The 109,657-nt window shown below is 41.1% G+C and overlaps 1 protein-coding gene across 1 annotated transcript; it reads right to left on the bottom strand.

Annotated features, from left to right (window-relative positions):
• Positions 1-41,788: 41,788 nt before the first annotated feature.
• LOC127654067 (tumor protein p63-regulated gene 1-like protein) lies at positions 41,789-107,414 on the bottom strand. Its single transcript, XM_052141038.1, has 6 exons — positions 107,317-107,414; positions 106,739-106,984; positions 106,093-106,184; positions 70,154-70,330; positions 45,863-46,016; positions 41,789-42,879 (listed from the first exon to the last, which is right to left on the bottom strand). The coding sequence occupies exons 2-6, from the start codon at positions 106,976-106,978 to the stop codon at positions 42,685-42,687; spliced, it is 858 nt and encodes a 285-aa protein (XP_051996998.1). The 5' UTR covers positions 106,979-106,984; positions 107,317-107,414; the 3' UTR covers positions 41,789-42,684.
• Positions 107,415-109,657: the final 2,243 nt, after the last annotated feature.

Here is a 109,657-nt window from a genome sequence, read left to right as displayed (position 1 = left end):
TCCAAACAAGTTTCATGACAAGTTGTAATAATAGTATGAGCTGGCGAAACGGTAAGAAATCAAACAAGTTAGCTCATACAAAAACACCCAACTTTTACTCAAAACACAGAGATGCCCCCCCCCCCCCACCCACACACACACACACACACACACACATGTCAGCTGGGGGGCCCAGCAAAACTGTGAGCCTATGGGTTATTACGAGTTGTCATGGACTACGCTGGTGGATTTGGATTCCAAAAATCATACTATCCACAGACTAAAATCTTTAATCTCACACTCTCTCCATTTACATCTGGTGACGGTATGGTCCAGTGGCTGTAAACTTAGAGGTGTTTTGCAGTTTTTAGGGGTTGAATTGCAGATGAATCAGAGGTCTAAAATAAAGGGGAGGTCACAGATGGGGAAGGATAATAAATAGATGCTGGGTATCCAGGGAACACAAGCTGCTGTGCTGGACTTTTGTACTGTACCATTAGAAAGTGAGCCTTAGTCAAGTGTCTTCCTACTTCTGTCCAACTCTATGATCCTTAACACCAACCTAGTATACCAGCGTATTCAGCTCAGGCCATAGGCTGTGTGTGTGTGTGTGTGTGTGTGTGTGTGTGTGTGTGTGTGTGTGTGTGTGTGTGTGTGTTTTTAATAAATATACAAATAAAAGGGGAAGTGGCATGTACAAATACTTTCTCATGAACCAACAACCTCCCAATTTCATGTCCTTTGATATTTCTATCCCTACACATTCCAAAGCAACAAGTTATTTTAGACCAACCCTCCTACACACACCCATCACACAGTTAAGCATACATTGCACACACCCAGGCAGATAACTTTACAAACATCTGCAAATTGTGTGTCCTCATTTTTAAGTGCCATTCCTGACAAGATTCCAACTTAAACAGCATGCTTTGCTCTTCTGTTCTGGGCTTTGCTTTAGTAGGCCACATCAGGATCAGATGGAGGGTTGCAGATTCTCACATGTCCACAACCAAAGTGAAAATTCTCTTAATTGTCACCTGATACAGTCCCAATTATTAGAGGCTATGGGATCAATATGTTATTTTATGGTAGCAATGATTTTTATTTTTATTTATACAGTGTCAGCTGTGGTTATAGTTGCAGTCTACTAAAAATGTATGGTCAGACAGGGTGATCCATTTTCTATCACCCTGAACAGGCTCTCATTAATGCATGGGCTTACGAGGCCATGACTGAAGGGGTGCCCCGTCGCGGCATCCGTCACCCTATTCTCAGGATGATGCACATGTAAACGCTTTCAACAGGAAATATAAACACGGAGACAGTGTGCAACAGTGAAATCTGTCCAAGTAGTGAATGGCCATAGAGTAACAACGTTCTACCTCCAACTAGGAATGGTAAGCTCCTGATGCGGTTATTTTACGATAATGATAAGCTGACTGTACATTATCCTATTATATTGCAGCTTTCTGCCAAATAAATTAATTTATTTATTTATTTAAATTTAATTTATTAATTTATTAGACAAGTTGAGCAGCGGTGCTTGTGTGGGAGACCTAGGTTTGATCCTGTCCTCTCTATGTCTGTCAATAAAAAATGTCAAAAAACATGAAAAATATACTTTACTACAATTTTTTATTTTTTTTTACAATTTACTCCAACTAGGAATGGTAAGCTCCTGATGCGGTTATTTTACGATAATGATAAGCTGACTGTACATTATCCTATTATATTGCAGCTTTCTGCCAAATAAATTAATTTATTAATTTATTAGACAAGTTGAGCAGCGGTGCTTGTGTGGGAGACCTAGGTTTGATCCTGTCCTCTCTATGTCTGTCAATAAAAAATGTCAAAAAACATGAAAAATATACTTTACTACAATTTTTTATTTTTTTTTACAATTTACTCCAACTAGGAATGGTAAGCTCCTGATGCGGTTATTTTACGATAATGATAAGCTGACTGTACATTATCCTATTATATTGCAGCTTTCTGCCAAATAAATTAATTTATTAATTTATTAGACAAGTTGAGCAGTGGTGCTTGTGTGGGAGACCTAGGTTTGATCCTGTCCTCTCTATGTCTGTCAATAAAAAATGTCAAAAAACATGAAAAATATACTTTACTACAATTTTTTTTTTTTTTACAATTTACTACATTTTTAACATTTTAGCTATTATTATGCAAAAATATCTGATCTAAGATTGCCACTATTGATGAATTAGAATCAAGTCTTCCAGAGAGCCTTGTAATAATTAGTGATACTAATAATTAGTGATAGTTGAAGGATCATGTCAAAACGGATCATAGAAATTAATTTGTTACATGATCTCAAGAAAATGTCCTGGAATGGTAGCTGTACCATGTACAATAAATCACAGATGTCTGTGACCTGCTGAGATTGCAAAAGTTGGTTCTTGTTCCAATAGATTGACAAAGCAGCTATGTGCTGAGCCTGTGCAAAATTGAAAAGCCAAGGGTACTTAGTGAATCCTCACAAGTTTCTATCCATTTTAAGGGCCATTTTGAGATATATGAACCAATAATTGGAACTTGCTTTAGCATTTATTCTCATTTTCTGAGAGCATTACCAGTCTCTAGATCCAGTGTCAATTAGGTTTTTCTCATTTTGGCCAACATCTATATTCTGACAAATCAATCACAGACTTGGACGGAACTCTGTAGTAGTTAGCACCCCTGTTCTCCAAGCAAGGACAAAATACCATTACTAAAATGATCTCTGAGCTAGTACAAGTGATATTGCAGATGACACATGGAACCCTTACATCACTTCTCTGTTAATTGCTCCTAACATGCAGTCATTGGATGTTAGTCACTCCATTCCTATTACTTCATATGAAAGCACATCCTCATTTAGGGCGCTATAGTGGTTACATCATTCTCTGCAGTGAGCTGTGGACTGTGTCCATCCATGCCCACACCTCTAATTCGCTGATTATGTTTTTACAGTGCAGATCACAGACTGTTGTTGGCTTGCTCTACAGTGCTAAACCCAACTTAATCTGTACTCTTATATATGGGCAATGCAGTTGTTCATAAGGCACATACATCATACCCCCTAATAAGTTTTTATGTCTTTATTTTCCTTTATCATGGGACGACAGTTCACACTGACTATTACTGTACTGCGTTTACGTATGGTAAGCAGTTGTCAGGTGGGCAGCTGCTAAAGAGTTTATTCAACATAAGTCAAGCGTACACTGCGTGGGATGCACATGAGCCAACCACTCTCAAGCCCTATGTAGGGTTCAAGCATATGCGTATGTGTCTGTATTACTCCCTGTGACAAATGGTGAGGGTATCCATATGAGACAGATGGACCAATGTTCAGTACAGTGTTTGAGAGGTGATAATTCATGTAGTATGGAAAGGTTTGTGGACAACTTCAAAACTGCCCAGCAACTCACCAATGTTTACACCAGCCTGTTGTATTGAACATGAGGAGAGTGCATTCCTTTTAACAAAATGAAGGATGACAGTCCACTTGCTATGGAAATGGAAGAAAATGAAAGAGGTGATAACTGAACCAGGTACAAACGGTTATTACAATTGTCACAGAATCAAAGCTTTAATATATAAAGCAGCTTTAGTATCATAGAAATCTTTCTCTCTTTAGCACTGGAAACAGTCCAACATATCTAACGGAATCAGTTCATTTGTAAAATAAACGATTCACCAGTTCACTTACAGTCCATGTAGCACTGGAAAGTCTAACTCATACCGAACTTGTTTGGAGGGTTCATTTAAATAAACCAGTTAAAATAAATGATTCATAAATTAACTTGAGTTCCTGCATAGAATTCACTACATATTTCTTTCTTCTTCTTCTTTTAATTCTTTGCTGAGCTAATTTCTATGGAAGGTCAAATTACTCGAAATTAAATAATTAGATAAAATATTTATACTGGCGGCCAAAAGTTTGGAATAATGTACAGATTTTGCCCTCATGGAAAGAAATTGGTACTTTTATTCACCAAAGTGACATTCAACTGATGACAATGTATAGTCAGGACATTAATAACATGAAAAACGTCATGGTTAATGTTGTAACCTCCGTTCCCTGATGGAGGGAACGAGACGTTGTGTCGAATGTAGTGACACAAGGGGTCTTTCTTGAGAGCCTCGCATACCTCTGAACAATGAGAAATTGGCAGACAGAATTTGCATGTCCCGTTCCCGGACATACGGGTATAAAGGTGGCGTAGTGGCTAAAGCACAGGGCTGTTAATCAGAAGGTCGCTGGTTCTAACCCCACTGGTTCTAACCCCACGGCCACCACCATTGTGTCCTTGAGCAAGTAATTGGCTTGAGCAAAACAATTGGCTGCTCAGCTGTTTCATGGCCAGGTGTGTGTTATTCCCTCATTATCCCATTTACAAGGAGCAGATAAAAGGTCCAGAGTTCATTTCAAGTGTGCTATTTGCATTTGGAATCTGTTGCTGTCAACTCTCAATATGAGATTCAAAGAGCTGTCACTATCAGTGAAGCAAGCCATCATTAGGCTAAAAAATCAAAACAAACCCATCAGAGAGATAGCAAAAACATTAGGTGTGGCCAAATCAACTGTTTGGAACATTCTTAAAAAGAAAGAACGCACCGGTGAGCTCAGCAACACCAAAAGACCCGGAAGACCATGGAAAACAACTGTGGTGGATGACCGAAGAATTCTTTCCCTGGTGAAGAAAACACCCTTCACAACATTTGGCCAGATCAAGAACACTCTCCAGGAGGTAGGTGTATGTGTGTCAAAGTCAACAATCAAGAGAAGACTTTACCAGAGTGAATACAGAGGGTTCACCACAAGATGTAAACCATTGGTGAGCCTCAAAAACAGGAAGGCCAGATTAGAGTTTGCCAAACAACATCTAAAAAAGCCTTAACAGTTCTGGAACAACATCCTATGGACAGATGAGACAAATATCAACTTGTACCAGAGTGATGGAAAGAGAAGGGTATGGAGAAGGAAAGGAACTGCTCATGATCCAAAGCATACCACCTCATCAGTGAAGCATGGTGGTGGTAGTGTCATGGTGTGGGCATGTATGGCTGCCAATGGAACTGGTTCTCTTGTATTTATTGATGATGTGACTGCTGACAAAAGCAGCAGGATGAATTCTGAAGTGTTTCGGGCAATATTATCTGCTCATATTCAGCCAAATGCTTCAGAACTCATTGGAAGGCGCTTCACAGTACAGATGGACAATGACCCGAAGCATACTGCGAAAGCAACCAAAGAGTTTTTTAAGGAAAAGAAGTGGAATGTTATGCAATGGCGAAGTCAATCACCTGACCTGAATCCGATTGAGCATGCGTTTCACTTGCTGAAGACAAAACTGAAGGGAAAATGCCCCAAGAACAAGCAGGAACTGAAGACAGTTGCAGTAGAGGCCTGGCAGAGCATCACCAGGGATGAAACCCAGCGTCTGGTGATGTCTATGTGTTCCAGACTTCAGGCTGTAATTGACTGCAAAGGATTTGCAACCAAGTATTAAAAAGTGAAAGTTTGATTTATGATTGTTAATCTGTCCCATTACTTTTGGTCCCTTAAAAAGTGGGAGGCACATATACAAACTGTTGTAATTCCTACACTGTTCACCTGATTTGGATGTAAATACCCTCAAATTAAAGCTGAAAGTCTGCAGTTAAAGCACATCTTGTTCATTTCATTTCAAATCCATTGTGGTGGTGTATAGAGCCAAAAAGATTAGAATTGTGTCGATGTCCCAATATTTATGGACCTGACTGTATATATTGATAAACATGGTTCCCCTTCTGTCGCTCTCTCCACGTTGTGTCGGAGAAGTGACACTAGGGGTCTCTCTTGACTGCCGATATATACCTCTGTTCTATGAAAAAAGGCCAATGAGAAGTTGGCAGACGGTATTTGCATATCCCGCCCCCGGACATACGGGTATTTAGGCGGGGCAAATACGTGAGTTCATTCAGAAAATTTATTCAGAGCCTATGGTCGTGCATGCAGTCTGCTTCCATCAAGAGGGTTGGGGACCTGCAAGCGTTCTCTGTCAGCAACACCTGCCTGGAGTTCGGTTCGGCAGACACTCATGTCATCCTAAGACTATGACCGGGCTACGTGCCCAAGGTTCCTACGACCTCTTCAGGGACCAAGTAGTGAACCTGCAAGCGCTGCCCCAGGAGGAGGCAGACCCAACCTTTTCGTTGCTGTATCCAGTGCATGCTTTGCATACTTACGTGGACCGCACGCAGAGCTTTAGATGTTCTGAGCAGCTCTTTGTCTGCTTTGGTGGACAGCGGAAAGGGAATGCTGTCTCCAAACAGAGGCTTTCCCACTGGGTTGTTGATGCCATAGCATTGGCCTATTACACCCAGGCCATGCCCGCCCCCTTGCAAATTTGAGCACACTCGACGAGAAGTGTGGCATCCTCGTGGGCACTGGCCAATGGCACCTGCATAGCAGACATATGCAGAGCAGCGGGCTGGGCAACACTCAATACCTTTACGAGATTTTACAATCTCAGGGTTGAGTCGGTCTTGTCCCGTGTTTTCTCAGGTCCGGGTGTACCGCTTGCACCTAGCACCTTTCCCCTCCACTGAGGCGATCACGTGCGCTCTTATCCCAGGATATCCCACTAACTCGGGTCCCTGGATGACTCATCCCTAGCCCTCTGGTCCGCGAATTCAGCGGAGGAATTCCCCGACCAGACCTACTGAAAAAACTCTGTACTGGAATAGGTGCTCCACAGGATGGGCCCCTGTGTGGATTAATCCCCCTGTGTGTATTTTCCGCGGTACGGTCCCCCTACGGGCAGACCCGCGTCTCCCTTCGGGGTGCCGGGAACCTAAAAATTTCATGACAATTTATGGGGCAATGGGGAAGGGTACGTGCAGTTTGGCGCAGCCTGTCACTTTGGCACGCAACTGTATATAATAATAGAATAATAATAATAATAATAATAATAATAATGTAATATAGACCCCTAGTGTCACTTCTTCGACAACGTCGAAGTGAGTGACAAACGGGGAACATATAGGTTACTGTTGTAACCTCCGTTCCCTGATGGAGGTAACAAGACGTTGTGTCCTCACGGCCACGATACTGAACTGAGCCACTGTTATGTCCGAAACTCATTCTCAGCTCCTCAGTGCAAAACCTGAATGGTCAGATGCATATTTCCCTCCCTTTATACCAGTAAGTCTGGGGGAGGGACATGCAAATTCTGTCTGCCAATTTCTTTGTTAGGTTTATGGTTGTTGGCATGTCACTCAATGAAAGTGAGCGTCACCTTTCAAAGTAGGATCTCCTCTTTCATAATGACTTTCTTTCACAGAATCAACACCTTAAGCCGGTAATTTTATGGTGAATTACAGCATTTATTTCGGCCAGCAATTCCCTTGCATTCTCTATAGGGGTTGAAATAAAATGATCATCAACATTTTAGTTGACAACTTCATCTGCAAATCTCTTATTGTACCAAACTCAGCCATAGATGCAGTGTGAAAAAAACGCACCATAACTCGATTAATTAACGATAGCAGTAACCCCGAAAATGAAAAGACAGCTTGTCCCTAAATAAAACAAAATCATCCCAAAGATTATGTTAAAGTGAACAAATACAAGGGACAATTATTAATTTATAAAGTGTTATAATTATTGATTTAATTATGTTAGAATTTATTTTGATTTCATTATGTATTTTTGATTTTTTGCAATTTGTGAAAGTGGATATTGTGAAATATTTCATACTTTGTTTTGTTTTCTTTGTTTGTTTTCATGGAAAATTACAAAATAAATGGGTAAATTTAATTAATGGTTTAATTAACTATTTATTAATTTAATTATTTCAAAATAAATTGGTACATTTAATTATTAATTTGTTTAATTAACTATTGAATATTCCATTTAGAATATTTTTGTCCTCCATAGTTTTCTAGATTTAGTATAAATGTATCTATGTTCAGTGTTTCAGTGAATATAGGTTTTATTAGTTTAGTATTTTTATGTCATACGTAAGTACAATTTAATGTTGTCACCCAAATGTTATACTTTTTTTGTGCTAAAAAAACAGGCTTCAAGTGTTTTTGTAGCCAGTTTTTGTTGCCTGCTTAGCATTGCTTATTCTTATTCTCAAACGTTCATCGTTATATTCATCATTCATCGTTATATCCTTTGTCATTTTACAGCGTTTCAGGTTTTTCCACTTTTCTACTTTTTCATCTGCGTGGCCTATTTTACCTGTTGCTGCTGGCATCTAGCTAGAGTCTGTGTTTGTAGCCTGCTAGTTTTTTTTAGCATCGCTTATATATCTGTTTTCAGCCTTTAATCCTTAACATCTGCCATTTTTAAACGCGCATTGGGTTTTCCCTCTTATTATTCTCTAATTATTAGCATATTCCACCTGCATCCGCGTTCTAATTTTATCGCGATTAAACTGTGTGCATTTTTCAGCACGCACCCTTTTTTCTCCTCTGCGTTACACAGATTATTGCATTGATCTCAAAGCACCTCTTATCAAGAACAACCAACAACAACAAACAATTGCGTGAGGGATTCACATCAATCTCAATCCCTCACCCTCACCGCTCAGGAACAACCAACGTCTGTGTTACAAACAATTTGCGATAAGTTCTTCCTGCATTGCATGTCACATGTTTATAGTCTTCTCCATCAGCCGTTAGGGATTCACATGTGAAAAATGTAGGAAATAGTCAGGCTGACGGAGAAGGTTAATGAGTTAGAGACTCGCATCCGAACGCTAGTGGAGGCCAGTGAGAAAGAGAAACCGGTAGATACTGTTTTGGATGCGAGTAGAACAGAGCGCAACATACATACTTTGGTTCCGGCTGTAGAGCCCCTGCAGCAAGGAATTTGGGTGATGTATGGGCGGCATACTCACTCAGCAAAGAGACACCACTCTCCCGTTCCTGTTAGGGTTTCCAATCGATTCTCCCCACTCAGTGATAAACCCACTGGGAATCATGTTGAAAAAGCCCTTGTTATTGGCGATTCTATTGTTAGGAACGTGGAAATAGAGACTCCAGCTACTATTGTTAATTGCGTTTCGGGTGTCAGAGCATCTGACATAAAATCAAATTTACAAGTGCTGGCTAATGCTAAACGTAGATTTTCTAAAATTGTTATCCATGTCAGAACTAACGATGTCCAGCTTCGCCAGTTGGATATCACTAAAGATAATGTTAAAGAGGTGTGTGAATTTGCAAAAATTATGTCAGACACTGTAATATGCTCTGGTCCCCTCCCTGCTTATCTTGGTGACAAGGTTTATAGTAGATTAGTGTCACTGAATGGCTGGATGTCTGAGTGATGTCTGAAGAATAAAATAGGATTTATAGACAATTGGAAGAGTTTTTGGGGTAGACCTGACCTGCTAAAGAGAGACAGACTCCATCCCTCCAGGGAAGGTGCTGCTCTCCTCTCTAGTAACTTAATAATGACAGTAATAATTTGACTAACTGGGGCCCAGGTCAGGAAGCAGACAAACAGGTTAATCTGAACATCTGCTAGCTGCCTTGAGATGTCAAACATGTCTCAAAAATTACAACACCTAGAGACAGTATCTCCTAGATATCTCATAGAGACTGCGTCTGTTCCACGAACTACTAAACAAAAAACCCTCACTACATCAAAAACAGAAAATGTTTTTATTAAGGTCAAACATGAAAAAAAAAAACAAACAAACAAAAAAAACCTCTCCGGGAACCAGCACCTTATCGTGGTGGAGAGGTTTGTGTGCCCTTATGATCCTGAGGGTTGTGTTGTCTGGAGCCATGTGCTCCTGGTAGGGTCTCCCAAGGCAAAGTGGTCTCAGGTGAGGGGCCAGACTAAGAATGGTTCAAAATGACTCATGGATAAAACGGCAAGAGGAGGAGTTACCCTGCCCGGAGGAAGCCCGGGGCTCCTGTCTGGAGCCAGGCCCAGATGGAGGGCTCGTCGGCGAGCACCTGGTGGCCGGGCTTGTCACGGAGCCCGGCCGGGCACAGCCCGAAGAAGCAACGTGGAACCCCCTCTACATCCCTTGGGCCCACCACCCATTGGAGGAACCGCAGGAGTCGGGTGCGCTGCCATATGGGCGGCAGTGAAGGCCGTGGGCCTCGGACGGACCAGACCCGGGCAGCAAAGGCTTGCTCTGGGGACATGGAATGTCACCTCACTGGGGGAAGGAGCGGAACTAGTGAGGGAGGTGGAGCGTTACCAGTTGGATCTGGTGGGGCTTACATCGACGCACAGTTTTGGCTCTGGATCCGTACTCCTGGATAGGGGATGGACTCTATTCTTCTCTGGAGTTTCCCAGGGTGTGAGGGACCAGGCGGTGTGGGGATACTCACGAGTCCCCGGCTGGCGCCACTACGTTGGAGTTTACCCGGTGGGCCGAGAGGGTCAGCCTCCCTATGCCTACGGGTTGTGGGGGGGAAAACTCTGACTGTTGTCTGTGCATATGCACCGAACAGCAGTTCAGAGTATTTGGCCTTCTTGGACACCTGGAAAGGCGTGATTGGGAGGAACGGCCTCCCTGATCTGAACTCAAGTGGATGTTTGTTATTGGATTTCTGTGCTAGTCATGGATTATCTATAACAAACACCATGTTCGAACATAAGGATGCTCATAAGTGTACGTGGTACCAGAGCACCCTAGGCCGAAGGTCGATGATCAATTTTGTAATCGTGTCGTCGGATCTGAGGCCATATGTTTTGGACACTCGGGTAAAGAGAGGGGCAGAGCTGTCAACCGATCACCATCTGGTGGTGAGTTGGGTCAGGGGTGGGGAAAGACTCTGGACAGACCTGGGAAGCCCAAGCGAGTAGTCTTGGGTGAACTGGGAACGTTTGGAGGAGGTCCCTGTCCGTGAAATCTTCAACTCACACCTCCGGCGGAGCTTTTCAGGCATCCCTGCGGAGGTTGGGGACATTGAACCGAGTGGGCAATGTTCAAAGCTTCCATTGCCGAGCTGCGGTGGAGAGCTGCGGCCTCAAGGTTTTAGGTGCCGCAAGGGGTGGTAACCCTCGAACACCATGGTGGACACTGGTGGTCAGGAAGCCGTCCGACTGAAGAAAGAGGCCTTCCGGGATTTGTTGTCCCGGAGGTCTCCGGAGGCAGTTGCAAGGTACCGACAGGCCCGAAGGGCTGCGGCCTCAGCCGTGAGGGAGGCAAAGCAGTGGGTGTGGGAAAAGTTCGGAGAAGCCATGGAGAAGGACTTTCGGTCCGCACCAAAGTGCTTCTGGAAAACCATCCGCCACCTTAGGAGGGGAAGCGGGAACCATTCAAGCTGTATACAGCAAAGATGGGACGCTGTTGACCTCAACCGAGGAGGTTATTGGGCGGTGGAAGGAACACTTTGAAGAACTCCTAAATCCCAACACGCCCTCTATGGTAGAGGCAGAGCCGGAGGATGATGGGGATCAGATTCTATTTCCCTGGGGAGGTCACTGAGGTAGTCAAACAACTCCGCAGTGGCAAAGCCCGGGGATTGATGAGATCCAACCAGAAATGCTGAAAGCTCTGGATGTGGAGGGGTGTCATGGATGACACGCCTCTTCAACATTGCGTGGAAATCTGGGACAGTGCCTAAAGAGTGGCAGAACGGGGTGGTGGTTCCCTCTTCAAAAGGGGGATCAGAGAGTGTGTGCCAACTACAGGGGTATCACACTTCTCAGCCTCCCTGGTAAAGTTTACTCCAAGGTGCTGGAGAGGAGGGTTCGGCCGATTGTCAAACCTCAGATTGAAGAGGAACAATGCGGTTTTCGTCCTGGCTGTGGAACGACGGACAAGATCTTTACTCTCGCAAGGATCCTGGAGGGGGCCAATGGAGTATGCCCATCTGGTCTACATGTGTTTTGTGGATCTGGAGAAGGCGTATGACCGGGTCCCCCGGGAGAGAATGTGGGAGGTGCTGCGGGAGTACGGGGTGGGGGGGTCCCTTCTTAGGGCGATCCAATCCCTGTACGTCCAAAGCGAGGGCTGTGTCCGGGTCCTCGGCACAAAGTCGAGCTCATTCCATGTGGGGGTTGGTGTCCGCCAAGGCTGCGCTTTGTCACCAATCCTGTTTGTGATATTCATGGACAGGATATCGAGGCATAGTCGGGGTGGGGAAGGTGTGCGGTTCGGTGGGCTGGGGATCTCATCGCTGCTTTTTGCAGATGATGTTGTCTTCATGTCATCATCGGTCCGTGACCTTCAGCTCTCACTGGATCACTTGGCAGTCGAGTGTGAAGCAGCTGGGATGAGGATTAGCACCTCTAAATCTGAGGCCATGGTTCTCAGCAGGAAACCGATGGAGTGCGTACTCCAGGTAGGGAATGAGGTTTTGCCCCAAGTGAAGGAGTTCAAGTACCTCGGGGTCTTGTTCACGAGTGAGGGGACAATGGAGCGGGAGGTTGGCCGGAGAGTCGGGGCAGCAGGGGCGGTATTGCACTCGCTCTATCGCACCGTTGTCACGAAAAGAGAGCTGAGCCGAAGGCAAAGCTCTCGATCTACCGGTCAATTTTTGTTCCTACCCTCACCTATGGTCATGAAGGTTGGGTCATGACCCGAAAGAACTAGGTCATGCAGTACAAGCGGCCGAAATGGGCTTCCTCAGAAGGGTGGCGGGCTTCTCCCTTAGAGATAGGGTGAGGAGCTCAGTCATCCGTGAGGAGCTCGGAGTAGAGCCGCTGCTCCTTTGCGTTGAAAGGAGTCAGTTGAGGTGGTTTGGGCATCTGGTAAGGATGCCCCTGGCCGCCTCCCTAGGGAGGTGTTTCAGGCACGTCCAGCTGGGAGGAGGCCTCGGGAAGACCCAGGACTAGGTGGAGAGATTACATCTCCACACTGGCCTGGGAACGCCTCGGGGTCGCCCAGTCAGAGCTGGTTAATGTGGCTCGGGATAGGGAAGTTTGGGGCCCCCTGCTGGAGCAGCTGCCCCCGCGACCCGACTTCGGATAAGTGGTTGAAGATGGATGGATGGATGGATGGATGAAAAAAATAAAATAATTAAAGATACACATCATATAAAAATAGGCCTACTAAACATTATATCTCTTTCTACCAAAGCACTAATTGTTAATTAAATGATTACAGATCATCGATTGGATGCACTCTGTTTGACTGAAACATGGCTTAAACCGGATGAATATATTAGTTTAAATGAATCTACTCCCCCAGGTTATTTTTATAAACATGAGCCTCATCTGAAGGGTCGAGGAGGTGTTGCTACAATTTACAGTGAAGTTTTTGGTGTTACTCTAATAACTAATAATGCTTAATGTGACACCGTCAGATATAAATAAAAATTCTCTGTCATCTTTTGTCCTTGCTACAATATATAGATCACTCAGGCCTTATTCTGATTTCCTTGGTGAATTTGATTTTTTTTTATCAGATCTTGTAGTTACTGTAGATAGAGCTTTAATTGTTGGTGACTTCAACATTCGTTGATTAGCATTTATCGATATTCTCAACTCTCTCGGTGTCAGACAAAATATAACAGGACCAACTCATCGCCATAATCATACGCTAGATTTAATTCTGTCACATGGAGTTGATGTTGATGATATACAGTAGAAATTCTGCAGCAGAGCGATGACATCTCGGATCATTACCTCGTCTCTTGTATGCAGTAATCGGCTAATGTTACTCAATCTACACCATGCTATTGTTCAGGTAGAACTATTCTTTCGACCACTAAAGATAGCTTTACTAATAATCTTCCAGATCTATCTCATACACTCAATAAACCCCAAAGCCCAGAAGAACTTGATGAAAAAACAAAAAATATAAATGCAGTCTTCCCTAGCACTTTTGATATTGTCGCCCCACTTCGATTAAAGAAAATTAAAGAAATAAGCCCTGCACCATGGTACAATGATCACACTCATGCTCTCAAGAGAGCAGCTCAGAAAATGGAGTGCATGTGGAAAAATACAAAATTAGAATATTTCGTGGTGCATGGAAGGATAGTGTCTGTAGCTACAGACAAGCACTAAAAGATGCCAGGTCAGCATATTTTAGTAAACTCATAAAAAAAAAAACACACAACAATCCTAGGTGTTTATTCAGTTCTGTGGCTAAATTGGTTAGGAATAAAGCCTCAACAGAACCAGATATTACGTCACAGCACAAGAGTAACGACTTCATGAATTTCTTTACAGATAAAATAAAATTGGATTTATGCAATCATCTGTCATATCACCTCAGAAAACAGCATCTAATAATTTTCCTCACGTGCAACTTCAATCCTTCACTGTCATAGGTCATGAAGAGCTAACAAAATTTATCGAAACATCAAAAGCCACAACATGTTTTTAGATCCTATACCAACTAAGCTCTTAAAAGAGGTATCTCCTGTAATTTCAGAACCTCTTCTTAATATTATTAACTCCTCTCTATGCTTAGGACATGTCCCAAAACACTTTAAAATGGCAGTTATAAAACCGCTTATTAAGAAGCCACAACTTGATCCTGGAGAACTGGCTAGTTATAGACCGATTTCAAATCTCGCGTTTATGTCAAAAATACTAGAAAAGGTAGTATACTCCCAAATATGTTCATTTATACAAAGAAATAGTATATACGAAGAATTACAGTCAGGATTTAGGCCTCATCACAGTACAGAGACTGCACTTATCAGAGTTACAAATGACTTGCTCTTATCATCTGATCACAGCTGCATTTTTCTTCTAGTGCTTTTAGATCATGGTGCTACATTTGACACAATATATCACGACATTCTCTTGAATAGGCTAGAAAATAGTGTTGGCATTTGTGGAGTTGCGTTAGCATGGTTTAGGTCATATTTAGCAGACCGCTACCACTTTGTCTATGTAAATGAGAAATTGTCAAAGGAAACAAAAGTAAAATATGGAGTGCCACAGAGATCAGTTTTTGGGCCTCTGCTTTTCTCCTTGTATATGTTTCCCCTGGGAGATATTATCAGGAATCGTGGAATAAGTTTCCACTGCTATGCCGACGATACACAACTTTATATTTCTTCAAAACCTGATGAGATTTCACCATTCTCCATTCATGAACTCAAGACTAGATTATTGTAATGCATTACAGGATGTCCAGCAAGATCAATAAATAAACTTAAATTGGTTCAAAATGCAGCAGCCAGAGTGCTAATGAGAACCAAGAAATATGATCATATTAGCCCCATTTTATCATCGTTACATTGGCTATCTGTTAAAATCCGTATTTATTTTAAAATTCTGTTAACTACGTACAAAGCTTTGAATGGTCTAGCTCCACAGTACTTAGTGACCTTCTACCACGCTATATTCCATCACGTTCATTACGATCACAAAATTCTGGCCTGTTAATAGTTCCTAGAATATCAAAATCCACAAAAGGAGGTAGATCCTTTTCATATTTGGCTCCTAAACTATGGAATAGTCTCCCTAACACTGTTCGAGTATTTTATTTGTTTCCCTGTCTCAACCTCGGGACTCCTATCCTGAGGTCAGCAGAACCGGCTGGATCATGCACCATTCCTGCTTCATGTTGGACTCCACTGCTACGGGTCGCCGAATGATGACGACTAAATGCAGCCGGTGCCAGCCAAACATCACTTCAGTCTATTATGATGGACTTCAGAGGATGAACTGATGCCAACTCCAACCAAAAGACACGGGATACTTCATATGCCATTGTCTGAACCTCTGATTTAGGATGGACCACACCAAACCTCACTGAAATTACCAGCCAGTTTGAACTGCGTTTCACATCCCTGATCTCTGCCTGCATCACCTCGGCCTATTGATGGACTACGATCTTGAAATGGAATGGATAGACTAACAATTGCCAACAAAAGCCTTCATCAGCCAATTAACAAGGACAATTGCATCTATGTGACTTCTGCAGTTAATCCAGGATGGACTTCAAAGACATTGGTCATTAGTCTTACAGTTCAAACTAAATTGACGTTTAAACACTGACCCTTAACACTTGCTTAGTTTAATAATTTTAAACCATGATTTTAACTATACATAAGTAATATTTACATTATATTCATAATGTTAGCCAGAGGGGAACTGGCCCCCACAGTGAGTCTGGTTTCTCCCAAGGTTATTTTTCTCCATTAATCAACATCTTATGGAGTTTTGTGTTCCTTGCCACAGTCGCCTTCAGCTTGCTCACTGGACTATTAATACAATTATTATTTAATTACTTATTTTTAAACATGATTAACAATCGTATTGTCGTATAGTCTGTTAATGCCTGATCTTCTGTAAAGCTGTTTTGAAACGATGTGTGTTGTGAAAGTTTACTTGACTTGGCTTCTGAATGCAGAATAAAAAAAAAATTGTTTTTGTTTTTAAATATACTTCCTGAAATACATTTTATATATTTAATATATATTTCATGCTGAAGCACCCCAGATCATCTAACCCCCCAGGATGTCTAATGGTTAGACGGAGACCTGGAGAGGCCTTCTAGCTGAAGTGTCTCGCACCCACTGTGAAATTTGGTGGAGGATCAGTGATGATCTGTGGGTGCTTCAGCAAGGCTGGAATCAGGCATATTCATCTTTGTGAAAGATGCATAAATCAAGCCACGTACAAGGTTATCCTGGAAGAAAGCTTCCTTCCTTCTGCTCTGACAATGTTCCCAAACTTTGAGGATTGTTTTTCCAGCAGGACAAAGCTCCATGCCACACAGCCAGGTCAATATACAAATATTTGCTGAGAAAAGCCCCTCATATAACAATAATTCAATATATAATGATGAAATAATTATATATAGTTATCTTTAAATATTAAAAAATTATATAATATATATATATATATATATATATATATATATATATATATATATATATATATATATAAAATAAAAAATATTCAGATAATTAAAATGCATTGCATTCTTGTAGCAGAAGAGTTAGTCATTGATAAGACCATTCAAAAATCAGCTTTAAAATACAATATATTGTTTACTACCATATTATTGATAGTAAGTCAATCATTGGCATACAGTTCACAGCAATCCATTTCACAAGTGAATTTGTCAATCAGTTGGAGATTTATTATGAGGGCCTGTTTAAGAGCCTGTCAATTTACACCTGCGTCAGACCTTTCTTTTTTTTTTCATAGTACACAATACTACAGATATATATTTCAGTAATGCCAAGACATAATATTCATTACATAGTGCAATGGTTTTCTATGCTTTGGAGTTGTTGGAGGTACAAAGAGTATTTAAATAATATTTTAAGTCTTTACAAAAAAGTGCAAATAGGGGCTTTATAGACATAAATTTACACTTATGTATAAAAAAACTTGGCAAGAAAAACAAAACTGTGAAAACCAAATTAAACATCTCTATAAAGCAAAGAAAAACTAGTTAAAATAGAGGTACGTACAAACAAACAACATTTTGTCCAAAATACTACAGCGTGGATACATTCCCAAAAAATGTGAGGGGCAGATTAATCTACAGCATTACAAAAGGAACAAAGTGGATCTATTTCAGGGAGCATGTTTCTTAAATAAAGATTGACTGGGTAAAAATGGTGTAACAGTTTAAAGGACACCTCCTTAACCTTGTTGGTAATTTAATATTTGTGAGGTAAAGACCATACGACCTGCGTCAGACATGCTTGTGTCGCATCTTGTATTCTTGCGTCATAAAAGTAAAATGTTTAGGTCACTGGGTCAAGTTAAATATAGTTTAATACTCAATCTTTAAACACATCTTGAGATCCCTGGGTTCGCACGTTTATGTTGTGTGTCCGCAGCTGAAATTTCACTTACTGCCCTCTGGAGTAAACAGGTGGTACTACAAACTTGAATCTCTCAGGAAAGCATTGCGATTAAATGCGTTTTTTTTAACGCTTTATTTTTTGTAAAATGGATTGCACGTTATTATTGCATTAAATCGACAGCCCTAATATATATATATATACAAAACAGTTAGTTCCGGTCCTCGAATCGGATTAGATCCATGGGTCTGACACCATCAGCACTGCAACGCTTCACTGTGTGTGTATCACTCCGCTTAAGTTCGTGCTGTTCTAAACCAAAGTGTAAGAGCAGTGCATGTGTTAAGAGCTACTGTTTGTCTTTTTTTTTTACAGCAAGTTTTTACATAATTTTTGTATGTAATATGAGCCAGTGATGTGAAGTGAATCTGTCAGCCACTGTTTATATGCAACAGCTCTTTGTGATCGCTTGTATTACTACTAAACTACTAAAGCTAGGAAATAACTTTAAACGGTTTTAAACAAACAACTTCAACATTATGGCTCATCACAGCTGAGAGACACAACAGACTAATTAATTAAACAATTGGTTTGATTTAAAATGACGGAGGACATTGCAGTTTGGACCCATTGCAGTTTGCCTACCGCAACAACCGCTCCACTGATGATGCCATTACATCTACACTACCCACTGCTCTCTCCCATCTGGAAAAAAGGAACACATATGTGAGAATGCTGTTTGTAGACTACAGCTCAGCATTCAACACCATAGTGCCCTCCAAGCTTGATGAGAAACTCTGGGCTCTGGGCTTAAACAGCTCGCTGTGCAGCTGGATCCTGGATTTCCTGTCAGGCAGACGTCAGGTGGTTAGAATGGGCAGCAACATCTCCTCATCACTGACCCTCAACACTGGAGCCCCGCAGGGCTGTGTTCTCAGCCCACTCCTGTATTCCCTATACACACATGACTGTGTGGCAACACATAGCTCCAATACCATCATTAAGTTTGCTGACGATACGACGGTGGTAGGTCTGATCACTGACAATGATGAAACAGCCTACAGAGAGGAGGTGCACACTCTGACACGCTGGTGTCTGGAGCACAACCTCTCCCTCAACGTCAGTAAAACCAAGGAGCTTGTAGTGGACTTCAGGAAGAAAGATGGAGAACACAGCTCCATCACCATTAACGGAGCACCGGTAGAGAGTGTCAGCAGTTTCAAGTTCCTCGGTCTCCACATTACTGAGGAACTCACATGGTCCGTCCACACTGAGGCCGTTGTGAAGAAGGCTCACCAGTGCCTCTTCTTCCTGAGACGGCTGAGGAAGTTTGGAATGAACCACCACATCCTCACACGGTTCTACACTAGTACTGTAGAGAGCATCCTGACTGGCTGTATCACCGCCTGGTAAGGCAATAACACCTCCCACAACTGCAAAGCCCTGCAAAGGGTGGTGCGAACTGCCAGAAACATCATCGGAGGTGAGCTTCCCTCCCTCCAGGACATATATACAAGGCGGTGTGTGAAAAAAGCTCGGAGGTTCATCAGAGACTCCAGCCACCCGAGTCATGGTCTGTTCTCACTGCTACCATCAGGCAGGTGGTATCGCAGCATCAGGACCCACACCAGCCGACTACATGACAGCTTCTTCCCCCAAGCAGTCAGACTGTTGAACACTTGATCTATCAGGATCAATAATTAGCACTGCACTTTATTCATCTATAATCTCACACTGGACTGTCAACATATTCTCCTCAATTCAACTACTTATATATATTTCATATACTCTTTACTTATTGTATATTGTGTATTCTATATTGTGTGTATTGTTTACTGTACATTGTATATAATTATTGTGTTGTGTAAGTATGTGTACATTTGATATGTAAATTGTGTTGTGCAAGTATGTTGTTTACTGTAATTGGTATATGTCTCGTCACTGACATGACTGCTATGTTGCTCGGAACTGCACACAAGAATTTCACCTACTGTTGCACTTGTGTACATGGTAGTGTGACAGTAAAGTGATTTGATTTGATTTGATATAGTGATTGACTCTTGCACACAGGTTACCACAAAATATGGAGAAATACACCCGCTTGGAATTTATTTTTCCACCGAGAAAGCTGAACTTCAGAAAGCTGACAGCATCTCTGCTTGGGAGTGGCAACAGGTGATCTCATGCTCTCTCTCACTCCCACACACACACACACACACACACACACACACACACACACACACACACACACACACACACACACACAAACCATCCTTGTTTATCCAATAATTTTTAAGAAACAGCACAAAAACTGTGTGTGAAAAAACTGACTCGTAAACTGGCTCAAAACCTACTGACTATCAGAAGTCACAGCATGTATGCTTTCTACTGTACAAGACGTTATATAACTCCATTTAAATATTTAAATAAAAACAATGAATCTTACATTCTTTAATCACAAATGAGTTCAGTTTAGTTGTTAGATAACATTACTTAAAAAGTTTACTTGAGCGAAATAAGTACGTTAACTTAGAACTGATTGCCTTGAAATATATAAGTAAGGCCAACTAATTCGATTTTATAGTGTAGATGATTCACATTTCTGAAGAATAATATAAAGCATCATAAAAAATCCACTTTTGGCATAATGACATTAAAGAAATATCCTAATACAGGTTCCTGCACCTTTTTTTAGGTGCAGGTATAAAACTATATAGACAAAGAAAAATAGTTTCCCACGTTGTGAATTACGCTACCCTTAGCTCACTTTTGTCACAGTGACTTCTCCACCTAAAATCAGTTGTGTCACCATTCATGGGAAAATTCCTGTTGCTGGTGGCTATCAGTAAAAAAGGCGAAATGCCAATTTTGAGTAATCCAGTAGGACAACTTTTGGTGGGAACCAGATTTGTTTTCGATCTCTTTTTCTTTTTTCTATCTTCTATTGCCTTAATAGTGATAAACTGGTTTAGGATTATTGCTGAATAATATTTGTCACATCTAGGACAAGTTGTTAGTCCACAACCAAAACAATTATTGTTATTATTATTTATCCCTGTGAAAGCATGAAGAAAAAGCAGGTCTTGCAGCAGCTGCAAAACATTCCTGAACTGTACACAAATGCTGCTTTTAGACATCATGATCTTACAGGAGGTTGGTGTGTAAGTTATTTCCTTTTATATTTACAAAGAATTAAGTGAAATAACACTGTTTTTGGTCACAGTTCTGTAAGGATTAGATTTAGGAGTATACCTAAATTATTACTTACAGGTGAAACTCGAAAAATTAGAATATCGTGCAATAGTTCATTAATTTCAGTAATTCAACTTAAAAGGTGAAACTAATATATTATATAGACTCATTACAAGCAAAGTAAGAAATTTCAAGCCTTTATTTGATATAATTTTGATGATTATGGCTTACAGCTTATGAAAACCCCAAATTCAGAATCTCAGAAAATTAGAATATTACATGAAATCAATAAAAAAAAAAGATTTTAAATACAGAAATGTCGGCCCTCTGAAAAGTATAATCATGCATATGTACTCAGTACTTGGTTTGGGCCCCTTTTGCATTAATTACTGCCTCAATGTGGCGTGGCATGGATGCTATCAGCCTGTGGCACTGCTGAGGTGTTTTGGAAGACCAAGATGCTTCAATAGCGGCCTTCAGCTCTTCTGCATTGTTTGGTCTAATGTCTCTCATCTTTCTCTTGGCAATGCCCCATAGATTCTCTATGGGGTTCAGGTCAAGCGAGTTTGCTGGCCAATCAAGCACAGTAATACCATGGTCATTGAACCAGGTTTTGGTACTTTTGGCAGTGTGGGCAGGTGCCAAGTCCTGCTGGAAAATGAAGTCAGCATCTCCATAAAGCTTGTCCGCTGAAGGAAGCATGAAGTGCTCTAAAATGTCCGGTAGGCGGCTGCGTTGACTCTGGACTTAATAAAGCACAGTGGACCAACACCAGCCGATGACATGGCTCCCCAAACCAACACAGACTGTGGAAACTTCACACTGGACTTCAAGCATCTTGGATTGTGTGCCTCTCCATTCTTCCTCCAGACTCTGGGACCTTGGTTTCCAAATGAGATGCAAAATTTGCTCTCATCAGAAAAGAGGACTTTGGACCACTGAGCAACAGACCAGTTCTTTTTTTCTTTAGCCCAGGTAAGGCGTTTGACATTTGAAGCCCATGTCCAGGACCCGTCTGTGTGTGGTGGCTCTTGATGCAGTAACTCCAGCCTCAGTCCACTCCTTGTGAAGCTCCCCACACATTTGAATGGCCTTTTCCTGACAATCCTCTCCAGGCTACGGTCATCCCTGCTGCTTGTACACCTTTTTCTTCCACACTTTTCCCTTCCACTTAACTTTCTATTAATGTGCTTTGATACAGCACTTTGAGAACATCCAACTTCTTTTGCAATTACCTTTTGAGGCTTTCCCTCCTTGTGGAGGGTGTCAATGATGGTTTTCTGCACAACTGTCAGGTCAGCAGTCTTCCCCATGATTGTGAATTCAACTGAACCAGACTGAGAGACCATTTAAAGGCTCAGGAACCCTTTGCAGGTGTTTAGCTGATAAGAGTGTGACACTTTGAGCCTACAATACTGAACCTTTTCACAATATTCTAATTTTCTGAGATCCTGAATTTGGGGTTTTCATAAGCTGTAAGTCATAATCATCAAAATTATATCAAATAAAGGCTTGAAATATCTTACTTTGCTTGTAATGAGTCTATATAATATATTAGTTTCACCTTTTAAGTTGAATTACTGAAATTAATGAACTTTTGCACGATATTCTAATTTTTCGAGTTTCACCTGTATTACTGTCAATTCTTTTAAAATGTTTTCAAAAGTAGGACACAAATCACATTCCTTCAAAGAAGTGGAAAAAAATGCAACTTTGGTATCAGTATGGTTAGGATTTACAATGTAATTATTCCTCAGATGTTTAATTTGGATGTTTGCTCATGTCTTGCGCTAGCAAATTGCACATTGATTATAAAGCATAGAAAAGTGTGTGCATGCATTCTTTTGCCACTGCGGGGAAGTATGGAAAATCTTAAAGAAGTGAGCGATTTTGACATCCTGTCGACGATATCCTGCAAGATTAGTCTGAGTTTTAGCTAAACAGGTCCAAAAGTCATGTGGAAAACACACTTCTATTCCTTTTTTCACCTCTCCAATTGTTCTTTTGTCTATGCCCAATTTAATGACAACAGTTCAGTTCAATGAAGGCTGCAGAGTTTGCAAAAGTGAAAATTAACAAGAGTACAATTAACATGTGCATGCATGATAGTATTCACAAGGGCTCTATAAGCTAAATTTATTTGACTAATTACAGTGTATTACTATATCAATATAAGATCATTATTGCTAATTATAATTTATTCAACAGCTCTTTGTTGAAAGTAAAAAACAAAAACACATTTCCACTGATTATATGAAAAAGTGGAGCATACACTATGACATATAGGAAAGCCACCGTTCTTGTTTAAACAGGTTTTTCTTGACTTTGTTTATTTTTCCCTCAATCTCTCCAGCATCCTTTACAGTAATTCATAGAGGAAAAAAATACTTTGTAAACATGACACAAAGTTCATGCCAGCAACCCCCCAAAAAACAACAGTCATTTTGAGCCTCAGATCTCACCTCTTAAAATGTCAAAACACAAACAACACACAAGTAATCAATCAATCACAGAAATTAACTTTGCCTTTGATCCACCCAAAGGTAGTGCAATACTTTTTGTCTGCCAATTATTATCTGAAATTATCCTGCATTTCACTTTCTATTTACCTAATCCAACAGGGTTACATTTTTGTTTGTGATACATATTAAGTGTAAATATAAAATGTTTGCATGTTTGCATAGACACTAATACGTACAACAACATTGTATTGACAGAATCTGAAAAACCCTATTACGTTTGAACTTTAGAGACATAAAAGTGCTTAAGAATTATTTTGGGGTTCAAAAAATGGTTTAGGATGCTCTGAATATGTTGCTATTGTGCGTTTCAGTGTCTATCTAAATTTACAAAAATGTACACGTAAACATTATGTAAATGTTCCATACAACTGTCTATGAATGCTAATGAGATGACCTTGAATTATCTTGCTGGCCTATACAGTATTATTAAGCCTGGATTTTCAGTTGACAAAATGTAGGCAAGGATTTGAATGAGTATAGAGTCATGTTCTAGCACTATTGTTCATATTCTTTTTCTTTTTGTACAGTATAAATAAGCAACTGTCTCGGACTGCAGACAGAGTTAATATGTACTCTATGGCCTGGTGCAGTAAAGAGAGACCTATTTTAACAGCCCTTATACACATCTGAGCAGGTGTCTCCAGCTCAGCACTTCTATGAGGTAACCTTATCTTTGATATTCAAACTTTCAAAAAAAAATAGCTCATGATGTAAAACTTATGGCCTGGTGTTTAGCAACCAGGTGACTGGTATCCAGGCAACTGAGTGACAAGCGTGATTGGTTCCCCCCTTCAACCCATTAAAATGGATGTATGCGTAGTACATAATGTGGCATCTCAATGACACCTTATCCCGGGTGCATGAGCTACCACACATCCATAAGTAATTTGAGAGAGGCTCTAAGGTGTCTTTTGTTACTGGATAGGCTTTAAAAATAAAACAGGATGAGATTATTCAGAGGGATTCTTTAATGCCAGCTAACAGATTTTACTGAGCTGAAAAGTTAGCTGAAGGTCTGTGTGACTAAAAAGGCCTGTTTCAAGAACAAATAAGTGTATTTCAATGTATCAAAGATTCATTGAAATAGGTTGTTACTGTAAGTCACTTGCCTTACGTGACCATCCAGGCCTGATCCAGTTGTTATGGAAACAGACTTCACTGACCAGATAAACAATATCCAAACATTAGTTGTAACTGCTGCTTTTGGCAATTGTGTTGGCCCTTGTCCACATGAATATGTATGCTGTTGGCATGACTGATTCACAGTGGCTACTTTATAGTAAAAGGCACTCATTTCACATTGTTACATTTGAGTCATCTCTAAAGCAGGTCGATGTGACAGTGTTTAACAATGATTGAGTTTTTTTCTATTGGTTCCCAATTGACGCATCTGCAATGGATACTCATGGACTATCTAACTCATAGAGTTAGATGCGAAGGCCATGTAATCTGTTTTTCTAATTGGTTTGGCTTGAGGAATTTACACTGCCATGGAAGAGAATGAAAGACGATCTGGGTGAGAGGAAGGTAATAGTGGAGTGTATGTGTGTGTGCATGAACGCACACACTGTAAGGTGGGCCAGGTTCCTATGAGATAACGTAATTTGCCAATCAGGACAACCAGCTGCTGGGTTAGAGTTTGTCTGTATATTTGTGTGTGTGCACATGTAGGCTACATGTTTCCAAAGGACATAGAGTGGTCTCATAAAGGCCATCCATTCTTCTCTGCTCTTCAATCTCCTTCAAATGACCTTTCATTCACAAAGAACTATAATTAAGCATCAATCGTGTGCAAACAATACTGTGTTCCAGGCAGTATATATTGGTTTTCAGATGGCTAAACTCTAAGGAAGGTTTGGTAGTAGATTGGGAGTTGAGGATTATTCCTTTAATTGGACATGATATATTCAGAGCTCATGCTGATAAACACGTCATCAGCTGGATTTACAGAACAGCTCTGTATTATGGTCTTTGTCACTTTGTCTAATTCTGAAGTTTAGCCTGGCCAAATCAAGAACTAATGTACCATGCTAATGTGTCATGCTAAGGGCTAATACCTCTTGTGAATTCAAAATGGAAGTAGTACCTTAGTTATTCCACTGGTGGAAACAGAGTGGAGGACCAGTTCATTCAATGTCCCAGTTCTTAGCCAACTTAAAGAAATAGTTTACCGAAAGGTTTTAATTCTCTCATCATTTAATCATCATTTACAATCATGCCATCCCAGATGTGTATGACTTTCTTCTGCAGAATACAAGCAAATATACAGTATTTAGAACATCTAAGCTCTGTAGGTCCATACACTGTAAATGAACATTGTTCTGTGACCAGAACTCAGAAGGTCCAAAATGCAGATACTGTAAAGACAGCATAAAAGTAATCTAAATCACTCCAGTGGTTTAATCCATGTCTTATGAAGCAATCTACTGTAAGTGGTTTTGTGTGGAAACAGACCAAATTGTAACTTCTTTTTCAATGTACATCTTGCCATTGCAGTCTCTAGGCACAATCACGATGTCAAGCTTTTCCAAGTACTTGACATGTGCAAAGAGCGCTAGCTCAAGTTTGAAATCATGATTGCCATGAAGACTACTGGTGCCAAGATTTAGAGTGAAAAGGATTATATTTTGGTCTGTTCTTATCCAAAATTGATTGGATCACTTCAGAAGACATTGATTAAACTGTAGTGGCATAAATGACCTTTATGCTGCATTTATGTGCTTTTTGGAGCATCAGCGATTTGGTCACCATTCATTTGCACTATATGGACCTACAGAACTAAGCTTTTCTCCAAAAAATCTTAATTTGTGTTTTGCATAAGAAAAAAGTCACACATCTGGGATGGCATGAGGGTGAGTATATGATGAGAGAATTTTCATTTTTGGGTGAACTATTCCTTTAAAGTCTTGCTTAAGTCAGGCAATTTCAGTGGAATACTACAACTAATTTATTAATATAAAAATACTGTTGGTTCTTCTGTGAAATCTGTGGGAGCAACCTGCAGCTATATCACTTTAGGTTTGATGTGTATATATGTGCATTCAAGTGTTGAGATGAGCAGCAAAACAGGTTTACATGGCTTGCAGCTCTTTCCAGATCCTCTAGCAGTGCAACTCCAGGGCAAATTCAGCTGGAAAGTGCAAAGGTCACATATATATAAACAAACAAACAAAAACACAATCAAAAAACAAAGAGCAAATACACACGTTCTTTGTCAAATTTGAAATTAATTATCCAAATTTTCTTACTTAAATTGCTCTTAAACTGAATGAAAGTTATCTTGAAGCTCACTTTTGTCAATATAATGATTCTTAGTTCAGTCATGAATCTCTACATGACCACGTCGATAGGTCCTTTGAACATGTATTCTATTAAGCCAGTTTCACTGAAGCATGCTATGAGAGTTTCTCCCTGAAACACTCCTCTTCCCTGGCACCACCTGTCTAGATCTGCATCAAGGAGATTGTATGTGGCTACATACATTTATAACACCTTTAATTTATTCTGAAAGTTGTCATGACAGAACTGAAATAAAAAGTAATAAGAGTAATTAAAATCTATATACTTTTGCCCATTGGAATACAGCAGACAGTTTTTGCAGATATGTACAAATATATAGAGATATACACATCCAGGCAGCATGTTGGTTTATCCCATGCCACAATCCTATGAAGAAAGATCAACAGGTCTATCATATATGCCATGCAAAGATATATGATTAGAAGCTTAGAACAGAACCATATATACACACACGCACGCACGCACGCACGCACACACACACACACACACACACACACACTTGTTGTGTTTCCATGTTTTATGGGGACTTTCCATAGACATAATGGTTTTATACTGTACAAACTTTATATTCTATCCCTAAACCTAACCCTACCCTAAACCTAACCCTCACAGAAAACTTTCTGCATTTTAAATTTTCAAAAACATAATTTAGTATGATTTATAAGCTGTTTCTCATGGGACCAACAAAATGTCCCCACAAGGTCAAAAATTTCGGTTTTACTATCCTTATGGGGACATTTGGTCCCACAAAGTGATAAATACACTCACACACACACACACACACACACACACACACACACACATACATACATACATATATATATATATATATATAGTAACTTGCTCCATGTAGCTTTTTTCCCCCAACAAAACCTGTCAACAAGGAATCAGAGGATTCTGAGAACCAGTTAGTTAGTGTCATTCCACCACCTCAATTACCGACTTAGTCATGGCGTGTGTGCAGTTTGTTCATATTGTCTCATATACAATAGATTAAAAGCAAGCCATCAGTCAAAACACTATGAATTTCAACAGGTCACATGACACCAGAACTTGGATGTCTGCATGTGTTGCACAGGGTTTCTCTTCCTAGCCTTGATAATAGAAAACAACATACAGTATAGAGGTGTGTCTCTGGCAGTTAAAAAGTATTTTTCATTTTAGTTTAATAGTAAGTCTTTTCTTTGCATGAGTTTATTGTGCAATGATTATCTATGTGGCATTCACAAAAACTTTGTTGCTCCTATAACACTGTTAATTTGGCATAGCTGTCTGTGTTCCTTTAGTACAATATTCACTAAAGAAATAATGCAAGTCAGGTATTGCCACAAATGTGAATTTGCACAAAATCAGTACTGAACGCAGTAGGGCGCAACAGTCTGGCTTCCGAAGTAAAATCTGATTAATTTGCTCCATAGAGGAATAGATTTTTATAAACCTTTAAAAACAGATCTACCATGAGCTCAGAGTTTGTTCATCAATAGTGTAAGCTTTTGTTAAAGTCTGCATTATTTATTTCTGGTGAAGAACTACACCACCCATGATCCTGAAAGGCAACTTTCTACCAAGTAGAGAATAGCAGCAAAGCACTAAACAAGTTCTACAGAGCTGCGAATTACAAAATCAAGTTGGCCTCCCTATACTCATCCTAATATATGTGCATATAGTACATTTGTACATTTAAAAATGTAATTTAAATACATTTATACCACAGGTCTGATGAATGCTTGATTCAGACTGGTGTACAGATGTTCTAAGGTGTGCAATTATTTTCCAGTAAACACACAGCTATGAAGTAGTTCCAGGTCTTGAAGCATAAAAGTTCCAGATAACTTTGGCAAAATATTTCAGTTATTTCAAAGTACCATACACGCTACCACATCAAAATCACAGTTTCTACATTAACTGAATATTTGTTTTATATCAATGGAAAGCACCCTCACTCTCTCCCTCTCTTTCACTCTCACACACACGGACACACACACAAAATGCATTAACGCAAAGCAGTGCAAGCCTCCGTTGCTAGTTCTAAAGTGACGCTTTTAAACTAGCAACTCCGCTGCAAATCGTGGCCCCATTACCACCTCGGGGTGTGCATTATCTTTCAATAATTCAATGGTCCGTCTTCAATTACTCCTTACATAATCAACAACTTTAAAGTCAATAGTTTAGTGTTGTTCCATCCTTTTAATTCACAATGCTTCACAAAGGCGTTGTAGTTCATTTCCTCATGAAAGATGTTAAGTACAAAGTGTTGTACCTTTGTCTTTTTGTCTGATTTTCAAATACCATTTTGCTTCAAATTAGAGTTTGTAATGTTGAAAGAAATAGGGGGAAATACTTTTGGAAACCTTTCAGTGATTTGGAATAAAATAGAAAAACAAGGTTATAATACACATTAACACATAAAATGTCTTCAGTATAATATATTACTACAGTAATCAAGGGATTTTTTTATTGATACCTCATGGTTCTGTTATCAATGTGAGTTGGGAGGTACAGCGTTACAGTAGATACATCCAATAATAGACGTACAATGATACCCCACCCCACATCAATTCTACAGATGTGATTCTACTTACACAAATCACCTGTCTCTCGGCACCACCCAAGTTATTAATGTCAATTATGAGACTACTGTCCATCATTTCTGTCTGCAATATGTCAAGCTATGCAAGTCTCGCCCAAGATAATTCAGCTCTCTCCTCCTTCCATCCACTCCTCCCCCTGTCATTATGGCAGAAACAATATTTACCATGTACCCCAAATACATGCAGAGTCTGAGGGGCAGGAGGGGCCAGAGCAGCTCATGTCTGACGGAGGGTTATCACCCATTGGACATCTGGTGAAACAGTACCCCCCAGCTGTCGCCTTCATCTACTCACTCTAATTTATCTCCCACCACACAGACATCTGCGAGTGGCATGCCAGCAATTTCAAGGAGGACATATTTGTTGCAAAGGGTTGTTGGGGATACAGTGGTGGAGAAACAGCAGTAATGCAAGAGAGAAGAGAAAGAGTGAATGAGAATAGAAAAAGAGGTTAGACGTACGATTTTGTTACCATCCATCCATCCATCCATCCATCGTCAACCGCTTATCCTGTGTACAGGGTCGCGGGGCGATTTTGTTACATTGAAATTAAAAACTTATATTGACAATTACAAAAACAAAAGTTAGCAACAGAGAGTGAAAGAGAGTTCTACATTGTGTTTATACAGTATGTATGTGTATGTGTATGCAGTATGTATACAGTACATAACATACATACTTTGGCAATTTAAAGCTTATTTTTACCACAGCAATCAAGCTACTTGATTCTGAATCTAAAGTGTTGTGATTCTCATTTATGCAAATATTACATTCCCATCACATAGTTGCTCTGCTCCAAAAGGTCAATAACTTCCAGGAATACAATGGGGGAGGGAGGCCAGTGCTGGGTGTGGGATATGGTGGCGTGCACTTTGGCCATTAGCGTTCCTTGAACTCATGTACCCGCTGACATCTTAACCTGGCTCATGAACTCTCTCACTTGTCAAGAGGGGTTTGAAGCTTAAGGGCCACAGGGGCTGAGGGGTGAGTGGATGGAGGAACAGACATATTACAAAAGAAAATGCTGAGCTGTCCATCATAGAGAGGGTAAAAACACAATATTTGGGCATTTAAGCAACACTTAAAAATGTATGAATGTTTTTATACAAGAATATACCAACCAAGTTAGAGACGGACGGACGGACAGACGGAGGGACGGACGGACGGACGGAGGGAGGGACGGACGGACGGACGGACGGACAGACGGACGAGACAGACAGATAGATAGATAGATAGATAGATAGATAGATAGATAGATAGATAGACTTCATACATCCACTATAAACTATCAGTTTCAAAATTCTGACTGCTTGAAAAGGAGTAAGCAGTTGTTATAAAAAGCTGCTTAAGGGCTAATGTGATGACCTTAAATGGCACAGACTAAAGAGAATAACTGCTTGTTTTGCTGTCAGTCTTGCTGACTCCAAACTTTCCACATTGCATTGCAGTGGATTGTGTTACATTGCATTGAATAAAGGCATGCATTGCCCCCTGTTGGCAAACAATCACATGTTTGAAATTTAAATATGTGATGTGCTAACTTCAAGTGGGATGAAAACAGAAAATGAATTGCAGAGATGTCAAACAAATATGCAGATGCAAAGTAAATATTAAATATCCTATGTTCCACTGTACAATTCTAGCACTCTATATTTACCACAAAGAACTTCTGCAAAAATGTTAGAGATTGTGGTGGAATGTGATTGCATTGCAGCCTGCTCGTTAGCTCTGGTATCCCAAACGCTTAAACCAGCAAGGCACATAGGGTTTTTTTGTGGGTGCATTTCTTGGGCTTCGGTTACACTGGTGGGCATAAAGATTGAGATAGTTGGGAGTCACAAGAGGGATGGAGTGTGCACTAACACACCTTCAGGGCTTAGGGTGGGCCCCAGAGAAACGTCTGCTCTTTCTCTTTCTGATCTGCTCCTTAGCATCTGTCAGCAGGCCTCACGCTGCCCCCTTGCAGCCTCAGTAGCTGCGTGGCCTGGCAACAACTCTGAAGCAGCGCACATATCAAACTCTCTCAACACTATGCTTTGCTTCACATCTAATTGTCTATGTCAACTTCAGGGTTGCTATTTTGAAGTTACTTGGAATTTAAATCAATAAGCTATGCATAATATTTGCAAATATGTAGGCAAATTTAGGATATTATTTCAAAAGTGTCACGTAAATGCATTTAGTTGATATAAACATATAGAGGTTTTATTTTTGCTTAGGTGTTAAGGCTTAAAGGAATAGTTCACCCAAAAAGTTAAAATTTTCTCACCCTCATGTCATTCCCAACCTGTTTGACTTTGTTTTGTGTAATTCGCAAACAAGGATCTCTTTTGGACTTTCAAGAACGCACAGCAGACATCAAGATTTTCACTGAATAATGTTACTTTTCACCCAAAAACCTTTGCCTTCAGAAAACTTGGAATATGATGCACAAGTTGCATGGATACTTTTATGATACTTTCAATGTTTTTGAAGCTTGAAAGTGGAGTCACTATCTACTGCCATTGTATTGAATAAAGGGACTGGGACATCCATCCATCCATCATCAACCGCTTATCCTGTGTACAGGGTCGCGGGGGGGTGGAGCCTATCCCAGCTAACATTGGGCGAAAGGCAGGGGACACCCTGGACAGGTCGCCGGGACTGGGACAGTTCTTAAAAATATATTTTTAGCTCCACAAAGACTATCAAATTTGTTTGGAACAGCATAAATTAGCATTTTTGGCTGAACTATGGCATATCTATTAACGCAAATCTTTCCTTGTTGTTCTAACAACACTTTAGAGTGTGCCTCAGATAATGGGTTAAGATAAATATACTAATTTATTGCAGGAGCTTAAGAAATCAATACATTTTTTCATGAGTAAAGTCGCGCAAGAATACCCTTTTGTCATCTTCCTGTAAATGCAATGACTAACACATATCTGGATCAAAGATCTTTATCTTATCATGGTGTGTTGTTTTTCTTTCCTCTTTTCCTCTTCTTGCTGAGACAACAGGTTGCGCAAGAGGATGGGTCCGCTCCTCTTGGGTATTGATTTCAAGATGATTTCTGTTTAGTGAAGTGCCATGGGAAATTTATTACGCAACCACAGCACAATTCCTATTAAAATGTAATTATAGATTTTTTTTTTTATTCCTGCCCATAAGAAGCACAGCAAATCACCATATTGTAATAATACAAATAATGTTTTCTTTGTGTGTTTGAAAAGAGTAGGTGGGATGAAAGGTTTAGACACTATTATTCTTAAGGTGCTTTCACTTTATAAATTAGCACAAGATTTATGTGCTTTGTCTTTTATCTCTTCAAAATCAATTTTAATTCTTAGTAGGCAGTTTTACTAATGCAGTTATTTTTGTCATTGATTTTTATTGACAATTACTTTTATGGCAAAAAAAATTATTATTATTATTTTGTATTTTTTTTTGCATCACAATTGATATTTTTCTTTTGCAGTACTAATATAATGCTAATACCTTAATGTGTAGATCTTGAACCCCACCTCAAAAAAAAAAAAAAAAAAAAAAGCAAAGAATAAAAGAAAGATTTACGATATAGAAAATGCAAATATATATGAAATGCAAGTATCCTTCCACCTGCTCCCATCAGGGGTTACCCCAGCAGAGCATCCGTGATCCATATACATGACTTGGCACAGGCTTTACACTACATGCCCTTCCTGATGTAACCCCCAGTGGCTGGGGGACTCTCACACACACCTATGCAGCAATTTAGAGTCTCCAATTCACCTGCATGTCTTTGGACTTCAGCGGGAAAATGGAGCACGTGCAGGAAACCCACACAAACACAGGGAGAACATGCAAACTCCACACAGAAAGGCCCAGTTGAGCCAGGACTCAAACCTAGGACCTTCTTGCAGTGAGTGCATGGTGGCAACAGTGCTAACCACTGAGCCACCATGCTGCCCAAGAATTGCAATTATCCAATCGAGAGAAAAAAAAGAAATAAATGTTACATAACACAAATGTCATCATAAATCATCTTTCATGGATAAGATTTTGAGTTAAAATTATTGGCTGTAAACAAAATTACAGGGGCTGTTGTTTTGCGGTGATGACGCCTTTGCATTTTTGTCATAGCCATTGTTTTCCATGATCTGAATCCAGGGCGTGCTCCTCTCTACCCCTCACACTCAGCATAGCTGAGAGGGCTAGCAAAGTTGATTCATTTCCAAGTGTCCCATTCCCCTGTACGTTTGACACCACACTCCAGTCACAACACTGACAGCTGCGGCAGGAGCAGCAAATGGGGGTGGGGGGGGTGAGGACGAGATAAATAAAAACAAAGTATCCCTATCTGCATCACATGTGCCCGTGCATGCTTACACGCTCCAGCAAACACACAGCTGTATGGCTGACAGATGGAAAGGGTAGAAAGCTAAACGGAAAAAGGTGGCTGGGATCATAAAACATAATAAATGCCATCATACTGGTCTAGTTGGCAACCCACATTCCGCAAACAGGTGCCTTATGTTTACTGAACAAACAAGCAATGGTGAAGAGACTGAGATGGAATGGCACTAGTTTGACCTGTGGGCTGCTACAGGTCCACCCTTATGTCCAGCCCCCCCCTCTTCTGGTGCATCTCAGAGGATGCTGCACATGTAAACACTAGATAAACCATATTACGCCAAACTGAGTTAATTGAGACCATTATAGTGTGTAGTGATGTCATTCCACTGTAATGAATTCAACCTAAAGCCTAATTTTTACAATGGAAAAAGCCAAACTTTTTGACCTGAACGAACTAAAGCACACAAAGTCAACAAAGCTAAGAGTTAATACGCAGCCACCGACATTTTAAAATGAGTTTGCTGAGAAAAATATACATTTTGTGATTAACATTTTTTTTATTAATTCATTTATTAATTAAACAAAGAAAAGCAAAACATATATACACAGAATCAACATTTAACCCACCATTACCCCTCCCCTTCCCAATCCAATATATATATACATTTCCCAATAATATAATAATACAAAATTATAATTTCAGGGATCCAAACACTTCACCTTTCAGAGAAATTTGCCGTTTTGAAACCATAATTGGCCACTTTTGTGATTGTGAAGAGCAATGATTAATGTGCAGAAGTGAGTGATATTTATACGCATGAAGGGTCTTTCACATGACTCAGATCAGCGCTGCAGAATACATTGAAGTCTATGAAGTGACACCACTTTACACCAAAGTGTTTTTCACACACACATTTTTGCTTCACCAATAATGTCTTTGAGAGTACTAAGCAACAAGAAATATTTAAAAACTGTCCAAATTTTTGATCAGACACTGAATGTCTCATCATTACTTTTAATTAAATATTACCTTATCGTTTATGAATATCAGAGACCCCAGAGAACTCATTTAAATTCACCAAGAAAATGCTTAGACCTAAACATAAATGAGTGCTTTTATTACTTTCTGCTATCAAAGCAACTGCAAGCTTTTTTCTCTCTTCCAAATACATCTTTTCAATGTTTATTGTGCACACCTCCCGCTTTTTTACCTGGAAAACTCGTAAAATCGTCATGTGGAGGGCGATGCGATGCTTGACTCTGGCGCTGAACGGAGCGTTGATGCCTCGACGTTATTGTGAGAACATTATAGAAACTCAAAATTATTATTATTAGTCTATTATTGTGGTATTTTCTGATAAAAGACATGCTCAGCAGTTTAAATAGGCTACTGTTGAAAAATTCTACCATAGATCTGCTTTGTTTTTTTAATTCTTATACTGAAGTTAGTAGATTTGTAGCCATGCAAGTTTTAATAAAGGAGAAGGTAAGGATGTTATTGAAATTCACTATTGTTAGACTATTATTATTGTTTTTAAGGATGAAAAATAATGCTCACACTGAAGAAAGACTATAGATCTGCTTTGTTCTTTTAATGCTTAAACACTATATAGTATCTTGGTAGACTTCGGTCATTAACGACTGAAAATGATTCACTGACTCACTCATAGCACATAAGACACACAATTTTTTTGTTATTATGAGGACTAGATTAGAAACAATCTTAAACATTTTCTAGAAATTGATTAATTAATTTATTGTCATTGCTTTTAAAATGAAATGTCGAGTAGCACCATCTCCAAATAGCTCACACAAAGCTATATGGAGATGGTGCTACTCAGTATATTATTCAGTATATTTGTCCTTGTTGCCACTGCTCTGAACCGCATTCCTGATGGCAACAGCTCAAACTGTATCCCGGATGAGTTGGACCTTTACTAGGCTTGTGAGCTCAGATCCAATGAACCGCTGTGCTGCCTTGACTACACGTGTTACGTCCTGTCGGTCAGCAGCAGTGCAGCTGGTGTGTTGGGCCCTCTTAACTAAATGTGATGTATTCAGGGACCATATCATATCTTTTGTGATGCAGATTCCCAGGAATTTTATACTCTCCACCCTTTCCACCTCCTTTTCATTGATGTAGAGGGCAGAATGAGTGGATTTCCTGATCTTCCTGAAATCTACTATGAGTTGAATAAGTGGTTGTTCCTGGTTTTCTGGGAATTTACACAATCTTAAAACACACCTTCAGAGCTATGACTTCAGCTTTTGTAAGTGTTTCTTGGAGACTGGGAAGCCACAGGCTTTGTGCCACGTCAGGTTGGCGATTAACTCCGTTAGTGTGGTATTACTCACCCCAGTCATGCTATGTTGTGCTGGTGTTAGACAGGCCATTTGGGGTCATGGGTGCCTTGAATGTTTCTCAACCCCTGGCTCCTTTGCCAATCAAATTCCACTCAAGTGCATTGAGGACTCTCTATTCAGATCACAACAAAACCAGCAAAGCCAACCCGATCTCATGAAAAGTCATACATCATTTACGAGTTGGCTATTTCTTATGGTCTCGCACGATGTTGGTCGCATAAACTCATACGATTTCATCACGTGCAAATTCCCGGATGTCTAATGCGGAACTATGCGTAAGTTCTGCACAAGAGACGTTAAGGACATACTTATTAATATTATGCCCTTACCCAAACCCCTTATCTATACTTAACCAATCAGTAGACTGTGTAAACATGATATGAAGCTGTTGTGTGTGACAGAAGCAAGTAATTGTCGCATATTAGATGAAACGATGACAAGCAACATCATTGGCTGTAGGAGTTGCAACGAGTGTAGTCACACGATATCATACGATTTAGCCAAATTTAGAAAAGTCGTACGAATCCTTACTATTTCGCCTTGAGAGTGTGTTGGCAAAGCAGCTGTCTAGCGGCCAAGATTTGCCTTTCCACTGACGCTTGACCTATGAGAAGACACAAAGCCCTCCAAGGAAATACATATACCACTCAAACACATCTCTCATTTTAAAATGTAAGAAGTATGTTCTACCATTAATACAAAAATGACTGGAGTATATTACTCTATAATCCAATCACAATAAAAAACACTCACAAATTGGAGTAAATTTTATCATGAATATGTTTGTAAGGTTGTAATGTAATGTTGCTTTTCAAAAGCTAAACTATACATTTATGTTAAAGTATGAAAACAATTTATGAGTCTCTGACGTAGGACAACATTTACTGCAAAGGACCTTGCATGGGACTCAGGCATGGAAAAAAATCTTTATAGTCCCCCTTTTATGATCTTTCTGCTTTTATGTTAACTCTTACCCATTTCCAAAATATGTGGAAATCTGAGGCTGTGCTTCATCTTAGGAAGAAGGAGCCATATTCTGTAGCCTTGGGCTACATCTTACCTTTTCACAGAAGAATGCACCTAGAACTTTCTCTCATTATGAAACCTCAAGATGATTAACCGAGGAACTCTGTGTGCTACATGTTGCAAATTAAATACCCACACCTAAGCACAGGGATTGCAACGGATGTTTATACATCCAGTATGGCATATCCACCTCCCCAAATCTATTAATCTGTTCTTTATTCAAATACTGTACTTATGCCTACTGTATACAGTATGTACAATATCACTCTTTTAAAAGGTACAAGCTGTTGTTATTTGAGGCAAATAAAGGGCTATGCTAATGACCTCAAGCTAGTATACAGTATATATTTTATTTCCAATAGTTATTTTCTATGTAAAATTTTAACAACATAACATTTCAAATAGATTGTAAACAGTGTTGGATTTACACTGTAGCTTAGATCACCGATCCAATTAAACTTGGTGAGAAAGAGGTTTAAACACACTCCCACTAAAATCAGTAAGTCTTTCAAATAATTCAAATATCATTCTATTTTATGCACATTTTAAAAATATCACATGACCAAGAGCGCCGTAGTTCTGTAAAGAGCCGCAGGTAGCCTACTCACAGCTGTGCTAATATTCAGACCAAAAGCATGATTGCGAGTGTGCTACTGCTTTTATATAACATTTCAACAAACAAGTAGCCTAAATAATATTAAATAACTTACGTTTCAGAAAAAAAATGGGCAGTAAGTTAAAAGTACATTTGTCTCCGTCAGCGAAAAATTGTTTCAAAAGAAGCCAAAAGCATCAAGCACAACACCTCTCGCTGCACTGCTCTCACAATAGTGGTGCTTTTTTATAATGAATCTTTTAAGGGAACAAATCATTCTGGGTAATTTTGGACGTCAATGACTCACAACATAAAATATGCTCATTTGTCGCCACCTACTGGAGTAAATATGAAATCAACAGAAAAATTCATTAAACAAATCAGTGAACTAATTCACAATGAATGATAAATCAAATTCCACACCACTATTTGGAAATCCGTGAACTCAGATATGTCTAGTGATACAAATAGAAATCGAATATGAGGATTGGAACTAACTGTTGTAGATTCATTTTTATTTCCAAAATCAGCTCATATTAAGGAAAAGGCTCTGTTATTTTAGACATGACCCACTGTCCTAGATGCTAGTTCATTGGAGGAAATTTTAAAAGCAGAGGCTATTTGTACTAAGTGCAAAAATTTATAGATGCTATTTACACTAAGTGCACATAGCAATAGTTCAGAGCTCGAGTTGAAGCTGCTTCCTCGAGCCAACATGGACAGCAAGCCAAATAAGTTTAACCTTAAAAGCTTAAAGATTATATTGGTAAACAAACTTGTGAACTACTATTAACAACATGTTACTGTAGTAACACCATGGTTAGTACATCATAACTATATAGTTGTAACAGAACCACAGACTCGAAGATAGTGTTGAACCCCGAGGTATAATTTATTGAAGGGAAACGGGGAGTTGGAGAAACTGAGTGCACACTGTGTTCAGAAAGGGTGTGGAGATGCAATGGAGTGGAGATGAAGGGAGTTTCATGAAGGGGCTATGAAGTGAGGAGCTTGGACACACCTGAGTGTTGGAGGGGAGAACTTCGTAGTAAGTAGCTGGGATGAAGGAGCTCGGAGCTCGGAATGGTGATCTCGGGAACGTGATGCTGGAGCACTGGAGTTAGGAGCTTAGAACACGCCGAAGCATTAGAGAGGAGAATCTCGTAGAACGTTGCTGGAACGAAGGAGCGAGGAGCGTTAGATGAAAGCCAGGAAATGTCTTGGAGAAGGAGCAGGTAAGTGAGTCTATGTTCACGTGTGAGATCAGACAAAGAGTGAATGGAGAGTGGAGCTTATATGTTGTGAGGCAGATTGATGAGGGAACAGGTTTCAGGTGCTCGGGAGAGAGGGAACGTGGAGTGAAAGTGCTGGGAGTGTCAGGCTGAACTGTTACAATAGCTTCCACCAAAACACATGGTTACTACAGTATTACAACAGTAAAATCATGGTTAATTTAATTGGGATCAAATCCTTCTCTCAAGTCCCTGACCTTCACTGTGAACAAATCACTGTGAGGAATCTCTTTTATTTATTACTATAAGTAGTATTATAGGAAATATTAAAAGTATGGGAAAGGTACTTCAAGGGGTGTGATTCAAACCCAGATCTCCAGCTTGACAACACATACCATCGTTACACCCAGAGCTACTACAGCTGCACATGGGGAAGCAGTTTGCTGTAAAATTCTATTTCCACCAGACTATTGGAGCACATGTAGTGACTTCATTATCCAATCTCTTAATCCACTAAATGTCTAACCCGTTAACCTGTTCAATGTCTCTGCCCCATAATGAAAAATTAAAATATTCCCGCCTACATTTGATCAGCAGTTGACCCCAAATAAATCTGTTGAGTGTGTCTTGAGTTTGGTCTGAGCAGTGGTGGGTGGAGTTAGAATAAATAGTCTCTGCCAACAAGATGGGCTATTTGCACTTAGTGTAAATGGACACTCCGAATTTGAAAAGACTAAACCATCTGTACAAAAGATGACTAAAAGAGAATAATTATTGTGCTGCCTCCATGGAAACATAACTCTACACAAACAACACCACAATTATAGGGATGACATAAATATGCTTACAAAACCCATGAGGAGAAACAGAAAAGCAGACCACTAATGGCTATATTAACTGAAGTCAATCCTACAATGTGAGTCTATGACAGTCAATAAAATCAAACTTCTATCACGAGGCACTTATGGAAATTTCCTTCGAGTGGTAAGATGCAATACTGGTCTGTCTGCTTCATCTTGTAATTTTCCTAGTGGAATCATGATTCTTTTACAATTCAGTGAAGTTAAGGGGATATGTCTTGCCAGTAACACGAGCAATAACAAGGTACATTGCTTATATAGACACTCCCATCAAAAATAGCAATAATATTCTATCACTTATCCTCTTGTGAAATCCAGCTCATGTACACACAACAGTGTCATAATTTTATTCTGACTCTTTTTAAACAGGGTACATTTATTTGGCATTTGATCCAAAGTTTACTCTGCAGATCTTTCACGAGCAGAGGTGGAGATACATGGATGAGAAGCTATGGGCTGAGGGCAGAGCAGTGCCTGATCAGGATTATGACTAAGTCCCCACTTTGGTAGGAAAACATTAACCCTTTGAGACCTTAAAGAAAAAATTCAAAATATAAGGTAAACATGCAATGATTGAACTATCCAAATTGATTATAGATAGTGTTGAAACTCTGAGAATTGTGAGGAAAAATCTTATAAACACAATTATTGGAACCACATAAAACATGTTTTTTTTTTGTCTAAGAAAATCTGTCTATTCTTTCTGAATTACTCCCAGTGGCAGTGACTGAACAATTGTGTGCATGTGTATCTTCGCATGAGCCACTGCACAATAACTTACTTATTTGAATTGACGTGACCTGAAACACACAGCGTCTGTTTTTCTGACACATATACTCCTCCTAACCCTACTTAACCTAACCCTAACCCAATTCCTAAACCTAACAGTAGCCTACTGAGAACAAAACTCTGTGCTTTCACTTACGCATTATAGTATCAAATATAGTATCTCGCTAGCCGGAAATCAAAAGGGACATCGAAGGCACAGTGTGGGCGATTTGTGGGGCATGAATATTTGTGGAATGGTGGCACTTGTACAGAGTTTAGAATATCAGTTCTGAATTTGGTGGTACAAAATTCAGAACTTACATGCAGATTTCCAGTGTGACTATGTAGGACTGATTTCATTTGACCTGTAGACAAAGGATGTTAATATGCTTTTTTTTAAGAAAAAAAAAAAAAAAACCTACATGGTAATAACTACATTATTACATGAGCAAAAGGCATGCTTTGCTGAAAATTAATATTGTGGGACATTGATGAATGGATAGAAAGCCCACGTTCGTAGAGAGCTTCTGGTTTGAAATCTGGTAGCAGCATACACAAACACTGGGCTATTGTGCAGCCTACAGAAATCTAATCAGATGAACAAGCGATTAACACATAACATCCGCCAGACCAGAGTTATGTTGTACATTCCTTAAGTCTACATTCTCTGCACATGGGGACAGATCTCTCTTTACAGAGAGGGTGCTGCAAACAGGTAGTAAACAACAAAAAAACAATAAAATGATCTGCTAAAATTATCAAAATTCCAACAATCCATAGCTATTAAATTGAATACTGTTAAAGTGGGACAAACTGGTAAAGTGGGACACGCAGGGCCCTATTATAAGAATGCTAGCACCAAGCGTAGCTTTATGCTTTAAGTCATATACGCAAAGTCAATGGACATGGCCATAAAGTTTTGGTATTTTAGAGCAAGCATGTGCTAATACTAGGCCATGTGGGATTGGTCAAATTGCACACGCAAAGCGCTAATGGGCTTGGTCAAGTGCAATTTAATTCTGAGGTTCTTCTCCAGATAATGCACCATATGAATCCAATTATGTAGTCCATTCTCTGTCAAGTACCAGTGATATAAACAGGCAGCACATTCATGAAAAGTTGGTTGTGTAAATGGGCTATATGCAATGAATTAGAAGAACAGAAATATGGATTTACGTTCTTTTATGCATTAACTGCATCCTTGTTGAATGTCTGGCATATGTCTATTGACACGCTCCTTTTATATGCATGGAAAACATGGTTCTAGTTAGGCTCCATTAAATTATAGAGAATGTAATTATTATTAATCATATTGACCAAGTGACACACAAATCATGGCTAGTATTTACAGAGATTGTACAGGATGTACATCGAGGGATCCTTTTTTTTTATTTTTTACAATTTTTACAGAGGAGAAAGTTCATAAAATGAAACTTGCATTACTCAAAACACACAGCATATTGTATCATCATTAAATAACACAAATTTGCATCAACCACATTATTTTCAGTAATTATTAATCAGTAATAATGACAGCAGTTTCCATAAAAGCACTTACTGTTTTTTATAAAGGCTTTACAAATTGTTTGCCTCTCTGCTGTAGAAAAAAATGAAGAAGGCTGTGTGAATGTAGCAATTACAAAATCTGGGAAATTCCAATGCTATGGTCTGCTGTAATAAACCCTAAACCATCTTACAAATATGACTGTCATATCTTCATGCGTGCTTCATGAAAGTGTGGCACATTCTGCAGGGGCACAACAACAACAAACACAATATATTTCTACACAGGAATTCGTAAGAGTGGCCACATTCTTTTATTGTTATGTTCTGACACACCCAAAGGAAATGACTGTATAACATTGACACTTAAAAATATAATAATATATTTTTTTACATTATTAAGTCATATACGGATTTATTATAAATTATTTATGTTATTAAAATTAGTTTTAGCAAATCTGAAGTAAAATTTGGAAATTATTATGAAATTAATTAAAACAATCATACCTAAAAAAAAAAACAGCTAAAAAGAAGATAAATCCTCTGTAGAATGCATAATTCATAGACGAGCAATATAACTAGATGAAACTGTGAGGTCTGATGGACATTTAAAGGCACAAAAAAACATGTTTTAAGAATATCAATGAGAAACTGATTTTGTTTTAAATATCTTACATAAGTATAAACTATTTGTGCTCAGCTAGTATAAGAGATTTACTAACATTCAATGGAAGACTCAAAGCTTCCTCAAAATCCAATATTGCCTCGTGCTAAGCAATATCCCAGCTTATTCTGGTTGCCTATGACAGACATCAGACCCACATATGCCTCAATAAGGATGGGTTGATTCAGCACAAGAACCCCATTAGCATTCCCAGGTATAGGCTTCATGTCATGGGCTTTCTGGGCTGCCAAAGTCAGCTGATCTTTAAAGTTGTTGATCTAAATGATGAGAGGCAATATAGGAAAGAGTTATTTATTCAATATACAATAATATACATTTAAACAGCCATTTGTTAAAGGAATAGTTCACTCAAAAATGAAAATTCTTTCATCATTTTGTCACCCTCATATTGTTCCAAAACTGTATGACTTTCTTTCTTATGCGAAACACAAACATAAATGAAGATAGCCTGTCTTTTGTATACAATGCCAGTAAATAGTGCCTCACTTTAAAGCTAAAAAAGGACCAAGAAGTATCATAAACTTAGTCCATTAAACTTTAGTTTCATATTTCAAGTCTTCTGAAGGTGTCCGACAAGTTCTGGTAAGAAACAACCCAGATTTTAAGTTACTTTCAGCAAAAATCTTGATGTCTGTTGAATATTAAAGGGTTAGTTTACCCAAAAAAGCTCACCCTCAACCCATCCTAGGTGTATATAACTTTTTTCTTTCAGCCAAACACAATCGGAGTTATATTAAAAAATATTCTGATTTTCCAAGCTTTATTATTTGAGTGAATGGTACCTTAGATTTTGAAGCCCAAAAAAGCACATCCATCCATCAAAAAAGTTATCCATACGGCTCCAGGGGGTTAATAAAGGCCTTCTGAAGTGAAGCGATGCGTTTTTGTTAGATTAATATCCATATTTATAACTTCCGCGTTCCATGCCTATGTCATACGCCGGAACTCGACTCTCTTGTGAACGCGTAGATGGCCGTTACCGGAAGCCAGTGATTATAGTTTATAGTTTAAGTTATAAATATGGATATATTTCTTAGAAACACGCATCAATTGAAGGCCTTTAGTAACCCCCTGGAGCCATACGGATTACTTTTTGTTGGATGGATGCGCTTTTTTGGGCTTCAAAATCTAAGGTACCATACACTCCCTTTATAAAGCTTGGAAGAGCCAGGATATTTTATAACTCAGATTGTGTTTGGCTGAAAGAGGAGTAATATACACCTAGGATGGGATAAAATATGGGATAATTTTCATTTTTGGGTGAACTAACCCTTTAATGAGAGTATGAGAGAAGGTCGTTCACAGTAGAGCGCATGTTTACACAAGGGTTGGGGAAAAACATTATTCTGTTCCAAATCACGATTCTTGAGACAAATAATTTTTATATTCTCTCGCTGATGAGAAATAGATTTTTAATTTAGTTTAAAAATTACACATTTAATTAATATAGTTACAGTAGATTAATATGCTATAGATATAGATATAGGAAGCCATATTTATGCAGACTGCCACATAAACAGGATATGTCTCCAAAAAGGTTCTTCTCTCTAGTTCTTTACATTTAGTCCTATAATGCACTACTACTGCCATAGTCATCAAAGCAGCTGTTGTGTACAAACTCACCACATTTATGACATTCAACTAAATATTGTTTGCAGTATCGAATCGGGAGGTCTGTGGGAATTCCCAGCCCTAGTTCACATGAGAACTTTCGTTGTTTTAGCGCTAAACAACTCAAGTTCTTGCATTAAAACGCAAAACAAATGACATAAATTCCAGGTTGCTTATCCTCAAAACCTATCATATGCCTTCAGAAGACTTGGAATACAAAGCATGAGATGCATGGACAACTTTTCTTATACTTTTGAGTCCTTTTCTGAGCTTTAAAGTGAGGTACTATTCACAGCCATCCTATTGAAAATAGAGAGCTTTCTTTATTAAAACATCTCATTTTGTGTTTACCATAAGAAAGAAAATTATTCAGGTTTATAATGACAGGAGAGGGAGTGAATTATGACAGAATTTAAATTTTTGCTTGAGCTATTTCTATAAAAAAATGTTATCTGAATCAACTCCAGTTTGTTAGTTTGGTGAATTCTGCATGTCAAAACATTCTTGCTTATGTTGTCTCTTGTTTTTGTCTACCGTTCTTTGACCTTTTTGAACCTGCTGTTCACCTTAACAGGCGGGGTGGAATGTGAGAAATGGGAATGTGGCTGTGAGATTAGACGCCCCTCAGCCCCCCAAATGACTGGTTATATGATCTGTGAGGTCACCTGCATAACACCTTTCCATCACACCTTGAACTACATAAAGTGGGCTTTTAAGTTTGAAACCACATTGAAAATTTGAGATTCAAAATCTAATTTAAGCCTGAAAATAAACATTTTGGAACTTTGAAAAATGTAAGTAAAATGAACAAGAAATATTTTTGATTCTGCACTATTTCTAGATTACTAAACAAACTTTATTGTGATATTGATATAATTTGTGATATTGAATATATTAACTCCTTTGTATGAAAATTCAGATTTACTTTCCTCCATTGAAGCACACAAAGATGTTCTTTGGAATATTTTCTAATTATTCTGAGATAACAAGTATCATCAGGTTTTGCACAAACTTGTGAGGTCCATGCAAGTTCGATAAAAGTGCATGTTGGGTGCATGCTGCATGTAGAAGAAATTCTGAAATACCTGTCAAATTTTTAGTTCGACTTTTTGCTGAAATTGTTATAATAACATGTAATTTGTAATGAAAAATTATATCTATACATACAAAAATAAAATAAAAGCATTTTCACAAATGATACATACTTAAAGATTGTCCTGGGCCCCCGTTAACAAACAAATTTAATTTGGAACATTTTCGAGGCTTTCGAAAGAGATCTGTCCATACAGGTCCTTAAAAATATTACTTGTAACTGTAACTTATAACTGTACAGCAAATTGTACTCAGCCACTCATCCTACAAGTACTCAACCTTTTAAATTTCTATCATGAAATTTGAATGTTGCACTCCACATCTTCAAGTCCTCTGGCATTCTCTGTAAAAATTTGTGAGTAATGGCATTTGAAATTGGCTAAGTGAGCTCATATAATGGTTGGGGTATTATCAAGTCTAATAGTTTGACTAAAAAAGGAGAAGATCTTATAAATATGCCAGAGGTGAGGCATCAGAGCTGACTGTGAGATGATAGATGACATTTGAGTGATGCATTACAGGCTGTAGTACTCTCACCTCACACAGACGGCCCAGCTGCTCATTTGCACTTCTGACAGGGTGATAGGTGAACGTAGAAAAAGGATAGTCAACAGAAAAGGGATTCCAACGGGAAGTGAAAGATGGCTCTCTGAGCTTGTCCCAAAACACTCGCACCCCCTCGCCTTCTCTCCTGAAAAATTATAGTATTGTTAGAGAAGTACAGTGGGAATTAAAATTCACTGAATACTGAAAATTAAGGATTCAAAATCAAATTTAAAGTCATCAGATTGTGAAAATAAATAATAAATAAAAATAAGAAACATTAGTTAAACATAAGAAATACAAGATTCTGCACTATTTCTAGGTCACTAATTAAGCTAATTTGTGACAATGACCATGTTAACTCATTTGTACAAAAGGATACAATATGCCCCAGGAGCCTCTGGAAAAGTTTTAAAGGGACCGCGGTGCCTGGCCTGAAGGCGGCGAGGCATTCCAGCACTGACTGCACGCGCTCGTTGGTGAGGCACGCTAACATTGAGACTGAGTCTAACTCAAAGAGATGCTCTGAACCGGGGCGCGCTTGCTCTTTTCCCAGTTGACCTGAAGCCCTAAGCGGCTGAGGTGCCTGAGCACCTGGTCCCTGTGGGCGCATAGTAACTCTCGGGAGTGGGCCAGGATGAGCCAGTCGTCGAGGTAGTCGAGTATGCGGATGCCGGCTTCTCGGAGCGGGGCAAGGGCTGCCTCTGCGACTTTCATAAAGACGCGAGGGGACAGGGACATGCCAAAGGGGAAGACCTTGTACTGATACGCCTGGCCGTCGAACGCGAACTGTAGAAAGGGTCGATGTCGAGGCAATATTTGGAATCTACCGCTGCGAACCAATCTAGATGCCGGACACAAGTTAAGATGTGTCTTTGCTTGTGCATTTTGAACGGGAGTTTGTGCAAAGCCCGGTTGAAAACTCGCAAGTCCAAGAACGGTCGTAAGCCGCCGCCTTTCTTGGGTACGATGAAGTAAGGGCTGTAGAAACCCTTCTTCATCTCAGTTGGAGGGACAGGCTCTATCGCGTCTTTGAGTAAGAGGGTTGCGATTTCCGTGCGCAGAGATTTGGCCTGTTCACCGTGTACTGTGGTAAAGCAGAAGCCCCCGAAGGGGCTGGCAAACTGAATAGAGTAACCGAGTCGGATGGTCCTGGCCAGCCAGCGTGACGGGTTGGGAAGTGAAATCCACGCATTTAAGCTCCGCTCTAGGGGCACTAACGGGATGATTATTTTTTACGTACCCGGCGGGGCGGAGCAGGTAGTATGGCGTCGGGAGGCAAAGGTGGATCCCGAGTCTCTGGTGCTGAGAAAAGCCTCGAAGCACTTACCTTGCTCCGCACACCCGGCAGGGGGCGGGTTAGTGACTGAGGAGGAGGTCCGGCGGAGGCGTCCTCTAGACTCGTCAGAACCGGCTGGCCAGGGAACAGTTTTGGGGCGTCCGCGCCCAGCATGCCGGGACTGTTGAGGTGTGGTGGCAGAGTGCCGTGAGAACGGCATTTGCAGGCCAGGTGACCCAGAGACAAAGGAAATTGCTCTTTTATTGAGAATGTCAGTGAATGAAATAAATTCAAATAAAGATTCTCCTCCCAGCCCTCCACTAGGGGATGGAGTGGTCTGCTTACCAGCTCCGGAACGAATGTCTCGGTCTCTTGGTCAATCGTCTCAGGAGCACCTGGGAGCCTTCTGGGTCCTCGAGGGGGTCCATGAGATGGGTGGCGTGCGCTTCCTGTGGGGCGCTCGACGCTGGGGCTGAGAGCTGGGCCCGGGTTGAGGCGGAGCTGCATGTTTTCTAGCCGCAGGAGGACACCCTCGGCGAGCAGACGGGGCTTGGCCCGTGGCGTCAGGATTGCGGCGGGGCAGGAGGTGTGAAATTGCCTCCGTCTGCTTTTTCACTGCGGAGAACTGCTGGGTGAAGTCCTCGACAGTGTCGCCGAAGAGGCCAAAGTGAGAGACAGGGGCCTCGAGGAAGCGTGTCTTGTCCGTCTTGTGCGGGAGGTTCGCGGGGATCCCAGATTGCCATCCCCGGATTGCCTCCTCAATCCTCAATCCCGTGGGAAGAAGGAGCGACGCGGTGGGAGGCTGGAGTAGCGTTCCTTCGGTTGAAGGAAAGCCACCACCGCAACGTTGCCATGGTCATGTTAGAACAGTGTGAACATGAGCCATCCACAAAAGCTGCCTTGATGTGATCGCAACCCAGACATACGAGACAGCACCTGTGGCCGTCTGAAGCGGAGAGCACTCTACCACATCCAGGAACTACACAACGTCGAAATGAGCGACAGACGGGGGACATTTGTTAATGCGTTATGAACTAAAACAAACTAGCAATGAACAACAGTATTTCCTAAAATAGCATCAACAAAGATTAATAAATGTAAAAAATATGTCATTGTCAGTTCATAATACCTAATACCTAATAGTTAACAAATAAACCTTGTTTTAAAGTGTTACTATATTTTGTAATGACATGAAATTATACTAAATTTGATGCAAAATAGAAGCATTTTGTGGACTTTTGAATACCACTGTATATATATATATATATATATATATATATATATATATATATATATATATTGTCATTAAACTGTGCTGTAGGAATGCACGTTTAGTAGGAGAACATGATGGGAATAGAGAAAAACACTGGGACAATGCAAAAGAGCAGGAAAAACAACGAGAATGCATTTCAAACTCTATTCAAATAAAACTACTTTGCTCGTTGCATGGGTTTGCTGAAGCATGCACAAAAATCACTCTAGCGTACATAAATAGGTACGGGTGGCACACATCTTTTGTTGCTTCATCTGCAAGCCCCTAAAAACAACAGAATTACTGTACATGCTCAGTGATTCATACACTCGCGCTTGCAATTTGGTTAGCTTGACCCAGACCCCCCAGCTTTCCTCTCCCTGCCAAAACTGTCACCATTTCTCTTCAGGTCGCCTCCTTTATGCACAAGCCAACGTAATGTTTGCTGAGCTTAGAGGCAATTCCCTCTGCTCATCAGAGTTTCTTTCATTCCTCCTGCCTTTTTCTTTTGCAATTTTAAGTAAATAGATTTTAATGAAAAGCCTAGAGGGGATGTCTTTAGTATTTTCTAGGCTGATGAAACCTCAGAAGACAAGAGCGCGCCTGGGAGCAAACACGGGGCTTTTAAACCTCCAAACATTCACTCTTTGAAATTGTGCTGGCATCCTTCCATAATTTGCAAGCATCTTTCACAATAGACTAAAAACGTTTCTTCATCAGTCATGGTGTGAAAGGTTGTGATTCCTGTGACTGTTAATAGTGAAGTTATGCTTCACTATTAACATTTGATGAACAAGAGGGCTGTTCAGATAGAGACTTCTACTGAGACTGATGTGCCCCTCAGCACAACACCATGGCACCTAAACATACGTAACCACTGACCTAGCGGTCCTCCTTTACTCTTGTAGACAGACTGGGCTCCAGGTAAAGTCAAGCGTGAACTGTAATCACTACAAAGCATTCACTGTGTAGCCGCAGGAGGTCTTAACAGTGCTTTTTTTTTGTTTTTCTGAGATGATCTGATCGATGGATACATTCAGCCTGAGGGTTGAAACATCTAATTCCTTTTCTCTCACATTCACTCTCCCCTGTTCTCAGTTCTCCCCAAAACTCATTCCACTCTGCTTTTTATACTTGATCTCACTGCGTTGATTCTAAATGATAGAAAAAACAACATTGCCTTGATGAAAATTTATAAAAATGTGTATTTTGTAACCATAAATTTGTACCATAGTGGTATTTGTAGTAATGCAACAGTAACCACGGGTAAAACCATTGATGGCTCCTTAAATAGGCCTACAAATAAAAAGAATCTGCCTTCCCAATCATAACTTTCTCCACATAGGTGCACTGAATATTGCAAATGCTGGAGCCGTAATAAGTAGAACACTGGAATGGTTGTCAAAGTAGTCCACTATTATACTTATAGACCCTTAATATTTTTATTGAACTATTTAAAAAATATATTTTCTATTTTTCTATAAGTTTTTCTATTCTAAATTATATATTCTGAAAACATTGTATGTCCTTCTAATGTTTAAATCTTTAACTAGTTAATTTATTGTTTGGGAAGTTAAAGGTGTGTCATTTATGAATAATTATTTCCAATGAATTCTGCAGGTGAGCTATTTAGTTTTAATTACACCTCTAATAAATAATGTCTTTTATGGAGACCTATGGAGATAGATTCCCATCTTCAAAACAGTTGATTTGAACATGCAGTGTACACTGAGAGAAGAGAGAAGCTGCTTAAATTGATTGTGTTGTATTTCCAAGTGTGTTGTACTTTGGCTAAACCAATAGACTCCTGAACACACCTTAAGCAGGACTAGTGGCTGCCAAACACTCATACCTCAAGGCTACAGAGAACGAGGGACTCAAACATAGAAATAACATAACTACAGGGCAAGGCAGTGTCTCCAGCTCACCCAGTGCTGCCTGTGTTTACACTAACACTCTCAGACCTTGACAATGGCTGCTGAGGTCTTGGTGGCTACACCCAGCTGAATAAATTCTTGTGTTGAGAGAAAAAGAGAGGAAAGGTGATTATAGGGAGGCACAAAGCCCGGCTCAGAGAAAGAGCAGAAAACCTGACTGTTTGTGCAGATTATATATAGTTTGTGTATATTGGTTAAAAAGTGTACAATGTGCTTTGTGTGTAGATGAGCACGTGCACTCATTGTTTGTGTAAAAGCAGTTGTATATTTAATGTGTGTGTTTGTGTGTGTAAGTTCACTCCAGATCTCCAGGTGATTCCAGAGGTAAGCTATCAGTACACGAGGGCCAGTTGAGACAGGTATAGGGCTAGGCTGCAGCAGCCAGAGGGCCTGAGACATTTACTGTTTATGATACAGGCTTGAGCTTTCACTGATCACTGCCACGAGTCTCTCTCTCTCTCTCTCTCTCTCTCTCTCTCTCTCTCTCTCTCACACACACACACACACACACACACACACACACACACACACACACACACACACACACACACACACACACATTCATTCCCTCACTCGACATGATTGAGAAAGATTGAGAGGGAGGGACAGAAAAAAAGAGAAGAGGTGAACACAGTGAAAAATGGATGTTAGAGTCTGTCATGCATGCCCCATAAGCTTCCCCAAGATACGTTACACACAGGGGTGCATTCCTAGAAATGCTGTCAAATGTAATGTTTCCTACTGGACAAAAAACTACCACGACACTTAAAAGGTATGTTTCTAGAGCACAAAGACGCACAAATAAACAGAAACAAACACACTCCAAAGTACTATTTTGAAAAGACCATCTAAAACAATTTTATGCTGGCTCAGAATAGTTAAACTTAAAGGGATTGATGACCCAAAATGGATAATTCTGTCATTGGTACAGTTTACAAAGTATGCATTCCTCTTCACTGTATTACAGCATTAGAGCTCAACTCACACCTGCCCATATACCCAAAGACACTTAACGCTTTGGCCACTGGGGGCACTGTTTCAAATATGCGCAGATCTAATTAAGCTACAGTCAACCATTTCTGATTTCACTGTGAGATCAGTCTGTCCACATTCCCTTTCACTGCATCTTTTTTTCCACATAATGAAAGTGAATGGTGACTGTAGCTGTCATGCTGCCTAACATCTCCTTTTGTCTGCCATGGAACAACACAAGTCATACAGATTCAGAACAACATTAGGGTGAGTAAAATGTGTCAGTGAAACTTTGATGCAGGAGCAGAAAAATATGTTGACTTGAATACGAGTTGTGAAGGAACAGTTTGTTTGCAGTTTCATATACTCAATACAAAGTGAATACAAAACAAAAATATGAACTTAACACATTAGCTTGAATTACAACTAGACTAGATGAGACTTCTGACTACTGTATTACTATGACCAAGAACCATGAACAAGAACAAACCATGAAGACACATGACAAAGGAGAAAGGCTTAAAGGGTAAGTTCACCCAAAAACGAAAATTCTCTCATCATTTACTCACCCTCATGCCATCCCAGATGTGCATGACTTTCTTCAGCAGAACACAAACTATTTTTTAGAAGAATATCTCAGCTCTGTAGATCCATAAAATGCAAGTGTATGGTGATCAGCACTTTAAAGCTCCAAAAAGCACAGACAGTCATATATTGTATGGAAAGTAATCCATACAACTCTAGTGGTTAAATTAATGTCTTCTAAAGAGATCCGATCACTTTGGGTGAGAAACACCTCAATATTTAAGTCTTTTTCACTATAAATGTTAAACTTCTGGTTGCTCTCCAGTGCGCGTCCATGAGGTGAATCAGTTCACGCTGCCTCTCGCCTGATGTAAGCACATTGGCGTGTTCACGTGAGAACTGACACATGACAACCGGAAGTTTACAAAAACTATTTGTTTACAACAGAATGCCTTTCACAAGCTTCACTGGTTTTGTTTTCATTTGAAAATTCCAGTGCGGTTAGGTCACGTGAGAAGCAGCGTAAACCGAGTCCCCTCGTGGACGCGCACTGGAGAGCGACCAAAAGAAAACAATTATAGTGTAAAAGACTTAAATATTGATCTGTTTCTCACCCAAAGCGATCATATTGCTTTAGAAGACATTCATTTAACCACTGGAGTCAAATGGATAAGACATCAAGTTGGCAGACAGAATTTGCAAGCCCCGCCTCCGGAAATACAGGTATAAAAGGCGAGTGAATGTCGGACAGATTTTTTCTTCAGAGCCAAGCGGTTGTGCAACAGCAAAGCTGAGTTCACCACTGATCCACTCACCTCTACTGGCAATAAGCACTGCTGTTGGATCTAAGGTGCATTCCAGCGGCTTTCTCCTCTGCAGTCCACGCCCCTGGGCGCTTCAACAACACTTTCATTGCCTGAAAGAGTGTTTCTCTTCCTAAAAGAGTTTATTTCCTCTAAAAGATTTGAGTTTCCACTCATAAAAGAGCAATACACAGCAGGCGTTGAACGTCCTTTTCAGGACGTGTCTTTTTGAAGATACCCTTCCGCCTCTGTGTAGTTCCTTGATGTGGTCGATTTCTCTCCATTTCTGATGGTCATAAAAGCTGCCTCTTGTGCCTGGGCTGTGAACACACGCAGGCAGTGTTTTATGAATGGTTCTCAGTGCGAGAACCTAGATATAGCAACATTGCGGTCGCGGCTTTCTTTTCTCATGAGAGAAAGACACTTCAGCCGCCCCCAGCATCATTCATTCTTCCTACGGGATTGAGGATGACCCGGCTGGCGTTGAAGGCGATTCAGGGATGACGACGGTCTCGGTTTCACCAGGTAAAACCCCACGAACCACCCACCCCCTGGCACTCTTGCTTGCTTCCGTCCGAGCTCGGGATGAGTGCGGCTTGCCTCCTTTGAGCCCCCGGAATTGGATGACAATTTCGCAGCTGCATCGGAGAGCGTCACAGCGGCGTCTGATGCTGATGACTTGTCTGGGCTGACACCTTCGTGTCTGCTCGCCCAGTTGGAGCCTGATGCATGGATGTCCGCTATGCTTTCCTGGGCCGCCGTGAGCACTGGAACCTCCGCCCCCCCTCACGGTTAATCGATTGGTTCCTCGGGCCAGGGCATCACTCATAACCCCGGATGCAGTCGTCTCGCCACTCATATCCCGGGCGACCGCAACAGGTCTCACTCAGCGGACAGTGGAGGCTCCACCCCCAGGTGGTCCAGCGGATTTGGGGCAGCTTCGGCAGGGCACAGATAGATCTCTTTGCATCCCAAGACAACTCCCACTACCACACAGCTGGTCCCGGGGGCTGCGCAAGTACGCATTCCCTCAGTAAGCCTTCTTGTACTGGTGCTGTGCAAGGTCAGGGAGTACGAGGAACAGGCCACCTTAGTGGCTCGTTACTGGCCCACTCAGACCTGGTTCTCGGATCTCATGCTCCTCGCGACAGCACCTCCCTGGCAAATTCCCCTGAGGAAGGACATCCTTTCTCAGGGACGGAGTACCCTCTGGCACCACGCCCAGACCTCTGGAACCTCCATGTCTGGCCCCTGGATGGTACGCGGAAAACTTAAGCGGTCTACCACCTGCAGTCGTAGACATGATCAACCAAGCCAGAGCTCCCACAGGCAGCTTTACACCCTCAATTGGCGTCTGTTTGTCATCCTTGTGGGCACTGGCCCATGGCACCTCCCTAGCAGACATCTGTTGGCTGGGCAACACACAACACCTTTGCTAGATTCTACAACCTCAAGGTTGAGTCGGTCTCATCCCGTGTTTTGTCAGGTCCGAGCTAGTAGAACTTGGTAATACGAAACAGCTGACCAAGTTGATCCAGTGCGCCTTCTTTCCCAGGTTAGCCACTAAGCTCTCGCTTCCTGGATGCTCGTCCTCCCTAGCCCTCTGGCCGGTGAATTCAGCGGAGGAATTCGCCGCCAGACCCACCATGAGTCGAGTGCTCTGTGTTGGGTTTGGGCTCCACAGGCATAGTTCCCGCTTTATGCAACTCCCTCTGATGTATTTTCCGCGATACGGTAAGAGCGGTATATGACACCTTTTATTGGGGGCTTTGGGGAGGGTTTACGTGCAACTGACCTAGCTGCTTCTAGCACGCAGCAGCCTGCTAGCACCTGACTGGGCAGTCACGTAACACGGGTAGTGCATGGCGTTTTGAAGTGCAACCCCTCGTGTCACTACAATTGACACAATGTTGAGTGAGTGACAGAAGGGCAACGGCATGGTTACTGTTGTAACCTCTGTTCCCCGATGGAAGGAACAAGACATTGTGTTCGTCTTGCCAAGTCACTATCCCTACCACTGTAATGCACTGTAACCTTATTCTCTGCTCCTAAGTGAAAACCTGTCGGACACCTTTATACCTGTATGTCTAGGGGCGGGGCCTGCAAATTCTGTCTGCCAACTTGACAAGTTCAGAGGTACGCAAGGCTCTCAGAAGAGACCACTTGTGTCACTACAATCGACACAACGTCTCGTTCCTTCCATCGCGGAACTGAGGTTACAACAGTAACCATGACGTTATTCCAACACACGAGTATCCCATGCTGGGGACCAACAACCAAAACACAACAAACCTTGGTGACCAGCATGCTAGTTGTTTCAGTAGGGTATTCTTAGATAAGCTTTGTGCAGCATCTTGAAATTCCTGTAGTGGTCGGCTGCACTGTGTATGGTTAAGGACTGGTAAGTCAAAACACTTCATGAATATCAGAGGCCTTCTACAGCTGACAGGGCAAGTGGTTCGCAATATAGAATATTTATAATATGTCTGTTATGATTTAAAAAGAAATGATAAACAAATGAATTAAAAATGTAATTAAACAGTAAATATTGTGATGATTTTAATGTGCTTTTTAACTGCCATCAATTTTCCTGAACAATCATTAGAATACATTTGCGATCCTTCATTGCCTTGCGATTTGTGAGTATGAGAGCATCAAGAAGATTTAATGAATTCAGTGGGAAAAAAACAGCAAGTTGGTGGGTTCTATTCTTTTATGTGAGTCAGTTGAAACAGATTTGTGAACCGATTTGAGTGTATCCTAAAAAGTTTCATATTTTAATGTATTATTATTTTTTTTTTAACTGTACTTCGGTAAATATAGTTTTTTTATTACTATGTACAGTTATAGTGGTGTTATAATATTTATTTACACATTTTTAAATGTACATTTTCCAGGTACTCATTTAGTGAAAAACACTATTAAAACATGCCTTTATTACTTTTAACTAGGTTCACTGCATTTTACTTTGCATATTAAATATTCAGAATCTACTTGACAGCAGTGGCTGGATGTTTGGTCGAAATGTTTGTTCCTCTGAATTAAAAAGCAAGTACATGAACATTTTTTTATTTAATATTTATAATGAAAAAACTTGATATAATTTTCTTATCTGTATTGCCCAGCCCTAAGTAAAAGTGAGAAAGACAGAGACAGAGAGAGAGAGAGAGAGAGAGAGAGAGAGAGAGAGAGAGGAAGAAATTTAAGGTGGGGCACTAATCCAGTGACTAATTTTCTTTAGGAGGTAAAGATTCAGGGAAATAAATAACAAGTAATGAATACACTATCATGCTTCTGTGTAATATAGGAATTATATATATATATATATATATATATATATATATATATATATATATATATATATATATATATATGTATACAGTATTTATATAAAACCATTAAATCGCCATAAACTGGGGCTCTCAACATAAAACACTCACAAGACTCAGAGATTGTTAGTGCTACGTTTCTGACAGTGACAAATAAGCATGAAATCTCTGATGCCCAAACAATGCTGACACATTAATCTACATGAACGCAGTGGACATGGTCAATACAGTGAAAAACTCGACAAGCACAAGCATGTTGACACATAGTTAAGAAAAGGATAACAAATCCCAATGTAAACTTTAGCTAATCCCTCCCAGGAAGTCAACCACACTGAATGCGGCAATACAGTTTTGTTATTAGTTTTGTGCACTCTATACCCACCCACACCACTTGATGGAATCAGTACAGATAGATTGAATGGTCTACTCTAGGGAATCTGGATAAATATGAAATGCTTTAAGCAATTTTAGTAACTATCAACAGTGTATTAAACAGGTTGACCTAATGTAAACTGTTTTTTTTGGATAGAGTGCAGATGTGGGTTAGTATGAACTGGCAACTGTTCATTGATGTTGTAGATGTGTAAGATTGCCCCCTCTGCTGGACGAATGTAGAGATGCTTTTCTTGAATAAACTTGCATGCAAGTTTGCTTGATTTAAACCTTGTTAAAACATACTTGATTAATCAACTTTCAATTTACAACTCATACTCAAGCATTTTAACACCACCAGCTGTGTGTATTTATAATTCTCTAATTTAATGTAATTTTTTTAGATTATCATTCACCACCATTCTCCAAATTCCCAATAATTAATGCTGGCCTTATTGGGAAGACAAGCAGTGACACAATTTCCAATCTGAGATAAATAAAAAATTTAAATAAAAAGAGAGTAAAGGACCATTTAAAGGGGTCATGACACGAGTAATTACATTTTCCTTAATCTTTAAAATATTTGGTAAATTTTAGAATTAAAAACTTCCTTCTCACTGCAAAAAGAGCATTTGTTGAAACGAAGCAGCCAAAACATCTCGTTGTCTATTTCCTCCACATTGTGATGTCACACTACGGTAGACATTTGTGTCTGGCCACCTCCACAACACATTAACATCTACTTTACCTTATCTCTTATCTCTTCCATAGCCCACCCAGTAGTAATGAGATGGCAAGGACAGAGCAGGTCAATCAAGAAAAGGGATATAATCATAACATTGACTAACATAACATTTACTGTCAAGTCTTAAAGGGGAAGCAGCTTTCAAAACCAAACGTGATCCTGATGAAAACATGATAAAAAATTATCATGTTTAACAAACTGTGGCAAGCCGGTTCTTGCCTCCTCCTTTCCATCAACTACGTTACACTGGTGCCGAAATCCGGGAAGGAGGCGGCGAGAACCGGCTTGACAATATAAATAATATTTTAATGAATAACAAACAAACGACACAAACATGACGGACATGTCCGTAAACGATCTCTCTCTCTCCCGCACAATCCTCTGCAGTCAGCCTTTATCCCTCTCGGTGGCTTGATTAGCCTGATAAGGGACCGGGTGTGTATGATCACGACACGGCCCCGCCCTGCCACACAAACATAAGACTGTTCTATATATATATATATATATATATATATATATATATATATATATATATAAATAATTACTTACTAATATTATAAGCTGAACCTCAAGGAACATATTAAAATAATAATAAAAAAAGGCATTTCATAACCCCTTTAAGAAGTAAATGTAACAACTTAATTATACACATTAAATAATTACATAAAAAATGAACTGATATAGATTTAAATATAAACATATAATCTCTTCTAGGTCTCTATGGAAATATATTGTCATCACTTTGCCTTTCGTCCAATGTTTTTTTTTTCTTGATTAATTGCTTGTTTCAATCGCAGTATGTTTTGATTTGGCAGATGCTGAAAACATTGCCTCCGAGCCCAACACATTTTGATGCAACATAAATGCATGAGTGATGTTTTTTTATTTTTTATTTAACCCTTATTTAACCAGGCACATCCTTTGAGAACAAGTCTCTTTTACAAAGGAGCCCTGGCCAAGAAGGCCGCAATAAAAGTTTCACATAAAATACAAAATATACAATAAACATGCAAAACATAATACATTAACAATACAAAACAGCCACGCTTAAAAAAAAATAAAAAATAAAAATAAAAATACAATGGCCTTACAACAGTTAGAGATACAATGTAACAAATTACAATACAATAGACTTATCCTAATTTGGGAAGCAGGGACAGGTGCCCATTGTGCCTGCTACCCGATACTTTACTAGCCTCTTAAAGTGACCAAAGGAGACCAAGTTATCAAGTTTTAAGTCATTCTGTAATAGGTTCCACGCTGATGGAGCAGAAATTCTAAATGCTTGCTTCCCTAACTCTGTTCGAGCCCTAGGCACAATCATGTGGAGATTATCATTAGACCGCAGAGAGCGAATGCTGGGCTTGAAGGACATAAGCCTACATAAATAAGGGGGCAATGTCCCAATAATGGATTTATATATAAACAATCGCCATCGGGTTAGCCTGCGCTGAGCAAGGGAGGGCCACTGGACCAGATCATACAGAGTGCAACAATGTGTAAAGGGTTTGCACCCTGTAATGAATCTCAGTGCGCCATGATAAACTGAATCCAGTTGGTGCAAATATTTATTCGGGGTGTGCATATATAAAAAAATCACCATAATCCATAAGAGACAGAAAAGTAGCCTCGACCAATTTCTTCCTTGTTACAAGATAAAAGCAGGCCCTATTCCTAAAATAGAACCCAAGCTTTAACCTTAGTTTCCGGGGTAAATTTTGGATATGAGCCTTAAAAGTCAAATGTTCATCAAGTAAAAGCCCTAAGTACTTATACTCTGCCACACGCTCTATTAGATTTCCCTGCAGGGTTACAATGTTTGGAGGGATAGCTGTGGAGTTCCTATTATTTGAGAACAAAACTGTCTTTGTTTTATTTGCATTCAACACAAGCTTCGAGTCAAAAAGCCAAGATTGTACAACAGCAAAGGCATCCTGCAAGTACTGAAAAGTCTGGTGAAGGGTTTCTCCACAACTGTAAATAATTGTGTCGTCATCATAAAAATGAAACAGAGCATTATGGACATTTGAACCAAGATCATTTACATAAATGGTAAATAAAAGTGGGCCCAGCACCGAACCCTGAGGAACCCCTGATACAACTTGTAAGAAACCTGAAGAAATACCGTCAAAAGTGACGCACTGAGTCCTATCTGAGAGATAATTTTCAAACCAGCCAACTGCCTTCTCAGAAAGACCAATGTTGAGCAGTCTCTCTTTTAAAATACAATGGTTCACCGTATCAAATGCTTTAGAAAGATTGATGAAAAGAGCTGGACACATCTTTTTGCGGTCCAGTGCCTCAATGATGTCATTCACCACCTTCAATGAAGCAGAGATGGTACTATGTTCCTGTCGGAAACCTGACTGAAACTCTGATAGGATATTATTAACACTCAGGAATTCTTTCAGTTGTTCACTTACTAGTCGTTCTAAGACCTTTGACAGCACAGACAAATTGGAGATAGGCCTATAGTTGTTTAGCAATATAGGATCTCCTCCCTTTAACAAGGGGAGGACATAAGCAGATTTCCAAATTGATGGCATTACATTCTGAACCAAGGACAAATTAAAAATATACGTGAGCGGTTCAGCAATAAAATCTGCAGCAATTTTTTTAAAATATGGCTCTAAACAATCTGAGCCGGCAGGCTTTTTGATGTCCAATGACATTAGGGCTTTATGCACATCATCGATTGAAAACGATGGCTGGCCAACACGACATCTTCCCGCAGCATTACCATCAGAAGTGGAGGTTTTTGTAGATAGAGATTGGTCAAACAAAGAACCAGATGCAACAAAATGTACATTAAAACATTCTAGCATTGCTGATCTTTCCGAGATAATAATATCGTCCCTAATGATATGGGGAGGCGGTTCATTATGAGATTTAGTTAACGAAATTGACTGGATAGACTTCCAAAAAGTCCTAGGGTTATTTAGATTGTCTGTAGTGGCCGCTAGATAGTATTCAGATTTAGCATGACGGACAGCTGCTGTAAACTGGTTTCGTAGTCGTCTAAAATTAATCCTATCGGCCTCCACCCCAGAATTTCTAGCCTTTGCCCAAGCCACATCCCTCTCATGAAGAAGTTTGCTAAGCTCCGTCAAAAACCAAGGGTTAGGGAAAATGCATAATTTCATGTTTAGACAGTCTGGGAAAGAAGCACTTTTAGAAAACATTACATAATCCTTTATTCAGCCACAGCAAAGTCTAAGACTATGTTCTTAGTAAAGATTTACAGACCACAGTCCCATCACATAGCACTGTAGTGACAGATGATTAAGTACACATATAATCTGCATACACTGTCAAAAAACTTAAATTTTAAATTTCTGATTTTAGAGGAAAATCAACGGAATTCCATGAACGGCTGCAAATATGGTAAAATGTGTTAAACATAAAAGGAGTACTGCACTTTTATTAATAGCTGAGAACACTATCAATTTAGCCAAAATATTTAATAAATGAAGAAAAAGGTGCAGGGGTTATGTAGAACTTATTATTTTCTTATATTATTATTGTAAAACTATTATCTAGAGAGTTTTCTACACCGGCACTGAGTATGAAAAAAAGGAGGTTAACAGAGAGGTCAAGCGTGCTATTAAATCTGCTAAACTGAAATATAAGAACAAGATTGAGCAAACATTTACTCAAGGAAACCTCCATACAGTCTGGCAGGGTCTTAAGAATATGGCAGCAGTTAATATTGCTCCCACTGCTCGTAGGCACATTCAGGTTGTAGGAAGTAGTTTAACATCTCTTCCTAACGATCTCAATTCTTTCTACACCAGATTTGAGACGGACAATACCACTCAAGTGGAAACAATAATTTCTACTTTAAAATCTGGTGACTCTGCCTTTACTATAAGTATGGAGGAGGTGGTGCAAGCTCTTAAAAAGACCAAAGTTAAATCTGCACCTGGGCCGGATACTATCTGTGGCCGAACCTTAAAATACTGTGCAGAGCAGTTGGGGGGGGTGTTTCAGACTTTATTTCAGAAATCTATGGCTATTGGTGTAGTTCCTCAACTGTGGAAACATTCCACTGTTATTCCGATACCAAAAAAGAGTTCCATAAAATCCTTAAACGATCTGAGACCTGTTGCACTCACCTCTCTTGTGATAAAGGCAATGGAGAGGATTATTAAAAACTATATCACTAAAGTAACTGTTTCACAGTTGGATCCACTTCAGTTTGCCTATCGCATGCAGGTAGAGGGGTTGATGATGCAAAGGTGTTTATCACAGACATTGTTCATAAGCATCTTGAGTCTCCTAATACCACAGCCAGATTTTTGTTTGCTGATTTTTCTTCGGCTTTTAATACCCTACAGCCACATATTCTTGCTGAGAAACTTATCAGTCGTTTTCATCTGGAGGACCAAATGATTTTCTGGGTAATTGATTTTTTAACCAATAGGTCTCAGAGAGTGCTGGTCAATAATATCTTTCTGACCTCCTATATACTTCAACTGGCTCTCCCCAGGGATGTGTCCTTTCACCTCTGCTCTTCATTATGTATACCGACGAATGTAGATCTACTCAACCTAATTGTCATCTGATTAAGTTTGCCGATGATACCGTTTTACTGTCTCTGCTTTCAGGCCCTTCACAGCATCATGGCCCAGCCCTTCAGGAATTTGTTGAGTGGTGTGACATTTCCTGTTTGGAGCTTAACTTGAATAAGACTAAAGAGATGGTAGTAACCTTTTCTAATAAGCAGAGGCAGGTGGCTATGGCAGCATCTACTGTTATTCACGGGAAGCCTATAGAGATTGTCAAGGAGTACAAGTACCTTGGGACGATTTTTGACAATCTGTTTAAATTTACTTCCAATACAGAGGAGATACTGAAGAAATGCCAGCAGCGGCAGTATCTTTTAAGGAAGCTCAATTCCTTTGGAGTTAGTAAGAACTTGCTCACTATGTTCTACTACTCCTACATTGAAAGTGTCATTACATTTTCCATCGTCTGCTGGTTTCATTCTATAAGCCTCCAAAATAGAAATAGTCTGGAGCGCACAGTTAAAGTCTGCTCAAAAATTATTGGACTCCCTATTAGGGCTCTTTCTATTATAAGTGAACAGCAAACGCTGAGGTTGGCTGGAAGGATCTTGCGAGACACATCACATGTAATGTTCTCTGTTTTTGAGTGGCTTCCTTCACGGCGACGGCTCGTTGTCCATGTTGTAGGACACAAAGGAGGAAGGCAACCTTTGTTCCCAAATCGGTGCAGCTTTTAAATTCTCAACCGTCTCTAGCCCTCTTGTTTATTATGTCTTGATTTAATTATTTTTTAATATATGTATATTAGGTATTCATTAATATGTATTTCATGTACACTGTGTTATTTATTTAATGTAGGATGTTATAATGTATAATGGTTACGTTACTCTATGTGGCCTTATTAATTGCCCCTTGGGGACAAATAAAGTGTTTTGAAATTGAAATTGAAATTGAAATTGAATCTAACTATTATGTTGGTGTTGGCCTGCTGATAACTGATGGCAAGCAGTATAAATGTTACCAAAGTTCAGCCATGCAAATTTCAGCCATGCACAATCTGATTTGTTAAGACTTGTTATTTGTTAGCCAATTGGCTTGTTCACATGTTACATGTGCTGAAAGATCCTCTGACTTTTTATCAGGTAGCCAATCAACTTGTGTCTCTCTCTGGTCTAACATTTAATTGGCTCAGTGTTGCAGTTGAGCTAGCTTTCTCTGCAGTACGCTGCAAGATTTTCTTTCTCTGAAAATGCTATTTGCTCAGGTGGTTTGCTGGTTTCCTTCTATCAGCTTGCATGGTAAGGTCTGCTTTGGCCATGACACATATAAGAGCATCTTAACAATGAAAGCCTTAGCCAAATCTGGCTGGCACACATCGCTACATCGCTCGTTAGGTCATTAAATTAAATAAATTCACACATAGATGGGCTAAATCACTAGTTAAATAATCTACGGGCTTTCCTGGCTCAGGTACACACTATAAATTTAAGTCACTAGCATTTAAGCTAATAGGCTAAGCAAGCCGAGGAACAAATAGAAATTTAGTGTATTAGCAATACACCATTTGGTGTACGGCCTAGGCACACCTAGCTTGCAAACACTCGGTGCACATGGCTCTTCGGAGCAGCAGCACACAAGTCTTGGCGATAGATCTACTTGTTTGGGGAGTTGCATTTTGTGTTTATGTGTTTGTGCAGCTTCCCTGCTTTGTTGCGGGATTGTATGTTATATCTATTTGTGCAGCAGCATGTAACATGCTCGATGCAGAATGTTTTGCATTTTGTCTAATTGTGCAGCAGCATCAGCATGTCCACATGCTAACTCAGTATTTATGTATATTTACTAGCAGTTGCAAGTCTCCGTATTTGCTCTGTAGCAGCAGCATTGCAGATCTAGTCTGACAAGACCAATAGCCTATCCTATATGTCATACCCACATTTACATACTAAATCTTTCAGAGAGTTGGCATGACTGAACTACCAATATGTTGTAGTATATTAGGTGCAGAAGAAGAACAATTGCTATGCAAAATGACTTGAATTCAGGGAAACCCAACCTTTTAACCTTGCAATTCCTCAAATCCATAAAACTAAGAGACTGGCAATATGGCACGCTAAATTTAGGATGGCCCAGCTAAATGAGATGAACCACATCTGGCCAATAAAGGAGACTTGTCCAAGATCACACTCCCCACAGGGAGTCCCCTCTTGGGAGACTGATGCTCCCTTTATGTTGTTGATTTGAGATAATTAACGAGTGCCAAATGGCTGATCAAGGAGAATAGCAAAACGGCATGAATTTACACAAAGTTCAGAGGAAGCCCTTCTCTTCTTTGCGCTAAAACTCACCAATGTGACAAGAGTCGCGAGTCTCCCTTGCGAAAGGCATTGCTTCATAGCCTCCCTTCATCATCCCAGCAACAGACATTCATGATATTTTCAAAAACAGGTTCAAAACATCAACGGAACAACCAGGACTTTCTATAAACAATCTAAGAACCAAAGCAACACAAGGAAACGCAACGATACACAAGCACATCTCCAGACTTTTGCTGAAAGTGGTGGATATTAAGGCATTGTCTACAGACTCCATAAATATCCTTTTCTCTGTATAGATAATTCTCACTCAAGTCACTCTGTTCACTTTACTCAACAAATTGTGTCCATGCTTGTCTATGTGTTAGATTAGTGTTTATGTTTAGATTAGCAATAAGTCTTTTTTTTTTGTATTCAAAGATAATTTGACTATGGTATATTTTGATAATCTCATCAACTGATTTGAAAAGATCTTGCTTCAAAGCTCAGAACCATATCTAAAATATTTGTGATATTATTTTCAATAAGCCATGGGAATAATATTACTCTAATAAGTTAATTAATAATAATTGCATTATTAAAGTTAATTCCTTACAATAGAAATTGTGAGCGGATAAAATGAGCCGATGTATTATGAATTTAATGGTGGAGTCTAATTGTTTGTAATTTATCTTTCTTATAATGTTTGTCAAACAGGACTAATTCTATTATAAAATGCCTTACATAATGACATAGACATATGGACAGTTTAATATAATTCCTAATTCCATTATACTGTTCCAACAATGTATGGAATTCTTCAGAATCAATGCAAATATGGAAAAATATGTTAATCCCTTCGACACTTACTGGTAACTGAAAGCAATATCACATTTTCCAAAATGTAGGGGTGTGGGATGAGCTTTGAACTTTGTTCAATGCAATGAACTTTGTGAATGACGGCTGTTCCAGTTCTGCTGAAATCTCTCGAGCTTTCTGTCCAATTTTTCGGTTACAAATTCTGTGCAGGCCTAATGTTAAATGATGTCTGTCTCTTAATCTACTGCTGAGCACATGAGAGTCATAACTAAACCAATGACAACAAAACAATCCTCAGTGGTAACCTCTGATGCCGCAAGGCAAGTAATAGTGAATCACACAAATGTGTAACACACTAAAAGTTTCCTTAAAATGCAGAAATTAAAGCATTATAACAATGGGACTTCACAATTTTTACTTTGGTGACATGAAGATCTTACATCACATGTTGCCCAGAGGCATTTCACAGATGCAAAAATTAATCTTAGTGATGCTAGCCCATAATATTAAATAATTACTAAAGTTTGCCTTTGTGGGATTTTAAGTATTTAGCTGTGCCATTAAGTAGGGAGAAGACAAATGTCAACTAAGGTGACAAAAATAACTAACCAAAGTAGAAAGAAGAGCTCGTTACTTGGAGTGATTAGAGATGAAAGGAATGGAGTGAGATTTCCGTGAGAGGATCAGAGTTGGGATGGTTACTTTTAAAATGTATTCCAATCCAGATTACAGAATACATGCTGTAATATCTAATATGAATGTATTCCGTTAAATTACTCAAGGTCAGCAACATAATATTAATACTTTGGATTTCTTCTTCAGCACAGTTTTTTTCCCCCACTTGTTTTGACTATAAACAAGTTAATAACTATATAATAACAAGTATATAAATAAGTTAATAACAAGTGAAAAAATCTGCAAGTACAGCAAGACAAAATATTACATAATTACTTCATACATTTTCTAAAAAAGCCAAATATCTTATACAGTTCTTCTAAAACAAAAGGTATCTTGTACAAAACAATATCTTCAGATTGTACGTGGATTTTCTATATTAAGCTCTGAAATGGGAAAGTTCCTCACTGATGTCATATCCACCTTTTCACTCATAACCATGTTAGAGCGCCCTCCATCAGCTCGTATGAATGGAACACATCGTAAGAAAAGTGTTTCACCGCTGTTTCACCGCTGTTTCACCGCTTCTCAGATCGCATCATTTATATGGATAAATGTTTTTCAGCCTTCAGCTTGCTCACTGGGGTTATTAAAACAATTATTATTTAATTACTTATTTTTAAACACGATAATCATATTTTATCTAATTACACAATGATGATTCATCGACATAATAGACATTAGTTTTATCGTCTGTTAATGCCTTATCTTCTGTAAAGATGCTTTGAAACGATGTGTGTTGTGAAAGGCGCTATACAAATCAAATTGACTTGTTTTCCAACTGAAAAGACTAAATATTAAATTAAACAAATGACAATAAAATGTAAAGTATCTTAAGTAATCAAAACGCTTTTTCAATGTAAATGAATTCTGATTATCAACTATTAACATTTTAACTGTAGTGGAATACTGTACAGTTACTAATATTTTGTATTTTAAATACAAAACCTGTTACATGTATTACATTACTCCCTAAACCTAGAGAAGATGAATTTAAATAGAAAACTCTGTGGAGAAAATGATAAGAGTGCTGAAATGTAAGATTATTGATTATATGAAATGTGAGAAATTATTAAGCAAAAGAAGAAACAAGGACGAAAAAGAGAAAAATTGGTTTAAAGCTTGCCTTTATTCCTCCAGCACTCTAGGGTGGTTTTCAGTGGCATTTTATTTATAATTGAATGTAATGTGGGGAGATAAAGTCAGCCCAATATGGCCTGCCTCTCCTAAGCACTTCACGCCGCATTACGTTTTATTCATCAAATTAGTTTTACTTGGGTTGGTGTCCCCTGAGCCAGTTTTAAAAGGTTTGGATGAAAGGGCTACATTAATTTCTACCACTAATCGGTTACACAAGAGCTGCACTGACAGCTCTCTCCTCCCTGTGTAATAAAGTCCTCCTTACATACCATTTCCCTACACATAATCCTTCCACACAAAAAATTAAGAGAAGAAAAGAGGCTCTGGCCTCCTTCCCCTTTGCTGCCATTTGTTAAATCCTGAGCTGCATTGTGGGCATTATCACCCTGTAAAAACCTCTAATACGGTTAAGAAAAATGACTCATGGTCTCTGCTTTTTCCTCATTTGATTCTTTAAGGCTTTAAGCACCATACCGAGGACATAGAAGAGTACAGATATGAATGGGAATCATTGGTTAAAATATTCACAAAGATACTAAATGTTGTAATGTGAGAATATTACAGATTATGGATCCCAGTTGGAACACCTGGGCACTTTATCCAAAACATCAATCCAATTAGTAACTTAGGATAGTGTGCTGTACAATAACTCGGATAAAAAAATATATATTTCAGTCATGAGAGCTCTCAGAATACATTTATAAATAAAAATATATTTAATTTATTCAGAATAAATTATTATCATGAATATAAAAAGTTGGTGACATTGATCTTGGCAGTTCTATACGAAGACTTGCTACTGCTAAGAATATACACAGACATGCTGCATCAAGCATTTAAGACATGCTGCACAATTAGACATAGACATTATTCCATCCAAGTGGATCTAAACAAGTGATGCCAGGGAGGAGGAGGGTTTTGGTGCAAAAATTCTCCAGCGCTGCAGTGAAAAAGGCTTACCTGCAAATGTCTGAGGCAAGTCAAATACATTTCTAGACAAACGGGGTACGCAAATTGATTGGCTGACAGATAACATGTCAAAAGAACCTATCATCTATCACCTATCACCTATGCACCATGTCGAGTTTCATAACTGAACAGGTTGTCATCTACAGAATACCTCTCCACATATTGACCTTCCACTTATCAGGCAATTTAGCCAACCTAGTCTCATACTGAAAACATGACCTTATATACATTTTTGCAAAACTTGTTATATGTGTCTCCAGGTACAATTTCCTGCAGTTTCCAGGTGACATGAACACTAGAGGTGCTACAACATCTGTGTGTTTTATTCCCTTTCACTCAAATCGATTATAAAGAGGGCATTCGATACAGTAAACCATAGCCATCTTATCTCAAAACTGTCATTCTATAACACGTCACACCAGGCATTATGTATTCGAGTCATACTTACAGGGCCGAGAACAATGTGTAGTTATTGATCATGTAAAATCTGCCCCATGTAAAATTAAGACCGGAATCCCTCAGGAAACCATACTAGGGCCTATTCTCTTCAGCCTGTATGTGAACGAGCTGCCTGAAGTGTGTCCTAAAGTTGGTCTTCAGATGTATGCCGATGACACTGTGGTTTATGTGTCCGGCAAAAGCCCAGCTGTTATCGGCAGTACACTGACCAAAAGTCTTGAGAAAGTGTTTAATTGGCTAAATAAATTCTGTTTAACACTTAATCTGAGGAAAACTAAATCTATGTGTTTTCCCTTAACATTAAAATGAATGGCGAACTCATCGATCAGGTAGAACAAGAAAAATATTTAGGAGTGATTTTAGATTCGCAGCTAAATTTGAAAAGTCATATTAAAAACATTTCAAGAAAAATGAAGGCCAGTATGAACTGTTTCAGAATGATCAGGAGCAGTCTAACATTTGAATGTGCTCATGTCTTTCTGAACACTATGATCCTGTCCCACCTGACGTACTGCACCACTGTTTGGTCTCAGACTAGCCAAACTACCCTAAAGCCTATTGAGAGGCTTTATAACCGTGCTCTAAACATTTTAGATAAAAAGCCCATTCGATTCCATCACTGTTATATTTTAAGTAAACATAAAATCATAATTTTGTTAATTTTGTTAATCTTAGACACATAAAGTTGTTTTTTTAAATGTTTGACTGGACTTGCACCTGAGCCTCTTTGTAAATTTGTGAACAGGCTGGAATCCTCCAGATCAACAAGAGCTGCTACATGTGGAGACTGTAAAGTTCCATTTTGTAAAACATCTTTTGCCCAAAATGTTTTTTCTGTGAAAGGAGCCAATCTGTGGAACTGGCTTCCTACAAATATAAAGACTTTAACTAAATTGTCCACCTTCAAAAAACTAACAAAAGCCTGGATCATACAGCAGCAGCAGTGTGATCATGCCATATGAAATGTATAGCTGTGTGTATGTGAGGTGTGCATCTGTGTGAGTTCGAGTGAATGTGTTTATTTACTAAACTAACTTTTATTGGTGCTAACTGGTTTCTGGACATTTTATTGTATTCACTGTCCATTTTTATTCCTTTAATATCTAAACTGTTAAAAGCCTTTCTAGGGACAGGTGTTGCGAATTAGCCACGGCTATAAACACTGTGATACAGGCATCGGATTGTTCTTTATGTAATAATCTATGTTTTCTTTTTGTATCTGTCCCTATTCAAATAAACAACAAATAATATAACTTTATAAATACCAATTTTTTTCTCTATTACTCAGACCCTTCTATGATATGATATACTTGGATGTTCACTCTAATGTATCTTTTGAAAAACGTAACATTTGTAATACAGACCCACCTACCTATATACACCTATTCCAAGGTGATTAGCTTGCGCTGTAGCTCACCTCTAGTGTTGGACTTTGGATTCAGAGGACCACGGTTCAAGACCAGCCATGATCTCAAGCTGGCACGTGACCCGACAGTCATACAAGCGACACAAAATGATGTGGTTGCTTCAGGAAATGCTTCATTTCACTTCTGCATTTTAAAACACTATTGGTTAAGTTTAGGCATGATGAGATTAGGTAAGGATGTCTTATTTATATTTTAAAACACTGTTGGTTAGGTTCAGGCTAAAGTTTTAGGTTAGTGAGGTACTGTATGTTTTAATCATTAAAACTTCCATCTAAAATTGAACTTGAAACCTCATCTGAATACGACGCCATTTCACTGGCTTTTGGTGCCCCCCGCTGGACATTTCACTGGAAACCTGCAGCCAGACGTGTTATACAGCATGTACATTTTGAATTGCAAAAATTTGGTCATGGCCATTTAAATTTAATGAGCCCAGGCTGAATATAACACGACATGCAAAAGGTGGAGAGGAATCAGCAAGCGATTACCAGAACTGTGAGTATGCCAGTGTGTAAGCTGTTTTTAGAAAATTCCGTGTTTGGCGGGGAAAGAGTTAAGGGTTAAAGATCTTGATACTCATGGCAACAGGTGGTGAAATAAAAATCAGTGGAGTGTGGCAACCTTTTAGTGCTTGTATTTTTTGTTTCTAAAGTTTACAGTTGAGAAGAAACTGAGAAAATCAGATGTGAAAAGATGAGGAACTGCTGGCAAATGAAGATGAGATGTGGTCTTTTTAAAAGTGAATGAACAGCTGGAGACGAGGGAGAGGGTTTTACTCACGTCAGGAGGGAGCGTTGTGGAAAGCAGAAGTTGCCTTGGCAGATGCGGTCGATGAAATTGAGTGGAATCCTCTGGATTTGCTCACAGTTGAGCATGACAAAGTCATACTTGCAGATAAGGAGGGTATTCTCTGTAATGAGCACTAGACGCTCTTTCTCATTGTTCCAATGATCTATCCTACACAAGAAAAAGAGGGAATAAACAAATATAGGCAGGCCTCAACAATAAGCTTTTCCAGAGTAAAACTAATAATTTTCTTGTTTAAAAGCTTAGGTCTCTTGTCCACAAGTAATTTTTATTGCAAAAAGTGATAATTAATATTATTTAAAAAAATGGGACAATATAAAGTCAACCTTATGTGATCCAAATATAATAAAATTATTTAAATTACATGACATTATATTGTTGTCCCAAAGGTAAGATCATATTAGTTCTCTTTGCATTTACATTATCTGTGTTTAACACACTCTCATGGTGAAATCGTCAGGATTCGTAGACTTTTCTAAATTTGGCTAATTCGTATGATATCTTGCGACTGACTTTCACTACAGCCAATGACGACATCATTTCCATCTAATACATGACAATTACTTGCTTCTTTGACCCACAGCAGCTTCCTATCATGTTTACACACTGTACTGATTGGTTAAGTATAGATAAGGGTTTGAGTAAGAGCATAATATTAAGAAGTATGTTCATATCTGTCAACACTCATGTTTTTCCCAGGTTTCTCCTGTATTTCACACCGATCTCCCGCCCCCCTCCCTTTTTGTTATTTCTCCTGGGAAACTCCTGTAATTTGTATGGACAAAATCTCGTTATATGAATAATCACATCAATATATTATTCCAAGGTTGTCCAGTTGCCAGATCTTATATACATATAAAACGTATCCTATTCACACAATCGACACATAATACAAATTTTAACTCATTTGTGACCTCAACCTGGCAACCTACAACCCAGTTGAGCTGTTGATATCTGCGCAGGTAGTAGACGCGGGAAGTTGAATCAAGCATCACTGGTAGATGGGAGGAGAAGATTCAGGTGGCGTTCTGGCGAAAAAAACTAAATATACATGTAAATTTAACAACAGCTGGATGGAAGAATTTAATTTCATATCTCGAAGCCATATCAACAATGCCCACACCTTTGCAAAGTGTGTCGCACTAATTTTAATATCGGACACGGTGGGAAAAATGACGTTACACAGCACATTAAACCACAGTGGCAGAATTTGTATTTATTTAGCCTGCCTCTGCTAGGGATGGGCAGATCGATACTAAAGTATCGATACTTCCGATACTGACGTGCTATCAAGAATATTGATCCTCACATTAAAATATCGATTCTGAAGGTTTCTTTTTTTTAACCAGTGATCTTATTATATAACATGAATATGAATGCATCTCATAAGCTTCGAAGTGGAAAATAATAATTATATGAGCAAATTGTTGCATGGCACCAGAACAATTTATTCTTCCGCTCATCGTGATGCGCAGAAATTCTAAAATACACTATCAGTCACAGACAGCTCTCACCCTTTCATTCATAGTGCTTGTTCAAAGAGGGAGCAGTGTTTTCCTGAGGTAATGACAGAAAAACAGCATCTGGAGTTATTCACCAAGTAATGACAAACCTAGACTTGACATGTATTGTAATTTATAATGGGCTTGTGTGACCATTTATACAGGTTTATTTAAATTCAGGTGTTAAAACATTGGCAGTGATCTTTTATCCTTGTTAATATATGATACCCCTATGAAACCTAACCCTTATGAAAACAACCCATGGATTTACTGTAGTAATATTGTATTAACCATGACTAGTAAACACGACTGTAGTAAACAGTCTAATGCTGTAGTAGACTTTACTACAGCATTACTGTAGTATCCATATGGTAACATGGTTTTAGTAATAGTAACCATATAATAATATCTATGGTTAATTTTGTGGATTTATATGTTGCTTAAACTTACACATTTTTCAAAGGTAAACAAAGCAGCCTAATAATTGTTTGCTTAGACCTATAAATCTATAAAAAAAAAAAATAATAATTTTATCCACGGAATTCGTAAAAATTAAATTCATTAGAGGTATCAGTATTGGTATTGATATCGGCGATTCTGGCCTTAAAGTACTTGGTATTGGATCGCCCATCCCTAGCCCCCTGCTTTCCACCACCACCCCCCGCTCAGAGGTCTCCCGGATTTTGGTACCCAAATGTTGACAGGCATGAGTATGTCCTTAACGCCTCTCGCGCTTACTTCTGTATTAGACATCCGGAAATTTGCACGTGATGAAGTTGTACAAGTTTATGCAAACGTCATGCGAGACCATGCGATATAGCCAACTCGTAAATGATGTACGACTTCTCATGAGATCGGTCTGGTGTTCTCATCTCGTCATTAGACAAATGTGTAAACAATGTGAACTTGGATTGGGTGTACAGTATAATTAAAGGAATGTTTCAGGTTCAATACAAATTAAGCTCAATCGGCAGAATTTATGGCATTATGTTGATTACCACAAAAACTAATTTCGACTCATCCCTCCTTTTCTTTAAAAAAAAAAGCAGCAAAAATCGAGGTTACAGTCACTTACAACGGAAGTGAATGTGGCCAATGAAAGTGAATGTGGCCAATTTTTGGTGGGTTTAAAAAGGTAGAAATCTTCAGCTTATCGTTTTTAAAAGCACTTTTTTGTATTTAAAACTCATGTAGTATTTGAGCAGTAAAGTTGTTTAAATCTTTATTTTTTGTTATTTTAAGGTTTTAGGGTTTGTTGAAATATGATTCCTGTTTAAATACATGAATGCTGCCTCTGTGTCTCGTTTAAAAAAATCTGTGTCAATGCACCATTTCTGTGCCACATTTGCAGTGTAAGACAAATTTAGTTGTCCAATTGGACAACCTCAATAACATTTTCAGTTGTTTTAATTTTGTATTTATTCTTTGTGGTTGTCCTGGACATAAAGATTGCTATGACAAATGCTATTTCATCATTATTTTGTGAAGTACTAAAAATTCAAAATTTTTGACAAAAAAAATTAAAAGTTAATATATTGAATAAGCACCATGTAGACTTAAGAAACTACTTACGATCAGAGTTTAATCCTCGGAAACATGCTAGCTGGATCCCCTACAGACCCCTGCTGTGTTGCATACAGTAAATCAGTCTGACTACAACACTGGCCTACATTTCTACAAATCTGTATCTCAAAATCCTTCCAACAGCTTTCATCAAACATGGAAAGGATTTTGTAAAAAGTTCCTGGACAGACATTAATTAAGAGTTTGACATATTATGTTTAAGTTGTTATGAAAGTGTGTAGGCGACTGAATTTTGTCATTGTTTTTATTTCATCACTCCCTCCACCAAAAGTGACACAAGTTAGCTGCTTAGAACATCCTTTTTCAGATAGCTATATACCTTTCAAGCAATTGCAGTGAGTAGCTCTGTTCTGACAAATAAAAGCTAATAAACCCAACCAAAAACTACTCTATTGCATAATATATATTATACATAATACGTAACTACATAATTTGCACAAATGTATGGGATTTCATTGTATTGTGAATTTTATGGTCTCAAATGCATTAATTTTAGGAGTTTACTCAGATAGAGATTCATTCAGACTTGTGGGCATGTTTTTATGAAATGGCATGAATTCGGTGTTGACTTACTTTGAGACTTCACAAAATAATCTATAAGCATGAGTCTCAATTATTTAGGCCTACATATTCTAACAGCTCCCATATTTTGGCAGTTGCCTTTGGCATGCTTCTTAAAATATGCATGCCCACATTTTCAGATCCCAAATGTTTTTTCAAAACAAAGAGATGCTTTCAGATGATGCATAACTAATGCATAAGCCACCTTTTATAATAATAAAATGTTTGTTTAAATAAAAACCCAAACAATTCTAAATCTCAAAATTCCTAAGCTCATATATTTTTGCAAGTGCTTTCACCCCAATTGGCCACTGTTGCAGTGAAAATCAAGTATGGATAGCTCTGGGGCATGAGAGAGAGAGAGAGAGAGAGAGAGAGAGAGAGATGCTATACCGTACATATGGTCTTAAAATTCTCCACATATCAAAACTCCTTCCTTCCACTGCCTCACAGCAAGCAACTGTGAGACAAGGGGGAAACACAAAAGACATATCCAGATCTGTGTACTTGTATGTTTATGTTTTTTCTGTTACTCACAGCAACAACTCTCTGACCCGGTGGGCAGTACAGAAACAAAGATGTAATTCTCTTAGTAAAACACAGGGGCTTGAAATTCCAAGTGACTTATATGTCACTTTGCCAAGCACACTTTGGACTATAGAACAAGAGACTGTGCCAGGTTTAGGTACTTCTGACTAGGCAAATGGTATGATTTCACCTTGACTGTGCATGTGGACCTGGGGACTTGGGTGTGAAAGACCACACACACTTACACAGACACACACACACGCGCACACACACTAATAGGCCCTGTGGCTTTCAGCGGTGCTCCAGGGCGTTTGGATGTGATACAGTGTGGGTTGTCAGAGTTGCCCTTGGCATCAAAAGACCAACCTGTTAACTCTCTCCATAGAAACCCTCTAATGCAGAGACTAAACCTTAAATGATCATGATTTTGCATCTTTTGCACGGTGGCTCAGTGGGTAGCACTGTTGCCTCACAGCAAGAGGGTCCCCAGTTCAAGTCCCTTCTCCCAGCTCACCCAGGACCTTTTTGCATGTTCTCCCTGTTTTCACATGAGTTTCCTCTGGGTGCTCTGGTTTCCCCCACAGTCCAAAAGTATGCATGTCAAGTGAATAACCTGTAGGTGAGAGTGTGCATGTGTATGTCTGTGTGTGTTAGCTCTGTGATGGACTAGCCACCTGCACTGCCTTCAGCCTAAGATCAGGGTTTTTCCTGCATAGATTATTAAGAGGCAGCCACCTCTGACTGTCGAAGAAATTCAGGCAGTTTATTTATTCATTTAGTTAATTATTCATGCTTGACATGATGACTACAATCATCTCAACTGTATCTGTGCAAAATTTTGTAGTGTTATCTCAAAGCAAGTTATGACATTTGGAACCATTTTTTATCAAAAGTCCAAAAAACTCAGAAACTTCCACAGCTGTAGAAGGCTCGAAGTGCAGAGCCGTTTTGGCCATCCTCAAAATTCTACTAGGGCTGAAACAGGCATGGGTGCTGGCTCGTTGGCCGCGGGAGGCTTGGAGCACGGAGCAGTGGATGCTGGTTTTGGCCCGGGGGTTCCCGCCATACTCCATTGTGTAAGGGGAACCACAAAGTTCCAGAGCCTTCTCAAAGTGATCTGAGGGTTCTCTTACGAGAGGTTCTCTCGTATTGCGTAAGCTAGCTTACGCTACGGGAAAGATTAATCTTTTCTGAGATATTGAAGCCAAAAAATTATCCTTAATTTTGTATCCACTGTCAACGCAGTGCAGCAGCTGCATACCTAGAGCGGGCTAGCTAGCGAGCTCATTGGTTGCTCTGCGGCAACTGCTGCAGCCTATAGACGAACTTGAGTGAACTCGCGTCCAATGACAGGCGCCCGCGCCGTCACTGTATCAAAGCACGCCAGAATGGGCGTGGCTAGAGTGCATATAAGCGTAAGTTCGTAGGCTGGAACCCTGATTTTCATCTATTCAGCGAAGCTCTTCGCATCTCTGAACTGCAGAAGCCGCGTCGCCGTTCGAGGGGCATCTAGCAAGCTTGGACAGCGCTCGAAGAAGCCGGCCGTCTTCGCCACCTTCAGCCATCCTGTGAGCTACGCCATCCGGCGACGTATCCTTTTAGAGCAAGCTAGTTCCTCAGCGAACTTCACAAAAGAGCAACGAGCGTCTTTTTAAAGATGCCTCGCACCACCTGCGCCTCATGCCGCGCCCTCTCAGCGCCGGAGACCGCCACCTCATCTGCGCTCTCTGCCTGGGATTGGAACATGCAGAGCTCGCCCTCGCTGACGGCGGATGCGACCTCTGCGAGGAGCTTCCGATGTCGACCCTGCGGGCTCGACTGGAAGCACTCAAAACCGAAGCCGCCACGCCGCCTTTCGTTTCGCCACGCAGAAAGAAGCGCCGCTCCCAAAGGCTGCCGGAACCGGTGTTAGAAGCGACTACCTCGCCAGAGCCTCTCCCTCGAGCCTCGCTTTCACCCTCCCCGCCCCCCCCGGACGCGCAGTTGCCGCCGAGCGGCCGCACTGTTGCCATCTCGGATGATGAGGCGGAGGACAAGGGCTGCTGTTCCATCATGGCTTCGGACAGCGAGGAGTGGTCAGGCTCCCAAGCCTCCTCCTCGGCCCAGGAATCCAGCAGGACCCGCGCCGGAATCGAGGAAGAATTAACGCGCCCTCCTCACACAGGCCGTCGACCGCCTTGGGCTCGAGTGGTCACCGTCCTCTGAGCAGGCTCCCAACAGACTTGACGGCTGCTTTCCGGGCCGCTACCTTCCTGCCGGAACTCCACGCCGAGCTCTCTAAATCGTGGAATGCGCCTCTCTCGGCCAGGAACCGATCCCATGTCTCCACCTCTCTCGATCGGTGGACGGCGCCACCGAGAGGGGCTACTCTTCCATCCGCCCGGTCGAGGATTCGGTAGCAGCACACCTTTGCCCGCCCTCCGCGAGATGGCGGTCTAAGCCAGTGCTCCTGTCTAAGGCCTGCAGAACTACTTCCGCCTGTGTTGGCCGCACCTATGCTGCCACCGGCCAAGCCGCATCTGCTCTGCATTCCATGGCCGTTTTACAGATCCTCCAAGCGGACCTCCTTCGAGAGTGGGATGAGAAAGGCAGGCACCCAGAGGCTGTCTCAGATCTAAGGAGCGCGACGGATCTCTCCCTTCGCGCCACCAAAGCTGCAGCTCAAGCCCTAGAGAAGTGCATGGCCGCGCTGACTGTGACCGAGAGACACCTATGGCTAACGCTAGCTGACATGGGAGACGTTGAACGCTCCACGTTCCTCAACGCGCCGCTCTCTCCGTCCGGTCTCTTCGGTTCCGCGGTGAGTGGGATTGTTGACCGTTTCTCGGAAGTCCAGAAAGCCACCTAAGCCATGAATCTCTTCCTGCCTCGTCGCGCTAGCTCCTCTGCAGGCCGCCCACATGACCAGCCTCCTGCACAAGCCTCTTCACAGCGCCCAGCTCAGCAAAGCCAGACTTCTCAGCGTCGACAGGGCGGCCGCCCTAGAACGCGCTCAGACAGCCGCCGCAGACCGCCGCCCCCCCGTGGGCCTCGGCCTAAGATTGCGCTGAAACCTGAGCATCCGAAGTCCTCCTAGCTTTGTTGAGGAAACGACGGATCAGTCCCGCCGCGGCGGACCACCGTCAAAGCTTAGCCCCTGTCAGTCCCCTTCTCTCAGGCTACTGCAGTGGTGGATTCAGCAGCCAACAAGCCGGTGATACTGCCCGCTTGCATGCACTCAAATGCCGTTTTCACGGCGACCCAAAGAAATCTTGTAAAAAGCAAACATGCCTTATGTGTAGAAAATGTGCCCACAATCCAGTGTTCACCCCTACACACAAGCATTACACTTCCCGTGTCCCTATCAGAGCCCACTCACATAAAGCGGGCACAGCCAGCTCGAGTGTTAGAGTCAATAAGCGCCCACGAATCCGTCGTGCGCCCTTCTCTGCCTGCTCTGTCACACGGCCAGCAAACACCTCTGTATGTAAGTCCCATGCCCGTGACTATGCTTGCGCATCACTTCACAGATGTGACTCTTTCCCCATTCACCTCAATCGGAAGTCACTCACAGAACAGCCTGTCCCTGCTGTCTGCGAGCAGTCATGCATAAGCACAGTAAGCGGCTCACACATTCTGTTCAGCTCGCTGTGTGCGGCAATCAGGGCGACTTGGCCATTCACCCTCTAGCGTTACGCTTCAAAGCGTGGAAAGCTATCCCAGGGATATCCAAATGGGTGTTAAGCACAATAAAACAGGGCTATTTGCTACAGTTCGATCGCCGCCCTCACCGCTTCAGAGCGCGGCTCGAAACTACTGTGAACACGGAAGCAGCCTGCATGCTTCGTTCAGAAATAGCAAACCTTCTGTGCAAAAGGGCCATAGAGAGAGTATCACCTTCTCTGAGCGAGTCGGGTTTTACAGCCGTTATTTTCTTGTCCCCAAGAAAGACGGCGGCCTCAGACCAATATTACATCTCAGGGTTTTGAACAAGGTGCTCGCAAAAAGACCGTTCAAAATGCTTACAATCAGGAAAGTGCGCCAGGGGGACTGGTTTATTTCTCTCGATCTGAAAGATGCCTACTTTCAGATTCAGTTAAATCCCCGTCACAGGCCATTCTTGAGATTCGCCTTTGATGGCCAGGTTGATCAATACACCGTCCTTCCGTTCAGCCTGTCTTTAGCACCCCGTACTTTCACGAAGTGCATGGATGCAGCGCTCGCACCCCTGCGGAGTCAGGGCTTGCAAATTCTGAACTATTTGGACGATTGGCTGATTTTGGCACAGTCACATACGGAGCTTCTGTCTCACAGGACAGTTCTCCTCAGTCATCTGAACAGTTTGGGTCTTGCAGTCAATTGGACCAAGAGCTCACTACAGCCCAGTCAGGCAATTTCCTTCCTTGGAATAGAACTAGACTCCATGGCGATGACGGCTCGCTTATCTACACAGCGCGCCGTGTTCAGCTGACTAGCCGCGTCCTTTCAGATGAACAGCCTCACGCCTCTGAAAAAATTGCAGAGAATGCTAGGATACATGGCCTCAGCCGCAGCAGTACTTCAGCTGGGTTTACTGTGCATGCGCCGCTTCAGCATTGGCTAAACACCAGCGCTCTCGCCGGGCTTGGGCCACGGGCGCCAGCCGATCAGAGTGACTCAGACCTGTATCTCAGCTCTGCAGCACTGGGCAGTGGCCGAATGGTATCAGAGGGAGTGACGATGGGAGCTGTATCTCGCCGAAAAGTCATCTCGACAGACGCGTCCAACACGGGTTGGGGCGCGGTCTCGCGAGGGCTCTCTGGTTTCTGGCCTATGGTCAGTTCAGGAAAAGCTCCTTCACATAAATTGTCTGGAAATGATAGCGGTCGAGTACGCGCATGCGCTTCCTCCCGGTCATTCAGGGTCACCACGTCCTGGTCCGTTCGGACAACAGATCTGTGGTATCCTATCTAAACCGTCAGGGCGGTGTCAGATCCAGGAACCTCTTCCATCTGACAAAACGCATACTGAATTGGTCCCAGTGCCACCTGCGCCGCTGAGGGCGACGCGACGTGCCAGGCCACCTGAACGACGGCCCAGACAGACTGTCCAGAGACAATATTTCCCCAGGGGAATGGTCCCTGCACGCTCAAACAGTCCAGAAGTTATGGAGCATATTCGGCAGAGCAGAGATAGACCTCTTTGCGTCAGAAGAGAACTCTCACTGGCCAGTATTTTTCTCGAAAAGCGAAGACGCGCTGGCCCAAGACTGGCCCAACTGCCCGCTCTACGCCTTCCCTCCCGTCTCGCTATTGCCACAGGTAATGCAGAGAATCAGGGAAACGCGTCACTCGGTGCTCCTCATAGCCCCGCGCTGGGAGAATCAGACATAGATCCCGGAGCTTACGCAGCTGTCACTGATAGCCCCGTAGCCCATTCCAGTGAGAACAGATCTCCTCTCTCAAGCTCGCGGCATGAAATATGTTTTAATCCCTGTGTGTTTATTTGTCTGATGATAGATCAAAACTAGTTGAAATTAGGTTAGTAGTGTAGTAAAACCTGTTATAGTTAATAAGAGGCCTTATATGTAATAGCCTAACAGTGTATATCCACGTTTAAGGGTACCAAATATACTTTTCTTGGTATCAAATTAAACCTTACGACTTGTCCTAGAGGAATATGAGTATAAGATCACCTTTGAATCATGTTCTGCTAGGTTTACCGTCTTTTGAGTGAGTCAAAGCAAAAGTCCTGACCAAATCATAAAGCATGCAAATGAGCCTTGACCGGACAAAGGGAGCAAATTCTCGCCCAAAACGGAGGGGCCTCATTGGGTCACTTCCCCCCAATGGGGGTGTGACCTCCGTACTTTAAAAGTCAGATCCAGCATTGAAATCGCTCTCTTTTGCTGCGCTCTTCATCCTCTCTTACTTCAACCCTCTTCAGCTGAACACTTCAACTTCTTCTTCTCGTCTTCTTGGCTGCTCCCAACTTCCCCATTTCACTTCAGGACCTCCCTTGGACTTCTCCCGGACCTCGTCAAGCCATCTTACATCTCTCACTTCTTCTCCCGATCTTCTGCAACCCCCCGGAACACTCGCCAACTATTCAACAAGTATTCCTAAGATGCTTCGAACTTCTCGGAACAACCCTTCAATTCCTCTTCAAGTGAGTTTCAACTCCACGCGCTGGAAACACCAAACCGAAATCCTCCATCTCACGGACGCCCCAAGGACACGGCATACACGCAGCCTTAGCCACACGCAAAGGCCTATTTGTGCAAGTATTTCCATTGAAATTCAAATGCATCACAGTGTGTAATTTCCTTGCTGGCTTCAAAGGGTTAATTGTTGTAATAAGTTTGCCATACCTCTAATAATTCTTTACTTTCCCTTACTGCATTTATTTTGTTTATTTTATGTTTATTCTATGTTACATGTATGTTTGTCAAGTGTAGTGATATATCATAGTGCCTTGTATTAAAATCAATTATACGCATAATTGTCTGTGTTTGGTGGTCATAAAACAAAGCCTCTTTAATGTGCGATTTTAAGCTATGAGCTGATATTATCAAAGTAAGTTAACGTGCTTTTGATGAATAAGCTTATAACTAAGAATAACCCTTCTGGAGAATTGATCAGGAATATCTAATAAAGTGGTTCGGCGGATGAACTGACTGGTTGCGGTAGCCTACGGGTCAATTCCATTGAGGTGTTATTAAAATTAATGTAGCCTGTCTGCATATGATGTATATTCCTAATTAATCATAATTCGTTGTGTTTAATTATCTATATATATTTGAAGGCAGACTCTTGGACTATATAAGCCCTTTTTGGGGCGTCGAAGTACGCCATCGTGTGGACATTAGCAGACAGGTCATATATATTTATTTAATTTAGTTCTCAAGTTACTCCCACCCCATGACGTCATTTTGCGCGAGCACAAGTATGCCATCGGGTGGACATTCATTGTAGGTCATCTCTTTTCTCAAGTTTCTCTCGGTTTAACTGTCAATCCATGTTTGCATGTATTGGTGTCCGGGTCACATCGTATGATTGATCATTGATTACTATCAGTAATATCGGTCATACATTCCCCAAACCTGACCTGCATACCCTACATTATAATGGTGGAGATTAATGCGGGCACATTTTAAGCTTTGTTTTGTGAACGAATGCATTGTCAATTTTGTGTATTTTTGTTGTTAATTTTGTATGCAGCGCTTGAACTGAAAGGCACAAAGCCGATTCTCAGTTCAGCATTTAACAGCGGCTAAATATATGTCTTACATTTATTTTTGCCACTGTTGATTGCCACAGTAAACTGCAGTTCATAATATTAAAATTGCTTCTTTAAAGACACGCTATATTTTAATATTACAAACCCCCCTGTTCAAAATGACGTTCTTCTGTCGGGGCGATAGAAGACTGGGTGAAGCGATGCTCCTTTTCTCATCTTAGTAAGGCCTGAGATTATAAACGTTATAAAAATAACTCCTGGTTTACATTGACGTAGCTAATCAATCGGAAACCTAATACATTTTGAATAAGTGCTATATTTCTAATGTATATGGGAGTCGAGGGACAGACGTACAATTCCTGTTGTCCACATTTACTCATAGTGCAGGAAAAAAAAAAAGAATCTGCCACGCCGTTTATGTGAAGCATAGCACCAAAAAGAAAGAAAAAACAGACCCGCCGAGGTTTCAATTGAATAATAGTGATTTTGCAACAAAATCCAAGCGTGAGAACTCTCTCCCTGATTTGAAATCACACAGAGTGTTATTCCGCAGACAAACACTAGAGGGCAGCCTGTAAGTGCTTGATTAGTTCTCAAGTTACTACCACCCCATGACGTCATCTTGCGCATGCGCAAGTACGCCATCGTGTGGACATTAGCAGACAGGTCATATATATTTATTTAATTTAGTTCTCAAGTTACTCCCACCCCATGACGTCATTTTGCGCGAGCACAAGTATGCCATCGGGTGGACATTCATTGTAGGTCATCTCTTTTCTCAAGTTTCTCTCGGTTTAACTGTCAATCCATGTTTGCAGTTACAAACTTTGCTTGTGCTAATATTATTGGATGTTAAACAATTCTTCTACCTCCGACTGTTACATTTAATTGGTTTCAGACAAGATTTGAATTTAAATTGAAAGTTAAGTCTCATTCCGGTGACTAATGCCCACTTAGAGGAAACGCGCCCCCTTTGGGACCTTCCCTGCTAAGTCGGTATCACTCCCTTCTTCCTTGCGTTCTGTTTTGAAGTGGTTAATTTCCAGTTGGTTTTATTTCAGATGCTATCACTGATATCGTGATTATCATCGGATATAATTCTGATCTCTAACTTTTCGTACACTTATTCAAATTTGGTTTGAAACAAACAAATTTCGAATGTAAATTTGAATTAAGTCTCTCATTTCAATTATTATTAATTAATGTGATTAATTATTATTAATTATTTTTAATTTTTAATTATTAATTTTTTTAATTTTTATTTCCTTTTTCTCTCCCTCTTTGATACGCTATTACGACTGTATCCTTACTATCTTAGATGCTACTTGACATCCTTTTACACGCTTATTTAAATTGAGTTTAACAAGTTTAAATTTAATTTAGATTAAGTTTGTCTGTCCATTGTTTACTTCTGTCTTTTCTGGTGGTTGGATTGGTTGGATAATTAACATCATTATCAAATTTCCTCTTCATTTATCATTATTTGGTAAAGCTTTTGCCTGTTATTTCTATGCACACAATTACTCAATTTGGTTTAAACAAGAAACCCTTAATTCACTTTAAGATTTTCACTTGCTAAATCCTGTTCTATATTTGTATGTAGAATTCCCTAGTGTGCTGTGGTGATTCCACAGTCATCTCTGGTTGGTTCCCAGCAAGCTGGTTTATCCGACCGGCGTTACCGACGCTGGCCGTATGTGAATCTCGGACTCTTCTGTCTCTTTTCATTGGTGCGGCACGCAACGACATCAGCAATTTGGCACTCCAAAGGAAAGTCAACCCCGTCAGTCGACACACACAGCAAGTTTGGAATAATTACCTAAACCAGGGCCTGAAGAGGGGCCACTCTTACGAGGGTTCTAGGGAAAATCCAAATCTTGTTGTGCCGTCTGACAGTTGACACCCTGGTGTTGCCGGTTGTGTTTAAAGTCAAGTTGTTTGAGAGGGCGCACCGTGATAGTAGCACAGGGCCCGGGGACACTGCGGTCCAGTGTTTGGGACCGTTGGAAAGATTAACCGCGCGCTGGTCCCCTGCAGAGTGACACCGATTCACCCCAGGCAAACTAAAAGAAGGTAAAATCCACCCACCAGTATAGGCCACATAATAATAGACATTCCCCCGGTCGTTTAAGCATTCGGCCCATTTCTTTTCTTTCTCTCCCCTAAGCCACACCATCTTCCTAGGGTTTATACCTCGATAGCGCCCCACCCTGTTGGTCCTATCACAAACCCTAGCAGTGGTGGTAGACTTAGGCTCTTTTTCTCCTGCCTATCTATTCCTAACATTAATTGTGTTCTATTTTATTCTGCTGTTCTGTTCTGTCGTAGTGTGTACTTCCAGTTCACATTAGGACAGAGCCTACAGGAGCCATCAAGAAAAACTGAATAAAGAGACAAACAGGCAGCCCGCATCCTCAGATGACCCTTGTGGGAGGTTTGTCAAAAACCTTTATTCAGACCTGCACTGATCCGCGAAATTAGGCCCACCTAACTGTCTAACTGTCTACCCCAGTTAGTCAAAATTACGGCTTATAATAGCCACCTCATTGTAGCTCGCTAAACCTACGCCTACTTGCATTGGCCTCTTTGTGTGTGCTGTTCTTTTCTCTCACCTACAGTAAGCCAGTATGTCCCGTTCGTCCAGTCCCGCAGCCCACTGGGATCACCTCGAGGCCTGGTTGAGCGCAATGACGGACACCTTCCTACCCAAGGATGCCAGGGACCTACAGCCCCTAGGTCGAGAGCAACTGGACGCCGAATTGGACAGCCTGATGGCCCATGATCCAACACAGAGCTACAACCACAAAGAATGGACCAAGATCATCGGAAGTCTTGCCCACAATCTCGTTGCCCAGGCACGGATAAATGAGAAAAGCAACCTCGACCTGGAGCAGGAGGCCACAGCACTAAAACTCCAAGCTGAGGAGGCCCATAGGAACCAAACCAAAACTCAGAGTCAACTAGATCAGCTACGCCTCGAGACCGAGGAACAACGAAATGAAGAGGATGAAACGGACCCAGAACAGAAAAAGGAAGTAGAAAGACTTCAAAATGCCCTGGAAAACCTTTGCCGAGACACAGACCAAAGAGAACAGTTGGAGAGAACAGCCAGAGAGGAACTCGACAAAAAGTTGCAACAAGCCGAGTCTCTCCTTACAAGAGCAGAGACTGCACTAAAAGACAGAGATGCTAAAGCCAGTGCCTGTGAAAACCACCTGAACATGGCCCGAGCTGAAATCCATGAACTTATTCAGCACAGAGACCATCTCCAATATGAACTTGACACTGTTCACAATGAACTGAAACATTCTTATAGACTGCAAAGCAGACAGAAAAGGGAAACGCACACCACAGAGTTTCCCCTGACCAGTAAACCCAAGCTTTTCAGCCAAGAGCTCAGAGCTGAAAAGAGGGGTGAAAGCCCACCGTTCAACATGTCACCAGCCAGCTTCCAAGAACCCCCGTCAGCAACAAAAGGGTGGGAGCCCGCACACCAAAGCCTGGTCACTAACCACGGCATGGCTCCCAAAGAACTTGACAAGCTGGCCAGAAACATCCCTACCTTCACCCCAAATCCTGCAGGAGGCCACGATGTGCATGCCTACCTGCAAGACATAGACTTTCACTTGCACACTGTTCCCAACGTGACCATGCGGGACAGAGTGTACCAGCTTCCTGGATCGACAACCAGAGACTGTCAAATCAGACTACCTACAGCTATGGCAGGCCTTCATGAGAGAATTCTCTGATCCAGAGTCAGAACAAGGACTCATCGCCGCTATGGACCTCAAACAGGCCCGACTGGAAACTCCACAAGCCTACTACAGCCGCATCCGACGAGCCTACTTCAGAGCACGGAACGAACCTGGTATGGAAGAAGATTTCAACTTCAAAACTCTTTTCCTTCGGAACCTGCATCCCACGGTGAGCCATCACTTAGGGGTCCTGGCCTGCCCTCGTAGCATGACTACCCAACAGCTGTGAGACTTAGCCCATAAAGCTTTCACCAAGCAGAAGATTGCTTCTGAAAAGACTGTAAAAAATCCAACCATTTGCCCTGTCACTGATCAGCGCTCAGAGCTGGCCCTAGAGGGCGCCCACCAGCACCACAGTAACAGACCTTTTTACCACGAGTCAAGACCGTTTCATGACAGAAGAGGGCAGCACAACCGTGATGGTGCCCATCCTAAGCACCAGAGCGGGCGCTCTGAAAGATTCTACGACGGCCCACGGCCATGTGGGAAGCCAACCGACGGCCCAGACAGAACCGAACCCCGTCGACGAGAACGTCAAGCCCAGACAGTCCGCAGCGGAACACCTTGCGGCATGCCTCAGGCAAGTCCAAGTCCGAGCCTACCCCAAAGAAAAACAGTGAGGCCACGTCAGAGACCGCAGAGCTCGTGAAAATCCTGAAAGAGCTTCTCCATAAGAAACCTCACAAGAAAGACAAAGAGGACAGGTCAGACTCCTCATGACTAAGTGTAAGGCATGAAACCAACACCCTTCCTGACTGCCCTCCTACTGAACCAAGCACCCAGAGCACCGCTCTTCAGACACAGACAACCGAACCAGCTATCACATCACCAGGTGACAGCGAAACCCACTCACTGCAGTTGACAACCACACATCCTGCAGCGGACAACACAATCCGTCACACCAGTGACCAAGCCCCTAAGATACCAGAAAGTGCTGTTTTGGTTGTGTGTCTCGGCACCGAGTCACCCGAGACCGACCCTAACTGCTTATCGATCACCACACAAGCCCCAACACGAAAACTGTGGAACATGAGGTGAGACTCGAAGCCCTGGTAGACACTGGAGCAGATCTCACTTTGATATCAGCTGAACTTTTTGAAAGACTAAAATTTGAAGCTAAGAGGCAAAATCGAACTCTGAAATCTCAAAATTGTGTGCTAAATGTACAGTCATACAGCCAAAATGACGTCCGGCTTGAACAGGTAGCTCCCATTCACTTGACAATTGGTCCTATGAGTGTGCTACACCCTGTGTACATCTCGCCGATGAACACTTATCCCCTTCTTATCGGAAAAGATCTACTAGACCGCTTCGAGCCCCTGCTGGACTTCAGACAGCTGAAGATGTGGGCTCAAGTGCAAGAACCTCTCCCCCTTCAGCCACCCCGATCACCTGAACCAGACTGTCAGGTCACAAAGGTCACGGGAACTCTCACAGCCATGAAAGCATCAGCACCGAGCGAGATTCAAGTTCGCTACTCTGCACATTTCAACTCACCCAAGACTTTGACTCCTTCTGCCCCAAGGTCACAGCTGACCTGCACTTGAATGGCGTAACTGCCACTGACACCATACTTGCACTATGGGCAGACAACTCAGCCATCAGCCTCTCACTATACAATGCTCTCATTGAAGACACACCGGACCTTCCATCTGCCAGCAAGCGCACCCGTTTTCCTTTGAACTCAGGCCCATCAATGATGGTGACTGCCAAAAGGATTTGCGCCTTGAACTTGAAGTGGAACTACCGGTGTCTGACCCACTACTTCTTGGTCCTTCCAGTCCTGCCCCATGATGTCTACATTGGAGCAGACATTCTGATTCGCCTCAACACTCATGTAGACATTATTAATGAGGTCTTGTGGGCCCCACTGACTTTACAGCCTCCTGTGATTCCAACCAACACTGCGAACCTCCGGTCAGGCCAGACCATTCCAGAGGTCTGCACCTTGGTCAATGAACAGGAAACTGTAGTACCAGCATACACCAAAGGGGTCGCTGTTCAGCTCAACATGCGCTGTGGTCAAACCCTAAACCACACGCTGGGTTTCTTTCAACCTTCACCCGAATGCGTTGAACTTGGACTCGCGCTGGAAGCCACACCCCTCACTGAAGTGTCATCCCGTGCTGTTTACATCCTCTTCAACAACTGCACGGCAATGGACATCACAATTCCAAAAGCCTACCGGGCAGGATGGCTAGTGAGCCACGACTTTCATGACTTTGAACTCACATTACCAATCATTGGGCCCATCCCAGCTTCAATGATACCCGAAGGGCACACAGACAACACCGTCTTCACAACCCCCTTCAAGATCATCTCCATAACTTCAGTCATGCCAATGGACAAAGACCAGGTATGCAGAACAGAACTGATAAAGGACCAACACCTTGGAGTATACACAGTCTTCAAACAGCCTACCCACGAGATTGATGACACTGCCGCACCTCTGCCTGCCAACACGACAGACGACACACCGACAGAGGAGCCGTATCCAGGATTTGAGTCTCAAGTTCAGCAAATTCTAAAAGACGCTGACGCAATTAATAACGATGCAGATCGACAAGAACTCAGACAAGTCCTTTACAAGTTCAAAGCATAATTTGCCAAAGACTCTTTAGATTGTGGTCTCACCGAGCTCCACACCGTGCGCATCCCAACGCACCCTAATGCTCCTCCCACGTTTGTCAGGCAGTACAAGATCCCCATCGCGTCACACGAACCAGTGCAAGAGATTATCGACTCCATGCTTGAAAAAGGTGTCATCCGTCCATGCAACAGCACCTATTCTGCCCCCATCTGGCCCGTCCTCAAACCAAACGGCAAGTGGCGACCCACCATTGACTACAGGAAACTGAATCAACAGGTGCCACTGTCACGATGGCCCATGACCCAGCTGGAGCAGGAAATACCCAGAATCAGAGGAGCCACCATCTTCTCTACACTCGATGTGGCTTCTGGATTCTGGACCATACCAGTGCATCCAGAAGATCAGCACAAGCTAGCTTTCACGTTCGGCAACAGACAATTCACTTTCACAAGGTGTCCGTTCGGCTATGCCAACTCACCTGCTGAGTTCAACATCTTCCTGAACAAAGCATGCCCAGATGCCAGAACAAGAGGCAATCTTATCTACGTACACGATGTTCTCATGAAAAGCACAACGGTGGCTGACCACATGAAAGAAATAGACTATGTTTTGAACCAATTGTCCACTGCCGGCGCCAAGATCGCCCTCCACAAAGGACAGTGGTGCCAAACCAAGGTCAACTATGTGGGCCTACTCATAGGATCACAGGGCATCGAACCACAGTCCAGCCGTATTCAAGCCGTTCAAAACATCAAGCCACCCTCCAACATCTCAGAGCTGCGAAGTTTCCTAGGGGTGTGCAATTACTCACGGCAGTTCATCGAGAGCTACTCAGACATTGCAAAACCTCTAACTGCCCTCCTGAAAAAAGACTGCCCATTTATATGGACAGAGGTCCAAGAACATGCCATGGACGAGCTGAAACGACACCTATGCACCGCTCCGTGCCTGGCTTACCCGGACCCACAAAAAGAGTTCCACTTAGAAGCTGGATTCTCTAGCCACTGTCTCAGTGCTGGCCTGTACCAATGGCATGACCAAGACAAGAGAGTAATCGCATATGCCAGCAAGACACTTCTTCCACCCGAGAGTAAATTCTCAGACTGTGAAAAAGCTCTGCTCTGCACGGTATGGGCCATCCAGAGATTCTCCAACTACATTGGAGCCCAAAAGTTTATCATAGAGACTTGCCACCAGCCTGTCATGTTTCTCAACAGCCAGCGTATCCGAGATGGCGTGGTCACCAACTCACGCATAGCCACGTGGTTAATGGCCCTCCAAGGGAGCAATGTTGAGGCACGATATGCTCAGAATCACCAGTCGGCGCTAGGCAACAGCCTGGCTGCCTGCCAGAACTGCTCTGATAACACACCAGCTGCAACGATGGATGTGGAAGAACCCCAACAACAACAACTAACCTGTCACAGGTTCTTTGAAGAAAATGCGTGCCAAGGTATGCCCACAGCCTACGTCGATGGATGTTCCTACAACCAAGAGGGCATTCGTCAAGCAGGAGCAGGTGTATTATGGGTAAATGACCTGCCGTGCCCACCACAACACTTCAAGCTGGGCCCGCAGTCATCACAGTATGCGGAGGTTGCAGCCATTCTCATAACTCTGCAAATCGCATCGACCCATAACATCAGAGAACTCCTGATCTGCACAGACTCCAACTACGCCAGACTCAGTTTCACATGCCACCTTCCAAACTGGAAACATAATGGTTTTAAAACTTCGAACGGCAAGCCTATCAAACACCAACACCTGTTCCAGGTATGTGATGACATCACAAGAAATAACAACATGATTGTCTACTGGAAGAAGGTGAAAGGACACTCAAGGCAACAGGCCTTGACAAAGAATTGAACGACCAAACCGATGCACTTGCCAAGACTGGTGCACTGCATGGTACTCTATGGTCACCTCCAACCCTCCCACCCACCTTGAACGTTGCAGTGATAACCCGAAGCAAACAAACTTTTCCTGCAACAGTGCCACCCTCACAGCCTCTAACGCTGACTCCGCAGATGTCAAACAACGACATAGCGGACATGCAAGCCTCTGACACATCCATAAAGACTTTCCTGAACCACCTCTCTGACCCCACCAAACACCCTCTAGCGCCGTCTGACCTCACTGACGACCTGTGCCTCAGACGACTACATGACATAAAGCACATGCTGCGTGTGATACACAACATCTTGTGGTATGCACCCGATGACATCACAGCGCCACGGCTTGTGGTGCCACAGTGCCTAAGGGGGGTCATGCTAAATTATGCCCACGACGCACCATGTGCCGGGCACCACGGCGCCAGAGCCACTTATGAGACACTGAAGCAAGTGGCATACTGGCCCCGCATGCAGGAACATGTGACAGAATGTCAGAGAATGCCTGGTTTGCTGCCAATTTCAACCAGCAAACCCAAACCACATAGCCCCACTGCAACGCAGGAGAGTCACAGTCCCATGGTCAGACCTCCAAATCGACTGGGTAGGACCTCTGCCCAGGTCGACGAGGGGCAAAAAATACTTCCTCACAGTCGTGTGCCAGTTCACAAAGTGGGTAGAGTGTCTTCCAGCACCCAACGACACTGCCCAGACCACGGCATACCTCCTGATGAACCACATCTTCTCCAGGTTCGGACTGCCCCTGAGAGTCAACTCAGACAGAGGCACTCACTTCACGGCCGAGATTATGCAACAGATCTGGAGACTCCTGGGAGTCCAAGCTCAACTACACGTCAGTCATCACCCAATCTCATCTGGCCAAGTGGAACTATCGAATCGAACCGTGGTCAGTATGTTGAAGAAGTATGTGTCTGCCAATCAGAAGGACTGGGATGTAAAACTCCCGCTGGTGTTAATGGCTCTCAGAGCCACCCCACAGAACTCAACTCATGTGTCTCCCTTCGAACTAATGACTGGGCGGCAGATGACACTGCCACTGCATCTGCTGCATCAGCCAGGAGACTCCAGCCTGCAGTATCAGCCAGGAGACGTCACAGCCTGCACCACTCACCAGTACCTTGACGAGCTACACCGGCACCTGAAAGCAACATTTGCTTTTGCACAACAACAGCTTCAAAAGAGTGCCGAAGGACAGAAAGCATACTATGATCAGAAAGCGTCGCACCAAGAACTGGACGTGGGTGACAGGGTCTGGTATTATAGCTTCATTCAGCCATCCTGCACAGCCTCCCATCGACTGTCAAAGAAATTACTGCCCCACTGGACAGGACCCCATGAGATCATTGACAAACTCTCCCCGGTGGCGTACCGAATCCAACTAAACCGGAGACAGAAAGAGCCGGTTCTAAAATGGGTCCACCGTAATCAAATAAAATGACATATGGCTGACAGGGAAAAGCGGGGAGGGGCCAATGCAAACTAACCTGATACCCTTAAGCCTCGTACAAACCGTGCTGGCTTCCGCCATCACCACGACGACTGACCCGTTACAACTACACCTTGCCTACTCTCTGGGTAGTGCCATCCCACTCTACGTTGACACCGAGCAGAGGGAAGTGGGTTTTCTCCTGAACCTACCCATCATAGAGTCAAGCCAAATCTACGGACTCAAGGACATTGTCAACATCGGGTTTTGGAAAAGTAACACGCACATCAAGATCCATACCCCAGACGTGGTGGCCTACCACGACAGCGACCCACGGCTGTACCTGGCCCCAAATCTGCACATATGCACGTTGACCAAAGACATTCACTACCTCTACCCCAGCAAACCCTTCCTCAGAGACAACACTGATGGAATCTGCAGGCTGCAACACCTGGGCAGCGATACCCGCTGCCCCGCCAATGCCAAGCCTCGCACTCAAGTCAGCGAGACACAAGCCGAGATCGTAGGCGACAGGTGGCTCGTTAACACTCCTGTGCGCGCAGCTACACTCACCAACGACCAGCATGACACCGCCACCCGTCTCACCTTGCCCAACCAGAGCATGTGGATTCAAGTCCCGAAAGGTGCCATCCTCCACCTCGATGAACTGGCACTATACCATCTCCCATGTGAAGAGTACGAAACAGAACTGGAAATCCCATCTTTTTTCCAGAATCAAAACCTCACCCTAGATCCAGAACTGGAACTATGGATCGAAAGAGAGGGCTCCCAGTTAATTGACATTGCTCCTATCGACACAGCCCTCCAAGTCTTGTCTCGAATGCCCACCTTGACCACCTCACCTGTTGTCCGAGCCTGGACCGCAGCGGACACTGCGATGTGCATCTCTATGGGAATCAGCCACCTCCTGACACTAGGCCTGGCCTTCATCCTGTACAGGAGGCTCAACGAGATGCAAACATCCACAGCCAAGCTCACGAAAGCCATGTCTGTAGGTTTCCGACGGAACCCCTGGAAAGAGGGGACCACAACAGAGACCACCTTGAACCTCATCGAATTGAGCCCTCCGTCCGAATAACCACCTACTACAACACCCTCATGATTCACCTGCCATCCGTCATTGTGATGATTGTCATCCGATGATGTCTCCAACAGGGACGTCACCTGACGAAAAGGGGGACTGTAGCGTCTGGAGGAATCAATGAAGGATAATCATGGACTCAGCTATTTTGGAGACAAAGAACCCCTGTAAGATCACGGAAATGGTCTGTGATAGTACAATGAACGATTGACAGAAAGACACTACCACTATTGACAGAGGATCCTCGTGGTGCTTTCTAAAAACCCCCGCACATGTGACACCCTGTGCTTCACCACGTGAGAAAAGGGCACGTGAGAAGTTGGCAACAGAGAATATGTGTGTCTTTCAGTTTTAAACTTAGAAATGTATGTCTAATGAAATATGTTTTAATCCCTGTGTTTATTTGTCTGATGATAGATCAAAACTAGTTGAAATTAGGTTAGTAGTGTAGTAAAACCTGTTATAGTTAATAAGAGGCCTTATATGTAATAGCCTAACAGTGTATATCCACGTTTAAGGGTACCAAATATACTTTTCTTGGTATCAAATTAAACCTTACGACTTGTCCTAGCGGAATATGAGTATAAGATCACCTTTGAATCATGTTCTGCTAGGTTTACCGTCTTTTGAGTGAGTCAAAGCAAAAGTCCTGACCAAATCATAAAGCATGCAAATGAGCCTTGACCGGACAAAGGGAGCAAATTCAGCCCAAAGCGGAGGGGCCTCATTGGGTCACTTCCCCCCAATGGGGGTGTGACCTCCGTACTTTAAAAGTCAGATCCAGCATTGAAATCGCTCTCTTTTGCTGCGCTCTTCATCCTCTCTTACTTCAACCCTCTTCTGCTGAACACTTCAACTTCTTCTTCTCGTCTTCTTGGCTGCTCCCAACTTCCCCATTTCACTTCAGGACCTCCCTTGGACTTCTCCCGGACCTCGTCAAGCCATCTTACATCTCTCACTTCTTCTCCCGATCTTCTGCAACCCCCGAACACTCGCCAACTATTCAACAAGTATTCCTAAGACGCTCGAACTTCTCGGAACAACCCTTCAATTCCTCTTCAAGTGAGTTTCAACTCCACGCGCTGGAAACACCAAACCGAAATCCTCCATCTCACGGACGCCCCAAGGACACGGCATACACGCAGCCTTAGCCACACGCAAAGGCCTATTTGTGCAAGTATTTCCATTGAAATTCAAATGCATCACAGTGTGTAATTTCCTTGCTGGCTTCAAAGGGTTAATTGTTGTAATAAGTTTGCCATACCTCTAATAATTCTTTACTTTCCCTTACTGCATTTATTTTGTTTATTTTATGTTTATTCTATGTTACATGTATGTTTGTCAAGTGTAGTGATATATCATAGTGCCTTGTATTAAAATCAATTATATGCGTAATTGTCTGTGTTTGGTGGTCATAAAACAAAGCCTCTTTAATGTGCGATTTTAAGCTATGAGCTGATATTATCAAAGTAAGTTAACGTGCTTTTGATGAATAAGCTTATAACTAAGAATAACCCTTCTGGAGAATTGATCAGAAATATCTAATAAAGTGGTTCGGCGGACGAACTGACTGGTTGCGGTAGCCTACGGGTCAATTCCATTGAGGTGTTATTAAAATTAATATAGCCTGTCTGCATATGATGTATATTCCTAATTAATCATAATTCGTTGTGTTTAATTATCTATATATATTTGAAGGCAGACTCTTGGACTATATAACCCTTTTTGGAGCGTTTTACATGTATTGGTGTCCGGGTCACATCGTATGATTGATCTTTGATTACTATCAGTAATATCGGTCATACATTCCCCAAACCTGACCTGCATACCCTACACCGTAGTTCTCGAAGCTATGAAAGCCCCCCCTTTCGAACCGCTTCAATCCGTGGATTTCAAATATCTTTCACTCAAAACCGTTTTTCTAACTGCCCTGTCATCAGTTAAACATGTGGGAGACCTTCATGCGCTGTCTGTCAGCGCTGCGTGTCTTGAGTTTGGACCAAATGACTCCATGGTCATTTTAAAGCCTAGACACGGCTATGTCCCCAAGGTGATCGGTACTCTTTTCAGAGCACAAATTATTTCCCTATCGGTGCTGCCAGCATCCGATAGCGAACGCGACGCCAATCTCCTTTGCCCTGTCAGAGCACTGAGATTGTATACTGCGCGCTCCGCCTCTTTCAGACGCTCTGAGCAGCTTTTCGTTTCGTTCGGAGGGCGCACCAAAGGTTTCGCCACCTCAAAACAGACACTGTCTAGATGGATAGTGGACGCTATTGCTGCCGCGTACGCGTCAAAAGACCTACCATGCCCGTTAGGCATTAGGGCTCACTCCACTAGAGGCATGGCCTCCTCTTGGGCATGGTCCAGCGGGATTTCCATTCACGACATATGTGTGACAGCGGGCTGGGCTTCCCCCTCCACCTTTGTCAGATTTTACAATCTGGAAGTGCCCGCCCTGCAGGCAAAACTACTAGCGGTTTAATATGCTACAGCTCCCCTGGTGAGCTGCACTGACGGGACACATTCCACACAGACCGACACCGCCGCTCTGTCTTTCCCTTCCCACTATGTGCTTATGTATTACACACACACTGGCCCGCACTCTTGCCGGCCAAATATTATTCCCCCCACCCCCGGGGCTCATGCAGTGGATGCTTGGTGCACACGCCGTTGACAATGGGTTCCCGTAGCGTAAGCTAGCTTACGCAATACGAGAGAAACTCTCATAAGAGAACGAATCGGTTACCTAACGTAACCTCGGTTCTCTCTAGATGAGGGAACGAGTATTGCATAGCCGGCCGTGCTCGCGCCACGAGCGATTTTCGCTTCATTCAATAAAAACCAGGGTTCCAGCCTACGAACTTACGCTTATATGCACTCTAGCCACGCCCATTCTGGCGGGCTTTGATACAGTGACGGCGCGGGCGCCTGTCATTGGACGTGAGTTCACTCAAGTTCGTCTATAGGCTGCAGCAGTTGCCGCAGAGCAACCAATGAGCTCGCTAGCTAGCCCGCTCTAGGTATGAAGCTGCTGCACTGCGTTGACAATGGATACAAAATTAAGGATAATTTTTTGGCTTCAATATCTCAGAAAAGATGAATCTTTCCCGTAGCGTAAGCTAGCTTACGCAATACTCGTTCCCTCATCTAGAGAGAACCGAGGTTACGTTAGGTAACCGATTCTTTTTACTGAACATAAGAACTACTTACATTTATAAATGCCACAATAAACCAGAAACATAATTTCATAGAATAAGTAACAAGTAATAAGATCCAGCACTGTTCCAGTTGTGTGCATGGAAAATCAAAACCTGTCAATCTAAGCGATCAGTCCAATCCAAGCTGTAAAAGAGTGGCCGATTGGTCTCTACACATCGTCCATTCCCACCATACACACCCACATTCCTGAGATCAGAGATGATCTTATTATCAGTTTAAGAGGTTAATCAAGTTTGCTGTTTGTTAACTATTGTAACACATCGACCAATCAGAGACAGACTTGTTCATTATTCAATGAATAATCCAACAGATGTCTCAAGACTGTAACAAGCAAAGGTCCAAGTAGGCCCAAGCCGACTCCATTATGTCTACTCCCCCACTGATCATTATCAAGCCTTTACACTGTCTTTGCTGCCACTGGACCAGCAAAGAGTGGACCCCCAGTGACATTACAAGCGGGGGAAGTTAGCTGCATGCTAGAGAAAAGAATGCAGAAATATTGATTCACTTCTTTCCTCCATAAGTAATGGACTCAAAGCCCAGAACAACATACTTTTCTTCATTAAATTATAGACAAACTGTCTATAATTTCACATGTATATCCCCAGGTCATTATGTATAGGATCATTACTGTATTGTAAAGTGTTTTTAGTACTGTATGCAGTTTTACGCATGACTTATGACAGGACTACCAGCTAATGTAAAATGATTTAGTATCATGTTTCCTACCAAATTAATCCTTGTGTGACATCCTGCACAATAGTACACTCACCTAAAGGATTATTAGGAACACCATACTAATACTGTGTTTGACCCCCTTTCGCCTTCAGAACTGCCTTAATTCTACGTGGCATTGATTCAACAAGGTGCTGAAAGCATTCTTTAGAAATATTGACCCATATTGATAGGATAGCATCTTGCAGTTGATGGAGATTTGTGGGATGCACATCCAGGGCACGAAGCTCCCGTTCCACCACATCCCAAAGATGCTCTATTGGGTTGAGATCTGGTGACTGTGGGGGCCATTTTAGTACAGTGAACTCATTGTCATGTTCAAGAAACCAATTTGAAATGATTCGAGCTTTGTGACATGGTGCATTATCCTGCTGGAAGTAGCCATCAGAGGATGGGTACATGGTGGCCATAAAGCGATGGACATGGTCAGAAACAATGCTCAGGTAGGCCGTGGCATTTAAACGATGCCTAATTGGCACTAAGGGGCCTAAAGTGTGCCAAGAAAACAACAGAAATTGAGACTCATCAGACCAGGCAACATTTTTCCAGTCTTCAACTGTCCAATTTTGGTGAGCTCTTGCAAATTGTAGCCTCTTTTTCCTATTTCTAGTGGAGATGAGTGGTACCCGGTGGGGTCGTCTGCTGTTGTAGCCCATCCGCCTCAATGTTGTGCGTGTTGTGGCTTCACAAATGCTTTGCTGCATACCTCGGTTGTAACGAGTGGTTATATCGGCCCATTCTCCTCTGACCTCTAGCATCAACAAGGCATTTTCGTCCACAGGACTGACGCATACTGGATGTTTTTCCCTTTTCACACCATTCTTTGTAAACCCTAGAAATGGTTGTGCCATTTCTGGCACCAACAACCATGCCACGCTCAAAATTGCTTACATCACCTTTCTTTCCCATTCTGACATTCAGTTTGGAGTTCAGGAGATTGTCTTGACCAGGACCACACCCCTAAAGGCATTGAAGCAACTGCCATGTGATTGGTTGATTAGATAATTGCATTAATGAGAAACTGAACAGGTGTTCTTAATAATCATTTAGGTGAGTGTATATACATGTATATATAATTCTGACCATGCATTGTATGCTTGCTATATTAATCAGAGCATAAAGGGGCTTAAACTAAGCCCAATCATGCAAATGAGTCAGCTTCCATACAAAGGAACATTTCCCGCTTGGAAATTGCACCTTTCTCATTGGTCAAGCCAGATACGAGAGGAAGGACCTCCAGCAGAAGTTAAAAGACACGTCCCACCTCTTAATCTCTCTCTCTTTTCCCCTGACTCTCTCTTCCTTCTGCTGCTGGTCGGGACCACGAGGTGGCAGGCCGGAGAGGCACAATGAACACCATAGTTCATCATAATTTCTTCATTCAACGTGGAAGAAATTGGTTGCAACTTCCACACCACTGACCCAAGGAACAATCAAGCCTTTCTCCTGCGACTGCATCCGGGCACTCTCTCAACAGCCAAGGCAATTGAAAGTATCATACCAGTAACTAACTGAATGCAGTTTTAGTGCAAGCCAAAAACACCTTTGTAACAGAGGTGGTCTTAAGAAACGAATGGTTTTCTCAAATGGTCTTTTCATAACTTAGTCACATAAATTTGTGTGTATGTCTTTGTTTAGATTAGTTATGTGTTCATATTTTAGTTCAATAAAGTTTTGTGTACATTCTTGCAAGTTGATTCAGGTCTGCTTGTAAATCAATTTAAATTTAACGATTCAATCTCAGCTCCATGCTAAGAAAGAGTTATTTTTGTTTGGCCACTAAAAATATCCTTTCTGAGAATTGATAGACGATCAATACTGAGTGTTCGCTGGACAAACAGATAAATTGATTGTAATATTAATTCAGCTACATCAAGTTAATTCTATTAACCAATCCAAATATTCATAATTAATTATAATCCATCAATCCATCCATCTTCAGCCGCTTATCCAAAGTCGGGTCGCGGGGGCAGCAGCTCCAGCAAGGGGCCCCAAACTTCCCTATCCATAGCCACATTAACCAGCTCTGACTGGGGGACCCAGAGGTGTTCCCAGGCCAGTGTGATGTAGTAATATCTCCACCTAGTCCTGGGTCTTCCCCGAGGCCTCCTCCCAGCTGGACGTGCCTGAAACACCTCCCTAGGGAGGCAGCCAGGGGACATCCTTACCAGATGCCCAAACCACCTCAACTGACTCCTTTCGACGCAAAGAAGCAGCGGCTCTACTCCGAGCTACTCACGGATGACTGAGCTCCTCACCCGATCTCTAAGGGAGAAGCCGCCACCCTTCTGAGGAAGCACATTTCGGCCGCTTGTACTCGCGACCTAGTTCTTTCGGTCATGACCCAGCCTTCATGACCATAGGTGAGGATAGGACCAAAAATTGACAGGTAGATCAAGAGTTTTGCCTTCAGGCTCAGCTCTCTTTTCGTGACAACGGTGCGATAGATTGCATATAACGAGTTATGATTAATTATTCATGTATCCCTTTTAAAGATATTTTGACTGGTATATTTTGATAAATAATCTCATCCCTGTTTCTAAGGAGATTTCACTTCAAATCTATACCTATATGTGTAATATTATTGTCAATAAGCCATGAGAATAATATTACTCCAATAAGAGAATTAATCATTAAAGCTAATTCCCTACAGTAGAAATTGTGAGCTGATACAACGTGATGTTGTATTACGATTTTAATGGTGGAGAATTTTATTCGCACAAATAATCTAGTTATTTGTAAATGATCTAAATTGTAACGTTTGTCAAATGCGACTGATTCCATTTTTACATTTCCTTACATAGTAATGCAGAAATAGGACCATTTAATTTAGTTCCTTGCTCACACATTCTGTTTCCCTTACAAATAATGGTAATGTACACAACACTTTAACCCATGCAGTGAACATCTATCATACCAAATTTGCTACCTATATTGGTGTGAGAATCTGGGCACTTTAACTGATTAATGTTTGTTTGTGCACTGTGGAACGCCCTGATGTTCATGCATCGATGAAACTGTTTTCATTGGTGATCTGGGTCAACACTAATCACTGGTGTTGGTTGCTATGGCGACAAAAGTTCATAGGAAGTCCTAAAGAGACCCTTCTGGGGCAATTTACCGCACATGCGCAACCTGGCAACGCCATATTATAAACAAAGTACAGCTAAGCATAACACAACACCGCTAAGCTAACCGATTAGCGAACTTTCATTGAAACCCCTAAATACACTACACTATAAATGAACACATTAGCTGTTATGTTGTATTTAATTAATTTCATGTTGAACAGGTTTGCTTTTTTAATTAAATATGCAATTAAATATGCTATACGTTGATAATTGTTATTTTCTTCAATCATCTAATTATTAGAACACCTATAATATGTTGCTTGTAAGTGTTTGCTTCAGCTAGTGGAAGGCATGGTATAAGTGTATCTGAGCAAAGGATCAGGATTGTACCACCTCTGCCTCATTTTGATACAGGAAAATCCTGCTGACCCTACATAGGACAAGCAGCTACTGACTCTACATAGGACAAGCAGCTACAGAAGATGTATGGATGAATGTGGGGACATGCTTAGGGCATGATACTAAAACACAATTTAAAGCCACTTTAATGCAACTAACCTAAATGTTATGTTTTTGTTTTGACAGCATATACAGAAAATGTACAGCTAAAGCCATTTCAACAATGTCTTTCATAAGAAATGTATAGCAGTCCCAAAGCTGAACCACATGAATTTTATCTTTTGTTTCAAGTCAAAGCTCAAACATCAGAGCTGCTCCTGGCACCCCAAAAGGCAGATGAGGAGAGTAGTATGACTCTCAGGTGGCCAGGTAGGAGACCCCAGGGCAGGGACTTGGTCCGAAGGTCATTGCAGGGATAGAATAGGGAGGCCTGGGAGGCAGCCGCAGGGCAGAGACTGGATCAGGATGCCTGGGAGGCGGCCACAGGGCAAGGACTTAATCAGGAGACCTGGGAGGCAGCCACAGGGCAGGGACTAGATCAGGAGGCCTAGGAGGCAGCCAAAGGGCAGGGACTGGGTCAGGAGGCCTGGGAGGCAGTCCCAAGGCAGGGACAGGAGGCCTGGGAGGCGGCCACAATGCAGAGACTGGGTCAGGAGGCTTGGGAGGCAGCCACAGGGTGGGGACAGGAGGCCTGGAAGGCAATCACAGAGCAGTGACTGGAGGCCTGAGAAGTGGCCTCAGGGCAATAACATGATCCGAAGGCCTGGGGGGCGGCCACAGGGCAATGACATGATCCGGAGGCCTGGGGGGTGACCACAGGGCAATAACAGGATCCGGAGGCCTGGGAGGTGGCCACGGGGCAGGGGTAGGGTTAGAAGGCCTAGGAGGTGTCCACATGGCAGGGACAGGATCAGGAGGCCTGGAAGGCAGCCACAGAGCGGGAACAGGATCAGGAGGCCGGGGAGGTGGGCACAGAGCAGGGACAGGAGATTTGGGAGGCAGCTCTAGGAAGGGAATGGGGTTTGGTGGTTTGACCACAGGTGTTGGAAGCTTAGGGGGTGAAGCAGCAGGAGCAGGGACTTGAGATCCCAATGAGATGGAGATGGGTCTGGAGACCGAGCGGGAGGAGAAGTCGGAGGAGGAGTCTCAGAATGAAGAGTGGGCGGAGCCGTGGGAGGCTTGGAGCACGGAGCAGTGGATGCCAGTTTTGGCCCGGGGGTTCCCGACATAATCCATTGAGTAAGGGGAACCGCAAAGTTCCAGAGCCTTCTCCAAATACACATCGTGTCCAGTGAGGATCAGCAAGAGGCATCGGTTCCTTCAGTGCACTATTCAGACCAGTCCAGAAGAAAACCACCAGAGAGCGGTCAGGATAGTGCACTAAATTCGCTAGTTTTAAAAACTCATGGATGTGATCCTCAACTGTACAGTCCCCTTGCTTGAGCAGAAGAATTCTGACAGCTGCTAGATCTATGTTGGTCAGTTCTTCTGTAAAGGGTAGTTGCTGACTACCCGGAGATGCTTGATCTAATTGCAGGCTTTTAACCCTCTGGGGTCTGAGGGTATTTTGGGCCCTGGAGAGGTTTTGACATGCCTTGACATTTGTGATTTTTTCATTTGCTTAAAAACATATTAATGGCTAAAGTCAGGATAGAGAATGAATGTGATCTTAATGATCTTAATCAAGTTTTAAGTTAAAATAATTAATCTGACTATATATTTTCTTTACATAAATACTTTACTTAATTTTAGACCTACACTACCGTTAAAAGAAGTCTCTTCTGCTCACCAAGACTTTTTTGATTTATTTGATCCAAAATACAGAAACAACATTGATATTCTGAACTCTTTTTACAATTTAAAAGAACCGTTTTCTATTTAAATATATTGTAAAATGCAATTTGTGATTTCAGCATCATTACTGCAGTCTTCAGTGTCACATGATCCTTCAGAAATCATTATAATATGCTGATTTTCTAATATGGGCATATTTAAATTGCATTTGACTAATTTAACCCTAACACATATTTGCAAGCACAAGCTTTGTTGATGGTAATGAGGCATTATAAACACTAGATAAAATATAATATAAACATTCATATTATTTTTACATCATATTACATATCATATTTATATTATACAGCATACAATTTAAATACCTGCTTTAGCCGAAACAGCATTTAAATGTAACTGAAACTTGCATATTAGGACATATTTCTGACAAATGTATCCTCAGCTGGATCAAGTCTCTCTTCAAAATACAAACGTTCATCGTAGTCCCGTTCTTCTTCTGAGGAAAATGCTAACTCTTCCATACTATCCTGGAGCTTTCTCGCCTGTGTATCGTTGCAAAATCGCAGAAAAATGAATGAAATGTATTTACAACCTCACTTCCGGGGGCGTGTACCATTTGCATTGATAGTCTCAGCACATTAACGTATGAATGGAGCGCTCTGCTGGAGGGTGGCATCACATTACGGATAATTAGATAGACCAGTAAAAACTGTACAAACTGTACATCGCTTTGTTTCAATCAGATTGCATTGCAGGAGAATATCTGTTTTAAATTTGAATTGTTGTAGACATTTTAAGCTTTCTTTAGACATATGTTTCATGTTTGTGTGATAAGAATTCGCAGAGTTTCAGTTCATTTTTGTGACGTGTTTCTGAAATACGCTCGTGAACACAGAGACTGTTGAAAGCTCACCCTTTTTATTTTCTTTATTTTACAAAAACACAAGATTTTGTTGTTATTGTGAGTGTGCACAAATAAAAGTAGACACTTTATAGTCTCTAATGATGTCTTACACTTATCTGTATTAGTGTTGTCAAAAATACCGGTACCAAGTCGGTACTCAAACAAAAATTATTTACAATACCAGAATTTCTGAAGGTACCGGGGTACCCACGCAGAGGCGGGAACTTTCGAACGTTCACAACAAGCAAAGATTGCGGCAAGCAAAGCTGCTGTTGCTGCAAAGTCTCAACTGAATCATGTTGAAATGAAAAGTGGGAAAAAGCCAGGTAATTTGAGGCTGATGAAAAAGGAAACATCATAAATCAGCAAAAACCTATTTGTAAACGCTGCTTTCACAATTTTATGACAAAAGGAGGAAACACATACAAATTAATAAAGCACCTGAAAGACAAGACACACGGATTTATTCAAGCAAATAAAGCAGGCGAGTTTAAAAGCATATTATCTTTTGCATTAGGTCTGAAACGTTTAGTCGACATTATCGATATCGTCGAAAACACAAAATTGATGAGAAAAATGTTCATTGTTGAATAGTCATTTGATCTCATTTAACGTAACATGAAATCACATTAAACTGTAACGATATCGCGTGAGAGCAGCAATTCACGCCTGATGGAGGAAGAATTACACAGATCAGTCCAGATGCACTCTAAACTTTCACAGTTTATTTTATGTAGATCCCAATGTATTAGGGAATGATAAAAAAAAAAAAAAAAAGTACATTCAGAAGCATGTACCGTTGTGGAATAAGCTGAGGCGGAGCTCTTTAAAGGAAACATCCCGGCGTAACATCTTAAATGTACGGAAGCTCAAAGAGGACTTGCGTTATTATTATTTTTCTGTCTCGTTTTCTCGTGATCTCGACATAACTAAGGTTGTTTTCTCGTGATCATGACTTAATTTTCTCGTGATCTCGGCATGACAAAAAGTTGTTTTCTCGTGATCTCGACATAACAAAAAGTAGTTTTCTCGCGATCATGACTTGTTTTTTTTTCGAGATCTCGACGTCTCTCTGTCATTGACAACTTCCAGATTAGTGACAGATACCTTAGAAGAAGACTATCACGTCTACTACTTTGTCGTAGAAAATACAGTGACCCTGAACGTTTGGTCAATTTCATTGCCAGCCAACTTGAGGGACCGGGACGTCTGCAAGCCAGCCGCGATTTAGATCCGAGTGCGTGCATATTGCAGTTATGACGTTACTTTGCGGAAAGCACAGAAAGACGTGCTTCTTGACTCCTGTTGAGTGCAGAAGAAAGCGAGTCTTACTCTATTGATGAAAAAGCGTTTATTAAGTGTTTGTGACGTGCTGCCTGGTTTTTATTAATATGTTTTATTTAGCTTATGTGAAAGGTGACTGGTAGGAATACTATTGCATAGGGCAGGTGAATATTTTATAACCAAAGTGAAATTAATTAACATAACTTTACATTTACATATAATAAATTGTACTTTTCTGCCAAGGATCTCTCATTGTCCTTCATACCTTGTAATAAACTTTTAATTGTAAACCCTGTAGGTCAATTAAAAACTGTATAGAAAATTAAAGGCAAAAACAACTTTTTGTTATGTCGACAACACAAGAAAACAACTATTTTTTACGTTGAGATCGCGAGAAAACAACTTTTTGTTATGTCGAGATCACGAGAAAACGAGACAGAAAAACAATAATAACGCAAGGCCTCTTTGAGCTTCCGTATAAATGCAGTAAAATTGCTTTATTAAAGTTCAAATAATACAGAAGCAGGTCATGTTAGTAACTATAAACTCAGAAACTGGCATTTCTCTGTGTGGTCGGTGCCTCTTTTATGAGTTGTGCGAATGTCCCTATCTAAGGGGGAGAGATTGAAACTTCACCGGCTGAGAGAGACTCTGCCTCGGTGAACTCCTCCCTCGCGCACGCACGCTAAATGCAGCTAAATTAGAACTTTCTCGCGACTTATTTAATCATAATATATGTCACTCTGCATTTCTTATCATGAAGAAAATTGGCAATATGCATCTTTATTAATAAGAGATTAATTTGGAAATTGTTTTTTATTAATTCTATTGTATGCTTGTTTATTTAGCCTTTTTTTTTAGTACTTGGTAAAACTTAAATTAAAAGTTGCAAAACTTGAAGCAAATCTTATATAAGTGTTCAAAAATACTTTAAGTATACATTGTTCAGTTTTGTTATAATTAAAAAAATAATATATTTAAATTAAAGTGTTGCTCAATGGCATATTTTTGTTCTTAGTTCTGCTGCGAATGTTTTGTAGACTTTGTTATTAACTCTTTCCCCGCCAGCGTTTTTAAAAAAAAGTTGCCAGCCACCGCCAGGGTTTTTGACGATTTTCGCTAAATTTTAAATGGCCCGCAGAATATTTTCTTCCATGAATATATGAAGATGCTATATATCACAATAAAGATCTGAGCCTCTGCTTTTAGGCAAAAAAAAAAACTATTTTATTTTATCTTCATTTGTTCTTTTTTTATTGCGACTTGAACAGAGGTCGGTTTTGTCAAAAAACAACATTTCAGACAAAAATCTGATAAAAAGGCATGTTTATGTCTGATATTTTGAGCTTCTCAATACTCCACTTCTTCATGTTTGAGACAATCGCAGTCTGTTTCTTTGATCAAAGAGTTGCATACTCTTTCAAAACATGCGGAGGGATCTTCCTTACCGTATAACACCTAAAACACGGAAACCCGGAAAATTCCGTGTTTGGCGGGGAAGCGTTTTTTCATAAAACACAGAAAATTCCGTGTTTGGCGGGGAAAGAGTTAAAAGAGTGTTGTTTAGTAACCTGTTTTTGCTTTGGTACCGAAAATGGTATCGAGTACCGTGAAATTTCACTGGTATTTGTACCGACTACTGAAATGTTGGTACCGTGACAACACTAATCTGTATACCCAAAAATGACGGAGTATTTTAAGTTGTTTCTGCTGTAATGATGAAAACATCCAGCAGGACGCGCCGGCGCGTCTGTCGACCCCAGATGGTTAATGAAAGTGAAACAATCAAAGGTGAACTCAAAGAGCAACAAACAAGAACTGACAAAGAGGGAACAAAACTAGAGTTATTTATACACACAAGGGCTAATAAGGGAATGGAAAACAGGTGAGAGCAATGGGGAACAGATGGCAGTGATGTGGGCAGTGCATTATGGGAAATGTAGTCTGGGAGAAATTGAAGACAGAGGACAAAAACCACTTCAAAATAAGCTGTTGCTCTTGTCCACCACATCACTTTAATGTTGATTTCCTTACAACATATTCTCAAAATATTATGATTTTTTTCTCAAAATGCTACAACTTCATTCTTGTAATTTTATGTTTGTTTTATTTTTTAATTTTAACGTGGCACTAAAATGCCATTGTGGATTTCCTATTGTGTTCCACAAAAGAAAAAGGTCATATGGGTTTGGAACGACATGAGGGTTAGTAAATGATGACATATTTTCCAATTTATTTATTTTTTGGCTGAACTTTCCTTTTAACTATAATGTTCTCTTTTAGACAGACATGTGAAAATAATAATAATAACAATAATTTAACTTACTAATATAATATTATAAACTTACTCAGCCATGAGCCAAACACTCTGGACAGCACCATCTTCTGAGGGGTCAACCAGGGCTTTAAGTTCCTCAATGGCTTGGTCCAAAGTTCCAGGCTATAATGTGTCAGCACAACAATTCATATTTATAATCAATGAATATTCAAGTCAAATAACAATACAATATTGTGCTTATAGATCTTTACAAGGAATAGTATTTCAGAGAATTTGGCAACAGTGGCTATGATGGTGGGGATGATAATCCCATTTTACAACTTTCACTTGAACACTTGCACAAAAACGAATTAGGTCTCTGAGCTGAACAACAGACTCAAATTTGCAAACCAAATAGCCTCAGGCAGACTAAAGAGGAAGACAGTCATCAATGATCTCTGCAGGCACAAAATATGTTTGCCTCAATAATAGGTCACATGTCAGTAGGCAGTACCGGACTGGTAAGTGTATTATAACTACCATTGTTTGCTAAAGGTGTTGTTGGCAGCCTTCTATTGTACTGCTGAGCAACCATGGCTTGTTTGCGCCAAAGCACTCAAAATGCAAAAGAAGCATACTGTAGATTATGTGTCAAGATGATTACTAACACACTAGAACATCCATTTGTGGTCAATGCAGAAAACTGTGATTAGGACTAGACATCAAAAAGATATTACCCTGAGGACAAAAAATCTCTTCATTTTATACTGTTCCACAGTTGACGTCCATTTAGCTTTGACCACTGATGTACGTGCAGAGGAGATAGTTTCCTCCCTGGCCTCTGGAGAAGGTGTGTTGTGTTCATCTGTTTCACTGGGAGATTGCTGTGGCTGGATATCTGACTCTGGTTTGGGAGTCTCCTGAGCCTGTTGCTTCAAGTCCACAGCCTTGAATGACTCTTCATCTCCGTCTGACATTGTGGACTGCAAAGATTAGATTGTTAGCATTCATCATTGAGAGTCTGCAGTCATTTAAAACACTCATTGCAAACAAGTAATGATAAAATAAAATAGCGTTCTGCTACTACTAGTCATAATAATAATAATTTGTTAATTAACTGTTCAAAACAAAAATAATTCTCACTAGCAGTATATCCATTGAAGGAGTTTTAAGTATAATAAATCATTATTGTTCCCAAGACAACGAAGTAACATCACTAATGTAGATATGGTTACGTTTCTTAGAAAATTAAGTCCACACAAGAATGACTGTTAAAATAATAACTTTAATACGTGCATAAAATATGGCATCTTACCGATGGCTGCACGAATTACGCTTAAATCAACCTGCTGTATTTTTTACTAGACGGGGTGACTCTGCGTCGGGTGCATCAGAAACTATTTCCTGCTTCCGTGATTCTCGAGTTTACAGCGAGCTGAAGAGATGGGCGTTGAAAAGAAAATAAAACCTTCCTATAGTTTTCGAGGCTATGTGAAAAGCATTACCCCCCCCCCATTTTGTATGAAGATAATTTAATGTCAAAACGATTTTTGCGCAGAGTAAGATTGGTGAAATTGTAAATAAAATTGCAAGTGTAAAACAAAAACAAAAAACGGATTTGCAGTATTTAAATGCTTTGTGTAAGTGTAAATCATGTATTGTGAATCTGTAACTATAATAATTCTTCAATTGTTCAGTATTCTTCTGACTTCTGACCTAAATATGGCCAAAAACATTGTAAACCTTCAAACAGTGATATACGCAAAGTCTTTATGAGTCTTGGCTTTATGAATAAGTCTTTATGTGTAAATGAACAATTGCAAAAGTGTAAATGATTTGTGTTTGTGGCAAAAATATTTTCCAGAAATAATCCGATATACACTGGTAGCCAAAAATGTGGAATAATGTACAATATTTAGCTGTTTCTTAAGGATATTGGTAATTTAATTAACCAAAGTGCCATTCAACTGATCACAAAGTAAAGTCAGTACATTACTGATGTAAAAAAAACAACAGCATCACAAATATATATTTTTTTAAATAAAATCTAGCCTGGGCCCATTTCCAGCAGCCATCACTCCAACACCTTATCCTTGAGTAATCATGCTTAATTGCTTTTTTGACATTAGAAAATCAGTTGCTATTAAATCAGACAGAGTTGAAAGCTTAACATTGTGTTTGTGTTTGTTTTTGAGTTGCCACAGTATGCAATAGACTGGCATGTCATACGGTCAATATTAAAAAAGAAATGGCAAAACAGCTTTCTATAAAACTCGTCAGTCAATCATTGTTTTGAGGAATGAAGGCTGTACAATGCTTGAAAATGGCAAAATCCTGAAGATTTCATACAAAGGTGTATGCTACAGTTTTCAAAGACAAAGGACAACTGGCTCTAATGAGAACAGAAAGAGATTTGGAAGCCCAGACACAACTAAACAAGAGTAGGTCAGTACATCAGAGTCCCTAGTTTGAGAAATAGATGCCTCACATGTCCTCATCTGACAGCTTCATTGAATTCCAACCACTCAACACCAGTTTCATGTACAACAGTAAAGAGAAGACTCAGGGGTGCTGGCCTTATGGGAAGAATTGCAAAGAAAAAGTCACTTGTGAAACCCAGACATTGGACAACAGATTATTGGAAAAGAGTGTTATGGATCATAATCCCTTTGAGCTTTGTGGGATCAGCTAGACTGTAAGGTGTGTGAGAAGTGCCCGACAACACAGCCACATCTATGGCAAGTACTACATTAAGCATGGGGTGAAATGTCACCTGAAACTGACAGCTAGAATCCCAAGGATCTGCAAAGCTGTCATTGCTGCATGTGGAGGATTTTTTGACAAGAACTTGAAGTACTGAACAATTTTTTCAAATTGTAATTGTAAATTTTCAAGTTATTAAAGTCCTGACTATACATTGTGATCAGTTGAATGCCACTTTGGTGAATTGCTTTCCATAAGAGCAAACTGTGTACATTATTCCAAACTTTTGGCGGCCAGTGCACATTGTAATGTTCCGTGTTCCCTTTTGTTGCACTCACACTTTTGGCATGACTCAATAGTGTGCTAGTGCAAGTCAGAAGAAGTGTGCAAAGTTTCACAACACACAAATTATACTTATGCAAAGCATTAAAATATTGCAAAAAATTGTTTCTTACGATTGTAACTTGATTTTCACATTACAAAACATTCTGTGTGTATGCAAAACATTCTGGTACACTTGCACTTTGAATTACGTTTTCAACTTACTCTGTGCATGCAAGGGCGTAGATATTGCTTGAACATTGGGGGAGTTGCAGCGTGAAGCATTTACATATTTTCATTGATCATGGTATAAATAAAGGGGTGGGTGGGGGTGTACTTGCTTGTTTTGATTATTGGGGATAAAAAATTATAAAGAAAAAAATATTTATTGTAAAATGATAAAGAAAAAAGACTAGATATGTTCTCAAAGCCTGATTTATTGTAAAAAATGATAAAGAAAAAAATATTTATTGTAATAAATGTTAAAGAAGAAAGACGATGTGTTTCCAAAGCCTAATTGGTTACTTAAGGTGTCCAGAATTAGATACTGAGATTAAGAGATTTATGTACTAATTTGTTTAAATCAAAATTATAAAGGTAAATTTGTGCCTAAAAGATTTGTGTATAGTAGG

Source organism: Xyrauchen texanus, chromosome 13 (genome assembly GCF_025860055.1).
Source record: "Xyrauchen texanus isolate HMW12.3.18 chromosome 13, RBS_HiC_50CHRs, whole genome shotgun sequence".
Classification (NCBI taxonomy): domain Eukaryota; kingdom Metazoa; phylum Chordata; class Actinopteri; order Cypriniformes; family Catostomidae; genus Xyrauchen; species Xyrauchen texanus.
Note: the sequence above shows the minus strand (reverse complement) of the source record. Positions and strands in the feature narration are given on the sequence as shown.

Coding starts and splice junctions, on each gene's coding strand:
- LOC127654067 (XM_052141038.1), bottom strand. CDS start 106,978: ATGTCAGACGGAGATGAAGAGTCATTCAAGGCTGTGGACTTGAAGCAA. Junction 70,331..106,092: donor AGTGTTTGGCTCATGGCTGA/GTAAGTTTATAA, acceptor TTTCTTGTGTAG/GATAGATCATTGGAACAATG. Junction 42,880..45,862: donor AGCTGGGCCGTCTGTGTGAG/GTGAGAGTACTA, acceptor CTCATCATTTAG/ATCAACAACTTTAAAGATCA.